Raw genomic sequence first — 144,179 nt, 5'->3', positions numbered from 1 at the left:
TTGATCCATGCCAAGATGGTAAGCAGTGTTGTAGGCAATAGTAAGGTTAGTCAAGATGATGAATAAAAAGTTTTTTAAGTAAAGAGTTGTCCTCTCTAGTAATCATAGTCAACTATTTTTTAAGTGAGATAAAAGAAAGTAGGAGCAGGTCTAATTTTTTTTTTGGCCCCAGCCCTAAAATGGTTTATGATGTGTAAACTTGATACTTTTGGAATAAAAGGAAACTTTTTTTGACCTAAATTTTTAATGAATTAATGGATCTATTTATTTTATTGGCATGCCTAAAAGAGTGTAAGAAAGAATGATGGTTGCAAGTATGTCTTCACCAAACTTTTGAGACAGAAAGGATATATCCAAATGACTTATTTTGAATATAAGATGGAATTCAAGTTTCTCCTCACCAAAATAAAAAAATTTGACTTGTATATCATGCATCATTTGCTTGAATTCATTGTTTTTCATGCTAGCTAAGGATAAGGAATGATAATTGCAAATATACTTTCGTCAAACCTTCGAAGCAATTTGTTTTTATATAATAGAATTTATGCCATGCATTTCTGACTTCTGATAATTAATAAATGGTTCAAGGATAGCTATCCTAAGAAACGAAGTCAGTTCAGTCTGTACACTTATAGCACTCGAGTCAGTATCAGAATCATGGAAAATAAAGATGCCAGTCGAATGGACATAGTAAAAAAGGCCCAAGGAGAGATCAATGAAATAGTTATGGGAATGCAACAAAACATGAACAGACAACTGATAGAATTAAAATAGATGATAGTGAAATTGACAAAAGAAAAATGAGTTATTGAGACACATAGGACAAGGGAGGAAATAGCTGTCGAGACACCATTGTATCCATCTGGGTTCACATATATTCAAGATTCTCATGTGTCACAAGCACCTTTAACAACTCTTAAACCTTATATTGGCTATTTTACCAAGTTACCATCAGTCCAGACAAATGTCAATCCTGGGCATACGCCTCACGACTTCACTACTGTGCCTAATGTGGATGATCATAAAGAATTAAAATAATTAAAAAGGGTGCCAGATCTATCAGAAGATATAGTGATGAAAGATAAGTATGATCTGTTGGAAGGGAGATTGAAAGTAATTGAAAGCCATGATGTGTACGAGAATGTTGACATCAATGAACTGAGTCTAGTACCTGATCTTGTTATTTCATCAAAATTCAAGGCCCTAGGTTTCGAGAAGTACGATGGAACGAAATGCCCTTTAATACACATTACCATGTACTGTCGAAAAATGATAGGCTACACTCATGACGATAAATTGTTGATCCATTATTCTCAAGATAGTCTTATTAGACCTGCAGTAATATGGTATGCTCAATTACACCAAAATAAGATTTGCTCTTGAAATGAATTGGTTAGGGCCTTCCTAGCTCAATGCAAGCATGTTGAAGATATGGTGCCAAATAGATTATTCTTGTAGAACATGAAGAAAAGATCAATTAAAACATTTAAAAAATATGCACATAGATGGAAAGACATAGCAACTCAAGTACAACCACCTTTATCAGAGAAAGAAATTACTGTTCTATTTATCAATTCTTTGGACACTCCCTATTATGAAAGAATGATTGAGAATATCTCTAAAAACTTTTCGGACATGGTAATTTTTGATGAAATTATAGAAAATGCAATCAAGAGTGGTAGGATTAAGTTAAAAGATGCAACAGATGTTGAAAAAAAAAAGTACATCAAAACAAAATAAAAGAAAACGTGCAAGCAGTCACAATAGAGGGGCATCTACCTAATAGCTTTATCTCGTATAATCTTTATCTTGCTTATCAACCCCATCATCCTACCATAAACCATATTTCTCAAAACCCATATCTTTACCAACTAAGCCAGCATTTAGGCTTTCAAGCAAATTTTCATCCTCAAATGGTCATTCATGATCTTGTTCCTACATTTGAATCCACCGCCCACCCAATTGATAAAGAATCGAAAGAGACCAATGAATGATCAAGAGAAATTATCCATCCCTATTTCTCACATTTTATCTTTGCTAATAGAAAGTCGATATCTCACTTCTGTGCCTCTGAAAACAACACCAAATCCATCAGCAAAGAGTTACAATCCCAATGACAAGTGTGATTACCATATGGGGGCAATTGGCTACTCAACTAAAAAATACAGGCAGTTGAAAGAAAATGTTGAAAATCTTATCAAGAATGGTATTCTGACTTTGGAGGTAATAGAACAATGAAAGTTGTTAACTCCATTCAATTGTCAAATGTGAGAAGCTGAAATGAAGAGGGAGGTGTCAAGTTTTGAAAATTAGGATAAGATGTTTTCTTTTTGATTTTTTACTATGTATGACATGTGCATTGTGTCTCTAGGAGTTATCTAACTCATTTTGGAAGAATCGAATACTTTGGATCTTTTTCATGAAATTTTTTCTTTATGCATTTGTTTGAATAAAAGTCCCATATAAGTAACTTTCAAATTTTCAAAAAAATAAAAAAAAAACAAGGAAAATAAAAAAAAAGAAAAAAAAGAAGAAAAAGTTTTATTTTGCAATAAAGATGGAAGGATTCTCAAAGGAAATGGTGATTACTATTAGGAAAAAGCTCATCAAATACCTCCACACCTTTTCAAATACTTTCATGTCCCTAACCACTTAAATGATTGGACTCATCAACCATAACCCTTCAGGGAATGTGAGCTTGAATTCATACCTTAAAAGGTCGATAATATCTTCTTAGGCAAAGAACAAAAGAGATTATTTTTGAAAGTTTGTTTTGAATTTCAAAAATCAGATACTCTTTCAAATTTTTTAATTGATAATTCAATGTGTGTCAAAATTTTGCTATGACCATAGATAAAAAAATGCTTAAGCCTTTTTCTTAAATAACATTTGTTCTATATCTTAAGGCACATTGAGAAAAAGAAAAAAAACAAGAATCCCTTTCTACCTAAGATAATTTATTTCATACCTTTATACCTTTTCTCTCATTTTCACCAAGAAAATGCCAAAAAAAAAATTTGGAGCCCAAAGAGCCTCTTTGAACTATGCGATCGATCATATACGACTTGATCGTCATTAGAACCTTAAGTAAAAAAATGATGGGGCATAAAAAAATATATAAAAAAGAGTAAAAAAAAAGAAAAAGAGAAAAAAACAAACAAAAGGGACATATTCAATGATTTGCTCTTCTAGCCAAGTGATCATGTTTAAAATGATGAATGGCCATCTTTCTCTATCCTTCTCATACATAAAAATTATCCATTTGTTACCCATTTGAGCCTATTAAATTTTTTTTTGTTTCAAATAAACCCTAGCCAAGGATCATTTTCTACATTAAGGGGCAAAATTAGGATACATTCAAGATTAACTTTAAGAAAAGTATCCGATATTGAAAATGTCTAACCTGCCCCTCGAAGGTGAAAGTCTGGGATAAAAAGTGAACAAGGCTTCAATTAAAATTTTAAGATTCAAGAAAATGAACAGCCAAAGATGGAGTTAAGTATTTCTAAGGCAAGGCAAAGAAACCTTATAAATAAGAATTTGAAACTTCAGTTAAAAAAAAAAAGTAAAAGAAAAAGAAAAAAAAATATGTACCTTGAAAATGACCAAAAAAAAAAGGTGAGTAAAGTTAAAGCCAAATGTTTCAAAAAATGGGGCAAAAAAAGAAAGTCATAGAATGCTCATCAGGATCCTTAGCCTAATTACCCTGAATAATAGATTTTAAGCCTATGTATCCTTTCTTTCAAAACCCCTAACCTCAGCCTACATTACACACCCTGAAAAGCCCATTTTGATCAAATGTAGATACTTGGATTGAAGAGTAATATCCTTGAATTTGTATATACTTGTTGAATTTTTCATTAATAAAAAAAATAAAATAATATAGCTCTAAGGTGAAAACCTCAAAAGGGCAGTTTAGAGCTAAAGACATTTTTGAGACCTCATAATGAATTTTAGAGTTTCAAGGTTCTATCTGAAATAAAAGGTCTCGATACAAAGCCTTTTGAAGGATCAATACCCATTAAAAACTTTCTTTAAAAAAAAAAGGTCGGCCTTATCTTCTTCTCAAATCTTATTTGAAAAGTAATGGCTAGTTTTAACTCACATTGGAGTATCACATTTTCAATAAAAAAAGTGTTTTAAAAAATTATCTCTTTTGTGAGCCCAAGAGAAATCCTTGTAACCCTCGTCGAGCTTTACATGAGATATGCCACTAGTGAAAAAAAATTAAATTGTCAATTACCTTACTCATGAGCCTTCCAAATAGTAATCATCAATTTACAAAAGATTCAAAAGTCTTTAGTTTTAAATTTTTCAGTTAATTGCAAAGATACTTTATGCGGGGGTAATTTTCCATCACTTTTAAAATTTTTAGAGATTATTTGAGTATTTTGTACATAATAATGAGATCATTTTTTTGGGTGAAAATGAAACAATGAAAATTTAAACAAAAATTTAAAAAAAAAAAAAAGGGAGGGGGCAAAAAGAGTCTTTGCATTTGCATCGCTTGCATCTGCATCATAAGAAAAGACATTCGTACTTGCATCACTTGCATTGGCATTTGTATAAAACATTTGCATTCACATCATAAGAAGAATTTGCCTTTGCATCATGGCATCTGCATCCTAAGAAAATGTATTTATAGGCACCATCTACATGAAAAAGACATTGTCATTTGCATTGTGAAAAAGTCAAATGTATCAAGCATTTGCATTCTTACATTGGCATTGACATTTTAATTAGCATCATTTGATGAGAATAGACATTTGTATCATGTTTGCATTTATTAACTTTGTAAGTATTAAAAACAAAAAAAAAAAGGGGCATGTTTTTAAAATTTTAAAGTCTCTGTTTAAGAGGAACCAATTTTAATCAAGATTTCAAAGCCTCCGTTTAAAGGGAACCTTTCTCAGAAAAGACCTTTAGAGTCTAAAAAATCTCTGATCAGGCGAAAGTTATGTTTTAAAAGATTTTAAAATGTTTAAAATGTTATTGCCTCTGATTATGAGGAGTATTCAAAGATTTTGATATTTGTAAGACCTTTGGGCATAATCTCTAAGACCTCTGGGCATAACTTTCAAGACCTTCGGGCATAATCTCTAAAGCCTTCGGGCATAACTTTTAAGATTTTTGGGTAAATGATTTTTAAATTTTTAAAGTGTCATTGCCTCTAATTATGAGGAGCATTCAAAGATTTTGAGATTTGTAAGATCTCTGAACATAATCTCTAAGACCTCCGACCATAACTTTCAAGACCTCTGGGCACGATTCTGTAAGACCTCCGGACATGATTTCTAAGACTTCTGGGCATAATTTCGATTCGCAGTGTTATCTCGATCAATTTTTTATCTTTCGACTCACGATGTTATCCCAGTCGATTCTGTAAGACCTCCAGGCATGATTTTTTATACCTCCAGGCATAATTTTGATTCGCGATGTTATCTCGATCGATTTCTTATTTTTTGACTTGTGGTGTTATCCTGATCAATTCTGTAAGACTTTCGGGCATGATTTCTAATACCTTCGAGCATAATTTCGATTCACGGTGTTATTTTGATCGATTTTTTTATCTTTCGACTTGTGGTGTTATCTTAGTCGATTCTGTAAGACCTCCAAGCATGATTTTTAAGATCTCTGGGTACAATTTCGATTCACGGTGTTATCCTAATCGATTTCTTATCTTTTGACTGTGATGTTATCCCAGTCGATTCTATAAGACCTCCGGGCATGATTTTTAAGACCTTCAGGCATGATTTCTAAGACCTCCGAACATAATTTTGGTTCACAATGTTATCCAGATCGATTCTTTATCTTTTGATTTGTGGTTATATAAGACCTCCGGGCATGATTTCTAAAACTTCCGGGCATGATTTCTAAGACCTCCGTGCATAATTTCGATTCGTGATGTTATCCCGATCGATTCTTTATCTTTTGTCTTGTTATATTATCTTAGTCAATTCTGTAAGACCTCCGAGCATGATTTCTAAGATCTTCGGGTATAATTTCAATTTACGATGCTATCCCGATCGATTCTTTATCTTTCAATTGTAATGTTATCCCAATCGATTTTGTAAAACCTTCGAACATGATTTCTAAGACCTCCTGGTATAATTTTGATTCACGGTGTTATCCCGATTGATTCCTTATCTTTCGACTTGCGATGTTATCCCAGTCGATTCTGCAAGACCTCCGGGGATTATTTCTAAGACCTCCAGACATAATTTTGATTCGTGGTCTTATCCCGATCGATTCTTTATCTTTCAACTTATGGTGTTATCCTAGTCAATTCTGTAAGACTTTCGGGCATGATTTCTAAGACCTTCAGGCATAATTTCGATTCGCGATGTTATCTAGATCGATTTCTTATTTTTTGACTTACGATGTTATCTCAATCGATTTTGTAAGACCTCCGGTATGATTTTTAAGACCTCCAGGCATAATTTTGATTCGTAGTGTTATCCAGATCGATTTCTTATTTTCTTACTTACGATGTTATCCCAGTCGATTCTGTAAGACCTCCAGGCATAATTTTGATTCACGATATTATCTAGATCGATTTTTTATTTTTTGACTTACGATGTTATCCTAGTCGATTCTGTAAGACCTCCGAACATGATTTCTAAGACCTCCGAGCATAATTTTGATTCGTGATGTTATCTCGATCGATTTTTTATCTTTCAACTCGTGATATTATCCTAGTCAATTCTGTAAGACTTTCGGATATGATTTCTAATAGCTCCGGGTATAATTTTGATTCGTGGTGTTAACCCAATCGATTCCTTAAATTTTGACTTGTGGTGTTATTTCGATCAATTCTATAAGACCTTCGGGCATGATTTTTAATACCTTCGGGCATAAATTTGATTCACAGTGTTATCCCGATTAATTTTTTTATCTTTCGACTTATGGTGTTATCCCAGTTAATTTTGTAAGACCTCCGGGTATGATTTTTAAGACCTCCGGACATGATTTCTAAGATCTTCGGATATAATTTTAATTCGTGATGTTATCCTGATCGATTCTTTATTTTTTGACTTGTGGTGATATAAGACCTCCGGGCATGATTTCTAAGACCTCCGAGCATAATTTTGATTCATGGTGTTATCTCAATTGATTCTTTATCTTTTGACTTGTGATATTATTCCAGTCGATTCTGTAAGACCTCCGGGCATGATTTTTAAGACCTCTAGGCATAATTTCGATTCACGGTGTTATCCCGATCGATTCCTTATCTTTTAACTTATGGTATTATTCTAATCGATTCTGTAAGACCTCTGGGCATGATTTTTAAGACCTCCGGGCATAATTTTGATTCGTGGTATTATCTCGATCGATTCTTTATCTTTCGACTGTGATGTTATTTCAGTCGATTCTGTAAGACCTTCAGGCATGATTTCTAAGACCTCCGGGCATAATTTTGACTCGCTGTGTTAACCCGATCGATTTCTTATCTTTCGACTTGCAATGTTATCCTAGTCAATTATTTAAGACCTCCGAACATAATTTCGATTCGTAGTGTTATCCCAATCGATTCCTTATCTTTCGACTGTGATGTTATTCTAGTCGATTTTGTAAGACCTCAGGCATAATTTTGATTCGCGATGTTATCCCAATCGATTCTTTATCTTTTGACTTATGGTGTTATCCCAGTTGATTCTCTAAGACCTCCGAGCATGATTTTTAAGACCTTCGAGCATAATTTTGATTTACGATGTTATCCCGATCGATTCCTTATCTTTCGAATGTGATGTTATCCCAATCGATTCTGTAAAACATCCGGGCATGATTTTTAAGACCTCTGGGTATAATTTCGATTCGCGGTGTTATCCCGATCGATTTCTTATCTTTCGACTTGCAGTGTTATCCAATCGATTATGTAAGACCTCCAGGCATAATTTTGATTCATGGTGTTATCCCGATCGATTCTTTATCTTTCGACTTACGATGTTATCCCAGTCGATTCTGTAAGACCTTCAGGTATGATTTTTAAGACCTCTGGATATAATTTCAATTCGCGGTGTTATCCCGATCGATTCCTTATCTTTTGACTTGCGATGTTATCCCAGTTGATTTTGTAAGACCTCCGGACATGATTCTTAAGACCTACGGGCATGATTTCTAAGACCTTCGAGCATAAATTCGATTCGCAGTGTTATCTCAATCGATTCATTATTTTTCAACTTGCGGTGTCATCCCAATCATTTTGTGTTAAAAAAAATCCACGATTTACTTTCAGACAAAATCGTTGCTTTATCTTTGCCCTATTCTTGATTCTCAGTAATGTGTAAAGAAGGGTAACTGTGGACATCAATTTTGTCCCAAAAAAATATAAAAATAATAATAATAATAATAACAATATTATTAAAAACAAAATATGAAATACAAACAAAATACAAAATACAAACAAAAAAATAAAAAAATAAAAAACAAAACCAAATACAAACAAACAAAAAAAAAGAACAAAAAATAGAAAATCGACGATGGCAGTGGTGCCATCCCCGGCACCACTGTTACCTCCCTGATTGTTATACCCTACCACCCATACCCTATTTATCCTACCCTACTACCTGATAATACAGAAAAAATAAAAGAAGCATGGGACTCGTGCTCACATCCCATGCCGAGACCCATGCCTTTCCCCCCAAATATGCACTGCTAGAGCTCTATAAATAGAGCTCCTAGCCAAACCAAAATAGAAAAAAAACACGGAGACAGAGGGGGGAGTAACGCTACAAAAATAAACTACCAAAACACAAAAAAACAAAAAAAAAAACCACAGTCCTCATTGAATCGATGAAGAACCCAGCGCCAAAGAGGTATTTTTTTATATAAAAAAAAAAGAAGAATAAAAAATTTTGAACCCTCGATCTACGTCGATTGGGGTCATTTCCGACGAAGAGGAGATCGGATCTAGAAAAATCGTGTCGAAAGGAACCTCCTGGTCACTTTTAAAGTTTTCGGCCGCCAGCGATGAAGAACCAAGCGACGACCGGTGTGGTGCTCTGACGGTTGGATGGCGAGGGTGCCGGACCTTTGCCCAGAGCCCTCTCTCTCTCTCTTTCTATTTTTCTCAGAAATGAAAAAATGAACTGAAAAAAAAAATAGGCTATCTTTATAAAGAAAGCATAAAAGCAAAACGACGTCGGTTTGAGCATAGAACCAAAACGATGTCGTTTCAACCATAAGAGGATCCGCGCGTGGACTGAACCTGACCTGAAATCCGCGCAAATCGACCCGTCAACCTGCCTCGGCTACCCTTCAGTCGATTCGAACGAACCGTTAGTGAACCGGTCTGAACCGCTGGATCGTCCGAACTGCTGATTGAACCATCAAACCGGTTAGACCGGTTTAAACCAGCATTGATTGGACCGTTGACCGATCCGGTCAGGTACAAAAAAAATTTTTTGAATTTTCTAATTTTTTATATATATTTTTTTATTTTAGGTATTTTTACATATTTATGCATAATAAGTTCTTAAATTTGTTATGATAGATTTTTAATTGTTTTAACAATAATAAAATTGAAAACAAGTAATAATTAAAAATATATATTAAAAATGCTAAAAAAAATTATTATTATTATTATTTTCCCTGCTTAGATGTTGAAGGGAATAAAAAATATTTTTCTAAAGAAATAATTCCACCTAGATGTTGGAGAATTATTATTAATAAATTTTGATAAAAAGAAATATAAGAATTTTTTAATTAATGTTCGAAAATCATTAAAATCGAACTCGCTTCGAAAATTCGCCTAAATGTTTGGGATTTTTAAGATGTTCATATTTTTTTAAAAATGAAATCTTAAACACCAATTTTTAATTTTCAAAATCCTAGGGTTCTAAAACTCTTAAAATCCGAAACCCTTAAAAATCTAAAATCTCTTAAATCCAAACTCCCTAAAATTCGAAACCCCTAAAATTCAAACCCCAAAATCTAAAATCCCTAAAATTCAAACCCTTAAATTAAAACCCCAAACCACATAACCCAAACCCTAAAATCTCCAAACTCAAAAATCAAAACCCTAAACCTTCCATATCCTAAAATTTAAGCCTTAAAACCCTCTAAACCTTAAAACCAAACCTTCAAAACCTCTACTCAAACCCTTACTCAAAACATCCTAAAAATCTTAAGGACACGTGTGAAATTTTCATTTGAAACAATTTGTTCTCGAATGCTGCCTAGAAGATTAGGTATTTAGGAAACTTTATTTCATTAAGTTTTTCATACGAGTTCTTAATTTGCTTTAATCATAAGATTAACTACAAAAGTATAATAATGAAATGGAATCTTAAATATAAATAGTCGCACCTAAGCTCTGCCTAGATGTTGGAGAGTCGAGGTGGTCTCATTATATTTAAGAATTCAACTTTTAAATTGCATTTCATTTTACATGACATTTATTAACATATATACGTTAGCATGTTATCATCGATAATTGTTGGCATTATTCTCTCTTTAATTTACTATTTGATGATAAAATATTTTATAATAAAAAAAATAATAACGCGTTTTAAAAAAAAATTGTAATACTACAAAATAAAATAAAAATAATATTTTCAAAGAAATAATTCTTAGTACTCTTCTTAGATGTTGGAGAGTCACTAATAATTATTTTTTATAAAGATTGTTATTTCATTTTAAAGATTATCATATTAAATCTTGAGCGAAAAGAGCTATTTTAAATTCTGCCTAGATGTTGGAGAATTTTTAAAATAATTCTTTAACTTTAAGATTTTCTTAATATTCCTAAATAAAGAGCTTTAACAAAATCATATTTTTTTAATAAAGGGAATTAGTGTTAAATTTCAAATTAAAACCATTTTTATCGAACATCGAAAATAGCGCGTAATTAAATAGTATCAATTTATGGGCGTTGTGGGGGTGCTAATCCTTCCTCACACGTAACCGACTCTCGAACCCAACTTGATTTTTCGCAGACCAAAATTTATTTTTTTGATAAATTTCAAACCCGTTTTTATAGTTTTATTAAAAAGATAAGCTTTTGGGTGGCCAATCACACCCTACCAAAGATTGGTGGTGACTTCCCCTTTTATTTCTCTCGATTTTAAAATCCTTTACGTCTGGCGGTCCCAAAACCGTTACAACACTTGGCAACTCCACTAGGGACTTTTTTTTAGAGTCAAGCTAAAAATTAATCATGTGTTATCCAAATTGTTGGATTTTACAATTTTAGTTTATATTTAATTTTAACTACATCCATTTTAACTCTTTCAAAGAAAAAAAATTGTATGTTAACATCCTACATTTGTTTTATTATTCATTTTTCTCTTATGTTGTTTGACTGATATATCTCTTTGCACATACTCTGCATATTCACTCACATGTATAAGCTCTAGGCCCAGGCTTTATTCTTTTTAAGAGAAAGTAAAGTAGATGTGCTCTCATGAGGTAATAACCTCCGCATTTGTTAACAAAATACTTTCACTCAAATTGAATCCTTTCCACTAGTAATCTATAATAGGTGAAGATTAGGGAGCCTTACTAGTTTACAATGGATGATGATGTGAGAAATAGTCTCAAAACCTTTAGATGTAGAATCCTAACCTAGCATATCGTGAGTCATAAGGGGACCAATCTTGGATAGAGCCTTATCGACCTTTTTATAGAAATAGCCTGAATATGCATTAAAATTTTGAAAAAAAAGAAATAGATAATAAAAAAAAGCATTTTCTTGAAAAAAAAATAAATTTTCTCTTGACATGTAGTTGATTGATTTTGTGGTTATCCAAAATTTGCATTTTCAAATGTTTTAATATAAAATGAAGAAAATGTTTTAGCATTATCTAACAATAAAAAAAACCAACAAACAAAATTTTCAAAAATAAAGGTTTTTCTTAAATTCTTCATTTATTAGCTAGATAAAAATTAATGAAAAAAGAAAAATCTTCAAATCCTAGTTATTCTGTATGAAAAAATGTATGTTTTTTAATTTTTTTCTTTTTCAAAAAGATGAGAAAAATCAAAGAAAAAAATTTGTAATTTGAATGTTATTTCATCTTTCACATTTTCATTTGATTTTTTTACACACATTTTTATCATGTTAAAAAATTTTAAAAAAAAAGAAATAATCAAATAGTATATACATCCCATCTCATGCATCCTAATATATAGTACATGCATCACATTTCAAACATCTTAATAGGCAGTACATGTATCCCATTTGATGCACATTGTAATAAAATAATACATGCATTCCATCCTATCCACATCAATAGATAGTACATGCATTACATTTTATGTAGATGCCTCATATGCACATTTTAGTAGGTAATGCATGCACTCCATCTCATTACATATTTTAAGACGGTGTCCACCTTATTAGACCAACATAAAAAATGCATTGTATTTCAAGTAGAAATTTCGTGCACATGATAGGTCCATACATTCCGTATAAGTATATTGCATTAGTTGTAAGAATACATCTCATCACTTATGTAAGTATGTTATTGCATTTCATGAATAAGAATTCATGAATGGTAAGGTTTTATAGAACATGCATTGCATTTCATATCCAACCATCCTTGCAACATAACATTACATTCATTGTATACAAATTCATGGATGAAATTTTTGTCATTTGGGGCCTATACATGTGAAAATCCATTTGCCTTAGGCATATTTGCATTTCATGACATTTTTTTTACATCTTCATCATAATCATGTATTCATAAACATGATTTTGTATGTTATATAAGTTAAAAATTATTTTTGTGGCAATCATTCAATAAAGGTAATAACATAAAATTTTTTACCTAAGTTCTGAAATAAAGCCTTTCTTGGTGAAAATTAGAATGGCAAAAATGGGAGATCAATTGAAAGCGAGGATTAATGTATTGGAGTTGAATCACGAGAAAATTTGGCTCAAGCTTTAGAAGATGAAATAGTTGATTGCTTAATTAATAGAAATGGTTAAAAGTAGTGGTATAGTTGAGTTTGTTGCTTTTTAAGGATCGTTATCACTTCTAATTCCATCAAATCAAACTCAACTGGCTTCTGTTGGTTCCAGCACTTTTCTCAAGTATACTAAAGCATTCAATCATTCAAACAATGACCAAAGGTTGGGCGAGCTCAAGAAAGGAATAGGAGATTGCCCATACAAATGACTAAACTCAAAAATATGATTTCGAAGATGGAGTCACCCAACTTCAAACAACCCTCACCAACTAACCTAAGTCCAAGCTCATACTTAAATTTTTTTCATGACTGCTTTCAACCTTCTAGCCAAGCTCTCAAAATTAAGCCCTCAAACTTCATGCAACCTCTAAGAATTTCACACCTGAATTCATGTCTGCCACCTTACATTTCACAACCACTTGTTCAACATGCTATTCCATCATCATTTTCTCAACCCAATTTCTAACCTATAGTTTTCCATTTCATTATAAGACTAACTATATAACTATTTTACCAGTAAAGCAAACCAATCATAGAATAGAAAAACTCTTATAACACTAAAAGAAAAGCCCTTATTGACCCAATAGAGTTTTACTTATTGCTCCAAGAAAACTACCTTATTGCTCATGTCCATGTTAAACCTCTCAAATCACCTTTTCTCAAGCGATATGACCTTAATACCTGATGTAAATACCATTTTGGCATCATGGACCATTCTCTGGAAGATTGCATGACTTTGAAACATAGGGTACACAGACTAAGAAAAGTCAGATATTTGGGTTTTGACATCAAAATGAAGCTAGTTATTTACAGGAATCTTCATCAATCCATGTTGGGATAACAAGCAGTGTTATAGGCAGTAGTCAAATTGGCTAAGATACTGAATAAAAAGTAAAAGCTTTAAAGCAAAAGGTCATCCGTACCAATGGTTATGGTCAACTTCTTTTGGAGTTCTTAAGCGAGGCAAGAGGAAATAAAAGCTAGTCCTATGATGGTTCATGATGTGTAAAATTGAAACTTTTGGGAATGAATGAAAACTTTTTAATTTTTTATAAATGAATGTCCCTATTTACATTTCATTTTTTAAATAATGGTACGCCTAAAAGAGCTCGTGAAAAAGAATGATGGTTGCAAATATATTTTCACCAAACTTTTAAAATAAGAAAAGGTTTCTAAATAACCCAACTTGAATTTAGGATGTAATTTAAGCTCATTCTTAATAATAATAATAATAATAAAATATGACTTGTATATTATGCATCATCTATTTGAATTCATTATTTTTCATGCTAATTAAGGACAAGGAATGACGATTGTGAATATACTTTTGTCAAACCTCAAAGCAAGAAGATATTTTTGAAAGTTTTAATAATATAATTCATATCATGTATTTTTGACTTTTGTTAATTAATAAAAGGTTTAAGGATAGCGTATCCTAGGAAACAAGATAAGTTAAATTTGCACACTTACAACACTCGACCTTTTCTAGAATAATGGAAAATGAAAAGGCAAATCAAATGGACATAATGGAAAAGGCCTAATGAAAGATCAAGGAAACAATTATAGGAATGGAACAAAATATGCATAGACAGTTGGTAGAATTAAGACAAATGTTAGCAGGTTTGACAAAAGGAAAAGTAAAAAAAATTTTAAGGTTGAATGTTGTTTCATCTTTTGCACTTTCATTTTATCTTTTTGCATATATTTTTTTATCATTTTAATAAATATATATAATAATAATAGGTAATACATGTACCCATCTCATGCACATCATAATAAAATAATACATGCATTCCATCCACATTAATAGATAGTACCTACATTCCATTTTATGGACATGTATCCCATGCACATTTTAATAGGTAATGTTTGCACTTCATCTCATTACATATCCTAAGGTAGTGTTAACCTCGTTAGGCCAGCACAACACATTTATTGTATTTCATGTAGACATATCTTATGCACATGATAGGACAGTGCATTTCATACAAGTAAGTGTTATTAGTCATAAGTATATATTTCATCACTTATGTAGTATGTTGTCACATTTTATGTATATGGACTCATGAATGGTAGGGTTTTATAGAACATGCATTACATTTCATATATTACCATACCTGTAACATAACATTACATTCCTTGCATACACATTCATAAATGATGAAATTTACATATCATTTAGGCCTATACATGTGAAAATTCATTAGCTTAGGCATTTTGATGTTTCATGACATTTTGTAGGCATCATTGTCATATTCATAGACTTGCTCTATATGCCATATAAGTTGGAAATTGTTTTGTGGCATTCATTCAATAAGGGTAATACTATAAAATTTTTTGTCTAAGTCCTAAAATAAAATGTTTGCCTTGGTAGGAATCATAATGGAGAAAATGGGAGATAAATTGGAAGCAAGAACTAGTTAGAGATGAATTAAGAGGAATTTTGGCTCGAGCTTCAGGAGATGAAACAATAGATGACTCAATTTATATAAATGGTTAAAAGTAGTGGTAGGGTTAAGTTTGTTGCTCCTCAAGTATCATTTTGCTTTTAATTCCATTAAATCAAGATCAACCAACTCCTGTTAGTTTCAACACTTTTCTTGAGCACACTAAAACATTAGGTGATTCAAATAGTGACCAAAGTTTGGGCGAGCTCATGAGAGGAATGGGTGAATTGGCCACATAAATGACTAACTTAATAGTCTGATTTCCAAGATAGAGTCACCTGGCTTCAAACAACAATCACCAACTATCCCGAGTTCAAACCCGCACCTAAATTCTTCTCATGACTACTTTCAACCTCCTTTCCCAACACTTAGGATTCATCCCCTAGACTTAATGCAACCTCCAAGAATTCCACACTTGAATTTATGTCCACCACCTCACATTTCATAACCACTTGTTCAACATGCTATCCCATCACCATCTTTTCAACCCAATTGTCGACCTAGAGTTCCCTAATTCACTCAAATACCAACTATACTACCATTTTTCCAAAAAAGTAAACCAACCATAGACTAGAAAAACTATCGCAACACAAAGGAAAAACCCGTATTGACCCAATACCTATGTCTACACAGAGTTATACCCATTATTCTAAAAAAATTATTGTATTGCCCCTATCCCTATTGAACCTCCCAAACCACCTTTTTTTCAAATAGTATGACCCCAATGCCTGATGTGAATACCATATTGGCATCGTGGGCCATTCTTTGAAAGACTGCATGTCTTTGACACATAAAGTACAGGGATTGATGAAAGTTGAATATTTGAGTTTTGATACTGAAATAAAGCTAGCTATTTATAAGAATCCTTTAATGATCTATATTGAGATAACAAGCAATGCTGTAGGTAGTAGTCAAATTGGCCAAGATAATGAATAAAAGGTAAAAGTCTTAAAGAAAAGGGTCATCTTTACCAACTGTTATAGTCAACTTATTTTGGGATTTCTTAGGCGAGGCAAATGGGAGTAAGAGCTAGTCTAGCATTTTTTAACTCTTGTCTTAGGACATTCATGATGTGTAAAATTGAAACTTTTAGAAATAAATAAAAACTTTTGAAATTTTTATGAATGGACATATCTGTTTATGTTTCATTTTTAATAATGGTGTGCCTAAAAGAGCTTGTGAAAAAGAATGATGGTTGCAAATATGCTTTCACAAAACTTTTAAGGCAAAAGAATGTTAGGATAGAATTTGAGTTCATTCTCAATAATAATAAAATTTGACTTGCATATCATGCGTCATTTGTTTGAATTCATTATTTTTTATGCCAATTAAAGACAAAGAATGATGATTGTGAGTATGTTTTTGTCAAACCTCCAAAGTAAAAAGATATTTTTAAAAATTTTAATAATAAAATTCATGACATACATTTCTAACTTTTGGTAATTAATAAAAGGTTCAAAGATAGTGCATCCTAAGAAACAAGATCAATTAAATCTGTGCACTTACAACACTTCAGAATCATCGAAAATGAAAACGCATGTTGACTGGATAGAGTGGAAAAGGCCCAATGAGAGATCAGGGAAAAAGTTACCAAAATACAACAAAATATAGATAGACAGTTGGCAAAATTAAAATAGATATTAGCAGGTTTGACAAATAGAAAAAAAATTTATTGAAACACAAGAGGCAATGATGAAAATAGTTGTTGAATAACCATTATATCCACTTAGGTTCACATATCCATATGTTCAAGACCCTTATATGTCACAAGCACCTTCAACAACTCATTAACCTTATATTGACACTTCTGCCAAGTTACCACTAGTTTAGATAAATGTCAATCTCGAGCCTACCCACTACAACCCTATTGCCGTGCCTAATTTCAATGACCTTAAAGAATGGGAGCAACTGAAAATGGTACCAAATCCATCAAGAGATATAGTAATAAAGGATAAATATGACCTGTTGGAAGAAAGACTGAAGGCAATTAAAGTCCATGATATATATGGGTGTGTTGATGCTAATAAACTTAGTCTAGTGCCTAATCTTATCATTTTATTAAAGTTTAAAAATCCAAATTTTAAGAAGTATGATGGAACGAAATACCCTTCAACACACATTACCAAGTATTGTAAAAAAATGATAGGCCTTGCTAATGATGATAAGTTATTGATCCATTACTTTCAAGATAGTCTCATTAGGTCTATAACAAGGTGGTATGCCTAAATAGACCGAAATAAGATTTACTCCTGGAATGATTTAGCTAAAGCCTTTCTAACAAAATACAAGCACGTTGAAGATATGACGCCAAATAGGTTATCCATGTAGAACATTAAGAAAAGTCAATCGAAACTTTTAAGAAATATACGTACAGATGGAAAGATATGGCAGCCCAAGTATAACCACTTCCATCAAAGAATAGAATTACTATTCTATTTATCAATTTCTTGAACACTACTATTATGAAAAGATGATTAGGAATATTTTCAAAAACTTTGTTGACATGGTGATTATCAAAGAAATGATAAAAAATGTAATCAAGAATAACAGGATTAAGTTAAAAGATGCAACTGATGTTGAAAATGGAAATACATTGAAAAAAAATGAAGGGGAAGTGCAGGAAATCACACTTGATGGGTATCTACCCAAGAAATTCGTCCTATGCAATTCTTATTTTTTTCATCAACCCCACTTCCTTATCATAGGTCGTATCTCTCAAAGCCCATATCTTTATCAACTAAGTGAGCATTTAGGCTTTTCAACAAATCTTCATCCTTATATGACCATTTATGATCTTATTCCTACACTTGAGCCTATAACTCGACCAACAAAAAATTAAAAAAAAAATGACCTAGAAAAACTTTCAATCCCTATTTCTGACATTTTGCCTTTGCTAATATACCTCACTCCTATGCCTTCAAAAACAACACAAAATCCATTGGTAAGGAGTTATGATACTAATGGCAAGTATGATTATCATACGAGGGCAATTGGTCACTCAACTAAAAAATGTAGAAAACTAAAGAAAAATGTTGAATAACTTATCAATGGTGGTATCCTAACTCCAAAACTAATGGAACAATGGAAGTTGACTCAATCCAATTGTAAAATGTAAGGAGTTGAAAGGTGAAAGAAGGTCTCGAGTGTTGAAAGATCAAGATAGGATAATTTTCTTTTAAACCTTTGACCTGTTATGTATGACATGTGTATAGTGTCCCTAGGAGTTATTTAAGTTAATCTTGTTTAATTTTACTTTGGAAGAAATGAATGCTTTCAATTTTCCTATGAAATTTTATATTTATGCATTTGTTTTAATAACAGTCCCACATAATTAATTTCTAAAATCATAAAATGAAAAGTGCTTCAAAAAAAATTTGATTTGAAATAAAGTCTCATATAAGCAGTTTTCAAGATCAAAACAAAAAAACAAAAAATTTTGAAAAAAAAAGCCTTTTCAAAAGGAAATATACATTTTCTAAATGGCAAGAATCTCAAAGTAATTGGTGATTACTATTTAAAAACAAACTCATCCAATACCTTCACATCGACTACTCCCATGTTTCAATCCTTTTAAATAACCTCACTCACCAGTCATAATCCTTCAAGGGGCATAAATTTCAATTTGCAAATTTTGTCATCCTTTGATACATTGAGATAATAATCTTTTCTTGGACATGAACCAAAGAGGCCAGTTTTAAATTTTCATTTTAAATTTTAAAAATCAAGCAAAATACTTTTTCAAATTTTTAATTAGTAATTCAATGTGTGTCAAATTTTATCGATGACCATAAACACGAAAAATGTCAAAACTTTCTTTCTTAAGTAATCCTTGTTTCACGTCTTAAGTTATATTAACTAAAAAAAGCAAAATTATTTCTTGCCTTAGACAATTTGTTTCATGCCTTAATACCTTTTCCCTTCATTTTACTAAAAATACCAGACAATTTGGAGTTAAAATGAACCTTTTTTGTGAACTATTTGATCAAATTTGGGACATCCCATACAACTTAATTTTCACCATCATAAGAATGTTAAGTGGAAAACATGATAGGGCATCAGTCACATAAAAATGATTGATGGTTATAACATAAAAATATAAAATAAAAATAAAAAGAAGCCTTTTATCTCTTCCTTCAAATAATTTGCTCATTTAACTAAGTGATCATGTTTGAAATGATAAATTACCATCTTTCTCTATCTTTTACATATAGAAAAATTATTCACTTGTTACCCATTTGAGTTTATTAAATTTTTTGTTCCAAAATGAACCCAGGTCAAGGATCATCTTTTACACTATGAGGCAAAATAAGAATATCTTCAAGAAACCAACTTCCAAAAAAGTATTTAACATTGAAAGCATCTAACATGCACCTTGGAGATGAGAGATCAAGGCAAAAAGTGAATGAGGTTTAAGTTAGAATCCTAAGAATTCAAGAAAGTAGTTTGCAAATGATAAAGTCAAAATTTTTAGAAATAAGCAAGACAAAAAAGAAAGAGCAAAGAAAAAAAGACATATAACTCAAATATGAGAACCCAGGATAAAAAATGAATGAAGTTTTAGTTATAATTTCAAAAACTCAAGAAAGTAGTTTGCTAATGATGAAATTAAATATTTTAAAGAAAAAAAAATAAAGAATAAAAAAAGAACAACATGCACCTTGGAGATGAAAATCTGGGCCAAAAAATGAATGAAGCTTCAAGTAGAATCCTAAAAAAAAAAAAGCAAAGAAAAAAAGACATGCACTTCGAAGATGAAAATTTAGAGCAAAAGTGAATAAAGTTTCAATTAGAATCCTAAGTAAAACTTTAAAGAAGTAGAATGCTGAAGTTAAAGTTAAATTTTTCCAAAAAAAAGAAATAAAGTAAAGAAAAGAAGACATGCTCATTAGAGATGAAAACTTGGGACAAAAAAGTGAATTAAGCGTCAATTAGAATCTCCAATTAAAAAAAGATAGAATTCAAGAAAGTAAAATGCTAAAGTTAAAATCAGATGTGTCTAAGAAAAAAAAAGAGCAAAGAAAGAAAGACACATGACTTTTCACCCAGAGAATATTTCATAAGATTCTTGGCCTAATTACCTTGAATAAGATATATTGAGCCCATTTATCTATTCTTTCAAAACCTTGAACCTTGGCCTAAATTATGTACCTTGAAAAGCTTATTTTGATCAAATGTGAAAACTTGAATTAATAAGATATGTCCTTGAAATTTTGTATACACCTATTATTAATTAACAAGATTTTACCAAGTTCTTTATTGTTAAAAAATATAACTCTAAGGTGAAAACCTAAAAATGGCAGTTTAGGTCTTAAAAGAATTTTAAAGTTTCAAGGTTCTATCTAGAATAAAAAGTCACGATGCAAAATATTTTAAAGGATTAGTTTCCATTAAAAACTTTACATCTCACTAAAGAGTGAAAATAAAAAAAAAAAATAGCATTTTACTTTTCCCAAATCTTTTTCGAAAAATAATGGTTAGTTCTAATGCACATTGAAGTATCATGTTTTAAATAAAAGAAAAGTGTTTTAAAAAAATGATCTTTTTTGTGAACCCAAGAGTAATCTTTGCAACCCTCATCGAACCTTTCTTAAGATATGTCCACCAATGAAAAGAATTGAATTGTCGATTATGCCCATCCGTAAGCATTATAAATAGTAATCACCAATTTTCAAGGGATTCGAAAGTTATGAGTTTTTAACTTTTCTCATTGAGTACTAAGATACTTTATGTGAGACAATTTTGTGATCACTTTTGAAAAGTTCAGAGATTATTAGAGCATTTTATACAAAATAGTGAGATCATTGTTGTTGAAAAGTAAACATTGAAAATTTGAACAAAGATCTTTCAAAAAAAAAAACAAAAAAGTCTTCGCACTTGCATCACTTGCATTCGTGCTTCTATGATGAAAAAATATTCACATTTGCATCACATGCAAAAGACATTTGACCTGCATGTTGCAAAAAACAAAAAATAAAATCACATTTGCATCAATTACATGTGCATCATGAGAAAAATATTTGATCTACATGTTGTAAAAATAAAAAAGGAAATTCACATTTGCATCACTTGCATTCACGCTTCCATCATGAGAAACACATTCACATTCGCATCTACATCATGAAAAAGACTTTCGCATTTGCATCACTTACATTCGCACTTGGATGTACATCATAAGAAAGATATTTGCATTTACATCGTTTGCATCATAACCAAGGCATTTGCATTTGCATCATAAGAAAGGCATTTACATTTACAGCATTGCATCTGAATCATAGAAAAAGTATTTGTATGGGCATTTACATGAAAGGAACATTGGCATTTGTATTATAAAAAAGTCCTTGCATTCAAGCATTCGTATTCTTGCATTCGTATAGACATTCTCATTCACATCATTTGATGGAAATAGATATTTGTATCATGATTGTATTTGTCAACTTTGTAAATACTAAAAAAAATAAAAAATAAAAAAGTGCAAAAATAGATAAAGAAGTCTATCATGAAAATATGAGAAAAAAATAGTTTAACAAGAGACTAAAATGTTTAAAAGGTTTAAAGAGCTAAAAGAAAAATGATCTACAAAAAGTGGAAGAGTTGATAAAAAAATGAATGAAAAAGATGAAATATAATACAAAATAAGACTTAAGGCCAGTCTAGCTGGTATCCAAATCAAACCAAGCTTAGATTAGCAAGTACTTTAAGCCTAGATTAGCTGACACCTAAAGCCTAAATGATATCTAAGCCCTGTCTAGCTAGCACTAAGATCAAACTAAGCTCAGTTTAGCTGGCACCCAGATCAAGTTGACACCAAAACTGTAAGATCTCTAGGCAAAACATTTTAAATTTTTAAAATTTCAATACCTCTACTACAAGGAACATTCAAAGATTTTGAGATTTGTAAAACCTCCGGGCATAATCTTTAAGATTTTCAAGCATAATCTATAAGACTTTCAGCCAAAAAATTTAAATTTTCAAAATTTCAATGCTTCTACTATGAGGAACATCCAAATATTTTAATATTTGTAAGACTTTCAAGCATAATCTATAAGACCTCTAAGCAAAACATTTTAAATTTTTAAAGTTTCAACACCTCTACTATAAAGAGTATTCAAAGATTTTGAGATTTGTAAGACCTCCGAGCATAATCTATAAGACCTTTGGGCAAGACATTTTAAATTTTTAAGTTTTAAAGCCTCTACTACGAGGTACATTCAAAGATTTTGAGATTTGTAAAACCTCCAAGCATAATCTATAAGACTTCTGAGCAAAACATTTTAAAATTTCAAAGTTTTAACATCTCTTATACGATGAGCATTCAAAGATTTTGAAATTTATAAGATCTTCAAATATAATTTGTAAGTATTCTAAACATGATTCGTAATTTTTCGAGCTAAATCTGTTTTAGATTTGTGATTTACAAAACCTTTGGACATGATCTTTTGTTTTATTTTTAAAAGTTATTTAGTTTTTGTTTAAAAAGCTTTCAAATTTGTTTTCAAATCATCAAGTTTATTAATTTACAAAAAATATAAATATAAATATAAATAAATAAAAAAAGATAATAAAACAAAAAAAAAAAAACAAGCAAAAAAAAATAATAAAAAAAGTCATCATATTTCATCACTTGCAAAAGACATTCAACCTGCATATTATAAAAAAAAAAAAAAACTTTTAAAAAACTTTAAACCTTTATCTCCAAAAAAAAAATTATTATCTAAATTTTTATCTTATCCATGATGCTTAATAATTTACAAAAAAAAAATAATTATAAACACATAATTTTATCTAAATTAATTCAAATTTATTTAACTTTTTAAGCTTAACTTGCATATATTTAATTGAACTTATTTAAGCATTAAATCAAATTAAATTTATTCAAACTTATTTCGAATTAATCATTTTAATTTTACTTTATTATTTAAGATTAATTAAATTTAAAAATATATAAAATTAAAATTAATTAATTACAAAAATTAGTTAGTTAAAATTAAATTACAATATATATATTTTACAAAAAAAAAACAAAATTAAACAACAAAGGGAAGTGGCCGGCAGTGTCAGAGGCCTGCTTTACTCCACTACCCTGTACACCAGGCTAGCGCCGCACACTCCCCAGTCCCTACCCACTCCACACCCCAATGGGCTAAATCCCTAGCTTGTTTTTCCTGTAAGGCAATAAAAAAATTTCACAAATAAAAACCAAAAATGACGAGAACACGGGGAGGAGGTTCAAGCAGCCATTTCCACCCCCATCCTCACACCAGGTCCCAAAACTCATTGCTACACTAGCCCCAAACACTCCCGCACAAGACTCTACACCATCCCAAACACTCCCACACAGCAAGGCACCAACCTTGGCTCGTGCCAAACCATCTTGAAGCACTAGCCTGCACCCACTCAAGACCTCATCACCATCTTTCTCGGCCAGAACCCACGCTTCGCAGCCCTAGGCACCTCACCCTAAGCACTAAGCAAGCCAACCTCAACACCATTCTAGTCCTCAAGACTAACGAACACCAAGCCTCTCACTCGTACCAAGCCCCTTAAACATAGCCACTCACCCAGGAAAGACCCTGTACCTACAACCTGTGCCTTAATCGTCCCTCAACCTCGACCAGACCCTTATTCGACCATTACCAAAACCCAGCCTCCACCCATAAAAACAGTAAGCAACTAAACTTGACCCAACCCCCTTAAGCACCGTCCAACCCTTCCATTCCACCAAGACCATCTTCTAATACATGAACCTCTGCCTTCACCCCTAGGAGAAGCCACCCTCGATCCTAGTCTCAACCCTTAATCTAACCCCAATACCAGCACCAAAACCCATGCCCCAGCCCTATTTAAGACACCCTCGCCCATACCTTTATAGAGTCAGAGCACCATTGCAAACACCACAACCCATACCGCCTTCCTTAATCACCAAGCCACGCACCAGTCCCTCAAATCACCAACCATGCAAGACCCTTACCTCGACCTAGCACCTAATTGTTTTCATCAGCCCCTCCTAAGCACCTGAGCAATTTTTCCTAAACTCCTTGCCTCTACAAGCTACAATCAACCAAAGCCTTTACATAGCCATAACCTTTAATCGGCCAGCCTCTCTATGACAACCCATACCAAAACCATTCTTTTCCTCACACCAAGCCACCCCAGACCAAAGCCCACCTAAACCCTCAGCCTACCCTCTAACAATGCCCCTTGTCCCTACAAAAATCTCTCTAGAAACAAAACCCACTACAAAAAAAAAAACCCAATCCAGCTAAAATCCTACAAAAAAACTAATAATAAGAAAACACAATCCTCCTTGTAGAGAAAAACCAGCGCCAGAGCCAAAGATCATGCGAAAAGACAAGGAAAAATTATCATCAGTTTTTAAAAAATAAAAAAGAAAAAATGTAGATCTGTTTGCTGACAGAGGGCGACAGCGTTAAAAAGGTTAACGCCTGAATCTGGGTTTGAAGAGGGGGACTGGTTGTTTGCAGATTTTAAAGAAAGCAATGTTTTTTTTTTATTATTATTAAGAGGAAAATGAAAATGTATAAAAAAGAAAATAAAGTCGTAGTAATTTTTAAAAATTATGTAAGTGAAAATTTTTTTAAAAAATTATTAAAGAATAAGATTATTTATAAATTTTTTTAATATAAAAATTTTTATTTTATTATTATTTTTTTAATTTCAGTATGTTTTTAATAATATAAAAATATATTTTTTAAATAAATTTATTTATAGATAATTATATTATTATATAATTTTTAACTATTAATAATTATTATAAAAGGAAATGAAAATTTTTTGAAGATGAAATTAAAAGAAATTTTAAAAATGATTTTTTAAAAATCTTTATTTAAAATATTATTAATGTATTAAAGTATTTATAATAATTTTTTATAATGATATTTTATTTTAGTATAAAAAAAATTTTAAAAAATATTATTTAATTTTTAAATATCGTTTTATAATTTGTTTATTAAATATAAATTTTTGATGATAAATACAAATCATTAGAAATAGGATATTGAGCAGAGATTTTTAAATGAAAATTTTTCTTTTGATATTATCAAAGTATTAAAATAATTTTAAAAAATTTTCAATTTGCACGGTTTTTATTTATTTCTTAAGCAAACAATACTAAAAATGAATATATTTTTTAGCAATAAAAAAATTAAAAAAATTAAATTTTAAATATCAAAATTAAAATTATTTTATTCAATATTAAAAAATAATACATAATTAATTAATATTATTTTAAACAAATGTTGTGAGATGTTAATTTTTTATCTAAAATCGATTTTTAAATCAAAATTATTTTATAATATAAAAATTATTTTTTTAATAAAATTTTAATTAATTTTAAAATTTTTATTGAAAGAATAAATTTTAATAAATAATCCCTCACACCTGACTCAAAAAAATTAATGATAATTTTTTATTTTAAATTTATCTAACGGTCTAAAAGACCGTTACAACAACTATAAACTATAAATTTCTTGTTATCAAATGATTAAAGGATTATATCCATGATTAAAGTCACCAATTAGCTAAGACTAATTAGCGCACTGACAATTTTCGTCTCTATACCTTGAATGCCTCAATCATGAATTCATGGAGTGGGGATTGGAGTAATGTGTTTGATGTTGCTAATGTTAATTAACTATACAGCTGGACAAATGAAATGGAACAGAGACCGGTTGGTCTTTCTTCTTTTTTACTTAAAATTTTTCTATATATCGAACTAAAAGTAGCGTGAATCAATTTGGAAGTGAACTCAAAACCAAAATGTTGCAACCAGCAATGATGACTGCCGATGAAAGTGCAATTATAGCAAGTTTGAAAGGAAGTGATCGGCCTTGAATATTTGATCAGTGATTGAATAGAATACGTCCTTCAATATGTGGAATCTTCTGCAGCTGGTTTATTCACACTTTGCAGAAATGCCCTAGAAAACTTTTAATTTTTTGGAATCATCGGGTACTAGCTAGCTATAGTTGGCATGCATTTGTGTTTCATTTAACATTATTGACTACAGAATAAAAGAACCCTATGTCACCTGATAGAAGAAAAAACAGATAAAATTTTTATTTTAGTGTTCAAGATAATTTAAAAAAAAAAATCAAAATTAAAATTAAAATTTTTTTTATTTTTAATATAAGACTTTATCCCTTTAAATAATAATAAATATATATATATAGATACGTACATATCAAATGCAGACACAGCACAATTAGTCACTCTAATTCTCTAAAGATGTCTACTGCCTTCTTTGGGGCAAAATTAAAGTACCAAAATATTCTTTTAGAAATCGTTGGCATATATTTATATGTATTTATATATCTTAGCAACAAATTTCAGGGTTTCCTTTTTACAATAATACAAAGGTTCCAAACCAAACTTTAGGATTAGTTTGAGAGAAACTTTTTTTATATAGATCAGTGATGGAGTTTTTTAAGACTTCATACTTGATGATTTTGATAATTGACACCCTGATCTGAAATGACTTAGATCCTCTTATTTTGATCTCATAACAATCTAAATTCAAAATAATATTAATTTAAAATAATTTAAACTCAAAATAAATTTAATATTAAATTAATATGAACTTGTAGATAAATTGATTTATAAAACCCATCCAATCGTCATCTTAAAAAAAAAAATTTTTTTTCACGTAACAATTATTTTTAATATATTCAAGACAGAGCTAACTCTGCATAAATGCTTTAATCATATTCCAAGTACAATTTATCCTTTCGGTAGCCCAAATCTCCCTCTGTCATGATACTATAAAACAAAAGAAGAATTTGATGGACAAAAGTCATTCGCTCTTGTTAGCTAGCATACTATGGCTATAATAAATATATCTTTCACAAAAATCGTGAAGAAAATGCCTCACCACTAATGCCGAAAGAGTTGAATCTATGTTATAGAACACAAACACGTTTTCAAAAAAATAAAAATTTTCATGTGGTTGGCACAAACAAGATTTATGATGGCATCAAGAGCAAAAGAAACGAGAAAGATGCAGGCGGGCTTTTCTTTTCTTCTTAGCAGTCTTTTCTTTACAACAACCAGCTGCTTTACACTGGAACGCGTGCAAACTCAATTGTCACATATCCCTAGACGCTTTTTTTTTTCAATTTATGTACCGTTTCTTTACACAAACTTCTTTTATTATTTTTAAACACTAAAAATATGAAAAAAAATCATTTACGCTATTTAAAAATCAATGAAATTTGTTGTTACTTTACTTAAAGATAGATATGATATTTTTAATTAAATCTTTTTATTAAAATTTGATAATTTTAAATTAAATATAAAAACAAATAAAATTTTAAATAAATAAAATTTTAAATAAATAAAATAATTTAAATAAATATTAATCATAAATTTAATTAAAAATAATTTATTATTTTTTAATATTAAATTTTTTAATTAATTTTTAAGTGGTATCTATTATATATATGCATTATGTGGTACCCAAACGAAAAGTCAGTCTCATTATTGCCTAGAAAGTGTACAAGTAGCTTTGAGCAATGGAGCACAGTCAATAGTTCTGACACACTTGTTTAAACTTTCCATAAAAAAAATAAAAATTAAAACAAAAAGGAAGAAAAAAAAAGAAAAGAAAGTGACAGTGATTACGAGTGTGGATTAGACGTGGTAATTTATATTTTTTATTATATTTTATATATATAATAATATAAATTATTAAAATATAAATATAATATAAATTATAAAATATATTTAAAATTTAAATATTAATATGATATATTTAATATATATATATATTATACGTGATATATATAATTAACATATATATATATATAATTTATTTATTTAAATATATCGTGAATAAACATGAATAATATTAATATATATAAATAAATACAATTAATTAAATATATAAAAATATATATGATTAATATAAATATATATAAAAATATGATTAAAATAATTATAAATTATTTATTATTTGTAATTTAATAAATGTAGTATATTAATAATATAAAAAAAATAAAAAAACTTAATATTTATTTAATTTGTATTTAATATGTATTTAAATTTAAATTTAAATTATATAATTATATTAATTTTTAGTATAAATTTAAAATAATAAATTATTAAATATTAACTAATAAAATAATAATATATACCATTAATATTATATTTATATTATTAATATAAAAAAATAATTTTATAATAATTATTAAATAAATATCATAATTAAATGTTTAAAATAATTTTTATATAATATTAAATAAAAAGTATTATTTTATAAGTAAGGATCATTTAATACGATAATAGGAACACGATATCAAAGGAAATCTATGAAAAAACACTTTTATCAATTAACTATATAACTTTATTGCATTAATATATTTTCCATTTTCGTTGGATTCTTTTGAAAAAAGGATTAATATTTGTTCTATTTCATTAGCAATTAGGAAAGAATTTGGTTTAGAAGAAAAAAGAGAAATAGATCTATTATATTCTCAATAAATATAAATACACAATTAGGGTTAATCCTATAAAAATTTTTTATGAATGAAAGCATCTCTATTTTTTTTTATCATTCAAAAGATTTATTCGTAAAAATTTTCTTTCATTCATTTCATTTTTTATTTTATTTTATGACTTTAGTCTATTTATATGTAAAATACAATAAAAGCCAGTATTATTAAAACCATTATTACGCTTCCACATCAAAGCGAAATATAGTACTTAATTCTTTTTCTTTCCTTTAATGCCAATTGGTGTTCCAAGAGTTCCTATACGAAATCCGGGAGAGCAAGGTGCACTTTAGGTTGTTATATAATGCGACTTGTCAGATATGAGCATTTATTTTCTTTATTTAAGGATCTTCATTTACACTATCCATTAAAGTTTTTTTTTTTTTAACAAAACTCTCATTTATTTATTCTGTAATTATAAGCAAAACTCTTTCTCTTTTAATTACATTCATTTAAAGAAAACTTTTGTATAATTGATCGAGTTTAATAACATTTAATTGTTATTAAACTATAATAATTAATTTAATTTATTTACATAAGTTATTAAACCATAAATAAAAAGATCTTTTTAAATTAGACAATGGACATGGAAGTCAAATGATATCTAGCATTTCTTATTAAATTTACATGAAAATTTTCAACTTTATAATTTAATAATAAAATATAACGCATAAATTATAAGCAAAGTTTTTTTTAAAATTAATTAAATTATAAATCATAATTAAGTAAAAATTAATAAAAATTATAGCGATTGTATGTCATTAATTTGACATAATCCTTGCAATATATTATAATATTAGTTCTATACCTAATGATCTTAAATGAGAGATACTGTATTTTCCAACAATAGTGTCTTTGTTAGAAATAAATTAATACTTCTTTTATATCATAGTGCCATATTTCAGACCCAATCAATACTTCTTTTATTTTTTTGAAAGGCAAAATTACTGACAAAGAAGCTTCGGATTAATAGTAAGGATCAAACCTTAAAATGCTATAGTTTTAATTTTTAGGTTTATTATGTGTAGATTTGATTTAATTTTATATTGAATATATTTAATTATATTCTAATTTTAGATTGATTATTCACTAATTATATATACAAATAAATATAATACTTAATAATAGTTGTAACTTTCAGTACGCTTTTAATTTTAAAAGAGAAAAATTACTTACGATTTGATGATAGCCAAATTAATTCGTAAATAAAATTATACTAACAAACCATTTTAGTTAATGTTTTGTTATTTGTGCTTTGTTTTTTTTTTTTTTTTTTAATTAAAACTCAACGAATTGCTGAATTTTAATAAAAGCATAACGAAGGTTAGTGTATTGAACAAAGGCAAAATTATCAACAATGTATCCACAAGGACTGATTTACTAATTATAATTCTATATTTCACCATTGCACCCTGGTCTTCATAAACCTCTACTTCTTTTTTTTCTCCTCCATACTTCACTCTATAATTAAATAAATTGGAACACAATTATACTGATTTTTTATTTCACCTGCAATTAAGAGTGTAAATGATATATTAATATTTATAAGTTACTTGAGTTTGATTCAAATAAAATTCGAATTCGACCCGATTATTATCGAATCGAGCTTGAGTTCAAATAGCTTGATTTATCGATCGAACCGAGTTCGAACATTCTTATACCTAACTTGAATAGCTTACGAACTTAATCAAACTTTTTATATTTTAATATATTTTAATTATTTTAATTGATAAAATATCTTAAACTCAAGTTCAAGCTTAAGCACAAATAATCACGAATATAAGAATCGAGCTTATTTTTACATGTTAATCGAGCGAGCTCGAGTAGTTTGATTTTTATTTCGAGTCAAATTCAAGCTAAAAATATAAAATTTGATTGAATTCGAATCAAATTTAAAATCTCAAATTTGAAATCAAGCTCGAACTCGAGTTTAATGCCGTATTCATTCAAACTCAATCGATTACACCTTATATCTAATTTTGTATCTTTTACGTATGAATTAAGTGAGTTGCCAATGCGTTCCTATGGTCAATTTTTTATTTTGTCATTTTTATTCATCATTTTTTTATTGTAAAATTTATTTAATTAAAAATGTAAAATGTAAAATGTAAAAAAGATGATACGTATATATTTTAATTGGTCTCATATTTTTATAATAATTATTTAAAAGAAAATTTTAAAAATAAAATAGTAAAAAAATCAAAATAAAAAAAAATGAAACTCGTAAAGAGTTTCACATGAATATTAATTTTTTAAATTAAATTTAAAATTTATATAAATATAATATTAAATTAATAATAAAATAAATACTTTTATATATACACTAAAATGAGTCAAGCCAAATCATCTTAAATATGTTTTCGTTTCGGTCTCGTTTTTCATAAAAATCGACTCATCCCAATTTTATCTTGATTTAAAAAATAAAAAATAATTTTTTGTAATTTTTGTACAAATTTATTTAATGAAAAATTAACAAATAAAATACAATGTCAACAAAAAGCAAAAATATATAAATTGTCATATTGACACCTTGAAAAAGGGTGAAATAGAAGTTAAAATAAGTAGAATTTATATAAATAGATAAATGCATGAATTATATGTTAATTGTTTATAAATATAATATTTTATCCTAAAAAAAGATTAAACAACTAAAAAAAAGCCTAGTATAAATTGTATCCTACTTTTTAAAAATAAAATCTATAAAAAAATATATTAAATATAAAAAAATTGACAAAAAAGAAAAAATAAAAGAAAATATGCAAAAAATAAAAGAAGTGATGTGGCTTAAATTATGGTGATGTAATGTTTATCGGTACCTAACCAAAATTTAAATTATAGATAGTAAAGTTTGTTAAATTAAAAAAATAAGACATCCATTTATCATTACTCTAGCAGAGAATGTCGTACTTGTATATCATAAGCTTATAAACAAAATGGAAATCAAAATTATTTTATTTCTATAGGAATTATTTCTTCATGATATTATCCTATTCATCATTCCCTATTTACTTTTTTTTTTCCATAGCATGGACATAATTTATAAAAAAAAATTAATTCAAAACTAAAATTTTTATATTTTCTTAAAACATAATGAATTGATATATTCTTTATTAAGAGTTCATTTGAATGTACAATAAAATTCAAAATAATGATAAAGATGAGATAAGTTATTACAATGATAAAATTAAAATCAATGATGAAATATGTGTTTGAATATAAAAATAACGATAGGGGTGGGATGTATAGTAAAAAAAATCACTATAGAAATTAAATTAAAAATTTATATGATAAGAATTTTATTAATGTTTATAAATTAATAACTAATTAAAAAATTATTAAATCAATTTTATGCCAAATAATAGTTTGATTAGTAAATAATTAATAATTAATAATTTTATCTTATAAAAAAAATTATTTAAAAACTTTAAAAAATAAAAATAAAATAAATGAACAATGTTGAAAACATAAAATAAAAGAAAGGTTAAAAGTATAATAAAACTGCCATTAAATTTCATAATTTTTTGTTAAATCTACAAGCATCTAGTGTCTGAGTAGAAGTGTAAATGATATATTAATACTAACAAGTTACTTGAATTTAATTCGAATAAAATTTAAATTTAGCTTGATCATTATTAAGTCGAACTTAAGTTTAAATAGTTCAACTTATTAATCGATTAAAATTCATACATTTTTATATCCAATTTGAATAGTTTACGAACGTAATCGAATTTTTATATTTTAAAATATTTTAATTAATAAAATATCTCAAACTTAAGTTTAAATTTAAATACAAATAATTAAATTTTTATCAAATATAAAAATCAAGTTTAATTTTACATATTAATCGAATATAATCGAACGAATTTAAATAATTTAATTTTTATTTTTAGTTGAATTTAAACTAAAAAAAATCAAATTTAATCAAATTTAAATCAAATTTTAAAATTTTAAATTTAAATTAAATTTTAATTCAAACTTAATAATGTATCAATTAAAATTTAATAGAATATTGCTTCGTGTGATCAGTGCTTTGGCACGACAAGACACTGAACATTTGTGATCCGGACGCAAAAGTAGCATGGTTTGCCCATTCAATCGTGCCTCAGTGGGGCTTCTTCTAAATGCAAATCAAGCCATACTTTACAGGCACCACCATTCTGAAAACTTGAATTTAACAGTGGTAGCAAACTGCCAAACTTTTCCCCATCCCCATCCCCCACCTCTTCATTTCTTTCCTTTAATTTATCCCAACCCCCAATACCAACCAGCACCATCAACCACCCTAAAAAAGGCATATGAACCCAAACCCACGCAGCCCACGTATCACATTTCTCGTCCGAACCAACTTTCCCCCTCCATCAATGTCTCTAAACTCCTCCCCGTTCTTTCCTTTGTTCATCTACCTGTTTTTCACCATTCTTTTACCTGTTTCCTTCAGTATATCCAATCCAGACGCAGCCAATGTCCAGCCACTTCCTTTAACAACATCACCACCAGCAACAATCCCTGCATTTCCAGAGCAATCAAATGTTGTTGGCTGTCCACTGGACCTACCTGAAGAACTGTTTCACAACATACAAAGTGCTTGTGGCATCGGGATCACAGGGCAGCTCCACCCCAGCCGCTGCTGCCCTGTACTAGCGGCATGGCTTTATGCCGCCTACTCTGCCACTGCCCTTGGCAGGGCTGGAAGAGTAGTACCGGTAGTGGCAGGACCTACCCCATCAAATGACATGCCACTGCTTCCTGATGACTCTGAAACGTGTGTTGATGATTTAGGAAAAGCTTTGAGACAGAAAGGGATAGAGTTGGCCAAACCAAATGAGACATGTGATGTGGTATATTGCTACTGTGGCATCAGGCTACATCCATTCAGTTGCCCTGAGTCATTCTCAGTGAACCAAAAGGGGAACCTTGTCGGGGATGAGAATGTGGAGAGATTGGAAAGAAATTGCTTAAGTAGCGGCACCAATGTTAATGGATTTCCTGGTCTTGGTGGATGCAACAAGTGCTTGAAAAGTCTTCATTTGGTAAGTTTTCCAGCATTAATTTTCAAAATTGTTTGGTCCTTTTGCTTGTTCAACTGAATTTGTTCTTAACTAAAGATCTGATTAAGCTTTTCTCTTCTCTTCTTCCTTGACTGGGAAGTTTGGGATTTTAGTGTTTCGCTTTTTGGGCACTTTGGGAAAGTTGTTTTCCCTTTGCTTTCCAAATTATTTTACATGGCCACTACACGTGCAGTCAGAAGGGTCGGTAAATCAAGACTCCAATCCGTGCCAATTTTACATGTCCTAAGAGTGGATTCTTGTATTCCACGCGCCGGGGGAGAGTGGGTTAGACTTTAAGGATGAGGCAGTTTACTGTTATCTTTGTCGCTATTAAGTAAACGGTATTAGAATTAATCCAAAAAAAAAAAAAAGTAAACCGTATTAGTTCCCTGTATTGTACAAACAAGATTTTTCAACAAGATTAGCCTTTTGATGTTAATTATGAGCATTGATTTGATTATTTTAGACACTTTGTAGAGTTGCTGGCTATCAAGAGCTCAAAGGGGAAGCTTGGAAATGGATTTTTCAGTAGATGTTGTACTAGGTATTTAGTTGTTCAAAACATACACTAAACTTTGTCTTTTAGTCTCACGGATACATTTGTAATAGAGTGTTTATGTACACCCTCAGGATCTAAAGAAACAAGAAATTTTGAAGAAGAAATTTTCTGGATATCTCAAAAACTTTTTTCAACATTCTTTTTCATTGCCAAAATTGATAAACTATGGATAATTATTATAAGTGATTATAAAAAAAATCCTACAATCGCCAATGCTTAGTCCAATTAGCAGCCAAATGCTCTATTTCCCTTCTAACGGGCAATAACTTTTATGCAGCTCAACAAGAAGAATAGTTTGAATTCAAGCAAGTCAGAGGAGAGGGCCACCAAAATGCGCAACAAAGACTGCCAGCTGATAGGTCTCACATGGCTTCTCGCAAAGAATCGAACTGCTTACATTCGAACAGTTTCTGCAGTTCTACGAGCTATAATGATGAGCAAAGATGGTTCGAACCCTTCATCATGCACTCTAAACAGCGATGGAATGCCCCTAGCTGTTGATTCTTTTGAAATTTATGATCAGTCCTCATCAGTTACCCTCTATCTATCCCAACACCTCTCGCTTCTATTACTTAGCTTGTTGCTTATCCACCTGATAATATTATCATAAAATTTTATTTAAGGCATTAATATAGCTTGACATTGTAAAAATCTTTGCTCTTTCTGTTAGTTTCCAAAGTTAAAGCTGTGGTTTTAATGGGCTTTTCCATGAATAGCTAAGATTTTTGGGTCCAAAATTTGTGCAAATTTTCAATGTGGGCCTTGTTACATGTGCTTCACTCTGCGCTACTTTGTGTTGGACGGACAAATTTTGGTCAAAAGTGATCATTGTTTGTGGGCAATTCTAATTAACAGTAATGTTATACGCGGGAAATTCATGAACTTTCAACATCTAACAACCAAGAAAATGTTGAAGATGTGGATGCCATGCCAAGTTGGCCTACGGAAATTTCTTTTACCCTATTCCAAAGAAAACAAAATCATCAATGTCTTACTATTATCATTCATTTGATAACCTAACTTTGGACTCCTAGTATTTATGAGTTGTTATTTTTAAGTGAATGTCAATGGGTTCCAACTTCCAATCCAGGTTTGGAAATCTTTTCTTTCCCTTAAAATTTTTCTTTTTCTTTCTTTATCCCCTTTTAATTAATGAGAATTCTATGATTTGATAAGCTTTTTGGCTAACATAATTGATAAGCAATTGCGGATCTAGAAAATTTTTTTCAGAAATATCCACTTATGATATACATATACATACATATATATATATATATCTACGGACGGATTTATTCATTTTACTAACGGAATTTATCAACTTTGATGACGGAAAGAGTGTCCATGGAAAAATATTAGAGCGTTTAATAGAAATTTTTTTTCAAAATTTCTTATTTTTCAATCTTTGGGATATCCATTAGAAAATTTTGGGAGTGTCCAATTGAAAATTTCTTTTCAAACTTTCATATTTTTCAAATTTTGAAGGTGTCCATTGGAAAATTTTAGGGTTATCTAGTTAAAAATTTTCCTTCAAACTCCTATATTTTCCAATTTTTTTGTGTGTCAAGCATCGAAGATGTGCCCGCCATTGTTGATAAGCTGAAGCAACAATAGTTTTAGGATAGACTAGGTTTTATTCATTGCTTTTCTCTTACTGGCAATTCTCAATTGGTAAATACTGATAATTAGAAGTGAAAAGGGAATCTTAGCTAGATTTTTTATTAAAACCCCACAAGCCTCTCCATCAAAGGTTTATTGGGCTAAAAGTTTACATAATCATCAAATCACATTGACCTAATAAGATGTGCAAAACCTATTTGTAAGTGATCATTATTAAATTATTTGAACTTTTATGTATGTGTCATATTAAGACTAAATTTGTCAACCTATTTTATTAAACTATAAAATCACCAATTAATAGTTGCACAGTTATTGAAAAATTTTTACATTCTCTCACTTAGGCGATATTAATTAGGCTATTTGATTTTAAGAAAACATAATTTAAAATATAAGATTTTAGGCTGATTAACTTTACTATGATATGGCCACAGTTTTAAGAACAAGTTAACCTTGAAAGAACATCTTAAATGATCATGTCCAAAAAAAATCTAACCAATCCATAATTACAAGTACTAGAATCTTTATCAATAATGGATTTGAGTGTGGTTGTATCGTAAGAAAATAACACCTAAATGTGATCTTAATGTGTTATTTTCATTGTTAGTTCTCTTGTTGATTTTTCTAAACTTTTTAAGAAATTTTCATGGCATCCAGATGTGCCTGTATGTCTCATTCCTCTCTTTATAATTACTTAGAGTATCACTTATAAAACATACTTAAATGACATTAAAGTCATACTCAAGATAAAACTAAGTCTTAAGATTTTATAATATGACATATCAATATAAGATGTACACATGCTGTTAGATATAAACATAAATAACAATATCATATGTTGACTATATATATATATATATATATAAACATTATCAAGACCTCACCCTACCTAAAAGTGACTTTAAAAAAAAATGCAAATGCTAAATTTTGGCTTTGTGCATAATATTGATGTGTCATTGAGTATTGTATAGAGATATAGTGAGAGAAGAACTTGATTCAATTTTATCTCAATCAAGTTAGTAAAGTGTAAAAGTAATAGAGAGACTGCACATTGAGTTTATCCATTTTTTTCATATCAAATTTTTTCATAAAATAACTTACCTTTTCATTGAAAACTTTTAATTAAAGAAAAAAAATCAAGGAGTAGCTTAGCGGTGATTGAGGTCTCAAACAAAATGGCATGGAAGAGCACTATTTGATGCTCAATGATGACTAGGCTTATTGAGAAAAGAAAGGGACAATGGCGGTAGTGGCGACAGCATCTGTGGTGGTGACAAAGGCGATGCCGGTGACATTGCTAAATTGGAGGCAAGGAAGAAACCCTAACTCTTATTGGTTGAGTGAAATAGGTTTTTTTTTTCTTTCCCTAGAGAAAAAGATTGATAATTTTTCTTTGCCTTATTTTCAAATAAAAAAAATTGTTATGTTCAATTTTTTGTGTTCATGATAAAAAGGAAGTGGCGAGGGTCACTTTTGAATATTCACTCTCACTAAAATTATGAATAATGACTATCTTTTTTTTTTTTTTTTACCTTTGCATATTAACTTTCAATAAAATCATAAATCATGATAACAATTTTTTATTTACTGTTTTTTTAGAATTTTTTATAATATATATATTTTAAAATATTTTTCATTTTTGGTTACTATTAAAAAAATTATATTTTTTATGAGATTACTATGACTTTCACAAAATTTACAAAGATTCTTATTTAAATTGTTTAATTTTTTAAAAAAGATATAAAAATTAATAAATTTTATTTAGTGAAATTTGAAGTGACCTTTATTAAATTTATTTATATTAATTTTCAACTTCCATCTCAATAGCAATATGAAATTTTACATTTATAAAACAACTTTATAAGGATCAACTTTAAATCCTAAAAAAAAAAAAAATTAGTGAAGATCATTTGTGATTATCACAACAAAATGACTTTTAGTGAGGAAAAAAAATGCATTGCTCACTAAAATTACTTTCAATAAAGGTTATGGATAGCCTTCACTACAAAAAGAGCTTTTAGTGATGGTCAACACTTGACCCACATTAAAATTCTCACCAAAACACACTTTTCTAGTAGTGGAATATTAATCATTATTATATATTGGAGTATCTTTTATGGTTGTCTTTTTTGTGGGACATAAAGGTGGACTTATAAAACAAATAACTTTAATATTTAGATAACTTTGATTTGGTGCATGTATAAAACAAAGTACTTACTAATAATTAAGTTGACATTTTAAAATTTCATTGTTACTATCAAATTTACTTCAATTTTTGAGTTTTTTAAAAGAGGATACATTTCAAGTAATTGAATTTTATTTTTATAGGGCAAATCATCCTACATTCGATGGATAAGACATGGATAAATCTCACTGTCATAACATTTAGATATGGGGATCTATCTTAGACATTGACTTAAAAGAGTCGCCACCAATCTTTTTTATCTAGGTGCGATTGGCCACCTAAGGAATCTATCTTTTTAAGGAACACCTAAGCCTAAGGGTCCTTAAAAGAATAGGTTTAGGTCTACTAACCACAATAGAGTTCGGGAGTGTGGTTACGTGTAAGGAAGGTTGTAGCACCCTCACAACGCCCATCGAAAGATGGTACCAGCTTAATTTTATGTTATCCAATAAGCCTTAAAAATTTATCAAGTAATTAATTATTGGAAATTATTCTCAATTGACTATAATACTTTTAGCAAAAAATTAAAAAAATTATCTCACTTCAAGAGAATGCAAGGAGACTACTGTTTCACTTGCAAAGGCTTTATCGTCAGATTATTTATCATTAAAGAAAATTCAAGAAACAAAAAGGAAAAGAAATAAAAGGAAAAAAAAGAAACAAAATGATTCAGCTTTAGATATAAATCCTTTTCTCTTTAAAAAACTCATTGCTTTTGTACAAGAAAAATTTATACTTTCAACTTTTCCCCAAAATGTTTTTCTGAAACTTTAATTTCAAAGAAAATTGATACTTTGAATTTTTCCTCAAAAATATTTTTTAGAAAACTTATTTTCAAAGAAAATTGATACTTTCAACTTTTCCTAGAAAATATTTTTTCTGAAAACTTATTTTCAAGGAAAATTGATACTTTCAACTTTTTTTTAAAAATATTTTTTTAGAAAACTTATCTTCAAGGAAAATTGATACTTTCAACTTTTTCTTAAAAATATTTTTTTGAAATTTTATTTAAAGAAAATCATTTTAAAAAATAAAATAAAATAAGTAAAATAAAAAAATAAAATAAAGAATACTAAATAATTCTAATCAAATCAAATAATAATAATAATAAATAAATAAATATAAAAAAAAACCTTTGAAATGGCTCGGCTCAGCTGAAAAATGGCTCGGCTCAAGATAAAAAAGGCAGCTCGAAGACGCGGCTCGGGGACGTCGGCTCGACTTCAGGAGAAGCTTAGTATGCAGGTCGCTGGACCGGGTCACAATTGGGTCAGGTCGGATCTTGGTAAAACACGCGGATTCTGTGCGTTTACTAACGCCAAAATGACGTTATTTTACAGCACTATAAAAGGCTTCAACCTTTGTTTTTCTGTAAATCGCTTCTTTCCATCTCTCTCTTATCCTCGTTTTTCTCCTCTTTATCTCTAAAGAAACCAAGAACTCTGATTGAATCTCATTGGATTTTGAAAAATATTATCGAAATCTGAGTTTTTCACCGAAAGTTCAACGAAAAGTTGGTTGATTTCTGAAAATAGTACGTTGAAAATCGGGTAGCTGGTTGAAAAATTCAACCAATGCCGAAAAAATCATCGAAAAATTTAAATTTAGTCGAAAAATTCACCGAAATCTGAAAATTTTCCAAAAATTTTCAGAAAAAATTCACCTAAAATTCTCCAATTTTTTTTTAAAAAACTCATAAAATTGCTTCTGACCTTTCTGAACACCCCTTTTTCTTTTCTTTTTGCTCTCTCTCCCCATATGTTTTTGTATTCTATTCTTTGTGATTTATGGATCTATTTATAGGGATTGATCATAAAAATTTATGATCAATCCCAATTTCATCTTGGATTGGGATTCAATCCTTGAATCCAATCTGAACTCTAATTGAATCTCAAATTCACGGTAGAATTCTAATTCTCTTATCCTAATCCCAACCGAAAATCAATCAAGAAAAAGATAAAAAATAAAATATATATATTAATAGATAAATAATAATATATGAATAGATAAATAATAATAAAAAATATATTAATAGATAAATAATAATAATATATATATTAATGGATAAATAATAAAATATGTTAATAGATAAATAATATTTATATATTAATAAATAAATAAATAAAAATAAAAAATAAAAAAATACAAATGGGCTTACCCATTTGGACCATGCCCAATTGATCCGGGCCTGGACCAAATTGAATGTCTACAACTGCCTCTCTTTACACATTTTATGTGAAACAAAAATTACGCAAAGACGTAGATACCCATTCAAGACTCCACTTGACATTTTTTTCTTTTTTTTTTCGCTTTTTCTTTTTTTTTTTGTTAAACTTTTGATCAAAGCTCCTCTAAGCAGAGGCTCAACGACTTTGAGAAACATAAACAAAGCTCCTCTAATAAGAGCTATTACAACTTTGGAAAATAAATGGCTCATCTAATTAGAGGCTCAACGATTTTGGAAAGTAAATGGCTCCTCTAAACAGAGGCTCAATGACTTTTGGAAAATAAATTGCTCCTCTAATTAGAGGCTCAACGACTTTGAAAAACAAATTGCTCCTCTAATCAGAGGCTCAATGACTTTAAAAAATAAATGGCTTCTCTAAACAGAGGCTCAACGACTTTGAAAAATAAATTGCTCATTGACAATCATGTCCAAAGGAGTTAAAAATCGTGTTTGAAGGAATTTCATGAGATTATGCCCAAAAGTCCTACAAATCAACCCTGGTACCGAGGGATATCCTATTTCAAGGATTAGAAACTTATTTGATGAGCATTTTCTCAAATTTGAAAATGTCTTCACATCTATTTTCTCCATGTGAGATTTTGAAATACCCCTGCTTCTTGAATTTATGTAGTATATGCTATGCAATACGTGTGAAATTCAATGTATGCTATGCAAATGTTGGCTAATTGATTTCTATTCAATTATGGTACTCAAGCTTCTCAAGCTCTTTTCTTGGGCCCCGAACCCGTGATTCTTCAAAGACCAAGTTACGTTATTCTTTTAAGATCGAGCCAGTGTAACTTTAAACCATATCTTCCATTTAGTTTTTCACATTCTTTCTATAAGAAAATCTCTTTTCAAATTTAATGTCCTTATCAAGAACTGAACATCTTGATTCTACCTTTATCATTCTTGATTTCTTCAATGTAATGTAAAAATATTTCATGCCATTATTCATTTATCAATCATTATTTCAAACTCAAAAAGTAAGAATGCATTTGCACATTTCTTTCATTGTAGGGTATTAAAAAGAATAAGAATGGTTGAGAAACAGTCAACAAAAGAGGCACATGAAGAGTGAAATAAAATGTCTTTTATTAGCAAAATGTTGGCAAACTTTGGCCAAAAAAGAATTACAAGGATAAGTATGGGGAGTCAATGTCCAAAAATGAACAATCAAATAATCATGATAACACATCTCAAGGGTTTTCTGAAAACCCAACCATCAGATGCATTTAACAACTTAGAGCTCCTCCAAATTTGCTAGCCTTCATGCCAATGGATTTTCAAATTTGATGTTGTATTCTCCTTATTTAAGCTACCTTTTCAAGTTTTTAACTTAGATAAACCCCATATGACTCAAACCGCCATTTTAGAGTTTTTGCCTTGAGTCTTCTTTTTTCATTCACTTTTTTTTCTTTTCATTTTCATTTTTTTTTTATTTTTCATTTCATTTTTTCTTATTTTTTTCAAACATAGTACTTCTTCACAGCATCAGAATTTATAGGATGGGGTAAATCATTTCCATCCATCTCAGTCAGTATCAGTACTCTATCCGAGAAAGCTCGTTTCACCATATACGACCCTTCTCAATTCAAAGTTCATTTTTCTCTATTATCGTGCTGGGTTGAGAGGATTCTCTTCAAAACTAACTTTCTTTCTCGAAAGCAACGGGGTTGAACCTTTTTGTCATGAGCCCTTATCATTCTTCTTTGATATAGCTAACCATGGCACAATGTAGTCAATCTCTTTTCTTCTATGAAATTTAACTGTTTATAGCATTCTCGAATCCATTCAGCTTCTTCTAATTCAACTTCTTTTATAACCCTTAAGGATGAGATCTTCACTTTCACTGGTAGTACAACTTCTATATCATAAATCAAAGAAAATAGGGTTACCTCAGTAGAGGTACGCACTGACGTTTGATATGCATGCAATGCAAATGACAACTTCTCATGTCAATCTTTATAAGTCTCAGTCATTTTTTCAAGAATTCTTTCGATATTCTTGTTAGTTGCCTCAACTGTCCCATTCATTTTTGAACGGTAGGGTGTCGAGTTATGATGCTTGATCTTGTATTGAGCACATATTTCTTGCATCATCTTACTATTTAGATTCTTGGCATTGTCTGAAATAATTTTCTTTGAAAGTTCATATCTACAGATGATCTTTTTTTTATGAACTTGCAAACCACAGATCATGTTACATTTGCATATAATGCTACCTCCACCCATTTTGTGAAGTAATCTATTATCACAAAAATAAACTTATGCCTATTATAAGCCTTTAGGGTGATAGGACCAATGACAATCATGCCCCACATTAAGAATGGCCAAGGTGGTGCCATAACATGTAAAACAGATGACAGAGTATGAATCTTATCAGCATATATCTGGCATTTATGACATTTACGAGCATAATCAATACAATCACTCTCCATTGTCAACCAGTAGTATCTTGCTCTCATGATCTGTCTCACCGTCATATGTCCATTAGCATGTGCCTCACATATTCTATCATGTACCTCTTTAATAATTTTCTTTACTTCAGCCTTACTTACGCATCTTAGTAATACTTGATCACGATTTTTTTTTTGTACAGAACATCCCTATCCAAAAAAAAGCTCATAGCTAATCTTCGGATGACCCTTTTATCATTTTTTATTACTTGAATTGGGTATTATTGATCCTTAATATATTGTAAGATATCATAATACCAGAGTTTTCCATCATCATCTTCTTCTACATTGGAGTAATGAGCTGGTATATCCTTAACATCTAACCTGATGGGTTGAATGTCAGTATTGTCATTAATTCGAATCATTACAGTCAGAGTAGCCAATGTATTGGCAATCAGATTCTCTTCTCGAGGTAAATGGTTAAACTGGATATTTTTAAATTGCTTTATCAACTCTAAAATATACTTATGATATGGGATAAATTTTGAATCTCTCGTCTCTCATTCTCTTTTCAACTGATATATAACTAGAGCTGAGTCTCCAAATACTTTTAATGCTTTCATTTTTCTATCTATAGCAGCTTGTAAACTCATGACACATGCCTCATATTCAGCGATGTTATTTGTGCAATTAAATTTAACCTCGCTATTACAGGATAGTATTTTTCTTTTGGAGAGATCAGAATCGTCTCAATTCCATACCCAAGGCATTGGCAGCTCCATCAAAATACATTCTCCAACACTTTTCTTCATGCTTCTCCTTCTCTAATTGGGAAATAGTCATTAGATCTTCATCAGGGAATTTCAATCTCATTGGTTCATATTCTTCAGTAGCACGATCTGTAATAAACTCCGTTATAGCATATTTTTTTATTGCCTTTTGGCTTACGTATATAATATCATATTCTGAGAGCATTACTTATCATCTGGTAATTCTTTCAGACAAAGAATGCTTCTCAAAGATGTATTTAATTGGATCCAATTTTACTATAAGCCATGTGGTATGATAGAGCATATAATGTCTGAGTCTTTTGGCAGTCCATGCTAATACATAACACATTTTCTCCAATGAAAAATACTTTGATTCATATTCTGTGAACCTTTTACTCAGATAGTAAATAGCTCTCTCCTTTTAGCTAGACTCATCTTGCTATCTCAACACACATCCTATTGAATTTTTACACACTGTCAAGTATAGAATTAAGGGTTTCCCTAGAACAGGTGGCACCAACACTGAAAGATTTAACAAATATTGCTTAATTTTATCAAAAGCCACTTGGCATTCCTCATTCCATTCTCTAGGATTATTCTTGCGAAAAAGTTTAAATATGGAATCACATTTGTAGGTAAGTTGAGAGATGAATCGAGAAATATAATTTAATCTTCCCAGAAAACCTTAAACTTTCTTTGGTATACTCGGAGGTGATAAATTTTGAATAGCCTGTATCTTATCTGGATCGACTTCAATCCCTATTTTACTGACCACAAAGCCTAGTAACTTTCATGACTTTACCCCAAAGGTGCACTTGGCTGGGTTTAACTTGAGTTAAAACCTTCTCAATCTTTCAAATAATTTTTTGAGGCTGGTGACATAATCTTCATTCTCACAAGAATTTGTAATCATATCGTCTATATACACCTCAATCTCTTTGTGTATCATATCATGAAAGAGCATCACCATGGCCCTTTGGTTTGTTACCCTAGCATTCTTTAACCCAAAATGCATGACTTTGTAACAAAAGGTTACCCACATAGTCATAAAAGTAGTCTTTTTCATATCATCTGCAACCATTTTTATCTGATTATACCATGAGAACCCATCCATAAAGAAGAAAATTAAATGCCTAGTCGTGTTATCTACCAGTGTATCAATGTGAGGTAAAGGAAAGTTATCCTTTGGGCTAGCCCTATTCAAATCATGTAGTCTATACATATTTGTACCTTTCTATCTTTTTTAAGAATTGATACTATGTTAGCTACCCACTCTGGATACTTAGCCACTTGTAGAAAACCTGTATTAAACTATTTTTTTACCTTTTTTTTTTTTATCTTTAGTAGTATTTCAGGCTTCATTCACCTCAATTTCTGCTGGACTGGCTTACATTCTGGCTTTAAGGGTAATCTGTGCTCTACTATCTTTGTGCTCAGCCTTGGCATATCTTGGTAAGATCAAGCAAACACATCTATGAATTTTTGAAGTAGATCTACCAAACGTTGTCTATCTCCTGATGAAAGTGAAGTGCCAATTCTGACATATTTCTTATTCTCTTCATCTCTTAGATTCACTAAGTCAACTATCTCTTGATGAGGCTCAATTAGCTTATTTTCTTGTTCAATTAATCTCATTAGGTCCGAAGGCATAACATATTCCTCAAAATTCTTTTCATTGTCAAGTTTATCAGTGTTAATTGAATTCTCAAAACTAACCTCTTGATTGTTATTATAATTATCTTCATGTTTATTTAAGTACCTGAAATTGAATGAAATAGGATATATTGGCAAGATGTATTTAAAAAAAAATGGCAATAATGAAGACACAAGAAGAAATGAATGAAAATGCATCATTTCTAATCTTTATTAGAATAATAAAAGATAAATGGCCCAAATAAGAAAGACCACCCCAATACCTTGGGCAATAACTATTGGGATGTATAATTACATTGAATTAGTTTTAAAGGTCAAAGGCATTTCAATGGCACTCCAATTGTTTAGCTCATAATCTGACAGGCAAAAACGGACCCACCCTTCTTGATTAGGCCCCACTTCATCTTCAATAGCATGGATGGTTAACTGGGTAAAAGCTCTTTCTATACTTTTTTTTGTATCTGGGTACATGAATCCTTCATGTCTAAAAATCTCGTACAAGTGTAGGATAATCATTAGTCTTACTGTTTTAACTGCTGGCCTTCTCTTAATTTCTCATTTTGCTATTTCATAGCCTAGGCCTAGCCTTTCACTATTATCTACCACTGTTGGGGGTTCCCTTATTCCCTATAAGTTCTTGCCTAACCCTAATCCTGGATACAACCCTTATTAATGACTTGGCTCATCACTATCCTTGTAAAAGGTTGATTTTTAAATCCTTCACCTACAGAATTAATTAGTTCAAAAGATCCATATGAGCATTCTATTATTTTTTGGCAGCTTCTACATATGAAGCATTCAGTGGTTAAGTCACTAACATGTCTTCCTCCCCAACTACCACTACCAATTGACCTTCTACATTAAACTTGATCTTTTGGTGCAAGATAGAGGGTACAATACTTACCATGTGAATCTATGGCCTTCCCAGTAGATAGCTATAAGATAGAGAGATATCTATCACTTGAAATTTTATATTAAAAGTGCACGATCTAATTTATAAGGACATCTCGATATCTCTCAAGACTTTTCTTCTAGCCTCATCAAAAGCTTTCACGATCATTTAACTACCTTTTATATGAGAGTAGTCTATGGGTAACCTTATCAAAGTTAACTTAGGCATGACATTGATAGCGGAGCCATTATCAATAAGGACTTTGGCTATGATATGGCTCTTGCACTTGATCGTGATATGCAAAGCCTTGGCATTTTTCCTTCTCTCCGAGGGAATCTCATCATCGCTGAATGAAATGTAATTTAACATGACTAGATTTTTAGCCAGATGGTTCACATATTCAATAGACACATTATGTGCCACATATGCTTGGTTCAATACTTTCAGCAGGGCATTTCGATATGGTTTCGAATTCAATAGCAGTGATAATAATGAGATTCATGTTGGCATTTTATTCAACTATTCAACAACTGAATATTCACTATGTTTTACCAACTTCAAGACTTCACAAGCCTCTTTTTCTAACACTGACTTCAGGTGATCTTTCTTAAGTTTTATTTCAAGGTTATTTCATCCTTCTCTTACCTTGGCTTTCTCTTTTCTAGCCTTCTCTAATATTTCTAGAGTGTAGCATCTTTCACTTCGGGTAATGTCTCTTACACTAGTTATATTGGAGGCATCAGCTTTAGAGACATCCTCTTTTTACCCCTGAACTACTGTATTACAGTCATATTTTTAGGGTACAACTTTATCATCCTTATATGGGAATGGAATCGAAACTTTAAAATATCAGCTTGGGAATGAGTTTATCTAGGACTGACATCAACTTCAGGCGATCTTTCTTAGGTTCTATTTCAAGGTTATTTCATCCTTCTCTTACCTTGGCTTTCTCTCTTCTAGCCTTCTCTAATATTTCTAGAGTGTAGCATCTTTCACTTCGGGTAATGCCTCTTACACTAGTTATATTGAAGGTGTCAGCTTTAGAGACATCCCCTTCTTGCCCCTAAACTACTGTATTGCAGCCACATTTTTAGGGTACAACTTCATTATCTTTATATGGGAATAGAATCGAAACTTTAAAAGTTATCAGCCTGCGAATGAGTTTATCTAGGACTGACTTTGGCTTATTCCCATAATGAATCATCATCGACTTTGGAAACAGCTTTGCAGGCTTGTCTATCATAGATACTTCAACACTTTTTGAAACTTTTCTCTCTTCATAGACTTTCAACTGGTATAAATCTAAGAGCTTTTGCATCTCTTGGAGAAATTGCTCACAAGTTTCGATCGGGTGACCAACTACTCCATTATGATATTTACAACTAGTGCTTGCTATATATACTCCATGATAGCTGTGTAGACTCACTGGTTGTATTATGTCAACTTTTCATAAAATATCAAACAGCTGACTAAGAGGTGTCTTAATATCTACCACTTTTTTTTTTTAGATAGCACTCTTGTTCATTACTCAAGGTATTCACATTGTGATTAGGCAAAAGATTGTCATTAACATTTGGTGTAGTTACCCTTCTTATATCAAAACAATTCATTCCATTCTTGATCAGTCATTACACTTTATGTTTCAAGGCAGTATAATTTTCAGTGGAGTGACCAGCAATCCCATAGTGATAGTCACAATGGGCTATGGAATCATACCACTTAGGGTAAGGTGGCTTGAGTGGCTCTAATTTACTAGAAGTAATTAGATGACTATTGTAAAGCTCACGATATAACTCTATATAGGTTATAGGGATTGGGTCAAATACAGGCTTTTCACGAGTGGTTCGTTGCTCCTGAGAACCTCCCATTGGGCTGGCTAGACGGGTCTAAGGTCTTGAGGTAGGTTGAGTGTTAGGACTGTATGTGGCATTTTGAGGTCTGAGAAGAGGTTGATATGTTTAGGGATAAGATGACTGTGTAAATGGTTGGTATGGGTAATGAGAAGTGTTATTTACAGCAAGATAATATAAAAGGTATCCTTGTTGTGAGTAGGGTTAATAACCTTCGAATTATTGTCTATCAAAGCTCACAGCTTGAGCTTCAGTCTCTTTCTTCTTTGAGGTTTTTTTGTTGGATGCACACACTCTCAATAATTTCTTCTGAAATTACCATATTAGCAAAATTTTTGGTTGCATTCCCTATCAATTTTTCATAATAGAGAGATTTTAAAGTGCTAACAAACAGCACTGTAGTCTCTTTCTCAGTCAGAGGAGGTTGTATCTGAGAAGTTACATCCCTCCATCTCTAGGTATATTCCTTAAAAGACTCATTTGCTTTTTTTTTTCTAAGTTCTATAAAGATAAATGATAAGGAGCTAGATCCATAATATGTTGATATTGACTGATGAAATCATGAGCCATATCGTTCTAAGAATGAATGCGAGTTCTATCCAACTGGACATACCACCTGGCAGCAGAGCCTATAAGGTATCTTAGAAAACATGCATTAGTAATTTTTTATTATGGGCATGGGCTGCCATCTTCTGACAATACATGGTGATATAAGTTTTTGGGCACTTCGTACCATCATATTTCTTAAATTTTGATACTTTAAATTTTGGTGGAATGACTACATCTGGGACTAAGCATAGCCCAGCAGTATCAACAGAACTATAAAATCCAATCCCTTCTACAGCCCATAATCTTTGTTCAAGCATACTAATTTTTGGATCTTCTTAAGACTCCATCACCTTTACTTTTTTTTTTTTTTAAGTCATCTAGATCAGGAATCGATTCTACTACCTTTTCATTAAAGACAAGATTTACATAGCTATGGTAATGCCCTGGATTCGAAGCTGATGATATTTCAAGATATACAGGATATGTGAACTATTGTGATGGAATATCCTGTGTAGGCTAGGCTTGTTGTGGATAAAAACTTGTAGGATACAAAGGGTCAACCACTTCTTGTGATGGGAAGCCTTGTTGGCTTGTATTTTTTTTCTATTCATTTTCCCTTGTTTAGCTTATTGAGAGCATCCAGAACCTTGCTCAACTTATTCTCAATCTTTTTCTATGCTTTTTCCAGCTTTTCAAATCTATAAAAAATTTTTTGCTCTATTTGTTTGGCTCTGGCTCTTGTATTATATCGATGGATAGGATTCTCACTAGATGGAGCTATCCTTGAACCTTGAATATCATATATTAGAATTAGCAAATTTATACGACTATCTTATGGTTACTTTGTTAAGTGTAATGAGTGAGAATGCAATGAATGAAAATATGTATATGCAAAGAACATTTACCTTAAGACGGTACTTAACTAAAAATTTTCATTTATTCTAAAGAACTTTTATTTACATTAAGTTTATCATCTTAGAGTTATAACCATAAAATCGTTTAATCTGCTCATACTGGGCCTTGGCTTCTTTGATGAAGTTCAATAAACGTTACCCATGTTCTCCTACTGGGGTCACCATTTGTTTTAATGCCTCTGCTTCTTCTACCATCTCTCTTGCCTTGCATACCCCTTTATAAATTTGGGTCGCTAGGTGCTCAATGTGTTTCTATCTTTCTAAGTTCTCTCTTTTATCACACTAGACTTGGTATGATAACTCTCTATGCTTTCTAACCAATGCAGCAATATGGTCTTCTTGTTCATTCAACTTTTGTCTCAACTTGTTTAGGTAGTTATTCAACATGTTATTTTTTGTCTGTACTTAGGTACTTTCTTTTTCCAATTTAGCATATTCTTGTTTCAATCTTACATTCTCTTCAGTCAGCTCAACAATTGTTATCTTTTTGGCCCTTTCTTTCACATATAACCTCTTATGTTCTTGGTGTATCTCTATTAAGTCTTCAACAGCTGTATCACGTTCTCTAACAATCTTGCAAACTTTGACTTCATGTCTTTCAGTTCTATTTTTCTACTGATATTTTTCTTCTCGAAGCTTCTGGATTTCTTGCTTTAACTTATCCTTTTCAAACTCAAATTTTTTTGTTGCAAGCTCTAATTCTAATGGTGTCTCTTTAAGCTTTTCTCTTGTTGACGGTTGAAAGCTTTCATAAGTGAATATCATTTTCTGTCTTCATTTTACTTTCCAAAATAAATACCCTATAGTGACTTTATCAGTGAACGGTCAAGAACTCACTCTTTAGGGGTTTTTCCATGCTTTAATCATCTCATTCATCCTCTGAAATGCTTTTGGCTCACTGTAAGAGAAATCTAACTGATGAAGCCCATGCATCATAGAAATGAACTATTCTGTCCCAAACTATTTTGACTACCCACTTTCACAGAATTTCTTGATCGGAGCTCGATTATGGACATAAAGCTTCAAAAAAGTATTTTTTTCTCCATTCGAAGTGATTTTTCATCCATAAGTATAATAACTGTATGCAGCTTATAAAGCGCTCTCCATTTCGATGACAGTAACTCAAAAATCTGATAGTCTCTGCTAATATTACCGTTGAAGGGTTATAACCGTTGATCACACTCTCGAAGAAGTCAACCACCGCTATTTCAATGTAACCCAAAACCTTTAGAAAGATCACCATTCCATATATAACTAAGGTAAATACATCTAACCCCCGTTTTTCATTGACATATTGCACTAAAAACTCATGAAAGAACTTTCAAGGTAGGCAAACCTTTTTTTTTTTTCTTTATATAAGAATCCATAACTTTTTGGTCTATCCCTATAAGTTGAGCCAAACCCTTACGAAATCTTGACTTATGTTTTTTGACATATATCTTATCAGGAGCTTTGAGGTGCAAACCCAATAAAGTCGAATATTCTTCGATGGTTGGTGTCATATCAACTTCATTGAAGATGAAACACTTGTATGCATGATCCCAGAATTGTGTTGCAGCTCTGATTAGTTGATCATCGACAACTACGATGAGAAGGTGTGCTATATGCCCGTGTCTCTAGCAAAACTTCTCTTGTCTAGTTGAGCTCATCTTCTTTCATATATCAATCAATTCTTCTAAATTATTTTGTTTGAGAAGGACATATATTTCTTGAGGTAGGGTAGAATCATAGCCGATTGGTAAACAATCCCCCATCTTTAGTTACATCTTTTTTGACTGGATTTTTACTTCATTGGGTAGCTCACAAAGAGTTAATACAGATGATGAGCATACTAATCGTTCTATGGAATCCATGAAAAACTTTTTGTTAAATATCATCTTTCAAGCAAATGTTCTTTATGCAACTTTATGATATGAGCATGAACCAATGCAAAAGAATAAGAAAAAATGTTAGTATGCCAAAAAAAAGGAATAAATAAATAACTAAGTAAATTAAAACATCACACAGAATAAGAGAAATGAACCCTACGCTTTTGGTCAATTCTAAAGGGAAGGATAATTGCTCTATCTATGGTTAGACACTCTTAAGGTTCACTACATGTGGTTTGAGGTTAAAGTCCAAAAGTTTTCAAATTGTTCCTTACATCATTGTCCATCACAGACTAGTAAGGCACCCTAATCCTCACCCATTACAGGCTACAAGTAGAAACGATTCAATTTGAGTGAGAGTATTTCGCTAGCCACTGCAGAGGCATTAAATCCCACAAAAGCAATAGGTACTTTACTCCCTCTTAGAGGGATGGAGCTCGAGTATAAACCTCATATTATGCATATGTATATGAATGACATAATTAATAAAGTAAATAAACATGAATGAATGAAAAATCTATACATAAGGTTCAATTTTATTAGGCTTTTGGATAACATAAATTTATTTGCTGGCCTGACTCTCAGACATCCCCAGCAGAGTCACCAAACTATCATAACGTTTAGATCCGAGGATTTATCGCTAGACATTAACTTGAAGGAGTCACCACCAATCTTTTTTATCTAGGTACGATTGGCTACCTAAAGAATCTATCATTTTAAGGAACACCTAAGCCTAAGGGTCCCTAAAAGAATAGGTTCAAGTCTACTAACCAGAACAGGGTTCGAGAGTGCAGTTACGTGTGAGAAAGGTTGTAGCACCCTCACAACGCCTATCAAAAGATGATAACAGCTTAATTTTGTGTTATCCAATAAGCCTTAAAATTTTATCAAGTAATTAATTATTGAAAATTATTCTCAATTGACTTTAATACTTTTAGCAAAAAATTAAGAAAATTTTCTCACCTCAAGAGTATGCAAGGAGACTACTGTTTCACTTATAGAGGCTCTATCGTCGGATTATTTATCATTAAAGAAAATTCAAGAAATAAAAAGGAAAAGAAATAAAATGAAAAAAAAAGAAAAAATGATTCAACTTTAGATATAAATCCTTTTCTCTTTAAAAAACTCATTGCTTTTGTATAAGAAAAATTGATACTTTCAACTTTTCCTTGAAAATATTTTTTCTGAAAACTTACTTTCAAGAAAAATTGATACTTTCAACTTTTTCTTAAAAATATTTTTTAGAAAACTTATCTTCAAGAAAAATTGATACTTTCAACTTTTCCTCAAAAATATTTTTTAAAAAACTTATTTTCAAGGAAAATTAATTTTTTTTAGAAAACTTATTTTCAAGAAAAATTGATACTTTCAACTTTTCCTCAAAAATATTTTTTAGAAAACTTATCTTCAAGAAAAATTGATACTTTCAACTTTTCCTCAAAAATATTTTTTTTGAATTTTATTTAAAGAAAATCATTTTTAAAATATAATAAAATAAAAAAAGTAAAATAAAATAAAAAAAAAGAAATACTAAATAATTCTAATATAATCAAATAATAATAATAATAATAATAATAATAATAGTAAATAAATAAATAAATATTAAAAAAAAAACCTTTGAAATGGCTCGGCTCAATTGGAAAATGGTTGGCTCAAGATAGAAAAGGTGGCTCGAAGATGCGGCTCGGGGATGTCGGCTCAACTCAACTCAGCTCTAGGGGAAGCTTAGTACACGGGTCGTTGAATCGGATCACGATCGAGTCGAGTTGGATCTTAACAAAATAAGCGGATCCTGTGGGTTTACTAATGCCAAAACGACGTCGTTTTACGATACTATAAAAGGCTCCAACCTCTATTTTTCAGTAGACCGCTTCTTTTCCTCTCTCTCTTCTCTTCATTTTTCTCTTTCTTCTTTCTAAAAAAATTAAGAACTCTGGTTGAATCTCGTCGAATTTTGAAAAATATTACTGAAATATGAGTTTTTCACCGAAAGTTCATAAAAAAGTTGGTCGATTTCTGGAAATAGTACGTCGAAAACTACGTAGCTGGCCGAAAAATTCAACCGGTGCCAGAAAAGTCACCAAAAAATTCAAATTCCCCGAAAAATTCATCGGAATCTGAAAATTTTTCAAAAAGTTTCAAAAAATATTCGCCTAAAATTCTCTAAAATTTTTGAAAAAACTCTTAAAATTGCTTCTGACTTTTTTGAACACCCCTTTTTCTTTTTTTTTTTTTTTGCTCTCTCTCCCTGTGTGTTTCTGTGTTCTGTTCTTTGTGATTTATAGATTTATTTATAGGGATTGATCATAAGAATTTCTTATCAATCCCAATTCTATCTTAGATTGGGATTCAATCCTTGAATCTAATCTAGACTTTGATTGAATCCCAAATTCATGGTAGAATTCTAATTCTTTTATCCTAATCCCAACTGACAATAAATCAAGAAAAAGATGAAAAATAAATATATATATATTAATAGATAAATAATAATATATGAATAGATAAATAATAATAATAAATATATATTAATAGATAAATAATAAAATATGTTAATAGATAAATAATATTTATATATTAATAAATAATAATAGTAGTAATAAATAAATAAATAAAAATAAAAAATAAAAAAAATACAAATGGGCTTACCCATTTGGACCAGGCCCAATTGATCCGGACCTGAACCAAATTGGGTGTTTACACTCACATCAAGTACTAGTGAAGAATATATAAAAAGAGTCACTAGTTTTTTAGGCTAAACCTTTGCAAGGTCATCTAAAGATGGAAAATTTTGGTGTCTTTATGTTAAATATGTCAACATATATAGAGTGTGCAGGATAAAAATGCATTTGATCACATAATATGTGATGATTTTCTAAAAGGATATGTTTGATGGGTATTTCATAGAGAGGTCTTAGATGCAAGTTTACCTACTAAAACATCTAATGAAGAAGAAAGAGAGTCAGCACTTGACATTCATGATTTATTACATGATATGATGGCTAAAAGAACTATGAATGTTGATAGGTAACATACAAACTAGAGAGTAACACCATGGTCATAGAATTGATAGTGATAAGTTTTATGATTTATTTAAAGATACAAAAAAGAAACTATATCCAAATTGTAAAAACTTCACAAAGTTCTCTTTTGTAATCTATTTGTTCCACATTAAGTGATCTAACGGTTGGACAAATAAATATTTTAATACATTGTTACAAGTGTTGAAACTTGCTTTACCAAAGGATAATACATTGCCAGGTTTTTATCAAGAATTCAAAAAGATGATTTCTGCCTTAAATTGAGGATATGAAGAAAACAAATATTTTATTTGATTATTATTTTTATTTAAAAAATATCATCAATAAAAAATATTAAAGATTATTTAAGGTGTTTCTAGTTGGGAAACACCTTAAATAATCTCCATTAAAATGTATTAGGGGATTATTTAAGACGTTTTTGAAAAAGAACACCTTAAATAATACCTTTTAAAAAATATAAAAAGATTATTTGAGGTATTTTTGATAAAAATGCATTAAAAAATTTCCTTTAAAATGTATCAGGGGATCATTTAAGGCGTTTTTGAAAATGCTTTGAATAATCTCTTTCAACTTTTTGAAGGGCATTATTTAAGCTTAAATAATACCCTTTAACAAATTAAAAAGGTATTATTGAAGGTATTTCTAGATAAAAAATACCTTAAATAATCTCTTTCATTACTTATAAGATTTAAGAGATAAAATATAAAAAAATTAGAGCTCAATTAGTTAAAGTATATGGCTATTAACTATAAGGTTGTAAGTTCAACTCCTCATTCTAGTGCTTTATGCCTTAAATAATACTATTTAATTTTTTGAATGACATTATTTAAGGTGTTTTTGGATAAAAAATGCCTTAAATAATCCTTTTCATTACTTGTAAGATTTAAGAGATAAAATATAAAAAAAATTAAAATAATTTAGTTGGTTAAAGCATATGGTTGCTAATCATAAAGTTATAGGTTTGATTCCTCCCTTTAACGCTTTAATGTTTTTCTCATTTTTCTCACATGGCGATTATGTCATTGAGTCTCATTGCCCATAAGCTCTCATTAATGGCTTATATTCTTTTGTGATTCTTTGCCTATGTTTTATCCAAATCCTATTTTTTATCTATCTCTCATTGCAAATTCATCTTTGTTAAATCATCTCTTAATTCATTTTTCTTTCACCTTAGTAACAACTAGTTTCCCTAAAAAAAAAAAAAAAGGTCTTCACAAAGTTTAAAGAAGATTATTTAAGGCTTTTCTTCAAAGGAAAAGCTTTAAATGATGAATTATTTAAGATATTTTTTTTATGTCAAATACCATTAATTACAATCATACAAAATAAAAACTTAGCAACAAAAATCTACAACTGAATTACAGTAACTTTTAGACATATTTTTAAAAAGGTAACGACTATTTTATAATTTTTTATTCATATCAAATTTAGAAATAAAACTACTTTTCCCCTAGAATCCTAGAATATCACAAGGAAAGGTGGGTTTTTGATTTTGATACTTTGGGTATTATTGAAAATCTGTCATTTTTTCCAATAATCGAATTATCATGAACCAAATGTTGAAATCAAATACCCATCAATAAATTTCGAAAAAAAATTTATGAATGCTCTCGAATCAAACGCTACATTAAAATTGTGAATCCTTTGATCAATCTTACTAAGATGCCTTGGATCAAGTTTTTACTGACTACATCATTTCAAAACGTAAAGGTCATCAAGATCACACTTTGCTATTTTAAGTTTAAAATTAACCAGCATTGATTATTTGAGTACGTTTAGAGATTAATTCAAGATTAAAATAATAAAAAAGCCTTAGAGCTTTATCTATTTGTTTAGATAAATTTTTATATTTTTATTATATTTAAATAAGTCTTGAATTTCAACTTTAAATCAGTTTTTGACTTTTAATTTGTATTCAAATAATTTTTTAATTTTTAATTTATATTTAGATAAAATTTTAACATAAATTAATATTTTATTTGAAATAAGAATTAATTTATATACAAATTAAAAAATAAAGATTTATTTATGTATAATAAATAAAAAATTATTTGATACATTGACAGTAAATTTTTTTAACTTTACAAAGACGATTAAAATAATAACACGTCTTTTATATATTTAAAAAAATTAATTAGAAAAATAGTACGTGTATTATCATTTAAATCTTGCTTATGGAGTTAAAAAATTTCATTATCTGTATATTAAATAATTTCTCTAATAAACATATAAAAACTTTTTTTTTAAATGACATAGTTAAAAGATTTTTTTTTAGTATTTTAACCTTAATTCAACAACACCTGTTGTTTCCCACATAACTATTGGACTACTGTTGCTTTTAAGAAGAATCAACATCGGCAAAATGCTATCGGAAATTTCGTACATAGGTACGGCGGAGTTTTTAAAAATTCAATATTAAAATGAGTTTTAAAAAAATTAATAAATTACTAAATGAAATAGATAAACATGTCCACTAAGATTTAGAAGCTACAAAGTGTAATGCATATATCTTGAACTTGAAGATAAATGAGCATGCTATCGTTGACTTTTGTTGACCTTTCGTATAGTGATATAATGGTTGATAGGTTGAGATGTCATTGCCAGCGACGCAGAATAGATGAACAAGAGCGAGAAACGTGGCAAGTTTCATCTAAGCGATATATGTAGTAAAGAGTTGAGGTAGTTGAGATCTCGCTGCGGTGACAAAGATCGTGCAAAAAGCTGCCATTTGAGGAACAGTTCCAATGATGACCGCAGTATTGGAAATGGTGTTGGCAGGAGCTATGCACGGGTTAACCATATGTGGGTTGCCTCGACGATAACCCACCTCGGAATTACATGTGGCTAAGCCAGGGACGTATTGCCAATGTGTACATTGCATAGTCATCGCAACAGAACTGGACCACTGGTTAGACCAGTTCAATCTATGATTCAACACCTAAATCAATTCGATTTTATTATTATATCAAAGTTGTAATTCATTCGTTTCAAATCATATTAAATCAACAATTTAATTAATAAATCAGTGAATCGCTTTAGTTTTTATTAAATTGGACCGACTTTAAATTTGTTAATAAAATGATCTAAAAAATTATTATTAGTTTAATTGTTACAATTAAAATTATAAATTATTATATTATTTATTTAAATAATAAATTTTAAAGTAAAATTAAAAATTAAAATCTAAATAAAATAGTGTTACCCTTTCCTGACCTTAAACAGGTCAGATTGAAAGCCAAATTAAAAATATGGATCGTATTAATGAATCCGAAACAAATTTAAGATATTCTAAGTGTTTACACAGCTAATTTTTAAATTAATCAAATAATAAAATATATTTAAGTTAAATTATATTTTAAATTTTAAAATTTTAATATTTGAAATAAATTAAATAAAATTATCTAATAAAATATTTAAATATTAAAGTATTAAATTAATAATTATAATAACTTATAAAACGAAACGATTTATTTCATATATTTTTAGTTTTTTATTCAAGATTTGTTATATTTTGATTAATTATTTAATTTGATTTTCAAACCAAATTAATTGAAAGTTAAAATTTCACTAAAATCTTTTCAACAACTTACTAAAATTAATTTGATGGCTGATTGATTAATAGAATTAATTTGATTAAATCGATTAATTGGATTAAAATCAAATTGCTAAAACCATGCAATCGAATTTTTAAGGGCAACTCAACAATTGATTACCAAATGACAATAACATTTTTTTTTTTTGCTTTGATAGAGAATCACGTGAGAAAAAAAAACATTGAAAGAAATGAGAGGTTTATATATGAATTTAATAATATGATAGAATTACAAACAATTATCTCAAGAGAGAGGTTGAACCTGTTCAAAAATTGAATTATTTTTTTAAATTTAAAAGTTCATCTGAAATTTGAAAAAAATTGAACATAAATATTAAGTTCATAGTTTGAATTTAAAATGAAAAGCTTGTTAAAAAAATAGGTAGGGCCTTACATGTAAGGCCCATGTTTGATTTGGTATGGCACGAATAATTATTATATATATTTAATAATTATAATTATATTACATAAAATAAATAAATATGTTCACATTAATACCTTATACCTACATGTATCAATTTAATTTAAACACTAAATTAAATTAGTAAAGTCATTTTTTTAGGTTTTATTTTGTTGATAATTTATTTTTTACAATTAATTTTTAGTATAATTTTTACTTCCTTTTTAAAAAATTTTGAATTTTTGGTGGGCTTGGACAAGCTTAGACAACTTCTTTTAAAATTTAGATGGGCCTAAACAATAAATTAAATTTATATTTTGAGTCGATCATATCAAAGCAAATTTGAATCTTATTAGTATTTTATTTAAGTGCAATTTAAATTTGATCTAACCTAATTCATAAACAAATCTAAAAGAAGTTTTGAAAATTTTAAAGTTCAAGTTCAACTTTCACTATGTAAGCTTGATCTACGTTAGAGTTTTTCTAGTACATCTTTATTCTAAGGATGGCTCTAAGATGCTCTAAGATTTATACTAAGTACGGAGAGATTAACCAAAATTTGTAATTTCACATAAAAATATAAATTAAACTAGCTTTTTTTATTTAAAAACAAATTCCATTAGGACACAATTTGTATTGGGTACTCATTATAATACTAAAATATAAGAAAATTTTATTTAAAAAATGTTAACAAAAATATATAAAAAGTGATTTTTCATATAAAAACAACCTTTTTTTTACAACTTCTAAAACATTTTTCATAGTTCGAAAACTAGTATATAGTTTTTTTTTTCCATAAACCCCATATTAATAGGATCATTAGCTTAAGTTAACCTCTATGTAGAGATATTCAACTTTGAGGCTATTCCAGGCCTACAGGCCTGGCCCGCTTTGGGTTTGAGTTAATATAAATCTTTAAATACCTAAATTTGCCTCGATTTTTGTTAGATTTATTTTATTGATTTATTATATGTGAGATAAAACTATGATTTATTATAATTCTAAGTTTTATTTGTAACTTTTAATTTCAAAAAAATTGCTAAATACAAAAGAATTGTTATATCAAAACCTATCTTTCAATTAAGTAACCTAACAATGGACTTTATATATATATATATGTATATATTTATGCCAAGTACGTAATAAAGTTCTTCATTGAAAATGCTTACAAAAAAAATTATTTTGAGAAAAAAAACTTATGTATTTACAAAGTTTAGTGAAAAATTAATAATATTTAAAGGAAAATATTAAAAACATGCAATTTATAATTAAAATTTGATCAATATTTATTTAACAATAATAATTTTATAAAAATTTTTAATAAAAATAGTTATATGAAATATACATTACAACTTATTAAAAACTTTTTAAAATTTAGACATTAAAACTATGTAACAATACATTTCAATTTATCAACTTAGATTTTTTTTAATTATAATTTTTCATTCAATTGTTTTTAATAAAAAAAAAACTCATGAATTTAACATAAAAATGTTATTTAATTCTTTCCCTTTAACATTTGCTTATAAATTGTATTATACTCTAAAACTAGATTATAACTTGTGCGATGTATGAAATAATTTTTTCTATGTAATATGAATATATATACAAATTAGTTTCTTTTTAAAATTATATTCAAAATTTTAAAACTCATAACATATATAAAATTTATAAATATTGACTTGTCATTAAAAATAATTTTTTTGAAAATAGCAAAAAAGAATTATGTTTTCTTTGGATATTTTTGTTTACAATAATATTTATATATTTGTAAAATTATATCAAATAAAAATAAATTATGTCTTTTTTTAAAAAATAAAAAAATATATTATTGAATGATAAATTAAATAATAAAAGAAGTATTAGCACACTTTCACTTTAGTAATCTTGACTAAATTATTATACAAAATATAAAAAATATGTGAAAATATGTGAAAAAGAAAAATTAAATTGAAAAAAATAATTTTTCATAAGAATGAAACTATAATAACAATAAAATATATCTTAGAAAAAAATTATAAACAAAAAAACTGCAATAGTAATTGAATATACCTTAAAAAAAGTTACTAAAAAAATTAAAAAAAATTGATGTATAACACATTACATTTGTAGTGTTAAATAAAAAAAATATTAACATATTTTCACTTTAGTAATATTGACTAAATTATTATATAAAATATGAAAAATATTAGAAAATGTGACAAAAGAAAAAATAAATTGAAAAAAAATTTAAAAGATAATTTTTTAAATCAAGATAAAAAAGATTGTTGAAAGATTTGGATAAATTTAATCTTTGTAATTGTTTAAACATGTTTGAAAAATTTTGATAATTAAATAATTTTTTAAATAAGGTTATTTAGTAAACAACTAAAATTATTTATTAAAAAAATAAAATCCATATTTTATATTTTTAATTTTAGAATATATATCTCTAACTTAATTTGATTTTTAATTATAATTTTAATAATTTTGATTTTGAATAAATTTAAAATTATTTGATTTGTAATTAAAAGAAATTATCTTATTCTTTTAAAAAATTATATTATGTGTTATTTAAGAGAGTTATCTACTTAAATACCTATATGACAAATTTATTTATATATATTATTAAATAATATATATTTTAGATTAGAGTTCATTCTTCTTGAATTGGTTCTTTTAGTAGGATATAAAAGCAGCGATCTTTGTTTTTCTCCTATTGGCCTAGTGGTTAAGAGGTATTATGAAAGACATGTGAGCGTGACTTTTAACATCGTCATCCTTCTTTCCCTTTATACGAGCGTTTGCCCTCTTTTGAGAAAAAAAAAAAATAGCAATCTTTACACAGCTGGGAGGCATCGCACGTGGCAGTCTCAGCCTGAATTAAATTTTGATGCCCTATGCATGGCACATACGTCACACTAATCTAAGCCACTTCTCACCCCTTTACTCTTTATAAACTCACTTCTTTCTTTAACTACACCACCCTCAAATCACACCAAAATCATACACACTATTCTCCGCCTTTTACATAGTCTTCCCCATGGCAGTCTCCGTTGATCCTCTCGTTGTTGGTCGAGTTATTGGCGATGTCGTCGACATGTTTATTCCTACTGTCACCATGTCTGTCTACTATGGTTCCAAGCATGTCACCAACGGCTGTGACATAAAGCCATCTACGGCAATCAACCCTCCTAAAGTTAGCATCGATGGCCATTCTGATGAGTTTTATACTTTGGTTCGTTATCTCAATTTTTGAATTCGAATTGGGCTATCTTCGCTGTTTAGTGTTTACCATATACGCATGAAATTTATCAAGATTTTCTTTGGATCAGTTTTGTAGCCTTTTTCCGTCATTTCTTTGAGAGAGGCTATGATCATTTCATGCATGTTGATATCTGGGTCTGACAATTGATGCTGATGATTCAAACAGGTGATGACTGACCCCGATGCTCCAAGTCCCAGCGAACCAAGCATGCGTGAATGGATTCATTGGTCCGTCTATGTTTCTTCCTTTTCATGGTTTTTCTTTCTTTTTTGGGGTAATTTTATAAACATGTTCTTGATCATTTCGTAAAACAACATCCAATTGTTTGCTTTTCTTCCACTTTCAGGATCGTTTCAGACATTCCTGGTGGAACCAACCCCACTCGAGGTAAACAATAGGAGTCTAAAATAGCATACTTTCTAGTATTATGTTATGTCTATCAGATTTTTAATATTGGATATATTTAACTTTTTATTTTCAATTTACTATGTTATAAATATTTATAACTTAAAATTGCTGATAATTTAAAAACTTTTCATTCAAGTATTTATAAACCTAAAAAAATTAATATTAAATCTTAAATAAAGAAAACAAAATTTTGAAAAAAGTTTTAAGAGAAAGTTTTTAGTTTATGGGATAGAGCAGCCGGATGAGCATTCTTGTTTTCATAAGATTGGTTACTTTGATTCTGTTTTCCTTCTCTGATCAGCTTCTCCGAGATCCAAAGAAACCAATTTTTATATAAAGTAGCATTAATCTTGCATGCATGCATGCATACAACACTACAATCTTTTGTGGAGACGCATTTGAAAACTGAACCTCATTATAGATGGATGAAGAAGAAGCAAAAATACGGATAAGTGCTTTGAATATTTAGAATTTAAACTTTTGTGAAATAAAAAAGTTCTATTTTCATCCGATAGTGGATTATTTATTTTTTTACTTTTTTGTTATTAAAATGGGGTAAATTTAAATGAAAGATAAAGCAAAATATTGTATTTTTAGCAAATTTAGGCATTTTATTAATATATTCGAGGATCAGAAACAATTCTTGCATGCATGCCGCATCCTAGGCAATAATGCTGGGAACGTCTTAACTTTTGAGAAGAACAATTAGGGCCTGCACTTAAACATTTGCACCACCACAATTCCTCTTAGAAATGTGCTAAAGATCCAATAGTACCTTAACAAATGCTCTCCAGCAGCAAAATTCTCTTACATGACTGTTAAAGCCCATGTCTTGGCTCTTTATTTCTACACCCAATATTGTCCCTTTGCCCCTTTCTCAATCATCACCTTTTTTACAAATGGTTAGTACATTGAACAACAAGTATCAGCTCATGTATGTGGTGACGTCCTTGCACCATTGTCAGAATAGACCAAAAGGCATGTCATCAGACTGTCCAAGTGGCGACCAGACAAAAATTCGACCTAGAGAATACCAAAACAGTTCACCATGTTTTAATTTGACAAATAAACTATTAACAACTCTTGATCTAGTAAATATTAAAATTTTTTCAGTGTCTGATTAATAAATACTTAATCTAGTGAATTGATAGCGTATATGGTGAATGAGATTTTTTATTATACAATATATAGAAGGTTTGATTAACCCTAAAGAAAATAATAAAAATGTATATTAAAAATAAATACTTAGGAATTAAATTTATTAATTTATTACTTTTATACTATGAAATAGCATTACCCAACCCTAAATTGCTTCAATTTGTATGTACCTGGCTGGCTTTAGTTTCTTAACCCTAAATTGTTTCAATTTGAATGTATAAAATAATAATGATATAATAATAAGATAGGTTTGGGTATAAGTAAAAAGTAGTACTATTTTGCTCAATAATCGACTGTTTCACTACTAACTACTCGCCAGCGGTATGAAATTTAATAAACATTAATTATTTTTTGAGTGAATATTTTGAATCGGATAGGTTTTGTAATTGGATTAAGCCTATTTATGGGGGATTGTTTCAGGAAAGGAGATCCTGCAGTACATGGGGCCGCGCCCTCCAGTAGGCATTCATCGCTATATTCTAGTGCTATTCCAACAAAAGGGTCCATTGGGGCCTGTGCAGCAACCAGCATCACGGACTAACTTCAATACTAGGCGTTTTGCTGAACACCTTAACTTGGGTCTGCCTGTGGCTACGGTCTATTTCAACGCTCAAAAAGAGCCCGTCAGCCGAAGGCGTTGAGTGTTGACTGAATCCAAAATATATAAATATATATCGTTTATGGTAAGTAGGAAGAGTATTGACCTTCCTCTCGTTTAGCACTTTGGGAGAGTGTGTTTGTTTAATTAATTAAGTTTAGTTTTATGCAAGTAGTTTGGACAATTGTCATAGTAGTACACTAGTACGTTGGATAAATGTTCGCTAATGCCTATATATCGTTTATGCGTTTGGTCGCTTTAAATTAGATGCTTATTGCCAAAAAAAAATAAAACCAAATATTTTTTTAAACTTTAAGCTTTTTTTACTTTAGTTTGGATCAATCAATTTTGGGCTTTTATATATATATATAAAAGACAGATGCACTTATATTAATATAATTTTTATATATTTTTTAAATTTTTAAATCAAAATTGTTAGATTTAAAAATATTATTTTAATTAAAATTAGATTCAAAAGTTTAGTAAGAGTTATAATAAGTGTTACGTTGGTATAAATTAATTTTTTATATAAATATACTATTATTATTATTATTAGTTTGGTTCGACCAAAATAACAAAAAAAATGAGGAAAGAAAAAATAAAAATACACAAAAGAAAGAGAATGAAAATTTGGAATAAAAAAGAAATGGACGATTTGAATAAAGAGACAGAGAAAGCTGAGCTCTTTTCCTCTAAATTATCCAGGGTCTTTCTTTTCTTCGTCTTTCTCTCCGCTTCCTTGTAACAAGTTTTTTCATATTCAAATCAACAAAGCATCAGCATAAAAAAGGCCAGAGCTTGGGAAGCAAATAATACCCATGTCTCCGAGGCATGGCATGGCTCCTCATTTGGGTCCAGGCTGTAGGAGAGTGTTAAGAAGACCATGGCTGACAACCCAGTTGTTATTTAGTTTAAGATTTGGCGCTTATGGGTTTAAATCTCTTAAAGTTTTTGGGTGAGTTGTTTTGTCAGTTGAGTATTTTCCAGAGATTTAAAATGTGTCCTTTTTTTTTTTAGAGACTGTTTCAGGTATTCTTTGGAAGTGAACACATGACGAAATTAGTTCATGGGAGGTGTGAAAGTTCAAACAGTAAGAAGGCTGAGAAGATCACTCAATCTTGTGATGATGTTGTTGCATAAATCTAAATTGGCTTCCTGGAATTTTAGAGTTGTTGAAATGATTTGGCACTGTTTTTTTGAAGGACATTGCCTATGTCATTGGAGTTGTTTGATGGTTGAGAATTTTTTTTAATGCCGGATTACGTGAGTTGTTTTTACATATTGGAGTTTAAGTTGGAAGGATGGAATAAGTGGAATCGGTGGCTGATCTTAATATATATTTATGAGGAGGTCAATTATATTATATATTTTATCTTTTGTAAATATTCTATCACATATATATACTAATAAAAAATAATAAAACACAAAATATATTAATAAAATTAAGCATGTAAATTTTACAATAAAACATTACTATGTATTATTAAAAATTTTAAGAGTAACACTTTGAAATTAATAGTAGAATTACTAAATATATAGTCTTTTAATGGCATAGAAATTTTCTTTTTTTTTTATAATTTAAAATTGAAATAAAAGAGTATAAATAAATCAATTGTTAAGTAATATGTTTTATAAAAACAAGAAAAACAAATATAATTTTAAAAGAATGAATTTGAAATTTTAAGATTAGTAGTTTTTTTTTTTTTTTCCTTTTTTTTTAAAATGTTAGAATCTCATTAAAAAAAGATTTTAGGATAGTATTAGATAGAGATCTAAAATAAAATTAAAATAAAATTAAAATCCTATGAAAATAAAAATTGAAGTAAGCTGGAAAGAAATAGAAAACACATAATTATGACTTTATTGAAAATTAAAGTCTTATTGAGAAAACTAAAAAATTAATTTGATTTTTGTTAAGTTCACTTGTTATTTAAAACTTATGATAAATCTTTTAATTTTAAAGATTTTTAAGTAGTTATTAATTAATTAGTATAATAAATAAACAAATAATAATATGATTTTTATCTTTTTTTAATGATAATAATATATAAAATTAAATTTGTCATAACGTATAGATCTGTGGATCTATCGCTAGACATGAATTAGAAGAGTCGTTACCAATCTTTTTTGTTTAGGTGTGATTGGTCACCTGATCAAATCTGTCTTATTTAAAGATGAGTCTCAAGATTGATTTAGATATCTTTAAATAGTAGATTTAGATATCTATAAAATTAAATTTTAGATTCGAGAGTATGATTGTATGTGAGGAAAGTTATAGCACATTTACAACGTCCATCCAAAGATGGTACCAGTTTGATTCCAAATTATCCAAGTCTTAAAAAATGTTTATGTTTTTACCAAAATATTAAATATTAAAAATTAGTCTAAAAATTACCCCAATAGTTTGGTAACGACTTAAGATAATTCTTTCATCTCAAGAGTATTTATGGGGACTAGTGTCTCAACCTGAAGAGGCTCTATCATTAGATTTATTATAATATTTTATTTAAAAAAAATAAGTAAAGTCTCTTAATAATTTAGTGGGACTTACTTTGAAACAGATATCCCAATAGTTTGGTGAGATTTTTATTTGAAAATGTTTAGAAAAATTTTATTTTTTCGAAAAAAATTCATTAAGTCTCTCAATAGTTTGGTAAGACTTAATTTAGAAAGCAATCATTTAATCGTTTGGAAGATAAAAAATATTTTTTATTATTTTTTATCTTTTTTACTTTTTTTATTATTTTATTTTTGTTTTGAAAATTGATTCATGAAAGTTTCCAATAGTTTAGTGGATTTCATAAATTCACTTGAAAAAGATTTATTTTTATTTTTTAGCTTATTTGAAAAGATTTTTTTGAATAAAAATGGAATTTTGGAAAATATTTAGTAAAAATAAATAATTAATAAAAATAAAAAATGAAAATTAAATAAATTAAAAATATAAAATAAATAAAATCAAAAAATAAAAATGAAAAACCTACGATTCTGGTCTGATTAATGTGTAGGTTGACATACTGGTCAACGAGTCAGATTGTAGATCTTGGGCTATCCAAAATGCTGCTGTTTTGGGTAGTTATATAAGCCACCTTACAGCATTTTGCCTTAGACGTTCTTTGTGCCCTCTCTCTCTAGTTTTTGTTTTCTCTACCTTCTCTTTAGGATAGCCAAGAATACCCACTGAAAATTAGAAATTCTTATCGATTTTTGAAAAAATCACCAAAAACTTGCTGAAAAATTCAAACTTCTACCAAAAAACTCATTGAAAAATTCATTTGTTCTTCCAAAAAGCCAGCTTTTTTCTAAAAATTTTCCAAAACTTTAAACCTAATTCCAAAAATCTAAATCCAAGCCCAAAGACTCCAAATCAACCTTAGATATCTAAATCTAAAATTCCTGAAACCTACAAAATCCCAGCAAAAACCCATAACTCCTTTCCCAAATTTTTTTTCCTTCTTTCCACCCTTTCCTATGTTTTCTGAGAATTGTTCAATTTATAGCTACCCTTAGAACAAATTTTAGGAAATGAATAGAACCGATCCCAAGCTTGAATCCTGTAATTGGATTCTGCCCAAATTTCAAATTAGGTCTAAGTTCTTTACTGATTGATTCGAAAATCCTCTGATTATGAATTAAAGCCTTTGATTATTAGAGATTGGATTCCTTTGATTCAGGAAATTCAATTCTTCAGTTATCTTAATCGATCAATAGTTAAAGAGGAAGAAAAAATAAATAATAATAATAATAATAAAAAAATATAATAATAATAATAATAATAATAATAAAAATAAAAGAATATACTATAATAAAATATAATATAATATAATATAAAAATAATAGTAATAATGAAAATCGGTTCAATTGACCTTGAACACAAATAAGTGTCTACAATTGTCTTTTTTGGCATATCTCCGTTAAATAAGGATGATGCAAAGACCTAGATACCCACTCTATTCTACTCTAAGAATCAAATCAGTAAGCAAAAATGACTAAGACTAGACTACAAGTTAAAAAAATGATCTAAACTAAGTTGAAATTGGATGACTAGGACGAAACTGCAAGTCTAAAAGATAAAGTGATTAGGATCGAGTCGAGATCAAAGATGAACGATCGAAATGAAATCGTGAGTCTAAAAGATAAAACGATTAGGACCGAGTTGAGGTCGAAGATGAATGATTAGGATGAAACCGTGAATTAAGAAAATGATCTAAATTGAGTCAAGATCAGATGGCCGAGATAAAACCATGAGTCAAGAAAATAATCTAGACTGAGCTGAAATTATATGACTACTGAGTTGAAGTAAAAAATGAATGACCGACATGAAACCATGAGTTAAAAAAATGATCTGGACTGAGCCAAGATCAAATGACTGAGATGAAACCTTAAGTCTAAAAGACAAGCAGTCAGGATGGACTAAGTCGAGATCAGATGACCAAGATGAAACCGTGAGTCTAAATGATAGAGTGACTAGGACCGAGTCGAGGTCAAAGATAAATGATATCATGAGTAAAAAAATGATTTAGATTAAGCAAAAATCATATGACAAGAACGAAACCACCTGTCTAAAAGATAAAGCAATCAGGATCGAGTTGAGGTCAAAGATAAATGACTAGGATAAAATCACAAATCAAAAAATGATTTGGACTGAGTTGAGATCAGATAACCAGGACGAAATTACAAATTTGAAAAATAAAGTGATCAAAACTAAATCGAGATCGTAGATAAATGATCGAGATAAAATCGCTAGTCAGAAAAATGATCTAGACTAAGCCGAGATTAGATGATCGAGACGAAATCGCAAGTTAGGAAATGAAGTGACCATGATTGAGTTAAGGTAAAAAATGATTGACTGAGATGAAATCATAGATCAAGAAAATGATTTAAATTGAACCAAAATCAAATGAGTGATAAATAATAATGCAACAATGCAAATGCATGTCCTATGTAGTGCCGATGTCATGAAATTTCAATTATGATGACAAGACTCTCAAGACTCCACTAGCCTTTCTTAACTTTTTAGTATTAATAATCTCAGAATAAATTTGGTCAATTGGTCCATGTTTTTCTTCTCATTTAATCATGACTCAAACTGTGTCAATCAATCTATCACTGAATTTATCACTAGGTCACCTTATTTGCCCTTTTGTAAATTATTTTCTTATGTTTCTTTCATTTATTTCATCTTGAATTTATTTCAAAAGAATGAAGAACTATTTATGACAAATGTCATTCGTTTATTTGTCATCATTCAAATCAATGACAATCATGATACATTTCCTTGGTTTCATTCAAAGAATGTTCATTTGATAAATGATAAGAAAAATATATCTATATTATTGAAAGAACAAAATGTATCTTCAAGAATAACTTAAATATGAACAAAGATAAAATACCGTGATTACTCAAATAGGACATTAACATCTAAAATAATAATTATTTAGACAATCTTGCACACAAACTTACAATCATCTTTTAAAAACAAATTCTATTAATATTTTCATTCTTTGAGCCGATCATCATCCTTATTCCTAGGATCTTCACATGAAGTTATTTTTTTGAGTTTTCATATTTACTTATACTACCTTTTCAGGTTTTCAATTTAAGCCTTCTTCTTTTTTTATTATTTTGTTTTTGTTTTGTCTTTTTTTTTTTCTTACAATTTTTACAATTTTTTCTCTTTTTTTTTGGCACACCTTTTTTCTATTTATCTTTTGATCCACCAGTGACACTTCGATCAAAGTTTCAAATAATCCAATAGCAAATCCACCTTAATTCAATTCATGATTCTCCAAATCAAGTATTCACGTTTGATCAAAATGAATTTTTAAGGTATGTAATATAGGCTAAGGTAAAGGATTATGAAAGAAATGGATAAAATAGGCCTAAATTGTATTTGCAGGGTAATCAAACCAGAGATCATTTCTTCATGTGGAGTACTTTGGCATTTTGTCTCATCAATTTTCTTTTTCTTATCTTTTGTTTTTTTTTTTTTTTTGTGGAGCACATTGGCATCTTGTCTCATCAAGTTTTCTTTCATTTTTCATTTTTCATTTGTTAAAAAAAATTGATCACAAAAGGGCTTTGCCCCTAAGAATGAATAAGTTTCTCAAACTTTACCCTTCAGTGTAGAGTGATCCTTAGTTAGGATTCTTCAAATGAATTTTCAATAAGCTTAAATGGGGTAGCAAAGGATAATTTTTTTTTAAAGATAGAAAAAATGGTAATTTTTCATTTCGAACATAAATATTTTCAATGGAGAATATTTATTGACCTAAAGCAGACTTATGAATAAAGATCATATGTTGCATCACTTTTAAAATTCTTTACCAGATTTGTTTTCCTTTTATTCAGCAATCCAAATGAACCAATAATTTTCATCATCAATTAGATCATCGAATAATGTTTTTAAAATCGAATCTTGAAGTATCGGCATGATTGTCAGAACATTCATTATTTAGAATTAAAGAATGAACAAAGGAAAAAGATATAAGAAAATAAAAGTAAATAATAGGGATTCACACAAAAGAGGAATATCATGAAAATGCATCAAACATGTCACTTTATTAAATAATTATGAATAAGATGAACTCTAAGTACATAAAAAAACTCTATTATAAGGAAATCCTAAGAGGATAAGCAATCCTAACCAGCCTCTTCAAAATCATGCCCTTGGATGATTGGGTAATGGGCTACTATTGACATTAGATATTGTGTTTCCACTGGTGTTGAAGTTTATTACCTCTTCTTTAATAATCTTTTGTACCATATATTTTAAAGGGATACGATTTTTGGTACAATAGCTAGTTGCCCCATAATGATAGCTAGGAGATTCAAGTTGTTTTGCTGGAATAGGGGTAATTAAATGGTTCTTATAAAGCGTTTGATACAAATTTTTGTAGCTCATAGGAATAGGGTCAAATATAGATTTTTTTCGATTTCATGGTTTCCACACACCACTTGTTAGGGTAGTTGGACGAACAGAGGGCCTGGGTGTGGATGGATAAGAAAGTCACGGAGTTGATTGGTAAACTGCAACAGAAGCATGACTCACAACAGGATAATATGTATGGGATAAATAAATTAAAAATAGTTTTTAAATTACTACCTATCAAAACTCATAGCTTGAGTCTCATTTTTTTTTTAGGCATCTTTTTAGCAGCAGAAGATTCTTTTTCTTTCAATTTACCATTCTTGATTGCATTTTTAATGATCTCTCCTAAAATCATCATGTCAAAAAAAAATTCTTAGTCACATTTTCTATTATTTTCTCATAGTATGGTGACTTTAGAGTGCTTACAAATAGCACTATCATTTTTTTCTTTGTTAGGAAAGGTTGTACCTGAGCAACGACATCTCACCATCTTTAGGCATACTTTTTGAAAGATTCGGATGTTTTTTTCTCCATACCTTGTAACAAAAGGCAATCAAGAGCCATGTCTATGATGTGGTAACATTGGTTGGTGAAGGATCGTGTCAAATCTTTCTACAATTTAATGCAAGTCCTATCCAACTAAACATACCATATTGTAGCAGACTCGATCAAGTTGTCTTAAAATATATGCATGAGCAATTTCTCATTGCTAATGTGTGCTGCCATCTTACGATAATACATTGTGAAGTGTGTAATAAAACACTTAGTATCATCGTACTTTTCAAATTTTGGTACTTTAAATTTTGGAAGAATAGTCACATCTGACACCAAACAAAGGTTGATAGCATCTATGGAGTCATAGAAATCAATGCCTTCCACAACTTGCAGCTTTTCCTCGATCATACTCATGGTTTTATCAATCTTAGAGTCTTTTAATGGTACAATTATTTATATCTTCACTTCTTCTTTTATCTCATCCAGTTTAGGGATTTAAATGGGCTTCTCTAACTTTTCAATGAAGATAAGATTGGTATAACTCTAAACATTCCCTTGATTAGGTGCATAAGGCATTCTGTAATTCGAGAATGTGGTTTACTAAGGCTGAAGACTTGGAGTGGTTTGGGTTTGATGTGGACCAAAACCTGGTAGATATGGTGGTTTAGTAACTTCATGCTAACTGTTTTTTTCCATCTTTTTCCTTAGTTTATCTTTTTTAGAATGTCTAGAATCTTGCTTAATTTTTTCTTAGGTATCTCATGGGCCTTTTCTATCCTTTCAAGATGATTTGCATTATCCTACTCCATTTTTTTTTGCTCTAGTTCGGGTATAATATTGGTGTTGAGCTATCCATGAATCTTAATTTCCACAATATGCAAATTTAAAATGATGCTTATGAAAGCTTCAAATTAGGTATGAGAATAAATGCATGAATACAATAAGGTGAATTTACCACAGAGCAATTGTTATCAAAGAAAATCTTTATTAAATTAAAAGTCACTTTCAACCAAATCTAACATTACATCCATAAAAAGTCTAGAAATATTGGGAAAAGAAATCCATAACTCATCGATACTGACTTTGCACTTTATTAAAGATATCTATCAATTTTTGGCCATATGCTCCCACTGGTGGCACTGCTACTTTTCATTTTTCAATCTCTTCTATCATGTCTTTTAGTTTGTAGACAGCCATAATGACTCTGTCAAGCAGGGACTTCAACTGGTTATGTTTCTGCATATATGCTTCCTTCATTTGTTCACATTCTTCAATTATGGCTTTCATTTGTACTTTGATTCCTATCACTATTCCATTTAGCATCTAGATTTTTTTTGTGCTTTAATGAGCATTGCATCTCTTTCTTGCAGTTTTGCTTGTAATTGTCCATCTTTTTGCAAAAGTTAAACCACTTCTTGGTGAATGGATGACCGTGTTGTATTGAGGTCAATACATAATTCCTCCACTTGTCTTTTTCTAGTTCTAGTGTTTGGACTTCTTTTCTAGCTTTTTGTTTGTAAGCTTCAACTTTTCATATTCCTTTTTTAGGCCAGTAGAGGACTTTGCTAGGCTTTCCATTGATATAGCTGAGATTTTCCTTATTAAAAATTATTTCATGGTATATATTCCTTATGATGAATCTAAAAATATGAATGCATGATAAAAGAAAAGGGTTAGTAAAAAATACATAAATATAGAGATCAACATATAGAGTTAGTAAAAAATATACAAAAAGATAATATATAAGCTTACAAATGAACATCCAATAATGGGTCCTATTTAGGATTTTCTAACACATAAGAGAGGCATGGTTCTACTTATGGTTGGGCTCTTAAAGTTAACTACATGTGGTGTAGATAAATTTTAAAAAGTTATCAAATTATTCCTTACATCATCGTTCATTACAGACTAGTAAGGCGCATCGATCCTCGTCTATCATAGGCTTCAAGTGGAAAGGGTTCAATTTGAGTGGGAGTATTTTACAAGCCTATACGAAGACATGAAATTTCATGAGGGCATAGGTACTTCACTCCTTTCTATGGGTAAAGTTTAGATGGAAAGCTTTATGTTATGTACATGCAAATGAATAACAGATATATATAATAAATAAATGAATAACTAAGCAAGTATAAAAAAAGAAGTAAATAAGAAAAAGAAAAAATAATCCCAAATTTATTAAGTAAGGCTTGGATAATAAAGAATCATTTACTGGCTAGACTCTCGATTTTCCCAGTGGATTCATCATGTTGTTATAACATATAGATCCGTAAACCTACTGCTAGGCATGGATTAGAAGAATCGTCATCAATCTTTTTTATTTAGGTATGATTGGCTACCTGATCGAATTTGTTCCATTTAAAGATAAGTTTCAGGATTGACTTAGGTATCTTTAAACAGTAAATTTTGATCCACAAAATCAGATTTTAGTTCTAAAGTGCAATTAAGTGTGAAAAAAGTTATAGCATCCTCATAACGTCCATCCAAAAATGGTACAAGTTTGATTCCAAATTATCCAAGCCTTAAAAAATGTTTATGCTTTTACCAAAATATTAAATATTGAAAATTAATCTTAAAATTATCCTAATAGTTTAGTAGCAATTTAAGATAATTCTCTCACCTAAGGAGTATTCATGGGGACTAGTGTCTCACTCTGAAGAGGCTCTGTCATTTGATTTATTATAATATTTTATTAAAAAAATCAGTAAAGTCTCTTAATAGTTTAGTGAGACTTACTTTGAAGCAGATTTTTCAATAGTTTGGTGAGATTTTTATTTAAAAATGTTTATAAAACTTTTATTCTTTCAAGAAAAATTCATTAAGTCTCATAATAATTTGGTATGACTTAATTTAGAAAGCAATCTTCCAATTGTTTGAAGGATAAGAAAAACTTTTTTATTATTTTTTATCTTATTTACTATTTTTTTTATTATTTTATTTTTGTTTTGAAAATTGATTTATGAAAGTTCCCAATAGTTTGGTGGATTCCATAAATTCACTTGAACAAGATTTATTTTTATTTTTATTTTATTTTTTTAGCTTATTTGAAAAGTTTTTTTTTTCTTTTTTGAATAAAAATGGAAAATTGAAAAATATTCAGTAAAAATAAATAATTAATAAAAATTAAAATTAAAAATTAAATAAATTAAAAATATAAAATAAATAAAATTAAAAAATAAAAAGAAAATGGAAAAGGAAAACTTACGATTCTGGTTGAGTTAACGTGTAGGTTGACGCATTGGTCAATGGGTCAGAGTGTGGATCCTAGACTGTCCAAAATGCTGCCATTTTGGGTAGCTATATAAGCTACCTTTCAATGTTTTGCCTCAGACACTTTCTGCTCCTTCTTTCTCTAATTTTCATTTTCTCTACCTTCTCTTTAGGATAGCCAAAAACACCTACTGAAAACTAGAAATTCTTGCTTGTTTCTAGAAAAATTACTAAAAACCTATTGAAAAATTCAAACCTCCACCAAAAAACTCGTCGAAAAATTCATCTGTTCTTCCAAAAACCCAATTTTTTTCCTAAAAAATCTTAAAAAATTTTCATATTTTCCCAAAATTTTCCAAATCTCTCCAAAAATCTTTTAAATCCTTAAACCTAATTTCAGAAACTTAAATCCAAGCCCAAAGGCTCCAAATTAACCATAGAGATCTAAATCCAAAATTCCTTAAACTTATAAAATCCCAACAAAAACCCAGAATTCCTTCCCCAAAATTTTCTTCCTTCCTTCCATCATTTCTTGTATTTTTTGAGAATTGTTCAATTTATAGCCACCTTTAGGATAAATTTTAGGAAACGGATAGAATCAATCATAGGCTTGAATCTTGGGATTGGATTTTGTTCGAACCTCAAATTAGGTTTAGGTTCTTTAATGATTGATCCAAAAATCCTCTGATTATGAATTAAAGCCTTTGACTATTAGAGATTGGATTCTTTTGATTCAGAAAATTCAATTCTTCAGTTACCTTAATCGAGCGATAGTTAAGGAGGAAGGAAGAAAAAAAATAGTAATAGTAATAGTAGTAGTAGTAGTAGTATACAATATAATATAATATTATACTATAATACTAATAATAATAATAATAATATACTATAATATAATATAATATAACATAAAAATAATATTAATAATGAAAATCAATTCAATTAACTCTGAACATAGATGAGTGTTTACAAAATTGTAAACCATAAAAATAATAATTTAATTTAAAAGATCAAATTTACACGTACTAAAAACTTTGAAAGTTTAGGAGAAGCCAATGTATCCTCAAATTCTAATAGCATAACCCCTTAGATTATATATGTTAATGGTATTTAAAAACTTTGAGAGAGGACCAAAACCCCCTCAAGTTTCAATAAGGAGCTGCCCCTGGATGGAATTTCAAATTTGTTGATTACACTATAGTAAAATGGCATATTAGCGGTAATTTTATAGTTGTCTTTCACTTACAAACGCCACTAACTTCTATGTTTTTATAAAACTTCAAGCGTTTATTATCCAAATGCCACTAAATATTCAAATAGTGGCATTTTATACATATAAACGCCATTTAAGACAAAAATTAACGGTGTTTATCAACTAAAATGCCTTGAATAATCCTATATGCTAAAATTGGAGTGATTCTTGAAGGCATTTCAAGCCAAAAAATATCTTGAATAATCTGCTCATAAAAAATAAAAGTGATTATTGAAGGCGTTTTCTACCAGAAATGCCTTCAATAATTCTCCTAAAAAAATTGTAAAGGATTATTGAAGGTGTTTTTTTGTCAAAAACGCCTTCAATAAATCTCCTTGTTAATAAATTTGTGAAAAATAGAGTAGCATTAATTGTTAGAATATACGGTTGTTAATTATAAAGTCATATGTTTGATCCCTTCTTTCAGCATTTTTTGAATTTTTTAAGGGATTATTAAAGGCATTTCTGGCTTTAATAATCCCTCAAAAAACCTAAAAAATGCTAAAAGAAGAGATCGAACCTACAACCTTATGATTAACAATCATATGCTCCAACTGACAGCACTACTCTATTTTGATAAATTTATTGACAAGAAAATTTATTGAAGGCATTTTTGACCAAAAACACCTTTAATAATCGTTTACAATTTTTTAGTGAAATTATTGAAGGCATTTCTAGTAGAAAACGTCTTCAATAATTGCCTCTATTTTTTATGAGCAAATTATTTAAGGCATTTTTTTTACCTAAAATACCTTCAATAATATTTTATAAAAAATTAAAAGGGATTACTGAAGGCATTTTTTTTTGTAGAAAATGCCTTCAATAAGCTCCTCTAAAAAAATTAAAGGGGATTATTGAAGGTGTTTTTAGCCAAAAAACGTCATCAATAATCTCCTTTAAAAAATTGAGAGATTATTGAAGGGGTTTTTTTTGCCAAAAACGTCTTTAATAAATATCCTTGTCAATAAATTTGTGAAAAATGAAGTAGCATTGACGGTTAGAGCATACGGCTGTTAATCATAAAGTCATAGGTTCAATCTTTCTCTTTAGCATTTTTCAAAACCTAAAAGATGCTGAAAGGAGGGATCAAATCTACAACCTTATGATTAACAATCGTATGTTATAACTGACAACGCTACTTTATTTTTGACAGATTTATTGATTAGAAAATTTATTGAAGGCATTTTTGACAAAAAACACCTTTAACAATCCTCTACAATTTTTTAGCGAAATTATTGAAGGCTTTTCTGACAAAAAACGCCTTCAATAATCATCTCTATTTTTTGTGAGTAGATTATTCAAGGCATTTTTGCCTGAAACGCCTTCAATAATCCCTTATAAAAAATTAAAAAAGATTATTAAAGGCATTCTTTTACAGAAAATGCCTTCAATTATCCTCTTTAATAAAATTGTAGGGGATTACTAAAGGCATTTTTGGCCAAAAAAATGCCATCAATAATCCTCTCCAATTTTTTTTGTAAACAACGTCTTCAATAATCTTCTCATATAAAATGAATGGGATTATTGAAAGTATTTTTTGCAGAAAACGTCTTTAATAATTCCCTTTAAAAAATTAGAAGGGATTATTGAAAGCGTTTTTGATCAAAAAATACCTTCAATAATCTTCTTTGTAAATAGTGATATTTTTTTAAAGTAAACGTTGTTATTATGACGAAATTGTGCGACTAAAATTTTTTTTCAAAATTGAAACCACTTTTTTCTCCTCTATAATTTCCTTTCTTTCCCTAACTTTTTTCTTAGAAGAGAATGGTGAGAAAAAAAATTCAAATCAAGAAGATTGACAACGTAGCAACGAGGCAGGTAACTTTTTCAAAAAGGAGATAAAGACTTTTCAAGAAAACTCATGAGCTTTCCACTCTTTGCGATACTGAGATAGCTCTTCTAGTCTTTTCAGCTGCTGGAAAGCTTTTTTAGTACTCAGCACAAGGTTTCTCTCACTTACCTCATATCTATCTGTGAATGCTTTGCCTCGATTCTTGCTTTATCTCTACTAGTTTAATATAAAAATCTTTGCTTGCTGCTTGATTTAATGTGTTAAATGTGCTTGGGTGAGTGTGAGAGGAAGCGAGAAACGTAATTGTTTTGAAAGAAGATCTTTCAAATCAAGAGAACTGTGTAAAAGTATAAATTCATGATAACGTACTTGAATCTTGTATTCTATTACAAAAAGAACTTCTTTTAATAATTTGTCAAAAGCTAAGGGGTTTTGACGTAGGAGGCCATGGTTTCACATGAATGTCTATATGATATTTGTTGATGCTTGTTCATACTTTTCTAAACCTTGTTTAAGCCATATTTTATGACTAATCAGCTGTCTTATAAGAAGTTTATGCTTTCCATATATCTTTGCTGGTGTAACTTAGAGCACAACATTGATATTTTACCTTTCATTTTTCTTGTCAGAACCTGAATTGCTATCATTTTTAGTTTTTTTAATTGAATCTTGTTACAATTTTAGGTTTTCTACACTTTTTTTAAATGTTCTTTAAGGTTTTCATAATGAAATTTACAAATTCTCATGATTTCCTTTTCAAATTCTATAAAATTCACGTTGAACTCAAATCTGATTTCAAAACTGTGCACCTAACCTATCTTCAATCTTTTGATCAAAACTCAGTGAATCTAGCTTGATTTACTTCAATTTTTTTCTAGATTTGTAGTTCATAGGCTATAATCAAGTAAAAATTTAGACTCAAATTCCATTTGCACAAGTACAATTAATTCTTCAAAGTTAAGGGTGAATCCAGAAAACAAAAACAATCCATGCGTGAGAACTTGATGAATGATCATCCTCTCTCCTTCTAGGTGTTTGATTTGATTCTCTTATATTTTACATTCTTAGTTTTACATGTTTACTTTTTATTTTTTAATTTATTGCATTTATTTCATGAATTCATTTGGTGTTTGGATAGATTTAATTGTTAATGCTCTATTTTTCTCTGTTTTTAGTATAACTTGAGTTGCTAATTCATAAAGCTGGTTTTTCTCTATTTTGCTGCCATTTTCTTATTGAATTTTGTAGCAAACTTGATTGATGAATTGTTTCTTAGCTCATTTCAAGTTCATTTTCATTATAAGCTTCTAGACCTATTTTTTTCTTTCATTAACTTAGTGACTTTCGATTGAATTTCACTTTATATTTTAGTTGTTTCTAGTTAATTCTTGTATTTTCTTGCACTTTTTGTTCTTCAAATCAATTTTCCTTTTGGTTCCTTAATTGATCTTTTCAATTCCAATTTATGATCACTTGTTTTAGCATCAATTAGGTGTAGATCAATGAGATATTGTCTATCTTCCTTAATTTTATCTTGTATTACAAATTTTATGCTACCTTTTATAGCTTAGCCAATGACATTTTTCAATCAGGATAGAACATGAAGTTATGGAGAAGATAAATGAAATGTACTATGAAGCAATTCTAACAACACATTTTGAGGTTCATGGAGAAATGTTCTCTTTAGCAATGGAAGCCAAGAGGAGGAATAGACGTTGTAGGCTCCACTCAAAGCAAGTGCAACTCCTTTTATGGAGTCCGTTGATGGGCAAGAGGAAAACAAATGCAAAGTGGAATATTATTACATATATTAAACTTTGTGTTTCATGCATATTGGAACAAATTATGTATTTAGATATTTAAATATTTATAATATTCAATTTATAAATTTAAATTCATTTTTATTTCTTTTAACAATTTTTATTTAATTATAATAATAAATATTAAAAGAAAATTTAAAAAAAGTAAAATTTTCGATTTAGCAGTGTTTGGATTTAAAAATGCCATTAAATGCTGAATTTAGTGACGTTTGTATTAGAAAACGCCATTAAATTTAGTGGCATTTTTAAACACAAATGTCGCTAAATTTAGCGATTCTTTTAATGCAAATGCTGCTAAATTCATAATTTAGCAACGTTTTTAAGTACAAATATCGTTAAATTTAAGTGTTTGTATAAAAAAATACAGCTAAATTTAATGACGTTTGTATAAAAAAATGTCGTTAAATTTAACGACGTTTGTGCTTAAAAATGTCGTTATTTTTCAAGATACGTGAATATGCAGCACTCTGAGTTACGTTTTTTTCAAGCGCCGTAAACCTTATAGTAACATTAACAAATGTCGCTAAATGATAAAAAAAATACCACTAAAAATCAAAACTTCTGTAGTTTGAAAAATGGGAGTGGACAAGTATTATCTTTTTAATATTAGGCTGAAATGTAATTTAATTATCCAAGACCAGGTGCCTTATTAATCAAGACCAACTGTGTCGTAAGATGTAGTTCTGCTTGTTTCCTCTTTGACTGTCTTATCCGGAGACGAACCAATCTTGGTTTAACTTTTATTTTAATAAAATATTATTGGTTAAGAAAAAAAATTCTTTTCAGCTAGAATTATTGTTCAATAGATTTGGCGTGAAGCTTGAATTTTTTTGAATTGATTTATTTTAAAATTTTTACTCAGAATAGTTTTAAATTGATTTTCTTCCTCAAATGAAAAAATATAAACTGTATTATTTACACATTTTTTTATAAAGAATTTTAAAATTTTAAGTTCAAGTTTAATTGTGAATGAGTTTAATTATTTAATTATATTATAATTAATTAATTATGATATAATAATTAATTATTTAATTAATTATATACATTTCATAACATTATAAAAAAAAAAAAAACAGAAACAGTTGGCTCTCATAAAAAACTCAGAAAACTACCTTTATCAATCAACTACCATTAATAATGACCCCCACCAGATGATCCGGGCAACGAAACTAAAATAGAAATCTCCAACTCTGTAACGGATCCGTCATTGATTTGGAGATGAAGTACGTGATTACGCACAGAAGTCGAAATGACAACAACTATCTCCATACCAAAAATCCCTATAAATTTCAAAGAAGCTCTCGCAAGCACCCCAACTTCTCCCCTCTTTCCTCTCAATTTCTTTTACTGACAGCTGGGGCTGCTTCCTGGAGTGTGAGAGAGCGATCAAAATTCAGATGTGTAGGGTCGTGCAGTCTTGTTTTTGGAGGATGGCTCGAGTTTTTGAGGTGAGAAATTTTGTTTCTGCAATTACCAACACAATTACACTGGACTGAGATTGCACAAAAGCTTTTGCCGAAAAGACTAAACGATCGTCTTCATACTTTTGTTGCATAATATCGATAAGAGACTTTTCAGATAAATTTAGATAACCTTAAATAGTTGTTAATCAAACGAAAGTTGATGATGGAACTTTTAGCTTGTTCAGCGTTTGTAGATTTCCTCTTCGATAAATAATCAAATAAACAGAATAGGCTGGGTTGTTATTTTTGCTCGGAATGTGCTTGTAGCTACGAAGCACGATCACTTTTTAAACATTTGCATTTTTTTTATTGTTTATTTTTGGTACGAAACTAGGAGCTGCATAGAATATAGTACGGTACAAACAATGACCTGCTGCATCAGATAAGCATATAAGAGGTCTTTAACAAGAACAAGAGGGGCATGAAATAAAACATAAGAGTTTCTCTCATACATGGGGTTACAACAAAAGTTACTACTACCAAAGACAGCCAGGGCATCTGCACAAAAGTTGCCTTCTGAGAAGACATGCATCATCTTGTGTTGGTTAAATTTTGCAAGAAGATTCTTGCAATCAGACATCAAAGTTTGGAACATAGGATTAGTTCTAGTGCAGTTCTTAACCATAGAAATAACTAAAGAGGCATCAATTTCAATTTCAAGATACTGAATATTCATATTTCTAGCTAAAAGAAGGTCATCTCTGAGGGCCAAACATTCAGCTAAAACGTTTGTACCCCTCCCTAGATATCTGGCAGAGCCAACCACCCATCGACCTTCATGATCACGGATAACCGTCCCAGCCCCCGCACTACCAGGGTTACCTCTTGACGAGCCATTAGTGTTCAATTTTAACCTCCCCACCTGTGGTGGCTTCCATTTAACTGGGATGAAAGACATAGTTTTTTAGTGACACTCAGGTTGGTTCATTGCATAAAACTCCCAGCTTTCGCTCTAGCTCTCCCTAACACACCATTCCTCTCCCTAAGTCCTTTAAAGATGCTATGATTTCTTTCCAGCCATATCTCCCATAGGACAAAGACAAACAGAATATGCCAAGAAATACTCTCATGGTATCTACGAGTTCATCTAATGGCGTTTCCTTTGGTCCAGTCCTTCATTTCTCTCTGTTGGTAGAGAATCTCGTTTCCCTCTCCTGGATATTCCACCAGATATCTTTGACCCAGTAGCAATCTCGCAGTAGGTGTTCCAAGTCCTTTGGATGTCGTACACAAAAAGCACATTCCTCAGTAACCTAAACACCTCTATGGGCCAGGAGTTTCCTCGTCGGCAAGATCCCATGCATGCATTCCCATACAAAGAATTTAAGTTTAGGAGGGACTTTGAGGTGCCATATCCACTACCAGTCCATATTACCATGTTCACCTTTGATTCCCTTTGCCAGATCGTAAGCCGACTTAAGTGTAAATAAGCCACTCTTTGAGGCTGTCCAAATGATTTTATCAGGATCATGTCCCATCATCTGCTTGAACACCGCCCTTATTGACTGCATAATATTGTGAGGAAGGGTGAAGAAAATAGGCATATCTTGCTGACAATCTAAGGCCTCCAGACATTGCTTAACTTTGATCTACTCTTCGTTTATGTTGAGATGGCCTTGAATGCGGGACCTGAGTTTTCCCCTCCAGACCCAATTGTCGAACCAGAAGCTCCTATTCTCCCCATTGTTAATACACCATCCCAGCCCTTACTCCACGATGGGTCCTGCCCATTTTATAGCTCTCCAGGTATGTGACGTACAAGAGCTACGTTTGATACGATATTCTACATGAAGGTACTTCGTACTGAAAGTGGTAGCCCATAATGCATCTTTTTGGTTTATAAATTGCCACACCATTTAGGCCAGCTGTGCCCGATTTTGAACGTTAGCCTCTTTTACCCCAAGACCACCAACATTTTTTTCTTTGGTGACAGCTTCCCAACCAAGGAGGTAGATCCTCTTTCTTCCTTTAATTTCTCCCCACTAAAAAGTTAATATTAATAGGGTCAAGTTCGCTCCAAACACTAGCAGGAAAGGCCCGACATTGGATATACACTACAAGAAAATGAAAGATTAGTGGTAGTTTTGCAGCGGTGTTTTATTTACAAACACCGCTAGCTTACGTGTTTTTATAAAACCTAAGGCATTTATTATCAAAATGACACTAAATATTTAAATAGTGACATTTTTACTTATAAATGCCATCCAAAACTTGATATCAGCGGCGTTTGTTAACTAAAATGCATTCAATAATCCTGTTTTAAAAATTTTGAGTGAATAGTAAATGCATTTTTGACAGAAAATAGCTTGAATAATCCACTTAAAAAAATTGATAAGGGATTAATGAAGGCATTTTTGGTAGACAACGCCTTAAATAATCCTCTTACAAGAAAATGTATGCGATTATTGAAGGTATTTTCCGTAAGAAACGCCTTTAATAAATGTATGAAAAAATTTCATAGGATTATTGAAGGTTTTTTTGGTAAAAAATGTCTTCAATAAATATACTATTAAAATTTAAGGATCATACGGTTATTAACCATAAGGTGGTAGGTTCGATCCCTACCTTTAGCCTTTTTTGGGTTTTTGTAGGGATTTTTTTGTAATGGATAATTCTAGGCATTTTTTGGGCAAAAATGCTTTCACCAATCGATTTAAAAAATTTTGGAAAGGAAATATTGAAGGCGTTTTTGGTAGGAAAACACCCTTAATAATCCATAGGAAAAATATGGAATGAATTATTGAAAGCATTTTTGGCCGAAAGCACCTTCAATAATCCAATCAATAAATTTTTAGGTGGGATTATTGAAGGTGGTTTTTGTAAAAAAATACCTTCAATAATCCATACAAAAAAGTTACAACGGATTCTTAAATGCGTTTTTGGCCCAAAACACCTTCAATAATCTAGATAATAAATTTTTAGGTGGGATTATTAAAAGTGATTTTGGTCAAAAACGCCTTCAATAATATTTTGTTAGGGATTATTCAAGGTGTTTTCTTACTAAAAACGCTTTTAGTAATCCTATCAAAAAAACTTTTGTTTAATTATATATGTGAAGTTAGTTGTAGGTTTATGCGCAAAAAACATTTGAAGTTAGTTGTAAGTTTATGCCCAGAAAATATTTGGTTTATATATATGATACTACGAATTACATTTTGGAATTTACATTATGAACATTGTTGTTTTTTAATAAATTGACCACACATCCAAATTTAAAACTGATAATGTTGTCATATTAATATACTTTTCTCAACTAATTGTACTCAATATGTGTATTCATATACAACAAATATATACCAATAATATTAAACCAATACCCTAATCTACAAACTTAAATTATCTATTCAACATGACATGTTAAAAACATTATAACAAATGATTCTCATATATTTACATTCAACCAACAATGTCCAACCTCAAGGTTTATCAATAAATGATAATACATAATCACACTATTCTTTATGAACTTCATCAAGTTCTTCTGCTATGAAGCTTTCTTTACTCTCCCACCTAAAAAAAAAATCAGAAGTAACTGCTAATAAATGAGAACATAATTTAGCTTTTTATTTTTTTGAAGATATAACGACTTTATGAAATTTATACTAACCTTGAATGGTGTGGTCATAAAATCATATAAAACTATCTTTTACATAAAACAAAGGATATAATGTCCAACATCTTACTATAATATATAATGCAATATAAGTAATAAAACCAAATCAATAAATATAATAAACAAATTAATATTAAACTTATCAACAAAATCATACTTCATGGCTAGTAGCAAAGGTTGGGTTCGCTGCCTGACTTGCAACGGAAGCTTGTCTTACATTGACGATGCTATCCGGGTGGCTTATAGGCATGCTATGTTGCATTGCTGCCAACATGACCTTCAAAGCAGCGAGTCTTTGTTGTCGCTCATCAAGGCATTGCTCCTTGTCATCAAGTCGTTACTGTTGTTGCTCAATGATTGCTTTATATTGTGCATTTGTCATTCATAGGGTTTTAGGTTGATTACTAAAAAACTTTGATGCCAACATTAAATTTACCAACCCCATGAACTCGACCAGGACTTTCTTTAGCTCCTAATACTAAAGACAATGGATCTTCACCATACTGGGTTGTCAATTCACCAGATTTAACTTTAGTAGCATAATCATCTTGAAAAATAATAATAAGATGGGCTATAACAACAAATCTATACAAGCTAGTATAGACTGATGCATAAAAGCATAATGCCAATCATACATGATATTAAACAAGTAGTTATACATATAATCTTTTTAGCTATTTTTTTGATTGCTTCATCTACAAAAGATCCATCCTTTCATAGATGTGCTTGTTTCTAGACAACTTATCTAGAAACTTCGATGCTAGAGCTTACTGATTCCTATTAAATTACTATAATATAAGAATCAGAATGTATGAAATGAATGTTCACAAATATTCATTAATGAGTATAAAACAAGTGTGTGAATACTTACAAGCTCATACTTCATAATTACATATCCCTTTCTTGTTGTTCGATGGTCATATATTTGTTTGGCCCAAATATTCCATTGGTTTTCTTTAATTTTCTACAAAGAAAAAAATTACATCAATCACATATGAAGATATCGAATATATTGCATACAATCTTATAAATAATTTTTTTTGTAATGGGTTTGCGTATTGAGAAATTTTTTGATAGCCAATCTTGAACAAAATTTCTCCAATCTTTAACACTAATTACATCTGTATATGACGTAGGTAGAACAACCAATACATCACCTTGATCAGCCAACGGTAAAATATATTAGGTTATCAATTTGCTTTTAAAGTCTCTGAATGCTTTTCCAGCAAACTACAACACAATCTTTTTATAGTCAATTGAGATGTTGAACCGTTCCTAAATAATTTAACAGAATTAGTATGAATACATTGAATTTCAAATAAATGATCATTTAACAAATTTTACCAAATAGTTGAATAAACATACCACAACCGAATGCCAAATACCATCATTGAGATCATCAAAAACTTGTTGCCAATTGGTGTACATAATTGAAATGCTACTACGGATGATGGCACCAATATGAGTAGCTAACTTGGTAGCTCTTTCAGGCATAGGCTACCCACTTTGATTGAAGTCAAAGTGAATTTTTGTATCACTCATTTTAATTTGTTTATTTCATCCCTTTCTTTTTCTTTTTTGGCCTACAAGGGTGTCTTGTGCAAGTTCAATAGAAAGAGATTTATGTTGTTTGGAGTCCATAACACCTACGATTTTGATCATAATTATATGAAATACACTAAAATAACCGTTTAAATTTAACACTATATGTAATTAAATACAACCAATACCATACTACGTATAGAAACACTATTTAGCAAACTAATAAACAATGTGTTCAGAAACACCATTCAGCAAAGTAATCAGCAATATGCTCAGAAACACCATTAAGCAAACCTTTAAGCAAACCATATAGCAAACTATTCAATAATATTTTTAGAAGCACCATTCAGTAAAGCATAAATAATGTGTTAAGAAACACCATTTAGCAAACCAATGAGAAAGACTATTTAGTAAACCATTCAACAAACCATTTAGCATATGATTCAGTATACCTATGTCATACAATACCATTCAGCAAAATAATATCACACATTACCATTCAACAAACCACAATATTTAAAGAAAACTACACAAAAACGCCTACACATGCAATGAAAGGTGCTTGGAAGACTATGGTTATGGTGAAATGAATAACAATATATATGCATATGTAAATAGTAAGGAATAAAAAAAAATAACTCTATCGAATAATATAAATAATATAGTAAACAAAAAAATAAAGACATACTGGTAAACAGAAAGGTGCATGCCATTGAGTTGCTGAAGGTCAGTGGCGATGATAGAGATAAAAAAACCTAAAGTCTGATAGAAATGTGTTTATGGTTTGGTTTGGTAGATTAATGCAGCTTTTAATCGTTCTTTGTACTAGTAGTTTGTGATTTCGATGTTTAAGACAAGATAATGAATATAAAAATTATAAGTGAAGACGTTTTTCTAGAAAAAAACGCCTTCAATAATCCTCTTAAAATTTCATTACGAGATTATTAAAGGTATTTTTTTACTAAAAGACACCTTTAATAATCCAAAAAAAAAATTCAAAGGAAATAATTAAATCTAAAAAATGCATTTGATAATTCTGAACAAATATTATTGAAGGTGTTTTTAGTAGAAAATCGCCTTCAATGGTATTCCCATGATAAGAATGGAGAGAATTATTGAAGGGGTATTATATAAAAAAATGCCTTCAATAAATTTCTTAAAAAAATTAGAACAAATTAGTGAAGGCCTTTTTATGGAAAAAATGCCTTCAATAAGCCCGCTAAAATTATTGAAGGCGTTTTATACTAAAAGAAGCCTTTAATAATCCCAAATAATTTTTCAAAAAAAATTATAGAAGGCATTTTTCTTAAAAAAATGCCTTCAATAATTATGTTACAATTGGTTATTGAAGGAGTATGATGAGAAAAATGCCTTCAATAATTTCAACTTAACAATTGGAGTGAATTATTGAAGGCGTATTATGAAGAAAACGCCTTCAATAAATTCTTTCAAAAATTAGAATGAATTAATGAAGGCATTTTTATGGAATAAATGCCTTCAATAGCCAATTTAATCAATAAATTCTTTCAAAAATTAGAATGAATTAATGAAGGCATTTTTATGGAATAAATGCCTTCAATAGCCAATTTAAAATTTTAGTAGTATAATATTGGGGGCATTTTCTACTAAAAGACACCTTTAATAAAGTTCACAAAATTATTAAATATTAGACCTTTAATAAAGTTCACACCTTTAATAATGCAAAAAACGCCTTTAATAAATTAGTTCAAATATTAGACCGAGTTAGTGAAGGTATTTTCCTGAAATAAACACCTTCAATAACCGTTTCAAAATTTTAGTAGTGGAATATTGAAGGCATTTTCTATTAGAAGACGCCTTTAATAATCCTAAACAATTTATAAAAAAAAAATTATTGAAGACGTTTTTTCTTATAAAATGCTATCAATAATTATGGACAAAAATTATCGAAGGCATATAATGTAAAAAATGCCTTTAATAAATTCCTTCAAATATTAGAATGAATTAGTGAAGGCATTTTTCTGGAGTAAACGCCTTTAATAGCTGTCTAAAAATTTTGCTAGTGGAATATTGAAGGTTTTCTACTAGAAAACACCCTTAATAATCCCAAACAATTTATAAAAGAAAATTATTGAAGGCATTTTTCTCATAAAACACCATCAATAATTCTAGACAAAAATTATTAAAGGCGTATAATGCAAAATACGCCTTTAATAAATTCCTTTAAAAATTAAAATGAATTAGTGAAGTCATTTTTTTGGAATAAATGCCTTCAATAACTATATAAAAATTTTAGTAGTCAAATATTGAAGGCATTTTCGACTAGAAGACGTTTTTAATAATCTCAAATAATTTTTACAAGAAAATTATTGAAGGTGTTTTGCATCAAGAAATGCCTTTAATAATTCTCTACAAAAATTATTGAAGGCATATTATACAAAAAACACCTTCAATAAATACACCATAAAAATTAGAGCAAATTAGTAAAGGTGTTTTCGGGCATAAATGCCTTTAATAATTGCTTGAAGTTTTACTACGAGAATATTGAAGGCAATATAGCCAAAAAATATTTAAGAGAAAATTATTGAAGGCATTTTTCTTAGTAAATACCTTCAATAATTTGGTCCAATTAAATTGTCTCCAAACTTAGCACATCTAATCACCAACTTCAAGCTTTATCTTCATTATTGTATTATTTCTCTTTCCAGACCAACTATAATTTACTTGCCTTTTCCTTCAACTTTTAGTATTTGAGTTTTGTCTTTTAGAACCCTATTGTAACTATTCATTAGTTATTTGCTTTAGCTTTTACTTCTTTCTACTATTTTTTTAGCTTTTGCAATTCACGATATTCTTTTTGGTTTAAACAATTTTCTCCAAAACCCACATTCCTCAAATATCCATTTGGAACCCATCATCCACTTTCCTTTTCTTTTCATTTTATTCTTTTTCTAGGTTTTCTATGTACCTATTTTAACTTATTTCAACCAAACTACAAATTCTCTAGGGTACTGTCTACATTAGTAGTTGAGTTTTAAATCCTTAATATTAGGTAGCTAATAAAATACTTCACAACAAGGAGTTCTGGTCTTTTATAAGTACTGGTCTTGTTATTATATTTTGTTTAAAACATAGTAAACTTAAATATTTTACATGTTCATTTTCATATAAATTATTTATATACATTTGGTTTGATAATGTGGCAAGTACTAAATGGATAAGAGTTGGATGTAAAAGTAAAAAATATAGAGATGGAGTGAAAAACTTTCTTAATTTTGCATTTGAGAATACAAGTAAAGATAATATGATATTATGCCTATGTATGAAGTGTGCTAATATCGATTGGCAAATGCGTGAAGTTATTTTTGAATATTTAATTTGTATTGGATTTGTCTCGGGATATGTTAATTGTATTTTCATGGAGAGTCTATGTTGTCAAGGTTTTCCACTAGAGTTCTTTCAACTTCAAGGGCTCCCTAACACCAACATGATCTTTTTATAGTAGATGACATTGAAAGCATGTTACGAGATGCTTTTAACATTCATAACCAACATTTTCATAATCCGTCTCTCCAAAATGATGGATTTAATTAGTCCAATGTTGAAATGAATGAATTTGGTGAAACTAGGATAGGTGTAGGTGACAAACAACCTAGAGGAAAAGCATCAAAGTTTTATAGGTTGCTTAAGGATATGAATGAAAAACTTTATGAAGGATCGAAGCATTCAAGGTTATCTTTCTATGTTCATCTTTTTCACTTGAAATGCTTATGTAGATGGACAAAAAACTCTTTGACTTTATTATTAGAGTTTATGAAAAAAATGTTTCCTTTTGCAAAAATCCCTGAATCTTGTAAGAAATCAAAAAAGATGATCAAGGATTTGGGTCTCAGATATGAGAAAATTCATAGTTGTCCCAATTATTGCATGTTGTATTGGGGTGATAAAAAAAATCAAGAATCTTGTCATTTGTGTGTTATTTCTTGTTGGGTGGACAAAAACTCCGATGAAAGGTTGAATGAGGATGGTGATGAGGTTTTATGTAAAAAAAAAGCTTGTTAAGGTCTATTTTCCATTAATATCAAGACTTCAATGACTGTTCATGTCTTTGAAAACTATAGATTTAATGAGGTGGCATTATGAAAAGTGGATGGATGATGGATCATTAAAGCATCTTACAGATTATTTGGCATGGAAATGATTTCATTTTAGGTTTCCAGACTTTGCATCTAATTCTCAAAATTTTATGCTTGGACTAGCATCTGATGGATTCAACCCGTTTAAAATGATTAGTACTTCTTATAGTACTTAGGCAGTTGTATTGATTCCTTACAATTTGCCACCATGGATTGCTTGAAGTAACAATCATTTATATTATCTATGATAATTTTAGGGAAAAAATATTCGGGTAATGATATAGACATCTACTTACATCCTTTTATTATAGAGTTAAAGTAATTATGGAAAGGAGTTTAAACCTATGATGCATAAAAAAAAAAGAAAACTTCAATATACGTGCTGCTTTATTATGGACTATCAACAATTTTCTTACTTATGCAAATTTATCTGGTTAGAGTACAAAAGGTCATTATGCTTGTCCATGTTGTGCTGCACAGACATGTTCGAAGTGGTTACCTAATGGTAGGAAGTTCTGTTATATGGGACATCGTTGATGGTTAGATGATAATCATCGATTTAGATTCTAAAAACATCTCTTTGATGGAATCGAAGAGTTAAGGAGATCGCCTTTACCAATTAGTGGGTCTAATATTTTGTCAAAGTTAAAAGATATCAGTTTCACTTATAAAAAAATGACTTCATCAAGAAAAAAAGTGAGGGACATCTTTGAAGGTGTCTGGCCTTAGATTAGGCATGTAGACATGTCATTTGGTTCAGGCTCAGATCAATTGAGCCTAGTCCAAATGAGGCAAATTGGCCTATTTTTTATTTGTTTATTTGTATTTTATTATTCTAAATTTTATTTTAATTATTTATCTTTTTATAATTGTTATTTTAAGAGATAATGAAAAAATTAAAAAAAAACAAAAATAAAAAATTTTGCCTTGAATTTGGGGGGTTGGTAGAATTTGAATTGGACTAGAAGATTGATCTTGAATCCTAGTCAAATGAGGAATTAGCATGATTAAAAACTCTTTTAATCAATGCCTATAAATATAGACTAGGACATAAAACATAAACATACAAAATACAAAGAAAACAAAAGCAGAAAAAAATGGGGGTTTTAGAGAAGTAGAATCAATATTAGAATTTTTTAGGAATTTTTTGAAAATTTTGGCAATTATTTTTTTTGGGAATTTTCTGGAAAAACGCAGATTTCAGCAAAAATTTTGGCCAAACTTGAATTTTTCGGTGTGTTTTTTCAGTTTCAGGCAGCTTTCCCAGTTTTCGATAGAATATTCAACTAGATTCTGGGTTTTTAGAGAAAAGGGAAGGGAAAAGAAAAGGGAAGAGAGAGAGGGAAAAAGGGAAATCTGAAGAAAAGACCTGATTCAGTTTTTATACCTACGCAAAGCAATGTCGTTTTGGCATTAATAAATCTCTAGGATCCACGTGTTTCTATTTGGGCCAACCTGACCCAATCGTAACCCGTTTGTTTGACCCGTGTTCCAGTTAACCCTTCAGCCAAGCTGCATTCCCTAAGCCTTGCCTACGAGCCGCTCTTTGTGCCTCAAGCTGAGTCGAACTCCAGTCGAGTTGAGCCGTTTTGTTTTTTAGTATTTTTTTGTTTTTTATGTTTTTTTTAGTATTTTTGCATGATTAAATTCAAAAAAAAAATAAAAGGGGTAAAAAATAAATTTTGGGAATAAATATTAATTATCCAATGATGAAATTTATAGAAATTTCAAGTGGTAAATTTTTATAAAATTTCTAGGTGAGAAATTTTGTCTAAATTTATCCCAAACGATAGAATAATTTAGATAAAGTTTCAATAATAATAATTAATATTTATTTTCTAAAAAAAAATATATAAAAAAACAAAATATAAAAAAAAAACATAAAAATATAAAAATTTTGGAATTAAATACAAATTACCCAATGATGAGATTCTTAAAAATTTCAAATGGTAAATTCTTAAAAAATTTATAGGTGAGAAATTTCCTATAAATTTGGACCAAATGGTGGAATAATTTAGATAAAATTTCAATACAAGTAATTGTATCTTTTTCCAAATAAAATTATGGTTGAAAATATGTGATAATTACCTAAGGATGAGATTTCTAGAAATTTCGAATAGTAAATTCCTAAGAAATCTCTAGGTGAGATTGTCCTAAATGGTGGAATAATTTAGATAAAATTCAATAAAAATAATTGTCATATTATTTTCTTTAAAAAAAGATTTCTAAATAGACCCAAATGGTGAGAAATTTAGAAATTCGAAAAAAAATATTTTTAAATTGACCCGAATGGTGAAACATTTAGAGATAAAATAAATAAATAAATAAATTTTCTAAAAGGCCAAAATGGTGAAAAATTTAGAAATTCAAAAAGAGAAAATATTTCTAATTTGGCCCAAATGGTGGAATAATTAAATATATTTTCGACAAAAAAATAATAAATAAACCTTTTTCTGATGACGAAGCCTCTTCAAGGAAACAAATGAGATCCTTGAATAATCTTGAGGCGAGAAAATATTTTTAAGAATTCTACTAGATGAATTGAAAAATCTTAAGAATTATTTCTAATATTTTAACATAAAACTTAAAACCATTAGAACCAAGACCTTAGGATAAATTTAAAATAAAATGGTACCATCCTTTGAATGGGCATGTAGGGTGCTATAACCTTCCCCACATGTAACTGGACTCCTGAATCTTGTTCTAATTTTTAGACCTGAACTTATTTTTTTAGGGACCCTTAGTCAAGCTTAAGAGCTCTTTAAGAGGATAGATTCCTTAGGTGGCCAATCACACATAGATAAAAAAGATTGGTGGTGACTCCATCCATTTTGTTAAGTTTAGCTATACATTTATGGATCTATATGTTATGATAGTTTGGTGACTCTATTGGGGATGCTTATGGAGAGTCAAGTCATAACTTTTGAATTTATCCTACCCTTTGATCTAATGGTTTTAAATTGTAATGATTTATGTTATCTGTTTACTAACATTTTTTGTTTTGCCTTGTCTTTTACTTTTGGGGCATAATAATTATAAGTTCCTTCTCACACACTATCACATGCATTTACATTACATGAGCTCTATACATGAGCTCTATCCCTCTTAGGAGACAGTAAAGTACCTACACTCTTGTGAGATGATAATCTCTGTAATGGCTAGTGAAATACTTTCACTCAAATTGAATCATTTCTATTAGTAACCTAAGATGGGTGAGGATTAGACTACCTTACTAGTCTGTGATGGACGATGATGTAAGGAACAATTTGAGAATATTTAGTGATCAAAATTATCTAACCCTGCATATAGTTCACTTTTAAGAGGCTAGCCTTAAAACAGAACCTTTCCTACCTATTAATAAATGTAACCCAAAATAGGGACACAAAAGGGAATAACTTGTATATTGCTTATCTAACCATTTGTTTGTTTGATTTTGTGCATCTGTATCATAACATTATCATATCTTTCTATGCATCATTTTCATCCTCATGTTTTGACAATATCATTTCATTCTATGCATTATTTTCATGATCATGTTTTAACATTATCATTTGCATCATTCTCATATAGGAAATATTTGCCATATATCAATTATTGATAAATTAGATCTCACACTTACATCCATGGAAAGCTAAATGCAACCAAAATCTGCATCAGTCCATTATGAGTTTACTCATCAATTGAAAATGAAGTCAGAGGAAGGTCAAAGAAAACATGGAAATTGCTTGCCTGAGGGTTTTATCTTATCATTGCCCGAAAGGATTCATCTCGATCTTCAACAAAATGATCTAGCTGACCTAAGTAGTGTTTGGAGATGCATGACTAGAATAAGACAGGAGGCATATGAGAACAGATATAGAGACATAGCTTCACTGCTTCAGGTAAATGTGGATAATAATCTGATTAAAGCCATTGTTCAGTTTTGGGATCCTTCTTATAGATGTTTTATCTTCAATGAAACAAATATGATGCCCACAATTAAAAAATATATGATCCTAATTCACTTTGATTTGCCAAACTTGGACAAAATCTATTGGTCGAATAAGGTGGGCTATCGTAAAAAACTAGTACAAATGTTTGGACTTAACTTGCTTCAAGTTGATACATGCGTCAAGAAAAAAAGAGAAGTAAGGCAATCCCATGGAGTTTTTTGTGAGATTTCATTCAAGGGCATATGGATGATGATCAGGGGTTAGTGGCTATGGCTATAGCTTTATATGGATTGGTGATCTTTTCAAAAGTCATCGGGCATGTTGATGTCGCAGTGATAGATTTTGTTAGCATACCAAGTTAATGCAACACCAATTATTTTGGTAGAAACCATTTGTTCTTTGAATTTTTATCGTAGAAGTGATAAAGGTCGATTCAATGAGTGCTTACAGTTGCTTTATGTATGGATGAAGAGTCACATTGAATGTGAAGAAAGTCAGTTGCATAAACCATACATGTATTTTAGTGTCCTAATCAAAGAGTTTTGTTATGGCACATGGCCTTAAGCAAAGTCAAAAGAAGAATGGGTTTCCTATTTCTGGGCCCTTGATAGTCAAAGGGTAATGTAGAGGGCACCTTGGATGTATCATGATATAGTGTTATACAATTGTAAGGATTAACCATGGGTGTTTCTATTGGGCCTATGGGGTGCTATTACTTATGTCCCAACTTTGGTGAGAAGATAATCTGGATGTGAGCAGTTCATTCTAGAAACCTATGGACTTAACTAGTGGGAGTTCTCTTTCATTGATAAAGGGGCATATGGAATGATTGAAAAGATAAAAAAGGCATGGAACCAAACTAGCAAGGTTAATCAAGGGAGGCTTACTTATGGCGTCACCCCAGAATATAGTGTATGGCATGCAAGGAGGGGTAAGGACATTATGCTTCCTAGTGAACAATAGGTCGTACCTCAAAGCCAATTCTTCAAGATCCTTTGCTTAAAACAGAAATGGCTAAAAGAAAGCTTCAATTTGAGAAAAACGAGTTGGAATAAGAAAATAAGCAATTGAAGTAAAAAATGGAGAGTTTAAGGCTTGAAGAACTAAAAATCTAGAGCCTCACAAAGTGAAAAGATTAGTGGAAAGCTTTATTTAATGATTTAGACATGACACATTCATCGGTTACATCTGAACTTGCTTGACTTTTAAAAAAAAATGAATTGCTAAAAGCAAAGATGTGGAGAAGGAACAAAAGGCTACTGCTAGGGCACACAAACATAGCCAAATACGATAAGAAATAGTGGATCGGCACACAGCTCAAGTAAAAGCTTTGTTTAAAAGATATAGGAGACAAGCTAAATAGGGTGAGCTATGAAAAGACATGTGCATGAAAAAACAAATGCATTTAAGGCATTTGTTCAATTAGTTATGCATTGCTACAGATAAAGCTTTAGAAATGGAAGAAAAAATGAAAGATTTAAAGGCTGTGGTGTAACCAGTTAGAGCTCATGGGTGACAATTGCTTAATTTCCTATATAGGGCACAAAATCATTACTAGCAAGCTAGAAAATTTATAAAAAGACATTAGAAATAAATGATGATGTTTAGGACTTTAGAATATTGCTTTGACTTTATTAGGATGTAATTTTGAAATTTTAAATAAAGTTTCAAATAGAGATTTCTTTTATCAATAATGATGATGTGGCAAATATTAGTACATTTCATCCATGCATTTATAAAGCACATAATTTCTAATAATCATATAATTGTGGTACTCAAGATTCAAGGATAGCTTCATCTAGTAGAAACCCCACTCATCGATGCTACACAAGAGCCTGAGCTAGACAAATAAAATAAGAAAATTTTAACTATCTCGAGAGGATAAAAAAAGCCTAAAAAAAGCTTGAAGGGGAATTGAACAGGATTCTCAAAGCTTTGAATAAGCTAAACAACGGGAAGGCAATAGAGGAGAATACCAGCCAATAGAACCATCCATCACAGGAAGTGACTGATCTTCTATACCACTTGGTTTTGGTCCATGTCAAGCCCAATCTACATAAGAGGTTTCACCATAACAATTCATATATCCTAAATATCTTGGAATGCTATCAGCCTTTAACCCAAGGTAGTAACACAGCTATGTGAATCCTGTCTTTAATGAAAAGATAGTAGAACCAATTCAAGTCCTTGATTTGGATGATTTGAAAAAGAAAGAGAAAGAGAAGAAAAAAGTGGTCAAATTTTTAGATGACTTGAAGATTAGCATGCTAGAAGAAAACTTACGGGCTGTGGAAGGAATTGGTTTTTATGGTTCAGTAGATGTTGCCAGGCTTTGCCTAGTCCCAGATGTGGTTATCCTTCAAAGTTCAAAGTACCAAAGTTTAAGAAATATGATGGTACAAAATACCCAAAGACTCACATTACCATGCACTATTGAAAAATGACAGCCAATGCCCATAATGAAAAATTGCTAATGTATACCTTTTAAGATAGCCTTATTGGTTTTGCTACTATGTGGTATGTCCCAATGGATAAAACCTGCATCCGATTTTAGAGTGATATGGCCATTGACTTCATCAATCAATATTGACATATCATAGATTTTGCCCCTAATTGTTTGTCTTTGCAGAATATGAAAAAAAAGGTAAACGAGTCATTCAAAGAATACGCCTAGAGGTGGAGGGATATAGCTTTTCAAGTGCAACCTCTTCTAACTATAAAGGAAACCACAATGTTATTTGTTAGTACTCTGAAATCCCCCTATTATGAAAAGATGATAAGGAATGCAACAAAGAATTTCGTCGACATGGTGATCTCGAGTGAAATCATCAAGAGTGCCATCAAGAATGGCAAGTTAGAAGGAGGGGAAGCATCCACTAAAAGAGCCTTAAAGAAGAAAGAGACTGAAGCTCAAGTTGTGAACTTTGATAGGCAGCAGTTCAAGGGCTATCAACCTTATCCACCATAAGGTTATTTTCCATATTATCCTACTGTGAATAATGCTTTTCCTTACTCATACCAAACAAACCCATAGCCATCTTACCCTCAAACTTATCAACCCTCTTTCAGACCTCAAAATACCATATACAATCCTAATGCTTAACTTTCTTTGAGACCTCAAAATTGTCTTGCTAGCCCAAGGGTGGTTCACGAGAGCAATGAACTACTTGTGAAAAACCTATATTTGATCCAATTCCTATGACATATACAGAATTATATCGAGAGTTTTACAATAATCACTTGATTGCTCCTAATCAAGTAAAGCCACTTAAGCCTCCCTACCTCAAGTGGTATGATCTTACAGCCCATTGTGACTATCATTATAGGATTGTTGGACATTCCACTGAGAATTGCACTACCTTGAAATTCAAATTACAATGATTGATCAAAGATAGAGTGATCAATTTTGATACAGGGGGTAATCGTACCAAATGTTAGTGGCAATCTTTGCCTAACCACAATGTGAATGCTCTAAGTGAGGAGCGAGATCATCAACTAAAAAAAAAAATGGCAAAAATCAAGACACCTATCAGCCAGCTATTTGATGCTTTATGAAAGGCTGATATGATCCAGCTAGTGAGTCCATATACTTATCATGGGGCATATGCAGCAGGTGAAATCTATAAGTATCATAGTGAGGCATATGGCCATTTTATCGAAGCTTATGAGTAATTTCGCCAGAAAGTGCAAAAACTCATATTTTTTCAGATTGAATTCTATGAAGAATTTGAAGGTTTAAAGAATGATGAAGTGTTTATGACTGGCCAGCCATTAAAATTATTTCTAAGGCCGTTAGCAATTTACTGTGGGGATAAGCCAAAATCAACCATAGACAAGTTTGCTCCTAGGCTAGTAACTTTTAAAGTCCCTGCTTCATTCCTTTATAAGAGTAATAGAGCTATGCCATAGAAATATGGCTATAATATGATAATCTAAGGGTAAGAAGAGAATGATTCTGAGCCTGATGTCATTAATATAACTGGTGTAGGGGGCATTACCTGAAGTGGAAGATGCTATACTCTAGAAATGTTAAAAAAGACTAGAAAAAAAAAGGCCAAGGTTAGCGAAGAATGAAATAACCCAGAAATGGTACCTAAAGAGGATTATCTAAAACGGGTGTAAAAAATGAGGCTTGTGAATTCTTAAAGCTGATAAAACATAATGAATACTCAGTGATGGAATAATTAAATAAGATGCCGGCATGAATCTCATTGTTAGCATTGCTATTAAATTTGGAACCATATCAGAATACTTTACTGAAAGTGCTGAACGAGGCATATGTGGCACATAATGTGTCTGTTAAATATGTGAATCACTTAGTTGGAAACTTGGTCATGTCAAATTACATTTCATTTAGTGATGATGAAATTTCTCTGAAATAAAGGTGAAGTACTAAAGCTCTATATATCACTATCAAGTGCAAGAGCCATATTATAGCCAAGGTCTTCATCGACAATGGCTCTGCTATTAACATCATGCCTATGACAACTCTAGCAAGGCTACCTGTTGATTACTCATATATGAAGGATAGCTAAATGGTTGTCCGAGCTTTCAATGAGACCTGGTGAGACATCCTAGGAGATATAGAGATGCCCTTACAAATTGGGCCATACACTTTTAATATGAAATTTCAAGTAATGGATATTTCCCCATCTTATAGCTATTTGGTGGAAAGGTCATAGATTCATATGGTAGGGGTTGTCCCTTTTAACCTGTACTAAAAGATCAAGTTTAATGTGGAGGGTCAGTTGGTGGTAGTGTTTGGGGAAGAAAACATGTTGGTAACCTAGTTGTTGAATGCTTCATATGTGGAAGGTATTGAAAAAATGATGGAATATTCTTACCAATCTTTTGAATTAGTCAATTATATAGGTGAAGGACCTAAAAGCCAACAATTCTCAAAGATAGTGATATGTCAGGTCATCAATAAAAGCTGGTATCTTGGCGTAGGACTGGGCAAAAACTTACAGGGAATAAAGGAGCCTTCGATAATGATGCACAACAGTGATAGGTTGGATCTCGATTATGAAACAAAAGATATGAAAATTAAGGGAAGACAAGCCAACAAGATATCAATGATCATCCTATACTTGTATGAAACCTTCAGACCTGAAGGGTTCATGTACCCAACTGCAGAAAATGACTTAAAACAAAGCATAGATAAGGCTTTTGTTGAGTTGTCTATTCATGCGATTGAAGATGAAAGTGGGTATGAGAAGGAAACATGGTTTGTCCTTGTTCGTCAGATTACGAGTTGAACAATTGAAGCATTATTGAAATACTTACTATCCTTGATACCGATTTAATATAATTAAACATCCCAATAGCTTATGCCCAAGGCATTGGGGTGGTCTTTCTTGTTTAGGCCATTTATCTAATGTTATTTTAATAAAATTAGGAATGATTTATTTTCACTCATTTTTTCTAGTACTTTCATTTTTTTTCTTTTTTCTTTTTCCATTTTCCACATACATTTCACCAACATATCCCATTTCATTCAATTTCAGGTTCTTAAATGAACAGGAAAATAATCATGATAACGATCAAGGGGTTAATTTTAAAAAATCAATTAACACCAATGCACTTGATAATGAAGATGATTCCAAAGAATATGTTATCCCTCTGAACTTAATGAGATCTATTGAGTGAGAAAGTAAACTAATTGAGCTTTATCAGGAGACAACTAAATTGTTGAATTTAAGAGATGAGGAGAATAAGAAGGAGATTAAAATTGACCTGTCACTCTCGTCGATAGACAGGCAATGATTGAAAAATCTACTTCGAGAATTCATAGATGTGTTTGCTTGATTTTATCAGGATATGCCTGGGCTCAGTACAAAAATAATAGAGCATGGATTGCCCTTGAAGCCAGAATGTAAACCAATCTAATAGAAATTAAGGCAAATGAAACTTAAAATGCTATTAAAACTCAAATAGGAGGTGAAGAAGCAGTTTGATGTAGGTTTTTTACAAGTGGCCATGTATCCAGAATGGGTGACCAACATTATACCAATATTTAAAAAATATGGAAAGGTGCAGATATGTGTAGATTATCACGATTTGAATATGGCTAGCCCAAAGGATAACTTTTCTTTACCTCATATTTACACCCTAGTAGACAATATGGCCAAGCATTCAGTGTTTTCCTTTATGGATCGGTTCTTAGGGTATGACCAAATAAATATGGTTAAAGACAACATGAAAAAAACCACTTTCGTGACCATGTGGGGAACATTTTGCTAGAGTCATGCCCTTTGGTCTACATAACACTGGGGCAACATACCAAAAAGCCATAGTGATGCTCTTTCATGACATGATGCATAAAGAGATTGAGTTGTATGTAGATGATATGATTGTAAAATCTCAAGAAAGAGAAGATCATGTCACTAACCTCAGAAAGCTATTTGAGAGGTTAAAAAAATTCCAATTCAAGTTAAACTCAGTCAAGTGCACCTTCGGGGCAAGGTCAGGGAAGTAGCTAGGCTTTGTGGTCAATAAAAGAGGGATTGAAGTCGATCCAGACAAAATATGGGCCATTCAAAATTTATCGCCTTTAAACACACCTAAAAAAGTTTAAGGTTTTCTAGATAGATTGAACTGCATTTCTTGATTCATCTCTTAGTTTACCTACAAATGTGATCTCATATTTAAGCTTCTTCGTAAGAATAACCCTGGAGAATGGAATGAGGAGTGTCAAATGGTTTGTGATAAAATTAAGTAATACTTGTCAAATCCTCTAGTATTGGTGCCATCTGTTTCAAAAAGACCTATAATTTTATATCTGATAGTGTGCAAAAATTCAATGGGATGTGTGCTGGGGCAACAAGATGAGTCTAACCGAAAAGAAAGAGCTATTTACTATTTGAATAAAAAATTCACAGAATACGAGTCCAAGTATTCCTCTTAAGTGAAAATGTATTGTGCATTAGCTTGGACCGTCAAAAGACTAAGACAATATATGCTCCATCATACCACTTGGCTTATAGCAAAATTGGATCCAATTAAATATATATTCGAGAAACCCTTTTTATATGGAAGAATTGCTAGATGGCAAGTAATGTTATCGGAGTATGACATCTTTTATATGAGCCAAAAAAGAAAAAAAAAGTACTATAGTCGAGTTCCTCGTAGATCGTACTGTCGAAGATTATGAGTCGATGAGATTAAAATTTTTTGATGAAGATTTGATGACTGTTTCCCGGTTGAAAAAAGAGGGGCATGAAGAGAACCATTGGAAAATGTATTTTGATGGAGCTACCAATGCCTTGGGACATGGAATTTGGGCAATTTTGATTTCTCCAAAAGAATAACACTACCTTATAACAGCGAGGTTAAATTTTAATTACACAAATAATATTGCTGAATATGAGGCATATGTTATGGGTCTGCAAGCAACTATATACAAAAAACTAAAGCATTAAAAGTGTTTGGAGATTCAGCTCTAGTTATATATCAATTGAAAGAATAATGGGAGACGAGAGATTCGAAACTCATTTTATATTACAAGTATATCCTAGAGTTAATCAAACAGTTTGAAGATATTCAGTTTGATCATTTACCTTGAAAGGAGAATTTGATTGCTGATGCCTTAGCTACTTTAGCAGCAATGGCTTGAATTAATGATAGCGTTGACATTTAGCCTGTCAGGTTAGATGTCAAAGATATACCAACTCACTACTCTAATATGAAAGATGAAAAAAATGAAAAGCCTTGCTATTATGATATTTTACAATGCATTAAGAACTAGCAATACACAATCCAGACAACTGAGAATGATAAAAGAATTATCTGAAGACTAGTTATGAGTTTTTCTTAGATGGAGATGTTCTCTACAAAAGAAGCCGTGATCAAGTATTGCTGAGATATGTAGATAAGATCGAGGCTAAAAAAATTATTAATGAGGTGCATGATGGGATATGTAGGGCACATGCCAATGGACATATGATGGTAAGATAGATCATGAGAGTAGGGTATTACTGATTGACAATAGAGAGCGACTGCATTGACTATGCTAAAAAAATGTCACAAGTGCCAAATCGATGCTAATAAGATTTATGTTCCACCATCTGTTTTGAATGTTTTAGCACTACCTTGGCCATTTTTTATGTGGGGCATGGATGTTATTGGTCCTATTACCTTAAAGGCTTATAATAGGCATAGGTTTATTTTTGTGATGATAGATTACTTCACAAAATAAATGGAAACAACATTATTTAGAAGTGTGACACGATCTATATTTTACAAGTTTATAAAGAGAGAAATCATTTACAGATACGACTTCCAAAGAGAATCATTTCAGACAATGCCAAGAATCTAAATAGCAAGATAATGCAAGAAATATGTGCCTAATACAAGATCAAGCATAATAATTTGGTGCTATACCATCCAAAAATGAATGGTGCAATTGAGGTAGCTAATAAGATTATAAAAAAAATTCTTAAAAAGATGACTAAGACCTATAAGGATTAGTATGAGAAGTTACCATTTGTATTTCATGCATATCAAACATTGGTCATACCTCTACTAGGGCAACCTCATTTTTTTTAGTTTATGAAATGAAAGCTGTATTGCTAGTGGAAATGAAGATCCCATCCTTGAAGGTTCTGAAAGAAGTTGAACTGAAATAGGCTGAATGGATTCGAGAATGCTATGAATAGTTAAATCTCATCAAGAAAAAAAGATTGACAGCATTATGCCATGGTCAGCTATATCAAAGAAGAATGATAAGGTCTTATAATAAAAAGGTTCGACCTCGTTGTTTTTGGGAAAAGAGAGTTGGTCTTGAAAAGAATTCTCCCAAGTCAGCACGATAATAGAGGAAATGGACTCCGGATTAGGAAGGGTCATATGTCATGAAATGAGCTTTCTCAGGTGGAGTATTAATATTAGCTGAAATGGATGGAGATGATTTACGTCATCCTATAAATTTTAATACTGTTAAAAAGTATTATGCTTGAAAAAAAATGAAAAAAATGAAAAAAAAAAAAAAGAGAAAAAATGAAAAAAAAAAAAAAGACTTAAGTCGAAAATCTTAAGAGGGCAGTTTGAGTCAAAGATGGTTTATCTAAGTTGAAAACCTGAAAAAATAGCTTAGATAAGGAGAATACAACATTGAATATGAAAGTTCATTGGCAAAAAGGCTAGCATGTTCTGAGGAGCTCTAAGTTGTTAAGTGCATCGAGTGGTTAAGTTTTTTGAAAAGACTTTGAGATATGTTATCATGATTGTCTGATTATTTATTTTTGGGCATTGTCCCCCATACGTATCTTTGTAATTCTTTCTTTTCACATTGGCCAAAGTTTGCTATCATTGTTACTAATAAAAGATATTCCACTTCATTCTTTGTGATTATTTTTTAGCCATTCTTTTTTTTTTTCTCTTTAACACCTTACAACGGAAGAAATGTGTGAGTGTGTTCTTACTTTTTGAAATTGAAATAATGATTGATAAATGAGTAATAGCATGAAAGATTTCTGCATTACATTGAGAAGGTTGAAATGATAAAGGCAAATACGAAATGTTCAGTTCTTGATAAGGATATTGAATTTGGAAAGAGATTTCTTGTAAAAAGAAGATGAGAATTAAATGAGAGAAATGATTGAGAGTTACATTGATTTGGCCCTAGTACTTGAAGATTGAGGGGTTTGGGGGCCAAAAAAAGAGCTTGAGAAACTTAATTACCATAATTGAATAGGAATTAATTAACTAGCATTTGCATAGCATGCATTGCATTTCTAAATGTCTAGTGCATAGCATACACTGCATTTAAAAAAGTCTAGTGCAGGGATATTTCAAGATCCCACATGAAAAAGACAGATGTGAAGACTTTTCGATGAAAGCGTTTCAAATTCTCATTTGAGAAAAAGCTTGTAAGGTAAGATTTTAATCCTTGAAAGAGGATATTTCTCAATATTAGATATTTCTCAATATTAGATATTTCTCTATATTAGGAATGATTTGTAAGACCTTCGAGCATAATCTCCTAAAATTCCTTTAGACATAATCTATGACTCCTCTGGATATGGTTGTCGATGAGCCTTTAATTTATTTTTTCAAAGTTATGGTGCCTTGGTTTAGGGTAGCAGTTTATTTTTCAAAGTTATAGTGCCTCTATTTAGAGCAGCAATTTATTTTTTTAAAGTTATAGTGCCTTTGTTTAGAGAAGCAATTTATTTTTTCAAAGTTGCGGTGCCTTTGTTTAGAGGAGCAATTTATTTTCAAAAGTTGTGGTGCTTCTGTTTAGAGGAGTAATTTATTTTTCAAAGTTGTGGTGCCTCTGTTTAGAGGAGCATATTATTTTTCAAAGTTGTTGAGCCTCTGTTTAGAGGAGCTTTGTTTACTTTTTCAAAAAAAAAAAAAGAGCATGAATATCTTGGGATGATCATGAGCAGGGTATCTACGTCTTTGCACAATCCTGTTGCACAAGAAATGTACAAAGAAGGGTAGCTATAGACACCTAATTTTATCCAAACCCGGATTAATTGGTCCTAGTCCAAATGAGGCAGATTGGCCCATTTTTTTATTGGTTTATTTGTATTTTATTATCCTGAATTTTTATTTTAATTATTTATCTTTTTATAATTGTTATTTTAGGAGATAATGATAAAATAAAAAAAAATGAAAGACAAAAATTTTACTGTGAATTTGGAGGTGTTGGTAAGATTAGAATTGGACTAAAAGATTGATCTTGAATCTCAGTCAAAAGAGGAATCAACATTGATAAGAAACTCTTTTGATTAATGCCTATAAATATAGGCTAGGACACAGAACATAAACATATAAAATACAAAGAAAACAAAAGCAAAAAAAAAAAAGTGTTTAGAGAAGTAGAATCAATTTTAGAATTTTTTAGGAATTTAAAAAAATTTTTGACAATTATTTTTTTCTAGGAATTTTTTGGAAAAATCTAGATTTAGACGAAATTTTTGGCCAAACTTGAATTTTCAGGCATGTTTTCCCAGTTTTCGATAGCTTTTCCTAGTTTTTGATAGAATATTCAATCGAATTCTGAGTTTGTAGAGAGAAAGAGAGAGTAAAGAAAAGGGAAGACAGAGAGGAAAAAAGGGAAATCTGAAGAAAAGATCGGATTTCAGCCTTTTATAGCTGCACAAAATGACGTTGTTTTGGCGTTAATAAATCTCCAAGATCCGCGTATTTTTATTTGGGTCAACCCGACCTGATTGCAACCTACTTGATCAACTCACATTCGAACTAGCCCTACAGCTGAGCTGAGTTGAGCAACGTTCCCTAAACCGTGCCTACAGCAACTTTTTGTGTCTCAAGCCGAGCCGAATTCCAACTAAGCCGAGCCGTTCCATTTTTTGGTATTTTTTTCTCTTTATTTCTTTTTAGTATTTTGGCATGATTAAATTCAAAAAAATAAATAAATAAGGGATAAAAAAATAAATTTTGGGAATAAATATTAATTATTCAATGATGAAATTTATAAAAATTTCAAATGGTAAATTTCTATAAAATTTCTAGGTGAGAAATTTTGTCTAAATTTATCCCAAATGGTGGAATAATTTAGATAAAGTTTCAATAATAATAATTAATATTTATTTTCCAACAAAAAATATAATAAAAAATATAAAATATAAATATAAAAATATAAAAAAAACATAAAAATATAAAAATTTTAGAATTAAATATAAATTACCTAAGGATGAGATTCTTAGAAATTTCAAATGGTAAATTTTTAAGAAATTTTTAGGTGAGAAATTTCATCTAAATTTGGCCAAAATGGTAGAATAATTTAGAGGAAATTTTAATACCAGTAATTATATCATTTTCCAAATAAAATTATGGTTGAAAATATGTGATAATTACCTAAAGATGAGATTCTTAGAAATTTCGAATGGTGAATTCTTAAGAAATCTCTAAGTGAGAAATTTTATCTAAATTTGTCTAAACTATTGGAATAATTTAGATGAAATTTTAATAAAAATAATTGTCATATTATTTTCTTTAAAAAAAAGAATTTCTAAATAGCCCTAAATGGTGAAAAATTTAGAAATTTTGAAAATAAAAATATTTCTAAATTACCCCAAATGGTGAAAAATTTAGAGATAAAAAAAATAAATAAAGAAATTTCTAAATAGCCCTAAATGGTGGAAAATTTAGAAATTCATAAAGAGAAAATATTTCTAATTTGGCCCAAATGGTGGAATAATTAGATATATTTTCGACAAAAGAAAAGAATAATAAAGAAACCCTTTTTCGATGACGGAGCCTATTCAAGGAAACAAATGAGATCTTTGAATACTCTTGAGGTGAGAAAATATTTTTAAGAATTCTACCAGATTGATGGAAAAATATTAAGAATTATTTTCAATATTTTAACATAAAACTTAAAACCATTAGAACCGAGACCCTAAAATAAATTTAAAATAAATGGTACCATCATTTGGATGGGCATGTGGGGATGCTATAACCTTCCTCACATGTAACCGAACTCTCAAATCTTGTTCTGGTTTATAGACCTAAACCTATTCTTTTAGGGACCCTTAGTCATACTTATGAGCTATTTAAGAGGATAGATTCCTTAGGCGGCCAATCACATCTAGATAAAAAAGATTGGTGGCGACTTCATCTATTTTGTTAAGTCTAACTATAGATTAACGGATCTATATGTTATGACAACAGAAGTTGGTGATACTGATACTCAAGTTGCTAATCTTGATATTCAAAATGATGAAGAGGGTTATAAAGAAGATGACCCTAATGAGTCTGAGTTATGAAAAAAAAAGTATCTTTTTTGAGTTGCCTTATTGGAATATAATTTATTACATCATAACTTGATTTGATGCATATAGAAAAAAATGTTTGCAAAAATTTTATTGGGATAATTCTCAATGTGAATAGAAGATCAAAGGATAACTTAAAAAGTCAGCTTAACTTAGTTGATATGGTGATTCACCCTGACCTTTATCCGAAGTTGCTTCCTAATTGCAATTATCGATTGCCTCCTACTAGTTTTGGGATTTCTAAAGCTGAGAAAGATGTGTTTTGCAAGGTTTTGAAAAATATCAAAGTTTCAGATGGCTATGCATCAAATATATCAAGATGTGTGAATCTGAAGGAGCAAAAACTTTCTTCATTGAAGTCACATGATTATCACATTTTGATGCAATACTTCCAATTGCTTTATGTTCATCAATGTTAAAACAAGTCACTTCTGTGGTAATTGAATTGAGTAACATATTTAAATCTCTATGTGGAAAATGTATGAATGTGGAAGAGCTTGACAAACTTTAAGATCAAGCCGCAATTACTTTATGCATTCAAAAAAAATTTTCCCTCAAAACTTCTTTACTATTATGATGCATTTGGTTATCCACCTTCCATATGCAGCAAAAGTCGATGGGCCGATTTATTATCAATGAATGTATCCTATTGAAAGTTATTGTTTGTTAATATATTGATTAGGTTGTTATTGATGATCATGCCACTCTAGTTAAAAAGATATATGACTAATATTTTATACGATAGGTTTTTAGGGAGGTTAAAGTCTTATTGTCGCAATAAAACGTTATCCAGAAGGTTCTATTGCTGAAAGATATTTAGTAGAAGAGTCTATGACATTTTGTTCTAGTTATTTGGAAGATGTTGAAATGAGATTTAATAGACTATCAAGAAATGTTGGTATCCACCATATTGACTTTGCCTACAATTATCTTTTTGAAAGTTTGGACAACCAATAGGCAAAGCTGGAGTTAGATGATAAATCATGTGCATAAGCACATTGATATGTTCTTTTCCATCATGACCCAATTGAATCATTTCACACGTAAGCTTTTTGGCAAGGAAATTATTCATTCCATTAAGCATAATTTATTGTAATTTTTTATTGTTAATATTTTATCATGATGCTTTGTAGTAAGTATAGAAATAATTTGAGAGCTCTTACATATTATAAACTATCAAACCCTCGAGAGCTTGATAAGTTGTTCACCGAAAACTTTCATGAATGGTTAAGAGCAATTGTAAGTAATTTCATACTTCCCATTATGAGAAATTTACATAGAATGCTAACGGTATAACTAACATTAATAACATATATATATTTATTCCACCTTTATAGGTTTGTAGTGAAAGGCTAGTTATTGAAGAGGTGAAGTGTTTTCACAAGGTCCGAACAGGATTGTGAAACGATACAAAGGTTTCATCATCAATGGATTTAGATTTCACACTAAATCCTATGAGAGATTTATAAGTACACAAAATTCAGGAGTTGTTGTTACTTCATCAATTATTAGTTATGCTAGTGCTAGGGATGCAAACCCTTAAGAAAAAAATGTTGACTATTATGGCATGATTAATGACATCATTTATTTGGATTATTATGGCAAGTGAAAAGTTGTCTTATTTTGGTGTGATTGAGCTGATGTGAATAGTGCAGGGGTATTAAGAAAGATTAGTGTGGATTTTCACTTGTGAATTTTTCTTGATTAATTCACACTAGATAACAGCTCATCGATGAACTTTATGTTTTTTCATCTCAAGTTAAACAAGTTTTTTATTCTGAAGATCCCAAAGAATTAGGTTGGTTTGTTGTTCTTCAAAACACACCTTGAGACTTATTTGATAAGGGGTTAGAAACCAAAGATAATGTTGAACATGGAACTGAATATTATCCTTTTGCTAAACAAAACCTAGATGAAAATATTTCCACTACCTACACTCAATGGGTCCACAAAGATATTACTAAAGATATTTATGAACCATGTATTCTCAAATGCAAAATTAAGAAAATTTTCCACCTATCTTTGTATTCTTGATTTAATCTTGACTTTTACATCCAACTCTTATCCATTTAGTACTTACTATATTATCAGACCAAATTTATATAAATAATTGATATGAAAACGAACATGTAAAATACTTAAGTTCACTATGTTTTAAATAAAAAATACTAACAAGACCAATACTTATAGAAAACTAAAACTCTTTGTTGTGAAGTCTTTTCTTAGCTATCTAATATAAAGCATTTAAAACTTTGCTGCTAACCCAGACATTACCCTAGAATATTTGTAGTTAGGGTTGAAATAAGGTTAAACTGGTTCAGAGGAAGCCCAAAAAAAAAAATGAAAAATTAAAGGGAAAAGGAAGTAGATGATAGGTTCCAAAGGGGTATTTAAGAAAGGTAGGTTTTGGAGAAAATTTTTAAACCAAAAAGAATATCACAAATTGCAAAAGCTGAAGGAATAGTAGAATGAAGTAAAAGCTAAAGTAAATAACTAAGGAATAGTCGAAATAGGGTTCTAAAAGACAAAGCTCGAATACTAAAAGCTAAAGGAAAGAGAAAGTTAATTGTAGTTTGTCAGAAAAGAGAAATAATAGAATAATGAAGATGAAGCTTGAAGTTGGTGATTAGATGTGCTAAGTTTGGGGACAATTTTATTGGAGTTTGTAAGACACATGTGCATACATCTAACAAACAGAGTCATTTCAACAAACAAACGCCTTCAATAATCCTCGTAATATTTTTAGACCAGATTATTGAAGGTATTTTTTAAGAAAAATGCCTTCAATAATTTTCTCTTAAATATCTTTTGGGTATATTATAGGTATCTTATATTAAAAATGCCTTCAATAATCTATTATTAAAGGTATTTTTGGCAAAAAAATGCCTTCACATATTTTTTATCACTGAATAAATTCTTTATAAAACTTTTTTAGAATTATTAAAGGTGTCTTTTAGTAAAAAATGCCTTCAACAATCTCATAGTAAAATTTAAAGGGGATTATTGAATGTGTTTTTGCCAGAAAAATGCCTTCACTAATTCCCTCTAATTTTTTGAAGAAATTTATTAAAGGTATTTTTTGTATAATACACCTTTAATAATTCCCTCCATTTTTATCAAAAGAATATCAATGCAGGCAGTTTTCTGCTAAAAGTGCTTTCAATAATTCACTCTAATTTTTAAGAGGAATTTATTGAAGGCATTTTTTTGCATCATATGCCTTGAATAATTTTTGAACAAAATCATTAAAGGCACTTTTTACTAAAAACACCTTCAATAATTTCTTTTTAAAAATTTTTTGAGATTATTAAAGGCGTCTTTTAGTAAAAAGTGCCTTCAATAATCTCTTAGTAAAATTTTAAAGCGATTATTGAAGGTGTTTTTGCCAGAAAAATGCCTTCATTAATTCATTTTAATTTTTGAAGGAATTTATTAAAGGCGTTTTTTGCATAATATACCTTCAATAATTTTCTTCATTTTTATTAGGAAAATATTAGTGAAGGTGGTTTTCTAAAAAAAAAAATGTTTAATAATTCACTCCAGTTTTTAAAAGAAATTTATTGAAGGCGTTTTTTGCATATACACCTTTAATAATTCTGTACTTCAATAATTTTTGTATAGAATTATTAAAGGCATTTTTTGAGAAAAAACATCTTCAATAATTTCTATTTTAAAAAGTTTTTGAGATTATTAAAAGTGTCTTTTAGTAAAAAATACCTTCAATAATGTTCTGGTAAAATTTTAAGGTGATTATTGAAGGTGTTTTTTTCAAAAAAAATATCTTCACTAATTCCCTCTAATTTTTTGAAAGAATTTATTGAAAGCATTTTTTGCATAATACACCTTCAATAATTCTCTTCATTTTTATCAGGGGAATATCAGTAAAGGTGATTTTTTACTAAAAATACCTTCAATAATTCACTCTAATTTTTAAGAGAAATTTATTAATGGCATTTTTTACATCATAAACCTTCAATAATTTTTGTACAGAATTATTGAATTCATTTTTTGAGAAACAACGCTTTTAATAATTTTCTTTTAAAAATTTTATAGGATTAATAAAGGCATCTTTTAGAAAAAAAAATATCTTCAATAATCTTCTAGTAATATTTTAAGAGGATTATTGAAGGTGTTTTTACCAAAAAAATGCCTTCACTAATCCTTTCTAATTTTTTAAAGAAATTTATTGAAGGCATTTCTTCATAATACGCCTTCAATAATTTTCCTCCATTTTTATTAGGGGAATATCGGTGAAAGCAATTTTCTAATAAAAATACCTTCAATATTCACTCCAATTTTTTAAAAAAATTTATTAAAGGCATTTTTTGCATCATACCCCTTCAATAATTTTTGTACAGAATTATTAAAGGCATTTTTTAGAAGAAATGCCTTCAACAATTTCCTTTTAAAATTTTTTTTGGATTATTAGAGGCATCTTTTAGTAAAAACGCCTTCAATAAGGGGATTATTGAAATTTTAAAGTGATTATTGAAGGTAATTTTTCCAGAAAAATGCCTTCACTTATAAGTTTTATATTCATTCACCTGTCTTAAACATTGGAATCATAAACTGTTAGTATAGAGAACAATTAAAAGCTACATTTATGAACCAAACCAAACCCCATAAACACTTTTAGATTGACTTTTTGTTTCTTTATCTCTATCATCACCACTGACCTTCAACAACTCAATGGTGTGCACCTCTCTGTTTATCGATGTCCTTATTTTTTTGTTTACTGTATTATTTATATTATTTGATAAAGATATTTTTTTTGTTCCTTACTATTTATATATGCATATATATATTTTTATTCATTTCACCATAACCTTAGTCATCCAAGCACCTTTCATTGCATGTATGGTGTTTTTATGTAGTTTTGTTTAAATATTATGGTTTACTGAATAGTATTGTATGATATTGTTTTGCTGAATGGTATTGTATGATATTGGTTTGCTGAATGGTTTGTTAAATAGTTTGTTGAATGGTGTTTCTGAATAGTTTGCTGAATGGTGTTTCTGAACACATTGTTGATTGGTTTGCTAAATGGTGTTTTTGTATGTAGTATGATATTGGTTGTATTTTATTATGTACAATGTTAAATTTAGACAGTCATTTTGGTGTATTTCATATAATTATGATCAAAATCATAGTTATTATGGACTCTGAATAAGATAATTCTCCTAAATATGCATAAGACACACTTGTAGGCTAAAAAAAATAAAGGGATGAAATAAACAAATTAAAGTGAGTGATACAAAACTCACGTAGACTTTAATCAAAATGGGTAGCATGAGTTTGATGGAGCTGCCAAGTTGGCTACTCATATTGGTGCCATCATTTGTAGTAGCATGTCAATTATGTACACCAATTGGCAACTAGTTCCTGATGATCTAAAAGATGGTATATGGCAATCAGTTGTAGTATGTTTGTTCAACTATTTCATAAAATTTTCTAAATGATCATTTAATTGAAATTCATTGTGTTTATACTAATTGTGTTAAATTATTTAGGAATGGTTCGACGTCCCAATTGACTGTAAAAAGATTGTGTTGTAATTTGCTGGGAAAGCATTTAGAGACTTTAAAGCAGATTGATAACCCAATATATTTTACCACTCATTGATCAAGGTGATGTATTGGTTGTTCCACCAATGTCATATAATAAATGTTAAAGATTGGAGAAATTTTGTTCGAGATTGACTATCAAAAGATTTCTAAATACGCAAACTCATTACCAAAAAAATTGTTTATAAGATTTTATGCAATATATTCGATATCTTCATATGTGATTGACGTAATTTATTTTTTTTTGTAGAAAATCAAAGAAAACTAAAGGAACATTTGGGCTAAACAAATATATCACCATCAGATAGCGAGAAAGGGATATGCAAATATGAAGTATGAACTTATAAGTATTCGCACACTTGTGTTATACTTATAAATGAATATTTATGAAAATTCATTTCATATATTCTGATTCTTATATTACGATAATTTATTAAAAATCAGTAAGCTCTAGCACCGAAGTTTCTAGATGGGATGTTTGGAAATAAGAACATCTAGAAAGGATGAATCCTTTATAGATGAAGCAACTGAAGAATTGATTAAAAAGATTGTATGTATAACTACTTGTTTAATATCATGTATGATTGGTATTATGGTTGTATGCGTGACTCTATACTAGCTTGTATAGATTTGTTGTTATAGCCCATCTTATTATTATCTCTTAGGATGATTATGTTGCCAAAATTAAATTTAATGAACTGGCAATCTAGTATGGCGAAGATCAATTATCTTTAGCATTAGGAGTTAAAGAAAGGCCTATCAAGTTTGTGGGGTTGGTGAATTTTTGTTGCCATCAAAGTTTTTTAATAATCAACCCAAATCCCCTCGAATGAAAAATGCACAATATGAAGCAATCATTGAGCAATAACAGCAATGACTTGATGACCAGGAGCAATGCCACAATGAGCAACAACAAAGACTCACTGCTTTAGAGGCCATGTTGGCAGCAATATAGCATAGCATGCCTGTAGGGCAGTTGGATAGCATCATCCATATAGGACAAGCTTCTGTTGCAAGTCAGGCAAGAAACCCAACCTCTACTACCAGCCATAAAGTATGATTTTGTTTATAAGTTTAATATTAATTTGTTTATTATATTTATTGGTTTGGTTTTAATACTTATATTTCATTATATATTGTAGCAAGATATTGGGACTTAAAGTCTGACCCTTACTCAGGCTACCATGATGAGTTATCTAATTATTCACTTGATCATTTATCCAAAGAAAACTGTATAACCATTGAGTTTAAGGAAGAATTATTTGATAAACCATCATTTTGCTTACATTGGTGTGGATGAGGTTAAAGAATTTTGTGAACTGGATGAAATATCATCTATTGATATTGTTACTTATATGAGGTTAGCTTATAAATACAAATATGCAAACTCAATATGTATTAATCTATATTACGGTGTATTACTAACTAGTATTATTGATTGTTATCGTGTAGTTTCCTATATAGAGAGGTCAAGGCGAGAAAATGATTTACAAATTTAGATTCATTGACCTCAACTTCATTAGTAAGCAAAGTGGTGTGGTTGCTTTTCGTGCTAATCATGTGATTGAATGTATGAAAAACTGGTTGATTATTATTTACTCTCATATAATGCGCAATAAGTTATATTTATACAATAATTATTCCAACCTTACCCAAATCTGATATGATGTCTAATCTGAGTATATCATTTTTATTATTTTTCAGTCATCATTGGCAGCTTATTATGATTGATACCAAATCTTTGACGCCATACTTACTTAATCAATTCAACCAACAGCGATGCCTAACCCTGAAATTCAAACTTTTATAAAGAGGTATTACATGATATTATATTATACATCTTCTGTTTCTTCATAAGTAATTTTATTTATCTATTAGGTAATTTTTTTCTTTTCAAGAGAGGGTAATATCTGCATTTGATAAGAAGGCAAAGAAAAAATGGGTGTCATTACTGGTAAATGTGAAATTTATTCTTTTATGCTGAGTTTGTGTAGATAAATGTTTCTTAATCCCACTAAATTTAATTTTTAGGTACCTTGTCAACTCGGATATACTGAATGTGAATATTATGTCCTTCGTTTTATGCAGGTGATAGTTTTGTCTGATTTTATGACCACACCATTCAAGGTTAGTATAAATTTCATAAAGTCGTTATATCTTAAAAAAATTAGCTAAATTATGTTCTCGTTTATTAACATATACTTCTAATTTTTTTTTAGTGAAAGAATAAAGAAAGCTCCATAGTAGAGGAACTTGATGAAGTTTGTAAAGAATGGTGTGAGTATGTGTTATCATTTATTGATAAACCTTGAGGTTGGACATTGTTGGTTGAATGTAAATATATGAGGATAATTTGTTATAATGTTTTTAATATGCCATGTTGAATGGATAATTCGAGTTAGTAGATTGGGGTATTGGTTTAATATTATTGGTATATATTTGTTTTATATGAATACACATATATTGGTAAGATTATTTGAGAAAAGTATATTAATATGGCAACTTTATCAATTTTAAATTCGAATGTGTGGTCAATTTGTTGAAATACAACAATGTTCATAATGTAAATTTCAAAATGTAATTCGTAGTATCACTTGTATAAACCAAATGTTTTCTGGGCATAAACTTATAACTGACTTCACATATATAATTAAATCAAAGTTTTTTTATGGGATTACTGAAGGCATTTTTAGCCAGAAAATGTCTTGAATAATCCCTAACAAAATGTTATTGAAAGCGTTTTTGATCAAAATCACCTTCAATAATCCCTCATAAAAATTTATTGTGTGGATTATTATAGGCGTTTTAGGCTAAAAATGCCTTCAAGAATCTGTTCCAACTTTTTTATTTGGATTATTGAAGGCGCTTTCAACCAAAAATGCCTTCAAGAATTCGTTCCAAATTTTTTCTATGGATTATTGAAGGCATTTTTCTTCCAAAAATGCTTTCAATATTCTCTCTCCAAAATTTTTTAAATGAATTGGTGAAGACATTTTTGCCCAAAAAACTCCTAGAATAATCATTTACAAATAATTCCTTCAAAAAAAAAAAAAGCTAAAGGGAGGTATCGAACCTATGACCTTATGGTTAATAGCCGTATGATCCTTAAATTTTGATAGGATATTTATTAAAGGTGTTTTTGACTAAAAACGCCTTCAATAACAAAAACGCCTTCAATAATCTTCTATAATTTTTTAGTGGAATTATGAAAGGCATTTCTTGCAGAAAACGCCTTCAATAATTGCCTACATTTTTTATGAGGGGATTATTTGAGGCGTTGTCTGTCAAAAATGCTTTCAGTAATCCCCTATCCATTTTTTATGGGATTAGTTAATGTGTTTTTTTTCAAAAACACCTTCAATAATCACTTCAATTTTTTAGAAGGGATTATTCAAGGCGTTTTAGTCGAAAAGCACTACTAATTTTTGTCTTGGGTGGTGTTTATAAGTAAAAATGCTGCTATTTGAATATCTAGTGACGTTTTGATAATAAACGCCTTAAGTTTTATAAAAACACGAAAGCTAGCAGTATTTGTAAGTGAAACATTGCTACAAAACTGCCACTAATCTTTTATTTTCTTGTAGCGAGTGCCAATTGGTCCAAGAGTAAGTCTATGCCAATCACATCTCCCAACACCAACCCCTCACCCAAAAAAATGTTTGTTTTGAACAAATGTTGGATTCGCTTACATTATATGATTATCTTATTGCTTTTTAGGCAAATTCGTATTGCCTCTACAATGTTCCTTGGGGTTTGTATAAGGCTCTGATGTATGTAAAAGAGCACTATGGGAATCCTTCCATAATTTTGTCTGAAAATGGTATTGAATTTAGTTAAATTTCATAACATTTTTACCTCGTTTCTCTACTGAGTTAAAGTTGGGAAAAAAACAATTAAATTGGTTTGAATCTCATACTGTTGGCTTGTTTCTGTAGGTATCGATAATCTAGGATATGTGACACTTGCGCAAGGATTGCACGACACTACAAGGATCAACTACTATAAGGATTACTTGACTCAATTGAAAAAGGCTGTTGATGACGGGGCAAATGTAGTTGGCTACTTCGCATGGTCATTACTAGACAATTTTGAATGGAGATTAGGCTACACTTCAAGGTTTGGCATTGTCTATGTTGATTTCTCTAATCCAAAGAGTTATCCAAAGATGTCGGCTTACTGGTTCAAGCAGCTTCTTACTCAAAAAGAACAATAAGCAGTCAAACTCTGTGTTTATGTTTTAGTCATGCAGAGAAAGTGGTCTTGCAAGAAACCAACCATGGTGAGGCCAGCTTCTATGCTTTAGTCCTCCCATTGTATGGTTATTTCCTTTCCTGCTAATGTAACGACCTGGCTTAAGTAATAAAAGCATAAATCTGCCCAACCATGGTCCGCTTTTAATGCGTGAAACCTGACAAAACCATAAACTGCCACAAGAAAGTTTTGTCTTGGTTTGAACTAATACATGTACTGCCGTTAAGCAGTTTTGTACTTTTGTTTGTTAGATAACTGCCATGCAATTTTAACTATTTGAATTTGAATTCAAATAGATGTGCAACTGAAGCTCCTTTCTCTTGTCTATATAAATGGCATTCGGCCATATTGAAAATGTGTAATAAGCGTGTGGGAGAAAGTAAGAAAGGCATAAACATCAACTAACTCTTTGAAAGGCTCCTTGCAATCGGTGTTAAGGATTTACTTTGTGATAACGAATAATTTCTGCTTTATGATTTTATTTTCGACCAGTAATTCAAGTCGGCAAAATTTCACAATCTTGTAAAATTTTAATTCCACATTTGATAATTTTTATATCAACTTTATCTAACACTTATAGTCACTGATCAGATTAGATAACAGCATAATGCCATTAAAAATAATTGAAGATTTCTTTTTCCGTAACTTTCTCGGGTATGTAAGTGCAACGGCAATAAACTGCTCCCATTGGTATAACTTCAATGAATAGGGAAAGCAGAAAATTTGCTTGAAATTTCACCCATTTACTTATGTTCCTTTTTCTTGGCAGTTTCGTCTACATCTTTGTCTGGGGAAAGTTTTCAAATGATACTACTTGATTATTTTGACAATTCATAGTAAATTAGATACTTGATGATCTACTCTATTATTAGATGATCTACTCTATTTTTAGAAGCTTTCTTTCGGAAAGAATAATACACTTGTTGGAGTTTGAAAATGAAAAAAAATAGATAATAGCTCAAAAAGTTATAAATTAAACAGATGGGTGATTATATTGTAGAAGGAGAAAATTTTCATCCAATCACAAAATGCCATACGTAGTAAATTTTTTTAATTAATTAATTAATTAATTAATTTTTAAGTGACAAATCAATTATTGCAATGTGGATTAATTATATAATTAATTAATTAATTAATTTTATGATTAATTAAATATATCACTTGTCAATTGAAGATAAAATACTTGGTCCGACCAATCAGATTTCACCAATAATTCAATAGTTTTTATTTTTAATTGAACTATAGCTATTTAGAGATAAAATCAAAAAGGTTGAGTTCCTTTGATACTCCCTCTCATCTGATAGGCAGGCACTATAAATATAATTCAGAATTCAGAATTTTGAAAAGAAGAAGATTTTGAATACCCCAAATCCTCTCCAAAGTCTCAACAAAATAAGCTCTAAAGAGTTGAAGAAAATTTGAAGAACTCGAAGAATAAAGCATTTGGTTCCAAGAATTGTCAAGATATTACTTTTTGATCTCATTCCCTCTAAAAGAAGGAGATCAATTATGTTTATTCAAGATCAAGTCAACAAGACTCTTGAAGCATTCAAGAACAAGTCTTAACGACCCTTAAAGCAATCAAGATCAAGTCTACTTGGCCTTTGATGTGGATTTTTACTGAAGAAAAGAATCAGAGGATTTTCTTTGTAATTAAAATTCCCCAAGATTGTAATTTCCACACGTTTGCTAAATAAATTTGCTATTTGTCGCCAATTTTTCTTATAATATTTTCGATATGAAATTTGTGCATACAAATTTTTGACATGCCCAGTAGGACAATCTCTGCCTTTTATCACTTTTCTTCAAAATTTAAGTGTTTAAGCTGCAATGGCTCCCAAAAAGAACTCTGCCAACAAGCCAGCTCTCAAGCTTACTCGAGCAAATCCTGCAATCTTCCCTAGCTTTTCACCAACTACTGATGTAGCTACCCACTCATATGGTAAGACAAATGCTCTTGAAGAAATTTATGCTCAAATTCTTCTAGTGCTTAGTCAAAACCCACTCTATAACACTTATTTTCAAGGATTAGAGGAATCTTCCTCTTAGAAGCCTACTTCACTTCATGGATCAAGTACAAATAGTAGCTCTACTTCATCATTTCCTTCAAAAATTGTTTCTGGAGCAATGAATGTCATGATAACTGGCACCACATCATTGGAAGAACAAGTTGTGCTTCTTTCAAAAACTGTTGAAACTTTGCCAATAAGCATTAGAGAAAAGGATAACTAGATTTCTATCGTGATGGTGAAGATTAGCAATCTTATTGGAAAGTGACCAAGAACTTTAGATCAAAATCATAATTCAATCATTCAAAAGGATGGTGAGAATTTCAATGTGAAAATTCCAAGGATTCTCAACAAAACCTCAATGAGGTTGTTACTGCTAGTCAACTCAAAGATTTTATGAAAGAAGCAATCAAATATCAAGTTTTAAAGTGTTACACAACCTGTATACACATATGCTATGCCATATTCTTAAAGGATTGATCATTTAAGGATACCTGAGAATTACCAACCTCCAAAGTTTCAACAGTTTAATGGCAAAGAAAACCCACGCTAACATGTTGCCCATTTCGTGGAAACTTGCAATAATGCTGGCATTAATGGTTATCTTTTAGTGAAACAAGTTGTTCGCTCTTTAAAAGGCAATGCCTTTAATTAGTATACCAATCTTAAGCTTGGCACAATTGATAGTTGGGAACAAATTAAGCTTGAACTTCTCAATTGACTCCATAGCACTCATCGCATAGTTAGCATGATCTAATGGAAAGATGAACTGGTGATTGATTATATTCAGAGATGAAGAAATTTAAGCCTTAATTGCAAAGAAAGACTATTTGAGTCATCTGCTCTTAAAATGTGTATACAAGGCATGAATTAGGGATTGCAGTATAATCTCTAAGGTATTAAGGCTAAGACCTTCAAAAAGGTAAAACCTACTCATTCTTAAGACAAAGGTAGAAGTAGAATCTCACTGAAGGAAAGATAAAAAAAAAAGTATCATTTTCCCAATTAAGATGTTTCAAGCATTTTGGTTGAACTCTTGAAGTCCAAACTAATCCATTTGTTGAAAATAAAGTGACCTAAGAAAATTGATAAAGTGGATGACCCCAACTATTGCAAGTATCACCTTTGATTAGTCATCCATTGGAGAAATGCTTTGTTTTAAAAGACAAAATCATGCAACTTCATGATGATGGAAAAATTGAATTTGAAGAAGAAGTTGTGACATCAAACTTGGCATTAATGTATATAGCTTCTTAATCCAACTTTTTAGGTAGGACTATCAAATTGGTTCTTTTGACCCCATCTTACTACCTTTGATTACAACCATTAAATTTAGTTCGTTTAACCCTATTATACTAGTTCCAAGCACAATTAGTCTTCAAAAGAATGGGGGCAATGCTCATTCTCAAATTGAAAATCAAGATAATGATGGTTGGACCTTAGTTACATGTCAAAGAAGTAAAAAAAAAATCTACAAAAACCTATTCGAGTGACAACAAAAGCTAAGATGGTCAAGCAACCACTCAAGAAGCCAACACTAAAAGTGATCCAAACAAAAGCAATTCTATCCAGGCATGAAAACTTGAAACCAAAAAAGTTAAGAAAGCCAATCACTTTGAATGAATACGTGCCAATTCAATTCAAAAGAGAAATTTTGGTTTACATGACTTGTTATAATGTTAGTGAGGAAGTGGAAAATAATGACAACAACATTGACAAGATAGCATTTGAAATTGGTCATTGTTATGCTACAAAGATCAATTTTTCTGATGATGATTTGTTATTAAGATCTACTCTGCACAATCGACGACTATTTATTATTGGATATGTTTATGAGCAAAGGATCAATATGATCATAATAGATTATGGATTTGCCGTTAGTATCCTTCCATTTAAAATAATGAAGGAACTTGGAATTCCTTTGGATTAATTATCATAACTTTGCTTGATGATTCATGGATTCAATCAATGAGGGTAAAGGGCTCTTGAAAAGCTCAAACTTTAACTTTTTATTGGTGATATGGAATCAATTCCATTATTCCATGTGATTAATGCTAAGGCAACATATAATATGTTATTAGGGTGATCGTGGATACATTAAAATGGTGTAGTTTCTTCAACTCTTCACCAATGTTTGAAGTATAGTAGAAATAGTCAAGCAAAGACAATTGTTACAAATTTTAAGCCATTTTTTACTGCGGAGGCTCATTTCACTGATGCTAAGTTTTATTTGAAAATGCTTTCATAGAATAAATACTTTCAAACCAATAAAATATCAATGTGAAGGAGTCAAAACAAAAAGGAAAAAGGTCCTTCTACCAGCTATGGACATGATGAAATTACTCAAGGTTTAAAGAATTTGACTTTTTCTCTTACTAGCTTAAAAGACTCAAAGGTTTTTAAACCTCTATTTAAATGATTTGTAAGGCCATTAGATGGACTTATTGTTGAACACGATGAATTACCCCCACATCACGCTAAGGGTTTTGATCCTAATACCTACAGACTTTTTGTTAAAATTGGATACAAGAAAAAGGATATTTCAAAATTGGTTCACAAAATAGACAAGCCAATTGAAGAAATTTCTCAAAGTTCAATCAGGATCTGACAAGTTTGGTTAAAAAAGACTGATCATGTTAGAACTTCAAAGGTTGGGCTTGAATCTTCTCTATCAAAATTGAAGATTCATGAAGAAGCTTCAAGATGCATAAATGTGAAAAAAATTTATGATGAGCAAGAAAATTTAGTTGAGTTATTGAGGTCATCAGTTTTTTATCATTTGGGTATGCAACCAGCATAAAGTTCAGTCATTGATCGTTTGAGCACGCAATCACCTCGCAATTTAGTTTTTGAGCGAATGGGGAAAAAGGACAATGAAACTTCTATGAGAAAGCATGTTATTGCTCATGTAAGACTTAAACATCCAAACTTCATAAAGGTGGTGCATAAATTAAAAAGTAAAGCTCCTACCATGGATGAGTCTAAGGATTTTTCTAGTAAGATTCTTTCTCGAATGAAGAGAAAAAGCAAATGGGTGGTAACTATTGGTGAATCATTGAAGGTTAGAAAGCACATGATGGTAACAACCAAGAAGATTCCATCTCCAAATAAGGAAGAGTTTGAAGATATGAAAATCTTTACTTCTAATCATGTTTCCATAGAAGAAATCGATGAAAAATCTGAGAAAAAAGATGCCCAAAAAGCTTCTTCACCATTTAAAAAGGGAAATCAAGCTAAAATTAATGAGCTAAAAGAAGTCAGTATCGACACTAATAAAAATTCTCATCTAATCTTCATTAATGCTTTTATGTCCCTTGAAGAGGAAAATGCTCACATTGATCTTTTGATAAAATATTAAGACAACTTTGCTTGGATATACAAGAAGATGCTCGAACTTGATCTGAAAGTTGTTGTGCATCATATACTTGGTAAGAAAAGCATTTGACCTATTAAGCAAGCTCAATGTCATTTTCATCTTGGCTTAATTCTTTAGATTAAAGTTGAAGCCAATAAACTTATTGAAGCTAGCTTTATTAAAGAAGTCAAGTACCCTACCTGGATCTCAAATATTGTTCTAGTTAAAAAAAATAGATAAATTTGAGTTTTCATGGATTTTTAAGATTTGAACAATGCTTATCCAAAGGATGATTTTCTTCTTATTTTGACAAATATAATGGTTGATACAACAACCACCATGAAGCTTTATCTTTTATGGATGGGTCATCTGCTATAATCAAATTAGCATGGCTCTAAAGGATGAAAAGTTCACTACATTCTGAACGTCAAAGGGAATATACTATTATAAGGTTATGCAACTACTACCATAAAGCTTTCTCTTTTATGGATGGGTCATCTGCTATAATCAAATTAGCATGGCTCTAAAGGATGAAGAGTTCACTGCATTCTGAACGTCAAAAGGAATATACTATTATAAGGTTATGCGTTTTGGGCTAAAAAATGCAGGTGTTACTTATCAAAGAGCAATGTAAGAGATTTTTAATGACATGCTTCATAAGAATGTTGAATGCTATGTTGATGACATGGTAATGAAATCAAAAAAAAAAAAAAGCCAATCATCTTACTGTTTTCTATCAAGTGTTTAAAAAGCTTTATAGGTATCAATCAAGGATGAATCCCTTAAAATGTACTTTTAAAGTATCTTCAAGGAAGCTTTTAGGATTCAATGCAAGGCATCATGGGATTAAGATTTATCAATAAAATATAAAAGCCATTATAAAGATGCTAGAACCTCATAATCTTCATGAACTCAAAAGTTTACAAGGGAGATTGGCTTATATCTGATGCTATATATCAAATTTGGCAGGCCGATATCAACTATTCAGTCGTTTGATGAAGAAAGATGTTCTTTTTATTTAGAACAAGACTTGTAGTATTGTTTTTAAAAGCATTAAAGCTTACTTGTTAAGGCCCTTATTTTGAAAGCCCCTATACCAAAATGACCTTCGATCTTTGATATTACTGTATAAGAATGATCTTTAGGAGCATTTTTGGCCTAAAAAAGTGATGAAGGAAAAGAAACAACACTTTACAACCTTAGTAGAAACCTAAATGGTGCTAAATTAAATTATTCTTCTATTGAGAAGACATGCTTGGCATTAATGTTTGCAATTAAAAAAATTGAGGCATTACTTGCAAGCTCATTCTATATGTTTAATTTTACAAGTAATTTCCCTTACATATTTGATGTCTAAGTTAATACTTAGTGGAAGATTAGCAAAATGGGTTCTTTTGCTACAAGAGTTTGACATCACTAATGTTCCCCAAAAAGCTATTAAAGAACAAGCTTTTGCTAACTTTTTTGTAGATCATCCAATCTCATATAATTGAAAATTTTTGAAAGTTTATCTAGATGAAGATGTTCTTTTCATTGAAATTCCTAGACCATGAAAACTATTCTTTGATGAAGTTGCACATCGATATAGAGCTAGAGCAAGCATTATCTTTGTCACTTTAAAGGAAGAAAACTTGCTTTATGCATTCACTCTAATTGAAAATTGTCCAAATAATATGGCCAAGTACCAAGCTTTGATCATTGGATTAGAAATGGCAATGGACATGAAGATCATTCAATTGAAAGTCTTTGGAGATTCAAAGTTAGTTATTAATGAAATCCTTTTACTTTATGAAGTAAAGAAGTTCAAAGTTCTACCATATGTCAACTATGTGAAAAAGTTTTTGGAATGGTTTGACAATGTCAGTTTAGAGCATATGACAAGAAGGGAAAATAGGTAAGTAGATTCTTTAACTAATCTAGCATAAACACTTGTGTTGCCAAGTATAGAAGTGAAAATTTCTCTTTGTAAGTGTTGGGTTTTACTACCAATCACTTTTGATAAAGATAATGATACCAATGTTGTGTCAGTCTTCAAAGTTGAGAAAAAAGATTGGAGACAACTATTGATTGATTACTTAAAAGATGGAAAGTTACCCTACGATCTAAGGCATAGAGCAAAAGTGAGACATCGAGCTCTTCGATTTATCTACTTCAAGGGCACATTTTATCAACATTCTATTAATGGAGTTTTTCTTCACTGTTTAGGAGAAAATGAAGCTTTTACAGCTTTACAAGAAATTTATTTTAGAATTTGTGGTGCACATCAATCTGGAGCTAAGTTTCTTTTTTCCAATTAAAAGGATGGGATACTATTGGCCAACAATGGTAAAAGATTGTATGGATTATACCAAGAAATGTCAAGCTTGTCAATTTCATGCTAATTACATCCATCAATCTCCTGAGCCATTGCATCTGACCATCGTATCTTGGCCATTTGATGTGTAGGGAATTGATTTGGTGAGACCATTACCAAATAGTGCTATAAGACATATATACTGGCTACTACATATTACTTTTCAAAATGGGCACAAGCTACACTTTACAAAGAACTAAAAAAAGAAACTATTACGACTTTCATTAGAAGAAACACCATTTATTGTTATGGAGTATCTCAGTACATCATAATTGATAATGGAAAATAGTTCAATATGAATAAATTATGTGCATAGTTTGATATCAAGTTGTATCATTCTTCAATGTACCATGTTCATGCAAATGGGTTAGCATAAGCTTTTAACAAGACTTTGTGCAATCTTTTAAAAAAAGTGACAAATCATTTGAAAAAATATTGGCATAAAAGATTGGGAAAAGCTTTATGAGCTTAGAACTACATATCGCACACTAACTCAAGCCACTTTATATTTGCCTTTTTATGGTGTAGAAGCTATCCTTCTGCTTGAACATTAAACTCCATCATTGAAAATTACAATCCAAGAAGGTTTCTTCATTTGAAAGCATTAGAATTATTGGATGAGAAAAAGTTGAAAGCTTAACAACATTTGAAATGTTATTAGGCTCAATTATCCAAAGCTTTTGACAAGAAAGTTAAGCTATAATAATTTCAGCTGAAGGCCTAGTCCTTGTTGTAAAAAGACCAATAAATACTTCACATCGCATTGGCAATAAGTTCCTTTTAAACTGAGATGGATCATATATTGTTTGAGAAGCTAATAGCAATGGTGCATATAATATTGTTGATCAAGATGGAGTAAGAGTTGGGCCAATCAATGACAAGTTTCTGAAGCAATACTATGCTTGAAAATTGTTTTTCCCAAGAAAAATCCTAAACTATTCATATTGCTCTTAAGCACAAATCTAAAATGCTCATGTTGTTCCTAAGTTCAAGCTTAAATTGCACAAAAAAATGTTGCTCCTAGACAAGAGCCTAAATTGCTCTATCAAAAAAGACTGCTAAGTTAAGATTTCTGCTAAGTTAAGAATCCTACAAAGGACAACTTAGGTAAAATTTAGGACACAAAACAATATATATATATATATATATATTCATGCTAAGTTGGAAAATCCTGCAAAAGATAACTTAGGCAAAAGTTAAAGGCAAAAAAAAAAAAAAAAAATTGAACTATGTGATGACTTAATCCTTCTCTTTTAAAGGTATATAGGTAGCTTGGTTTTAGTGCCAAGTTCAATCAAAACAAACAAATAAAAAAAAATCTTGAATTGACTCAAATGTCTCTTATTTACTAGAAACTACATTGATCAATTATATGTCTTTTGTTTACTTAAGTGAAAAAATCTTGAATTAACTTAAGTGTCTCTCATTTACATTGTTTTTATGTCAAAAAATGCTGCCAAATTTAGTAACGCTTTTGGACACAAACATTGCTAATTTTGTAATTTAACTTTTTTTTATTACAAGTGCCGCTAAATTAAGAAATTTACTTTTTTAAATTTCTTTCAATATTTGCTATTATAATTAAATAAAAAATTATCAAAAGAAATAAAAACAAATTTAAATCTATAAATAGGATATTATAAATGTTTAAATATCTAAATACAAACACAAATTTTTTCATTTTGAAATATTGTAACAGCTACACTAAAAGAATACTTGGTATGAGAAAGCAAAGAACATTATTATTAAATCAACAATCATACATTGTACAAGCCTTTCACATGAACAAGTGTGTAGAAATGAATAAGAACAAATAAATTTGCCATTGATGAGTTACATATAATCTTACAAGCCATAAGAGGCAACATATTGCAAAAGAAAAAGAGCTTCCTAATACATCACTAAGTTTTTAGGAAGAGCAACAACCACTCTTCTAAGCAAGAAGCTATCCTTGGATCTGTATTGTCAGAGGCTTTCCATTGTTCATGGTCGGTTGGCTTGCCATTCTGTAATAAGAAGGAACTTTAAGGAGTGAGCAAAACACATAGAAAGTAATTGACAATCAATAAGAACTAAGACTTTTGACATAAATATCATAGCAAATGTTTCGTTGATCCACAAGTTTTTTCTTATAGATTGAATAACCCCGATAGTCGAAAAACTAGTGCAAAAGATTCCACAACTGTATGGAAAAATATTATTTAAGCAATTTTTTGATCCTCCAAAGATTTTAAGCAATTTTATACTTAACAAGCCTAATGAAACTGAATTTTCCACTTGAAAATAATAATAAAAAAAACAAAATCATAGAATACCTAATAACTTAATGAGAAGGATATACACAATTCATCACAAGCATGCCTTTTAAGCCACAAATTAACTGCTTAAGCCATAAAAAAAAAAAAAGAAAGAACACATTATTTAAACCTTAAAATAGAAAGCATTCAAAATAAAAACATACCCATGGCTTTTGAATTTTGTGGGCTGAGAACTCCATCCATGGTATGAACCCTCATATTTTTTAACTCTTTCTTGAAAATATTGGGCATACTCTATCATCTACAAAAGAACATTGTTCCAATCAAGAAATGTTTAAAGCAAAATTTTTTCGAAAGGTAAATAGTTAGATAAATAATATGGTATGACATTTTTCATTTCGAGATTCATGACATCCCTCTTGCAGGAATGAAGCTGTATCTCTCTTTTGATCAGTGTTTGGTATTAGTTCTCTCAATATTTGAAATCTAAAAGCATCAGAAACTAGTCAATATTACCATTCACAAAGTTATGGAAGCATCATCAATTTGCAACTACTATTTTATAATTTTATTTTTTATAGAATTATCATAGGTCCACTTAAGATGTCATCACATGGGCTGCAAATGGAGGGAAACACCACTAGCATAGTAGCTCAAAGTCAATACCTACTGCAACTACAAAAAAGATGTCGGTAGTGTGCACATGGCTGCCATAGTCTTTGATGTAATAAGTAAGCTCTTCCAAACAAATGCACGTAAAAAAAGAAAAAGAAAAAAAAAAGGAAAAGGCCAACTGCTTATGCACAAAAAGTCCCCATATGTTACAAATTCTCTTGCTCAAATTTTGGATGAAGACTTACACCAAGTTGAACTAAAAATGTTGCCAACTTTATCAAGATTTGTTGCCAACTAGTGTTTGGTCAATTTGGACAGCTCAAAATGCAACTTTTGAAGACTTTAGAAGGATGACAACTCAACTCAAATGGGAAGCTAATAATACACCTCATTTGACTGGCAAAACAAGCAGCACATGGGGGAGGAAGCTAGCGGGAAATTTCAGCTAGTGCTGAACCGGTTATGGGCAACTGTCTATCTTCCAAAATATCCCTGAGCTGACTTGGCATTTTTGAAGGTTGAGATTGCATTAAAGCTGGGATCAAACATTAAAAAAGGTTGTCATTCAGCTATAGAAGAGCCCCCTTTTCATACATGCCTCAGCATTTTTTTTCCTGGCTGGAACTCCAAGTGCTGGCAGTTCCATAGCTGCTATGTTATTGGCCATTCAGTCTCTGTTCTTTGTTTTTCCTTTTGTTTTAAATTTATTTTAAGTTTCTTTTACATTCCTTTACTTGTTATTTAGCTCTACTTTAGTTCCTTTAAGCAAACATTTTCCATTTAAGGTTACAATTTCAATTTGTATTCAACACAGTTTTTGAGTTTCCAGGTTTGATGTTAGCTAATATTTAATTAATTTTCAAGTTGATTTCAGTTTCAACAAATCAGGAGCTTTTTATATGTTGTTCCTCTACTTGTTAGGTTGATTTACGGTGCTTCCTCTTGATCAAATAGTTCTAATTGAGCTAGCAAATTTAATTTTTTTTAAAAGCTGTTTCCAGAATGTTATTCTGTTTTCATATTTTATTTTGTTTCGGTTTTTGTTACTTTTAAAGTCCAATTCAGTTTCAATTTGTATCAACCTTTTTAGTACTTGTTCATCTATGAGTTATCTAAGCTTTATAAAATTTGAGAGCAAAATTCCATATATTTCAAACTAGATCTAACATTTAGTAGGAGCTGTTCTGTTTTCCAAGCTGAAATTCCAGATTTTGTTTCACTATGGTTTTGGTTAAATTTCAAGTACTAAATGATGTCCAATGCTCTTGAAAATTTATGTGCATGTTCACATATTAGGTAGTTGCTTCCACAAAAAATTAAGAGATCAAATACTATCAAATGAGAGTGGAAACTTAATTTTAATCAGATGTTGTCCAGAACCTAATTTCCAGATTTTGATGTTTGCTTTAGGTTGTTGTTTCTTTGATTTTTCATGGCTGTTTAAAGGTTGATTAGGATGGTACAAGGTTGCTTCTAGGTTGAACATTCAACTAGGTGGCACTTTGTTACTTGAATCAAGTGTTTTAAATTTTTGTTTAATTTATTTTCATGCTATTGGTTTGCTACTCTATTAATTTTTTGTTTTAGTTTGCTTGTTCATTTCTTTGAGTTTGCTTCTGAGTCATTGACTTTTTCATTTTCATCTATATCTATTTCGATCATGCGATCAAAAAACTTATCTCAAGCTTCTATTTGGTAAAGGACATAATTTCACAATTAGAAAGGAAGTCATACCATTGATGAAGATATCATCCCACCCTCTGCAATACTATTGAAGAAAGCAACAACTGTGCTTGGGAAAATGATATACTAAAATTAAAACTTTATTAGTCATTTCAAACATTAATAATAACACAATTACACCAAATTATTGTAAGTATTTGGTCATGAAAACAACTTATACATTCACTACATTAAAATGATAGCCTAACTTTACCAGTTTCGAGAATAGGCCAAAGTGCTAGGAAAATATTACTATAGCAAGCCTTACCTGCTCTTCAGCAAGCAAATAATATCTCCCACGGATGGAATTTTCTTGGATACTAACATCTTTCTAGGTGTATTACCATCCTTTTGAATCACATATTCCCTTTCTTTCAAGATTGGTTGTGTTATACAATCGACTTGATTTTGTATACTTTCCTCAAGGAATATTCTCATGTACACTACTGCAAGCATTGATTAAATTGTAGCAACCTGAAAAGGTAAAAAAACTTATAGCAAAAATTTTGAGATGGAACAATCAGCAAAGGTATAGTCCAGAGGTTCTAGAGAAGGCTTAAGGAAAAACCTAAAATGTGGAACCAGCAGGGAGGAAATGAGCCACTAAGGTCGCACAAAAAATGCACCTGAACTTATGTCTGAGACAATTCCAAGTGCAGATGCATAAAAGCCTCGCAATATCAAGTGCAAAAAAGAATATAGGAGAGGATCTAAATGGGTTCAATCAACTACATTAAGATGGGATTTCTTAGCTCACATAAAAGCCATAGACTTCAATGATCGGGTCCTTATTCACGAGTCATGACTACAATAAAGCTTCACATTTAAGTAGAGACAAATTATGTAACAATACCGTTACCAACCGAACTTGATAAAAAAGAAAGGGGGGAGATTTTTTCTTTTGATTTTAAAGTCATTTGCGCTTGCTTTTGCTCCACTGGTGAGAGGATACAATTTCCTTTTGAGGTTGAAGGTATTCAAAGAAACCCCTTGTTAAAGCAAAATTTAAGAACCAGCAAGTTCAGAGACAAGGATCAATATGCTATTAATATAACAATAAGAGCATGAGTATTGATATTTTGTCACACTATTGAACACTTTATAACATTTATTTCATGTGAATATAATTGAATAATCAGACTATTGAACACTTTAGCTTTATATGGCATAATTGAACATTTGTTCCATCATCTCAAATGTATGCAGGATGATAATGTTCGAGTTGAACATCACATTTGAGGTCGGGTAACATATATTGAAATTCAAGTGAGTCTTGGAATGCAATTTCATGATGAGAAAGATGGTTACCGAAGTTTCCATTTGCTTACCAATTGTAACTGGAGTCTGAAACTTTTTGCCCGTAGCACTAGCACCAACAGTCAAAATCCAAGGAGCCCCATTATGAATGGAATAGAATTTCAGCCCAGAATTTCCCACGGAACTGCTTGTCAAGATGCCTTTCTTCATGGCATGAAATGCCCGATTACTATCGCATCTTAGAAGTAATCTCTGGAGTTTCCACCAATGGACAATGACAATAAGTCAACCCCAAACAGCAGATTTAAACAGCAATAAAGGAGAGAAATTTTGTGAGAGAGATTTGTCAAAACGTTGCTTAGATATCCAGCATATTCTACGGGAAATAAAGCCAACTTCAATGTATCAAATTAGACGTGAATTCACTACAAAATAAAATAAAAGAAAGCATCTTTTGTAAATAACCTAACCTTGAATCAATAAATTCATGTCTATACATCTCCAATATCGACTTCAACTCCATATCACTGCCCTTCAAATCCTGGACCTATAATTAAAAAAATATGTAGATTAATAGATTTTCTCTTTTTGTTCTAAAAAAAAAAAGCATAAAGGTTGACAAGAGCAGATTTTATTAGTAAGTGTAGTCTTCTTCCCCTTTAATTTGAACAAGCATCAATGTCCTATCACAAGTTTCTTGAAGACATGTTTAATCAAAATAATTGAGTAATATCAACCAACTTTTCATGGGATTGAAAATAATATTAACCATAAAAATTAATATTAAAAATTACAAAAATTTGAAAATAAGCACAAAATACATGTTCAGTTACTAACCTTAAACCAATGTTGTAGATGGAAGGAAAAGGGAGATGAACGCTAGCAATGGGAACGGTAGCGACAAATGAACGGCAAGGCTCTCGAAGGTTTAGTTTAGGGTGGGATTCGAAACAAATTGGAAAAGGAAAAGGAATCAGATCGAAAACAAAGACAACCCATTGGAAACGGCACGAAAAGGAAAGGAATCGAAAGTAAAAATGAAACAAATGACCTAGGTTTGCAGAGAAGAAAGAAGCTTGGGAAAGGAAAGGAAATCAAGAGCAAAGAACAAAAGGAAACCTGGGTTTCATTTTAGGGAAAAATTAGTGGCGTTTATTTTAAAACGCCACTAATTTCTACCAGCATTTATTCGTTCAATTGCCACTAAATCTTTCCTGGATGCGCTTTTTTCATTTTGGGATCCAATATGGTGGCGTTTATTAATTAAAACACCATTAAATCTTTCAATTAGTGGCGTTTTTCCTAAAATCACCACTAAAAAAGTTTAAAGAACAATTTGTTCATATAATTATATTTATATTTAATAAATTTTGTTATTTTACATTATGGCATTGTAGCAAATAAATGCTGCTAATTCTTATATTTAATGGCGTTTGTCAATAAAAATGTCGCTATTTAAAAATTTCATGATGTTTTGATAAAAAATATAGTGATTTTTATAAAAACATGAAAGTTAGCGTTATTTATTAGTGAAAGGTCACTAAAAAACTGTCACTAATTTTTACTTTCCTTGTGTTGTTAGATGCCCTTCATCTAAACCCAACCTGTGACCCATATCCACCAAGCCAAACTCACTTAACCTGCAATCCATCAACGATTCGACCCTTGATCTTTGGTTTTGGGTTGAAAACCCAAGTGAGGTATATTATTTTATTATATTATGGGCTTGCTACTTTTATGTTTCAAATTTTTAAAAATCTTGACTTGAATAAAAAAGTAAATGCTTGTGTTAATGTTTTTTTTTTATATATATATAATGTATATAGTGGAATATTATTATTATTGTTTGGAAAATAAAAATATAAGATAGTATTTTTAAGTAAAAATGATTTTGGAAACTATGCCTAAATATTGAAAAGAATTCAAATCATATTTTGAAAAATTAAGTTTCTCAAATTATGCTAGATATTGAGGAATTAAAAGAAATTTTCTTTCACTAAAATAAGTAAATAATAATAAAACTTATTTCACCCTTGATTTTCTTTCAAAAAATTCATGACAAAAGTATAAGATTAAATGCATATAGGTTAGGTCAAGCTAATTAATTGTTGTATTCACATCCTTTACTTATTCCCTGTTACATTATAACTGGAAACAATAATGTGAATTGCTAATTTATAAATTTTGAAGATTAATATTTTTTTTTTACAAATAATGGTTAATATTCCTACATGAAAAATAATCATTTAAACCTTGTCTAAATATTGGAGGGCTTTTCAATAATTACTTTTCATAAAGGAATATTAAGTTTGATTTTAAGAAATATTAAGAGAATTCTAAGTAGCAAAGTGTTCTTTGAAGTTCTACCTAGATATTGGAGAATTAGAAAATATTTCGATACCAAAGATTTTCATCTTATTTCTAAATAAGAGGTTTTTTTATAAAAATGGATTAAAAATAAAATTTAAATATGTATTTGATAACTTTAATTGATTTTTTGTATTTAATTTACATTCATGTCATACATCTGCTCCATATGGTATTTGCCTACATTTCATTTAAAATTTAACAAATTGTGGGCTTTTTTTGGAAAAGTTGTTTAAAAAATAATAATAATTTTCCTATGAAAAAGTAATTTTTAAGATTCTGCTTAAATATTGGAAGGCTTCTTAATAATTAGTCTTTATAAAAGAATATTTTATGAAATTTTTTAAGAATTAGTATGAAAGTCCCAAGAAAAGAAATATTCTTTAAAATTCTATGTAGATATTGAAAAATTAGAAAATATTTTAATACTAAAGTCTTTCATCTTATTCTTAAATAAAAGATAACAAAAGGGATTTTTCATAAAAAATTTTTGAAGGAATCATGTTTTAAAATATTAAGATTAACACCATTTTTATTAATAGTAAGGATGACATGTGAACAATTAGTACCAATTTTAATGGGCATTATGTGGATGCTAATTATTCTCCATGCATAACCGACTTTCAAACCCAGTTTTGTTTTCGTAGACCAAAAATTATCTTTTTAATAAATTTTAAACTCGGTTTATTATTTTATTTAAAAGATACACTTTAAAAGTGGCCAATCACACCTAGTCAAAAAAGATTGGTGGCAACTCCTTTTATTTCTAAATTCATCTAATGGCCCTTAAACTATTACGACATCGAACTTCGAGAAATACCAAATTACAAAATTATCTCTAAAGGGTATTTTGATAATTTTACACTTTTTGATATATTGCTGTGGATTTTAATGCATCAAAAATTATCAATTATTATAAAAACATGATTTGAGAAGTTTTGGAAAAAATTAACATCGAGAAAGTCAAATTATAAAATTACCCCTAAAGATATTTTAGTGATTTCACACATTTTAAGCTACGATCAAGGTTTTCTATATTCTAAAAACCATTAAATAATATAAAATCGTGATTTAAAGATTTTTGTGAAATTTTGACCTGGTGAAGGTAAATTTATGAAAATACCCCTAAAGGGTATTTTTGTGATTTCACATATTCCAGGTTGTGATCGGGGTTTTTAATGCATCAAAAATCATAAAACAATGTTCAATTATGATCTGAAAGTTTTCATAAAAATTCAACTTTGAAAAGGCCAAATTATAAAAATATCCTTAAGCGTATTTTGATAATTTTACATTTTTCGAAGTGCGTAAAATTTTTTTAAAGCTTTACAAGTCATAGATTTCAATTAAAAACCACATTGATTCTAATTGGTTGTGACTTGTGAAAGTTGACCCAAGTGTAATCCGTTTTGATCATTTTGACCAAGTTTGACATAATTTGACCAAAATTGACTAAGTTTGACCTGATTTGACCTCGGGACATTAGGCCAAATTGGTTAAAATTTTAATTTTAGAGACTTGTCAAAATTAAAAAAGTGTTGGATTTGAATCAGGTTGGATTTTAAGGGCTTCACAAGTCACTGAAAATTACTCGAATGAAATTAGGTGTTTATAGGGTTAATAAAGGATCGAAGAACCATGTGGCTAACCATCTTTCTAGGTTAGACAACGGCAGTCGGGTTAAGTAGTAATGAAAGCTTCTTTCATGAGTAGTTGATAGCGTTAAGGCATAACAATTGGCCTTGTTATACAAATTATGTGAATTATCTTATTAAAGGAGTTTTACCTATGAGACCCTAATCCCATATTGGAAGACTCTAAGGATCTGTAATAATATATAAGTAGAGGTTTAACCCAAACTTGTGAGTCACCTTTTATAGGATAAAATAATAAGCTCTTCGGGTTAAAGTGGAGAATACCTTACAAGTTGGGTATGGGTCTTCACAAATAGTATTAGAATGATACTAGTCAGACGAAAGCTAAGTGTTACACAGTATGAGCCACTTTTAGAATCTCAATATCAGGTGTGATCCTATGATCTGTGTGTATTTTATGTTAGGCTTGTCTAACGTTCAGTGTGATTCAGTAAATTTATATGGTTTGTGTCCCTGTCAAGTTTTAACATGAAAAGTTTGTGACACCCTAATCCACATTAAAAGACTTTAAGAATATACTATGCTATATAAGTAAAGGCTTAAATCCAAACTTGTGAGGTACTTTTTTTGGGACAATACCGTAAGATTTAATGTCAAATCAGACAATACGTCGCAAGTTTGGTACAAGTCTCCACATTACCCCCTAAGTTGTAATTCCATCGAAAGGAGAAATTTTTGCATGATGTCAGATATTATGATTGGAATTGTTCAAGCAATGTAAAGATCAAATTTTAAAGCAATGTGTCCCTTTGGAAGAAGTTGAAGATACACTAAGATATTATCATTATTTTGATTATGGTAGACATTTTGATGGATAAAGAACAGTAGCAAAAGTGCTTCAATCTAGGTTTTATTGACCCACTCTATTTAGTGATGCACACTTGTTTGTTCAAAAATGTGATCGATGTCAGAAAGTTAAGAATCTATCTAGAAGAAATGAGATGCCTTTAAACCCTATTCTTGAGGTTAAAATTTTTTATGTTTGGGGCTTATATTTCATGGGCCCTTTTATCTCATTTTATGGTAATCATTACATTTTAATGACGGTAAATTATGTGTCTAAATGGGTAGAGACAGCTTTACTTACTAATGATGCTAAGGTGGTTCTTAACTTTTTAAGAAAGAACATATTTTCTATATTTAAAACCCTTAGAATGATCATTAGTTATAAGGGCTCACATTTTTGTAATAAGATTTTTGGTGCTTTTGTAGCTATGTATGGAATCACTCATAAAGTTGCATTTGCCTATCATCCACAATGTAGTGGTCAAGTAAAAGTGTAAAATAGGGAAATTAAGTCCATTCTTAAGAAAACCATTAATCCGAGTCATATGGATTGGTCTAAGAGGTTGAATGATGCATAACGGGCTTATAAAACCACTTACAAGTCTCCAATTAGCATGTTACCCTATTAAATAGTTTATGGTAAAGCTTATTATTTGCCAATTCAGCTTGATCACAAGGCATTTAGGCTATAAAAAATTTGAATTTTAGTCTAGATGTAGCGGGTGAGAAACATCTTTTACAATTCTATGAGCTAGACGAGTTTCGCTTGCATGCTTATGACAATGCTTGGTTATTCAAAGAAAAGAAGAAAAATGGCATGATAAGCGAATTTTGGATCAGACATTTGAGCCTAGTCAACATGTTTTGCTTTTCAATTCTCAATTAAAGCTTTTTCTTAGAAACTTAAGTTAAGATGGTTGGGTCCATTTATGGTGACTAAGGTTTTTCTCTATGCCACTATTAAGTTCATAGATGAGATTAGGAAAGTACCTTTTAAGGTAAATAGGCATAGATTGAAGCATTATTTTGGCGATGAAGTTATGGGTGTAGTTGATAAGATTCATTTAATTGATTCTTGATCTAAGCTTTTAACTTTAAATAAAGTGTTTCTTAAAAGGCAACCCAAGCTTTACTTTTCATGTTGTTTCCTTTATGCTTATTATGTTGTTTTTATTCATATTTCACGCTGTTTTTGTTTGCTTATTTTATTGTTTTGCTTATTTTGTTGTTTCATATTAGTTTCCCTTATACGTATTAATGTTTGTTCTTTTTATAGGTACTTTTTTTTATTTTGTAGGTAAATAAGAGTTTGAAAGTTTAAAGCTAGGAGTACAACATGGTTCGGCTATACTTGTATTTTACATTCAGTCACCATACGTCCAAAGATGATAAGAGAGTTCCCTTATTCTTCTTTTTTACATTATTTCTTTATATTTCCACATTAAGGATAATGTGCCTTTCAAGTTTGGGGGTATGGAAAAATTGCTTAAATTTTTTGCAAAATTTTTCTAATTTTCCTTAAGTTTTGTTTTGAAATTAAGCTTAACTTGTTGTAGCTTGAATTTTTAGTAAGATTTATTTGATTAGTTCTTCATGAAGCCAATGATAAATAGAGATTGAGAATGAATATAGCTTTAGAAAAATATTAAATATTGTGTGAAATATGAGATGATGCTTAGGTTAATGTCTTCTTAAGTATGAGTTTTCATTTATGAGTTAATACTTTGATCATTGAATTGTATTTTTTATCTAGTACATGATTATGTGAGCATGAGCTTTTTTTTCATTGGTCTTTACAATTGTGTTTTGTGTTCTAAAATTTATTTTGATCATCTCTTGAGGCAAAATCCTAGAACATGTTAGAGAAATGATATAGGTCATATTTAGATTGTTTAAGCTTTACAAGCTAACTTTATTTAATTCTTTCAGTCACCCTTTTTAAGCCTAATGATACCTTTCACTGTTATGAAACCACATTATAAACCCAAGCCTTGATTTGCTATTTCTTATCTTTTGGTCATTTATCCTATATACATTAAGAAATTCATGCATCATCTTTGAGTTATGCATTATTAGGGAGGAAGGGTGTAGCTTGAAAAAAGAACAAAAAAATAATAAAAATGAAAAAGAAAAGAAACAACTAGCTTGTAAAAGAAAAGAAAAAAACATTATAGTGGTGAAATAGCAAAGAAAGAAAATAAAAGAGAAAGTTATGTAAAAAGCTAAGTTTGAGGGTGATTCTTTAGACAAGCTTTAACTTTTTTTCCTTTGAAAACTCAACATTGAATGATCCTATGAAAGTAATACATTGTCAGGGTATTTACGCTTAAAATGACTTTTATCATACTTTGACCTAGCCTTACATTACAAGCTTATAAAGTCTTAATTGATCTTTAGCCATGTATTTATCTACATTAGTGGAGAGAGATATGGTAAGCAAATATATGAAACTTGTTCACATTTTATTAATTTTTCTTTTAGAATTTTCATGTTTTACATAGCATCATTAGATTTCATGAAAGGATTTGAGAGAAGTGTTGCTTGTATTTAGAACCAAAATTAGGAAAGAGCTTAGCCTATGCTGGTTCTTATAGATTAGCTCAAGTTCATGATTTTGCTTTAGTTATATCCATTAGTCAATCCATGAGGCATTCATGTTGAATGAAACAATGGAAGTTAGTAATGATTTTTACTCAATCTTGTTTTGCTTGAGAATAAGCAAAAGTTTAAGTTTGGGGGTTTGATTACACTAAAATTTTAGTGATTTATCATACCTTTTTAGTGCATTTTCTAGTGAATATTTGCTTGTTTCTTGAGAAATTATGGCAAAAATACTTATAATTGCTTAAATGTTTAACATGTAGGTAAAAATATAATAAAAGAGGAAAATTGTAGTTTTTGGACTCATTTTGGATGCAATTTGGTGCAAAAAGCTATATTTTGCCGAAACTAGTGTGGACACTTCAATGCCATATTTGGGAGATTTTTCTTCCTTTTCTTTCATTTCTTCATTAGTTTATTTGACCCTTATGTCATAATATATAGATCCGTAAATCTATAACTAGACTTAACAAATAGAGTCGCCACCAATCTTTTTTAACTAAATGTGATTGGCCACCTAATGAATCTATCTTTTTAAAGAACTCTTAAACTTGACTAAGGGTTCCTAAAAGAATAGGTTTGGGTCTACTAACCAAAACGAGGTTCGATAGTTCAGTTACATGTGGAGAAAGTTATAACACCCCCACATGCTCATATGAAAGATGGTACCATTTTATTTTAAATTTATCCTAAGGTTTTGGTTTTAATGGTCTTAAATTTTTATGTTGAATATTGGAAATAATTCTTAAGATTCTTCCATCAATCTAGCAAAATTCTTAAAAATATTTTCTCACCTCAAGAGTATTCAAGAATTTCATTTTTTTTTTTTTGAAAAGGTTCCGTTGTTGAAAAAAAAGGTTTAATTATTTTTTTATTTTTTTTATTTGTTTTTGTATTGAAAATATATCTAATTATTCTACCATTTGGGCCACATTAGAAATATTTTCTCTTTTGAATTTTTAAATTTTTTATCATTTGGGCCTATTTACAAATTCCCCTTTGTATTTTTCTTTTTTTTTTTTAATTTCTAAATATTTCACCATTTTGATCAATTTAGAAATTTTTTTTTTATTTTCTTTTTTTATCTTCAAAAAGAAAATAACACGATAATTATTTTTATTGAAATTTCATTTAAATTTTTTCACTATTTGGGACAAATTTAGAGATAGTTCTCACTTAGAGATTTCTTAAAAATTTACTATTTGAAATTTCTAAAAATCTCATCATTGGATAATTATCAAATATTTTCAACCAAAAAGTTTTTATTTGGAAAATAATACAAATACTTTTATTGAAATTTCATTTAAATTATTTCACCATTTGAGACAAATTTATAGAAAATTTTCACCTAAAGATTTCTTAGAAATTTACTATTTAAAATTTCTAAGAATCTCATCCTTGGATAATTAGTATTATTCCAAAATTTTATTAATATTTCAATCTTTTTTTTTTGTTTGGAAATAAGTATTAATTAATATTATTGAAACTTTTTTTTAAATTATTCCATAATTTGGGACAAATTTAGATAAAATTTCTCACTTAGAAATTTTATAGAAATTTACCGTTTGAAATTTTTACAAATTCCACCATTGGATAATTATTATTTATTCTCAAAAAATATTTTATTTTTTATTTTTTACTTTTCCTAAAATTTAATCATGCAAAATAAAAAACCTTAAAAATAAACAAACACATAAATAAATAACTAAATAAAAATATATCAACAAAATAGAAACAGCTCGGCGTGGCTTGGTTTTAGGAAGAAAATCTAGAACGGTTCGAGGTAACAACTCAGCTTAGCTCAACTTGAGACAAAGATTGAACGCGAGTCAAACATGGGTTAATGCTCAAGTTGGGTTAACCCGAATAGAAACACGTTGATCTTAGGGGGTTGCTTAACGCCAAAACGACACCGTTTTAATGAGGTATAAATAGCAAAATCTAGTCCTTTTTCCTTCAAAATTTTTCTTCCCTTCTCTCTTCTTTCCTTTTTTCTCTTCCTTTCTCTCTAGGGTTCAAGAACCCCTATTGAATCTTTTGTCGGATTCTGAGAATTTTGCTTGAATTTGGGTGGGTTCACTGGAAAATTCCACCAATGTCGAAACCCTCAACTAGATGCTGAAAAAGCCATCAAAAAAGTCAACTAGCACCAAAAAGTTCACCAAAATTTGGAAAAGCTGCCAAAAAATTCATCGAAATTTGAAAATTGTTCAAAAATTTTCTAGCAAAAAATCTTTTTTTTGGCCCAAAAATTTCCTAACTAATTTTTGATTGTTTTTTCGTGTATTCTAACTTTCCTACCTCTATTTTTGGTTGTATTTTCTATCTAATTTGTTTGTTGCTGTGTGTGATCTCTTTTTTGTTTTGTGTTTGCTTTCTATGTGTATTTTATAATCATCTTTCTATGTTCTTTCTATGTTTGTTTTTGCTTGATCAATGTGTCAATTTATAGAAAAAATCAGAAGAATTCATGATTAGTTCAACCTTTGACAAGATTTTCATATTATCAGAAACTTCATATTTACATTATACAAATTTAATCCCTTTATAATTCTACCAACATGCATTCACATGGTAAAATTTTATCTTTTCCTTTTTTTTTACTATTATTTTATCATTATCTGAACACCTAAAATACAACAAAATTAAAGATAAATCAAGTGAAAAAAATGAAAAATCAAAGATAAGCAACAAACTAAAAAAATAATAATAATAAAATAAAATATAAAATAAAAGTGAAAATAGACAATTGGGCCTGATAATATGGACCTTATTGAATCAAGCCTAATTGTTTTGAGCCTAGATCTAATAGGGTGTCTACAACTACCCCTCTTTGCACATTTCTTGTGAAACAGAAATTGTACAAAGACTTAGACACCATTCCTGTCTAGATAGTCACACCAACACATTTTTTTTTTAATAATCAAACACTTAAACTTGTTGAATGACACAAAACTCCCTTAAATAGAAGTGTACAACTTTTGGAAAAATAAATACAGCTTCTTTAAATAGAAGCTCAATGACTTTGGAAAAATAAACAAAGTTCCTCTAAACAGAAGCTCAACGACTTTGAAAAATAAACAAAAGCTTTTCTAAACAAAAGCTTAACAACTTTTGGAAAATAAATAAGGCTCCTCTAAAAAGAGGCTCAACAACTTTGAAAAATAAATGAGGCTCCTCTAAGCAGAAGCTCAACAACTTTGAAAAATAAATAAAGCTCCTCTAATTAGAAACTTAACATCTTTAGAAACATAAATAAAGCTCCTCTAAATAGAGGCTCAACGACTTTGGAAAATAAATAATGGTCTTCTAATCAGAGGCTTAACAATTTGAAAAATAAATAATGCTATTTTAAATAGAGGCTCAACTACTTTTGAAAAATAAATCTCCTTAACAATCATATCCAAAGGAGTCATAGATCAGGTCTGATGAAATTTGTAATAGAAACTCAAAGATTCATAATTTGAGTTTGAAATTCACAAGTTTACAATTCAAAGATTCACAAGAATTTTTAGACTTGCAAGAACTTTTCAGCTTCACAAAATTTCACCAAAATTTGATTCTCAAAATTTTAGATTCGCAAGATTCAACTTTATGAGAATTCAGATTCACAAGATTTTAGGATTTGCATTTGTGAGATTCACATCCAAAATTTTAATTCAGGGATTCACATGCAAATTGCAAGGCTCATATCCAATATTTAAAGATTTGAATTCTAGAGATATACATTCGGATTTTGGTGATTCACACCCAACAGTTAAAATCCTTCAGAGATTCACTTCCAAATGTCAAAGATTTTGATTTAAAAATTTCTCACTTAAAAACTTCAGGATTTCATCCCAAATTTTCAAAACTCCTATTTTTGAGTTCAAAATTTCATATTCAATAATCTTAGAGTTTCACATCTAAGTTCAAAGGTTCACATTAAAAAATTTAGAGATTCGCATCCAAGAGTTCAAAGCTTCTTATTCGAGTTCGAAGATTCACATCCGATAAATCTTAGAGTTTCACATCTAAAATTAAAGGTTCACATTCGACAAATCTAGGATTCACATCCAAAAAGTTCAAAGTTTTTTGAAGATTCACATTCAAAAAATTTTATGGTTTCACATCTCAAAGATTTTTATTTGAAACTCAAAGATTCTTATATAAGGATTCACAAAAATATTTAAAATTTCCTTTCCAAATAACTTTCAAACTTTTATCAGAATCAAAATTTTATATGCAATGAATGTCATGATCAATGATGCAAATGCAAGAATCTGAATTCTCACAATAATACAGATGCCATATATTATGATTCATATATTTGTTGGCTGATACATATCCAAACAAAGTTTTAAATATTCACTAAATTATGTGCATGTATTATTTAAACGACAATGCAAACATAATGCATGTAGTGTATATAAATGTCATGAAATTTTAATTAATTGTGTTAACATGGTTCTTAAGACTCCTACATCCCATATTTTCGCTTTTCAGTTGCTCAACACTAGCTATCCTAGAATAAATTCTGTCAACTAATCCGCATGATTTGATCACCACTCACAGGCTTCTAAGTATTAGTAATTTTAGCATAAATTCCATCCCTTGATCCATATTATTTTCATCACTTCTTACAGGTTTTTAAACAATAGTAATTTCAGAACAATTGTTATCTACTGATCCACATTATTTCTATCATTCAATCATAACTCACAAGTTATGTCAACAAATCTATCCCCATATTCATCACTTGGTCACACCATCTGTTCTTTCATATCATTTTTCCCAGTTTCTGGCATCTTTTCAATTTTTTTTTTACTCTTATCATTCTAGATTTCTTTTCAAAAGAATGCAAGAATCTTTTATGAATATTATCATTCATTCATCATTATTTCAATTTTTGACAAATACAATTATACATTTTCTCAATTGATTATGGGGATGCAAAAATAAAAGAGAACAAGGTAAATTAATAGAATGGTAATCAATAGATAGTGAGTTCGGTACAAAAATAAATGGACAAAAGAACAAATTCAAAGCATGTCATTGGGATGGCATTGAACAAATGGACTAACAATGTCCAAACAATGAATACCTAGATAATTCTTAACAGCAATCTAGAATTCTTTTTCAAAAAGTCATTCCATTGATTTTCGAAGTCATTTTGAGCTCATTGAACTTTTTCATTTTTCATTTTTTTCTCTTTTTTTATTTTTTATTTTTCATTTTTTTTATTTCTTTTTCATTCATTTTTCTTTTTTTTCTCATTTTTTTTCTTTTTTTCTTTTTATTTTTGATATCTCCTACACATCTATCTCTAAAACATGCAACATGATTCCATGGTTCCACCATAAGCATGCCTTAACCCAACATATGATCATTCAATTCGAGCATTCACACTTGATCAAAATGAACTTTTAAAAGTTGTAATGTAAGCTATGGTGAGGCATCATGAAAGAAATGGATAAAATAGGCTTAAAACATGTGTTTAAAGGGTTCAAAACCAAAGAATCATTTCTCATCATTTGATACAACTTGGCATTTTGCCTCATTCCACATCATTTCACTATTTTTTCCTTTTCCACTCATCTTATTCCTCACAGAATGACTCTCATTACTTTGCCCCAACTTATTTGTGGCATTCATTTTTTTTTCTTTTTCTTTTGTTTTACTTTTTTTCTTTTACTTTATATCTTTGAGACCTTTTGTGATCTTTTACTTTTTTTCCAAAATTACCCTCAAATGTGAAAGGTGATCCTTGGTCAAGGTTCTTTAGAAAAAAAATTATAATAAGCCTAAAAAGGTAGCCATGAATGGTTTTTCGAATGGTAAAAAAAAATGGTCATTTTTTATCTCAAACATGAATGCTTTCTTTGAAGATCATCTAGTGAACAAAAACAAGCTCATAGATCTTTATCAAAGACTTCACATTTTCAAGACATTAATTTCACATTTCCTAGTAGCTTGATTCTTTTGCTTAAATAGTCTCTTTAGATCAATGTGAATGAGTTCTCAAAATTAAATCTCAAAATTGTTGTTATCATTATCTAAACATTCATCATTGAGAATAGGAATAAAAGGACATATGGAAAAAATTAAGCATGAAATAGTGGTTGTGATAAAAGGGAAAATGTAATGAAATGCATCATCTTTTTCTTTTATTGAAATGATAAAAAATAAAATCTTATTGCATAAAAGAATTTCTAACATTACTTTGAAAGAAAACCTAGAATGACAAGCAACATCCAACCAACCTTAACATCCTTTTCCAGTCCAAAATTATGTCCCATGTGATCAAGTGGAGGATTTTTATTGACATCTTGCCCTCTGATTTGTTGTAGCTCTCCAAGTCTTTTCAGATCACACTCATTCTTGATCTTTACTCAAAGCATTAAAATTGTGATTGGGTAATAGATTGCCACTAACATTAGGCATTGTTGCCCCTCTTTGATCAAAATTTATCATTCTATCCTTGATCAATCATTGCACCTTATACTTTAGAGCAGTGCAATTCTCTGTAGAATGACTAGCAATTTTATAGTGGTAATCACAATAGGCTATAAGATCATACCACTTGGGATAGGATGGCTTGATTGGCTCCAAATGGCTAAGGGTAATCAAATGATTATTGTAAAGCTCTCAGTTTAACTTCATATAAGTCTTAAGGATTGGGTCAAATACAGATTTTCTTAGATAGTTTATTGCTCTCGTGAAC

General features: G+C 30.0%; 3 protein-coding genes and 1 long non-coding RNA gene across 8 annotated transcripts; 3 read left to right on the top strand and 1 right to left on the bottom strand.

The window, feature by feature from the left end:
* Positions 1-33,041: 33,041 nt before the first annotated feature.
* Positions 33,042-35,185, top strand: LOC111288747 (putative GPI-anchored protein At4g28100). 2 transcript variants are annotated; one of them, XM_089745823.1, is made up of 2 exons: positions 33,042-33,897; positions 34,016-34,735. In XM_089745823.1, exons 1-2 carry the CDS (start codon positions 33,163-33,165, stop codon positions 34,160-34,162), a joined length of 882 nt encoding a protein of 293 aa, XP_089601949.1. In that variant the 5' UTR covers positions 33,042-33,162; the 3' UTR covers positions 34,163-34,735. The 2 variants fall into 2 exon arrangements, with proteins under 2 accessions (XP_089601949.1, XP_022735477.2); XM_022879742.2 differs by lacking the exon at positions 34,016-34,735 and adding an exon at positions 34,752-35,185 and having other exon boundaries at positions 33,053-33,897.
* Positions 35,186-61,192: 26,007 nt separating this feature from the next.
* E12A11 (PEBP (phosphatidylethanolamine-binding protein) family protein) lies at positions 61,193-64,145 on the top strand. Of its 2 annotated transcripts, none has more exons than XM_089745822.1 (4): positions 61,193-61,602; positions 61,837-61,898; positions 62,018-62,058; positions 63,658-64,145. In XM_089745822.1, the coding sequence occupies exons 1-4, from the start codon at positions 61,447-61,449 to the stop codon at positions 63,876-63,878; spliced, it is 480 nt and encodes a 159-aa protein (XP_089601948.1). In that variant the 5' UTR covers positions 61,193-61,446; the 3' UTR covers positions 63,879-64,145. The 2 variants fall into 2 exon arrangements, with proteins under 2 accessions (XP_089601948.1, XP_022735469.2); XM_022879734.2 differs by having other exon boundaries at positions 61,195-61,641.
* An 18,200-nt stretch (positions 64,146-82,345) lies between these two features.
* LOC111274670 (beta-glucosidase 44-like) lies at positions 82,346-116,881 on the top strand. Its single transcript, XM_089745740.1, has 5 exons — positions 82,346-82,481; positions 82,596-82,684; positions 115,832-115,852; positions 115,965-116,067; positions 116,183-116,881. Exons 1-5 carry the CDS (start codon positions 82,346-82,348, stop codon positions 116,458-116,460), a joined length of 627 nt encoding a protein of 208 aa, XP_089601866.1. The 3' UTR covers positions 116,461-116,881.
* Positions 116,882-125,935: 9,054 nt separating this feature from the next.
* On the bottom strand, positions 125,936-131,318 carry LOC111282022 (uncharacterized). Of its 3 annotated transcripts, XR_002689202.2 has the most exons (7): positions 130,905-131,318; positions 130,538-130,614; positions 130,139-130,319; positions 129,079-129,284; positions 128,823-128,897; positions 126,677-126,774; positions 125,936-126,221 (listed from the first exon to the last, which is right to left on the bottom strand). It is a non-coding gene; the product is annotated as an uncharacterized LOC111282022 (long non-coding RNA). The 3 variants fall into 3 exon arrangements; XR_002689203.2 differs by lacking the exon at positions 128,823-128,897 and having other exon boundaries at positions 130,905-131,316; XR_002689204.2 differs by lacking the exons at positions 128,823-128,897; positions 129,079-129,284 and having other exon boundaries at positions 130,905-131,314.
* Between the last annotated feature and the right edge of the window lie 12,861 nt (positions 131,319-144,179).

This window comes from Durio zibethinus, chromosome 17, assembly GCF_047325235.1.
Source record: "Durio zibethinus cultivar Kanyao isolate XHJ-2024 chromosome 17, ASM4732523v1, whole genome shotgun sequence".
In the NCBI taxonomy this organism is placed as follows: domain Eukaryota; kingdom Viridiplantae; phylum Streptophyta; class Magnoliopsida; order Malvales; family Malvaceae; genus Durio; species Durio zibethinus.
The sequence above is the reverse complement of the archived record's forward strand: the minus strand, read 5'-3'. Positions and strand labels throughout refer to the sequence as shown.

What these genes read in the sequence shown, in the direction of transcription:
- LOC111288747 (XM_022879742.2), top strand. Translation starts at nt 33,163, where the DNA reads ATGAACCCAAACCCACGCAGCCCACGTATCACATTTCTCGTCCGAACC. An exon ending in GCTTGAAAAGTCTTCATTTG is followed by an intron (nt 33,898 to 34,751) that starts GTAAGTTTTCCA and finishes ACTTTTATGCAG; the next exon opens with CTCAACAAGAAGAATAGTTT.
- E12A11 (XM_022879734.2), top strand. Translation starts at nt 61,447, where the DNA reads ATGGCAGTCTCCGTTGATCCTCTCGTTGTTGGTCGAGTTATTGGCGAT. An exon ending in ATGCGTGAATGGATTCATTG is followed by an intron (nt 61,899 to 62,017) that starts GTCCGTCTATGT and finishes TTCCACTTTCAG; the next exon opens with GATCGTTTCAGACATTCCTG. An exon ending in TGGAACCAACCCCACTCGAG is followed by an intron (nt 62,059 to 63,657) that starts GTAAACAATAGG and finishes GGATTGTTTCAG; the next exon opens with GAAAGGAGATCCTGCAGTAC.
- LOC111274670 (XM_089745740.1), top strand. Translation starts at nt 82,346, where the DNA reads ATGGCCTTGAATGCGGGACCTGAGTTTTCCCCTCCAGACCCAATTGTC. An exon ending in GAGTGCCAATTGGTCCAAGA is followed by an intron (nt 115,853 to 115,964) that starts GTAAGTCTATGC and finishes ATTGCTTTTTAG; the next exon opens with GCAAATTCGTATTGCCTCTA. An exon ending in CATAATTTTGTCTGAAAATG is followed by an intron (nt 116,068 to 116,182) that starts GTATTGAATTTA and finishes TTGTTTCTGTAG; the next exon opens with GTATCGATAATCTAGGATAT.